This window comes from Pinus tabuliformis, chromosome 4_2, assembly GCF_031772625.1.
Source record: "Pinus tabuliformis cultivar Carrire ecotype Pingquan chromosome 4_2, CPIR1, whole genome shotgun sequence".
NCBI classification, from domain to species: domain Eukaryota; kingdom Viridiplantae; phylum Streptophyta; class Pinopsida; order Pinales; family Pinaceae; genus Pinus; species Pinus tabuliformis.
This window is the reverse complement of record NC_142304.1, coordinates 1,104,001,291-1,104,145,469: the sequence shown is the minus strand read 5'-3', so window position 1 is coordinate 1,104,145,469 and position 144,179 is coordinate 1,104,001,291. Positions and strand designations below refer to the sequence as shown.

Below are 144,179 nucleotides of genomic sequence, written 5' to 3'. Positions count from 1 at the left end.
ACAAGATGGACATATTCCGTGTGACAAAATGGCGACTCCACTGGGGACTTGATTTTTTCCTTGTTTTTACTTTGACCTGAGAAACTGTGTTTTTGTTTCTGTTTTTGGCTTGTTGTGTGTGGAATTGGGTAGAAATAGTAGATCCAGGGTTATTTTTTGTTTTTCAAGTTTTTGAGAGAGGACCGCACCTGCTGTGTGTAGCACAGTGTGGGCATACCCGCACTGTTTTTGTTTTGCACAGTGCGGTACCGCACCTGTTTCTACCAGGGGCATGTGGACCCTGTCAAATTTTTGAAAAACTTAAAATATTTTCATTTAGTTCAGTTTAGTTTTTGTTTAGGTGTTATTATCCCCTGCCCAGACCTGCATATAACCTGTCAGAAGCTTTTCTTAGGTTAATTCCATTGGCATTCCCGTTTTAAGCTTTTATCAATTGGGTGTTTTGAGTCTCTTTTTTGAGAAATTCTTAATTTGATTTCCTTTGGTCATTACTTGGAGGTTTGTCTCAGTCTTTTCACAATTTTGCATCTTTGTGTATGAGTGTTAATCGCCTTTGAGTGTTTTTATTTTTTGATCTTTGGAACTCTCACCCAATTTTCTTGACTTGCACTTGATTGGTTCTTAGATTACATTAGAATCATCTTGTGTTTGAGAATTCTCTTGCATAGATCACATTTGCATAATTAGAATTCTCATTTTCAGAATATGAATGAAAAATGTGCATAGATTACATTTGCATACTTTTCAAGTGAATTGTGCATAGATTACAATTGCATAGTTTACATTCTGAAAAGTCAATCGTAGATTTAGATCAGCTTTCTTTGATTTGAATTTACATATTTTTATTCTTGTTTAAAAAAAAAAAAACTGTTTGGGAATTGATTTGCATTAATTTTTCTTGGTGAAATTAGTGCATTATAGAATTTGTTATATTTTCTCTTAGTGATCAATTTTTTGCATTGTTGGAAGTGAATGGAAACTCTCTCCTTACTTTAGTTAGGATTCATCGAATTGAAAGGATTACATTATCATATTTGATTGCATTCAGTTTTGAGTCGGGTCATAACACCATTGATTTCATATCCATTTACCCCTTCGAGTAATAACAACCTAAATAACACAGCGTTTAATTAAAATTCATCTAGTAATTTTTACATTTTTAGGGCTCTTTCCACCAATCTAGCTTAGGCTAGTGTCTTGGAATAGGTTTTAGTTAACTCTCCAAGACAGTAAAACAAACAAGTAGTTGTATCTTGCGGTAGGAGAAAAATCCAATTGTTGCATCTATGCTCTGGGAAAGCTCCTCTTAAAGGAGAAGCATGAGATCGTGTCCGAACCAGTGTGGGAATCAATCCTTCCTCATTGGGAACAACGCCAGATATTCACGTATTAAAAACGGTAAACCTCGGATTAACCATTGTCGAGGAGCCTGGGGTCACTTGTTGGTAAACCTTGGATTATGTCAAGGAGCCTTCAAGGGGATTGAGCTTGTTACTCTGCCCTTGCGTGCGTATCGGATCGTAGACTGTTCCCCCAGGTGTATTTGTTTCCGTTGGTAACCATAGTGACCATATTCTATAGGATTCTTCCTAAGGTGACAGTGGTGGGAAGATCCCACTGTACCTGGAGCAGACGTCGGCTAGACTCACTTGGATTTTCTGGGGGGTTCTCTTCACTCGAGACGGCTTAGTGGAGGAACTTGTGCCAGTCTATTCATTAAGTAGGTTGTCGGGGTAATTGTTCCAACCGCCATTTCTGTATTGAATTCTGCGACGTTGGATTTCATCACCAACTAGTGTTTTCGGTACGGAAAGTTACTGTTTGTGTGTGGTTTGACTTTTATATTTGATAGTGCATGTTAATTTGTTTGTTTTTAATTTTAGAGACCATAGGTGTGAAATGTGAATTTTAATTGTTAAGTGTGAATTGCGAATTGTTAATTTTAGTTTTAAATTCACTGAAGTTGAATATAATGGCAAGTGTTCCGGAATTTACCGACCAAGGAACCCCTCTTAACGAGAATCCTAGTACCTTTCCTTATTTTGGAAATGTTGGTCCTCCTTATATGGCTACTTTGTCATTACCTGTATTTACAATAGGTTTACCGATATGGTTATTTTCAACTTCGTTAGCCCCAAATACTCCAATTGTTCCACCACAACCGAATGCTTCACCTCAATGTAGTTCACCATCTCAACATCGCCAACCTTCTGTTGACCCTTTACCTTCTTCACCTAATTTTTCTTCCTCCATTTCTTCCTCTTCACTTGGTAAAAGCCTTGACGCTAGTAACCAGGTGTCTAAGAAGAAGAAGAAAGGGAAGAAGAAGAAGAAGACGAAGAAGCAAGATAAGAAAGAATTCAACCAACCAACCATGGCTGTAAGTGTTAGTTGTGTTGAGGAAAACTCCGACATGCATCGTAAACCCAAATACCCTTGCAGGCTTTGTAAGGGTGACCACTTCCTTATCAATTGTCCTGGTATTCCAAAGGTCTTGGAAGTATGGTCAGAAAAATCTCATCAACTTTCCATTGATCCATCAACCAGTGATAGTCAGGTTCCTTGGAAAAAGGGTAAAGTTAGGTTTCCTTGTAAGTTATGCAAAGGGAGTCATCAAACTCACATTTGCCCTCACATGGATGAAGCCTCAACATTGTTGGAAAACCTTACTGTTCCACAGCAAGAATTTCCAACTGGTTACCATAAACTTTCTCCCAACTTACCGTCAACTGACGGAGTGATTGATCTAATTTCAAGTACAGTCAATCACACACTTCCATTGGAGAGTGAAACTCATGTCACTCAGGTTGATGATCCATTAGTTGATCAAGTGGTCGATTCAATTTCACGTTCGGTCGATCCCACTTTCCCTTTAGAGAGTGAACTTCATACCGCTCAGGTTCTTTTTGTTACATCAGATTCTTCTACGCCGGGGGCATTTCACCTGTTTCTATGGAACCCTCTCCAATTACCGAGGTCATTTCCTTTGATTGGAATAGATTGACAGAACCTCGTCTTCCTTCCTCCATCCCTTTCCAAATCATTGTCAAGGTTGGTGGTAGGGACATGCATCGCACGCAGGTAGATGAAGGTGCTTCTGTTAGTATTTTATCCTCAATTGCTTGGAAAGCTTTGGGTTCCCCTCAGCTTGCGCCTATTACGCAGAATCTAAAAGCTTTTAACAGAACCATTAGTGAACCTTTAGGGATCCTTCCTAATTTTTCCATTACCTTGGAAGGTAAAACTGTCTGTATTGATCTTATGGTAGTTCGAGGTCCCTTGGATTTCAATTTACTCCTTGGGCGAGACTATGTTTATGCAATGAAAGTTGTCGTATCGACACTCTTTCACGTGATGTCTTTCCCTCACAATGGAAATATTGTGACTGTAGACCAGCTTTCGTTCCCTAGTCTTGTTTCAACTACCAATAATATGACACCCCTAAATGTTCTTGATTCTAAAGTGGTATCTACCCCACCACGGGTTAATTATGTGGCAACTGGTCCCATGTTTTCAGTTACCGATGTAAGTGAGCCTCTCACTTCTGCTCATATTCCTTTGATTTAGATCTGGTAATTGACATGGAAAACTCTATGGGATTATTTGAACACAATGTTCTTATCCCTTTGGAGTCCCTTGACATATGTTCCTTCCAGAGAACTATTCTTCCTTCTGATGAAGACCTCTTGGAATCCATGATTAAGGTGTGTCCATTGACATGTCTTTCTTCCAGTTGGAAGCCATGATCAGTGAGTGCGAGGATAGTTTTTTCCTGTATCAACCTCGTTAAAAAATGAAACAGGCTGCCATGAGGACAGTTCTTTTCCTGTGTCAACCTTGTTAAAAAATGAATCAGTTGGTCAGAGGATAGTTCCTGTTACTGAGTCAACCTCGTTAAAAAGCAATCAGGTTTGAGGACAGTTCTTTTACTGAGTCAACCTCGTTAAAAAATGAATCAGGTTTGAGGATAGTTCTTTTCCTGTGTCAACCTCATTAAAAAATGAATCAGTGAGCGAGGATAGTTTGTTCCTGTCTCAAGCTCGTTAAAAAATGAATCAAGGTTTTTAGAGCATAGTTCCTTGTCTTGTGTCAAGCTCGTTAAAAAATGAATCAATGATTTTATGAGCATAGTTCCTTGTCTTGTGTCAAGCTCGTTAAAAAATGAATCAAGGTTTTTAGAGTATAGTTCCTTGTTAGGTAGATTGTAGAGAGTAGTTATGAGCATAGTTCCTTATCTTGTGTCAAGCTCGTTTAAAAAATGAAACAAGGGTTTTGAGGATAGTTCTTTTCCTGTGTCAACCTCACTAAAAAATAAAACAACTCCCACGAGTCTTCCCAAGATTTCGAAAGTAAACCTTCATTTCATCCACCTGGTTGAATGCAATGAAGCTTGGGGGGCATGTACCTTGATTTGTGTCATTATGCTGGGGGCATGTGAACTTATAACAAGCATAGTTTTTCGTTTCAAGCTTGCGTAAACATGAAACCGAATCCGAGCATAGTTCTTTTCCTGTGTCAAGCTCGTTAAAAAATGAAACAAATCCTCCTCTAACTAAGTCGAGAGTTTGACTAGATCTCATAAACATTAAGTTGTATATTTAGGTTAGTTATTTCAGTTTTTTGCAACATTTTCTCACAGTTGTAGGTTGAGTCTTTCAAATGATCTCGTAACTGAACCTTCATTCCATCCAGCTATTAATTAATGTACTTAGTTGAATGAAATGACGTTGGGGGGGCATGCGCTCTAGCAGTTACGCTTAGGGTGCATCAAGCACAGTTTTCTTTCTGTTTTAAGCTTGTGTAAAAATGAAACTACTTTGAAGCATAGTTTTTCTCTGTTTCAAGCTTTTGTAAAAATGAAACCTATCTCGAGTCAATTTCAGTTATTTTCAAGACTCGTTAAACTCATGAAAATCCCAAGATTATTTTGCTATCTTTCATTCTCGTAAAACAAATGAAAATGCCGAGTTCTTTCCGTCTTTTCCTGCTCGTAAATTAAATTGAAAGTCGGCCATATGAGTACATTTTTATCCTTTTTTTGAACTCGTTAAAACTTACGAAAAAGTGAAACCTTAGAGTCACCTTTAAGCTCTTTTCTGACTCCTAAAACATGAAAAGATCACCGAGTTTTTCTTTTTAAACTCGTTAAAACGGAACTAAAAAGACGGTCCACTTACAGCTCTTTTCTGACCATAAAAACATGAAAAGATTGCCGGATTTTTGTCGTTTCAAATTCGATATTGGTTATAAAACGACGTGTCGTTGATCGCTTTTTTACTTTTTCGGATCAGGGACACTAATTACAAAAAGTACTCCTTGGTCGTAAAGATCAAGCAGTTCTCTCAAGTATTATTTTATGCTTTTTCGGGCTTGGGAGACACAAATTTACGAAAAAGGTCAACCCTGGAGTCTTCTTAAGTTTTTTCAGACTCTCTAAAATTGAAAAACGCCGAGTTTCTCCTGTACTGGACTTGTTAAAATTTCACAGTAAAGGACCTGTTCAATTACAAACAGGAACGAACCACTCCATCTTAGGGTTCGAATTTAAACTAAGTTGGACTCATTCGAAGGATGAGCTTATAATCAAGCAAATGTTATCCTCCTCAAGCTTGTCAAAAATAAAGAGGTACTTTCCAGAAATGGTGGGGGAAAAGAGAGAAAAATGGGCCTGTTTGTCATACTTTGTAACCACTCTTGAACACGACACTTTTATTCACCTGGGTTGGGAAATCCTTTGCCTAACAGTTGATCAAACCACATTGAAAGTCTTCAGCCGGTTTCTGGGTATTAACTTTGGGTCAATTGTCACCAAACCATCTGTTGTGTCGTTATGTGTTCAAGAGGTCACTACCAATAAGCCATTCATCTGCAAAATATCTGTCATCCATCTTGACCATCCCTGAGTCAGTCCTTGCAACTAAATTTCTTCAACTTGATCTATGATTTCATGTTGTGGGCTTGCCTAGGACGGATTGCTTTCTATCGACTTCAGCTCATTATCTAGAAAGATGATCTAGAAATCGTCAGTAACTTGGGATCTGCATGCCTCAATGGCAGGTTTCTCGCCTTTGACGACAAGTTGCATCATTGACCTTCGATCAAAGGATTCCGTGACATGTTCGACATCAACACATTTATTCGCATCTCATGGATTGTACTGGGTACTTTGAGAGCCATTGACATCACTGGTGGTTTCTCTCACACTTGTTAACAGTTTACATCAATAACTGGTAATCAAGTGGTTTCTACCATGTTCGACATCAACACATTCATTCGCATGGATAGAATTGTACTGTTTCGGGAAGTAGAAATGAAGACCCTAGATCTAGTTTCCACAATCCAGGCTAAGAGGAATTTTGTATTCATTATATAATGGACTATTCATAAACAGATGGCTGCGCCCATACTGTGTCCACAGGAGTCTATATTTGTGATGTTTTACAAGATCATTCCTGTATCAGACCAATAGTTAGTTTTCTAAGTCAGTTTTGATCTGAGTATGGGAATTCCTACCTCAGCGATGATATGATCTCATATATATATCTTGCATTGAATGTTTTTACAGGTTCCAACCGGGCTCTCCACAAGATGATCCTCGAAATGATAAAGTACTTCACTCTTCCTAAATGATAAATGAAATCCTCATCTACTACAGACTTCGCACTTTAGGGGGCAATCTGTTACACAAAAATATCGTCACCATGATTATTTGCAGTCAGTATGGGTCTATCATCACTTGTATTGTCCTCCTAAGCAAGTCTCAGACCTCAGCTCTTCAAGTCAAGCTTTGAAAAGGAGAGAAAGACATTAAAAATCAATGAAACTCTGGTTCCACACTTTCTCTCACTGTCACTTGCGGTCCCGCACCTTCTGTTTACAAAAACTACGGACCTGCCCGCTCTGTCCCTAAAGGTGTGGGTGCGGACCCCTGTGAAAGTCAAAAGGCACAAGTTTTATCTTAATAAACTCACTTTGGGTTAATTCTAGAGGATTCTAGAAGGAATTTTGACGTGGATTGTTCGCTCTGAGGTGGTTCATGCATCCCAAAAGAGAAGAAGCTAATCCCTTGATGAGAGGAGCTATCCCTTTGAAGGAGGGCTTTATCCCTTTGAAGGAGGACCTAGTAACCTCCCTCCATTGCACTATAAATTCAGGCATTGGGTTGGTTGCTGGAGATTTTTGAGGGTAAATGCTGGTGAAATTAAGACTTCCTAGTTGAGCTTAAGAGGAGAGATCACATACCTTTTTGGCTTCATTGGGAAGTGAGTGAAACTTGTCAAAGTAGAGGAGACTTCTTGTTGGACCCTGGGAGGAGCTTCTACAGCATCAAGGCACAGGTTGTAAAGTTATTCTTCTTTTGAATTAATACAATCAAACTCATTTTTCTCAACAAGTATCTCATGTTATTTTTTCATGGACTCCTTGACTTTCATGTTAAATATGTTTTATGATATTGGCTTTTTAGGTGCTATTTAATTTGTTTGTCTTGTTTGTGTTTGCAGATTCACGACAAAGGAGCTCATTTGGATCGAAGGAGCGAGGGCATCCACAAACTTGCGTTGGACCTAAGGTAGGCCCTAAAACACTTGTTTTCCATTGTTTATAAAAGCATATTTAGAGAAAGATAGTGTCTGGTTGGTTTTCTTGTCATTAGGTCTTCTTTAGATTCTAGGAAGGTCTATCTTGTCCGCAAGATCGACTTATTCCGTGTGACATTGGCTAATGTCAATTCCGCCCAGGGAGCGGTTTCGTAGCAATCACACCGCTTTTATGTCAAAAGTGGTTTCAATTTTTTGGCAGTGATGCCATAGAGAGCAAGACACGTGGTGGAGGGCCTGATCCAAAACCCACTCTCCCCGCTCCCTAAAGGGCGATGACTTCGAGCATGCGATTTTCAGCTCAGCCGTCCAATGGAGCGAGGGAAATCAACGCTCGGGATCTAACGAGCAGTCTAGTGGGGCCCCATCTCACGCTAATGTCCGGCATTCTTGGTGGGTGCAATATGTCCCTCGACTGTCGGATCCAATTAAAAAAATAAACGGTGGTGATAGGTCGAGCAGGTTGGAGGCGATGCCAGTTAAGCGGCGTGCTTCTATCCTTTGTGATTTTGTTTGGAGCCGTTGGATAGGGCCCGACGGTTCTTCACTGTAGATTCTAATGAAAGATTTGTTTTTCGGAAGGTTTAGCGTGGGCCCCTCTTTGTTGTATGGTTTCTGTGGGGCTCGGTTCTCTCCAGGTCTTAGAAGGCCGGTGGGGCCCTTTTTTCTTTCGCTCTGGTCCGTCCACTACTTAGGTTCATTTTTGGCTTTCTCCTATTTAGCTTTGATGTGTTGAAAGGTAAGTTTTTTGTGCCAAGTCTTCTTCCTAGGCCCGTTCTCGGTTCCTTTGGGAGGCTGATCTCCTTCACCACTTTTCAAAAAGTGGCTTTTTGTAAATTTTGTACATTATTAATGGTAAAGAAGGTCCTACTCTTGCTTCAGCAAAAAAAAAAAAAAAAAAAAAACAAACAAACAAACAAACAAACAAACAAACAAAACAAACAAAAAAAAAAAAACAAACAAACAAACAAAAAAAGCAAAAAAAAAAAACAAAAAAAAAAAAAAAAAAACAAAACAAACAAACAAACAAACAAACAAAAACTTTCCAGCTGGTCCATACTTGGTTCTGTAAACCCATTTGCATCTAACAAGTTTTCGTCCCTTTGGAAGGGGAACAAGATCCCATGCATCATTTGCCAATAATGAACGATATTCTTCATTCATAGCTGCATCCCAATCTGGATGGCCTGAAGCTTCTGCAAAGGTGTCAAGATCCTAATTAGTTGAAGCTTGAGCTATTAAATAAGAGGCTCTATCGAACTGAGAGCGTGTACGTCGCTAATCTGTAGGATCACCGGCAAGAGCACCTGCTGCATCTCGAGTAGCACAGACCCATTTTGGAAGCTGAGGAGCTGAAGGAGGATCCTAAGAAGGTGGGGGAGGATTGTCATCCTTTCTATCATCATCTGAAGAAGAAATATTTTCAGAAGTAGAAGGGATAGAGATAGGTGGCACATCCACCGAACTAGGCTCGTACGTCGATATATTTTCAGCAAAATTTACATCTCTTCTAATGATCACATTTTTTGACTTAAGTGGAATAAGTTTGTATCCTTTGAAATCTTCAGAATATCCAACAAAAATACATTTTTCACTCTTAGGTTCTAAAGATTTATGTTTCTCATGTGGAATATGGGCCCATGCTTCACTTCCAAAAACACGAAAATGACTTACATCTAGTTTAATTGAGCTCCATGCTTCTTCTGGAGTGATATTCTTTAAAACCTTAGTAGGAGTGCAATTTATTATGTAACTTGCACAGTTAATTGCTTCTGTCCAAAAATTAAGACTAAGTCCTTTAGTTTGAAGCATACAATTAGCAATTTCCTTTAAGGTACGATTCTTCCTTTCAACTACACCATTTTGTTGTGGAGTATATGGAACAGTATGTTGCATTTGAATTCCATTCTCAGTGCAAAAGTTGATGAATTTGTTGTTAATATATTCTCCACCAGTATCAGATCTTAGCTTAAGAATTTGATGTCCAGATTGTTTTTCAACAAAGGCCTTAAAGGCCAAGAACATGTTAAATAATTCACTCTTGAGTTTTAAGAAGTATACCCAAGTACTTCTAGAGAAATCATCAATGAAAGTTAAGAAATACTTGTAGCCAGAGAATGAAACAAATGGAAGTGGACCACATAAATCACTATGCACAAGTTGTGAAGGGGTTGAGGCGTGCCAAGAGGCATGTTTTTCAAAACTATCCCGATGATTTTTTCCAAGTACACATCCGGAACAAACACCATCTCTGCAAGATACCATTGGAAGACCTGTCACCATATTTTCTTTACATAGATTTTGAAGGGAGCGATAGTTTAAGTGACCAAATCGCTCATGCCAAAGTTTGATAACTTCATCATTATGAGCAACAAATACCGAGGGAAGATTTTATGACCCAAATTTCTTAAACTTATATAACCTTGTCGAATCATCAGCAATGCCAGTAGCTAAAATCTATCTAGGATCTCTTAGGTTCTTAATTACAACATCGTGAGGTGAAGATTCAATGATTTTACCTTCACCTGAATGAGTTATATGATATAGATAGAAGGTTGCAGGATAAGGTTGGAACACATAATACATCATTGAATTGACCATTGTCTATATGAATAGTTCCAGTCCCTACAACACTAAGAGATCTATCATCACCAACATATATATTTTTGGTGTTACAATCATTTAAAGAAGAAAACATGGCTTTATTTTTGGCCATGTGATAAGAAGCTCCAGAATCAATGAGCCACTCATGAGAATGAGAAGAATAAGATACATTTAGTGCATATCCAGACCGAGATGCTTGACAACCACATGCAGAAAGTGTTATTCCTGAAGATGAAGTTGAAGTTGTTGAGTGCTCCAAATGGATGTTATGCTTCTTCATTGCTGCTTCCAAGGCTTCCATCTTCTTAAAGCATTTGGATTCTAAGTGGCCATCTCAATTACAAAAGTAGCAATGTCTATCAGTCTTCTTCCCTTTATTTTTATTTGCCTTATCATTTTGTTGAAATGATTTTTCATTTTGAGACTAAAATGGCTTAGGACCCTTGTTTGGTTTAGGACCATTCTTTTTAGGATACGGCTTCTTAGGATTCTTTGAATTTGGTTGCTATTGGGCGGCTAAGGCTTTCTTAGAAGAGTTTCCAAGATTAAGAAGACCAATATGTAAGAGTTTTTCTTGTTCTCTTATTAAAGAATCACAAAAGGCATCAAAGGAAGAGGACTTGTAGTCTTGTCCTTGAGAAATGAAGGCTTCTTTTGTGGAATGGAAGGTGGAAACAAACACAAAGTAGGTTGGTCCCAACTTAGTAAGAATGGAATAGATAAGGTTACCATATTCTTTCTTAACCTTAACACATTCCAAGAGAAGTCTAAGGGTCTTGAACTTGGACAAAAAATCTTCAATGGAAGAAAAATTATTGGGGTCCAATGTAAGCAACTTTTCGAGTTGATGGGCTCTAAATTCATTTTTAATTCTAAAAACTTTAGTGATATGTTTCATTGCTTCATTAGGAGTATCAAGTTCTGCGATATGGAATCTAAGGTCTGGAGAAATAGACATCCCTATCAACCCATGTGCTTGATCTTGCCTATTTTCCCATTTGGTTGCCTTATATTCATCTTTTGGTTTGGTTTCTTGGCCTGAGGCTATTCTATAAAGACCTTTACTTCTAAGTAGATCCACAATGTAGGACCACCATTGGAAGTAGTTGGTGTTGTCAAGAATAACTTGGCATGGAATTTCAATTTTAACAGAAATTGAAGCTATAGATGCTGAAACTAAGTGTTCCAATGGAAAGATCTCAAAAAATTAGGCTGATTAAAAAAAAATGGCTCTGAAAACGGCTTCTGGATGAAGAAGTTATGGCTTTTTGAAGAAAAGTTGTTGAATATGCCGACGAAGTGTGGGAATGTGCGGAAATGAATGATAATGTTATATTTAAAAAAAAATATGCCCCCTTTCAAAACTTAATCTAATTAGCTCAACAAAAAGAAAGACTTGAAATTAAGACCTCTATTCACATAAAGTAGCTTTGGACCAAGTGAGCTAGATTAAAAGGTTAGTAATTTTTGGAAAAGAGGAAGGGTTTTTTTTTGTGCTTACTTGAGAAAGCTCTTTTTTGCCTACAAAACAAAAAACACAAAACCCAACACCGACATACAAAAAGGAATACCTTACATCTTGAAGTTACCTTTAGCCAAAAACTAAATATTTTCCTCAATGTTTCTGATTTTCCGAGATCACACTAAGGCACGACGGAAAAGAGCATACACATGAGAAAAAAAAATCCTTCCTATTTATTTCTGATTTGCCCAGATCGCACAAAGTCGCGGGGCAAAGAGCATACACAGTAATGAATGGTATAGATATTGGTATAAAAAAAAACAAAGAGCTAAATGAACCGAAATAAACAGAGAGAAAATAACTAAAAATTGCAAATAAACATTGTATACCTCCAGATCTTAAAAATGACGTAGCTAGGGCTACCAGAAACCTTTTCGCGTCAAATGAAAGGGGTTCCTCACTGGAACAGATGCTCCTAACACAATAGAGCAGTCCTCTCGGCCTGAAAGTAGTCAGTAACAATAGATCTAGGAAACAACAGTCGGATGCAATTCTACCAGATTCAGATTTGGATCACCAACGGATGCGGCCCTCAAATAGCTCTGATACCATGTAGGAATTTACAGGGTAAGCTCCTCAAACAGAACACCAAAGGACACCGCTCACAAATAGATCACAGATCAATACACTAGTATTGTTGACGTGGTTAAAACCCTCAAAGAGGGAAACAGTCCATGGCCTGAGCCAACGCGGCCACTTCAGGCAATTTATTAATAAAAGAATAAAAATTTACATAAGCTTCTCTCATGAACGGTTACACTACAAATGACCCTCCATGCTCTTTAAATAGAGATCATGGACCAATTGGGTGTTAAGACACAGATCAAGTGTCGGTAATACCGAGGAGAGAATGAACCGTTGGATCACTACATATTGTGATCGTCAGATTGTAAGTTACAAAAGTACATAGTAAAGAAACACACTTTACCTAACTCTACACTAGACCAAGTTATACTTAACTATTTCCTATGTGTCGAAATATCCTAACATCTTTTATACATTACAAGGGCTAAAATATAAATTATGAAGACAAACCATTGCTAAAAAATTCAACACACGCTCTTAGCTAGGGAGGTATTCATAATGACTAGACAAATGTTCTTCATGTGAACAAATTTATTTAAGAAAAATTTATAACAAATCATCCCCATAATCGAGTCACAATTTTGACACATGGTAATCCAATAACATCAACCATTTACCATAATTTAGGTCAACACTTCAAACACATGGTATATATTCACCATAATTTTAGTAAGTGCTTCATACTCATGGTAAAACAATTACATCAACTAATCACAGTCATTCAAATCATTACTTTAGACCTATGGGGTGTGCTCACCATAATCTAGGTTAATACTTTAGACACATGGTATACCATTTAACATACAACTAGTCACCATAATCCTAGTTGGTATCTAACACGTAGCATTGTGACTAGTCTTAGTTCACCATCATTCAAGTCAATGACACATGGTGAATCGCCAAAGGCCAAATTCTAGTAGCAAAATCCAGGGCCTGATGCTGAATGAACATGAAGCTATAGGACCATTCTTCCTCATTTAGGTCAACAAGCTAGACATAGGAATAACAGCTGTCCTCTGCTAGATCATTCTCACTAATTTGGGTCAATATACTTGACACAAGGAGAATGCCAATCCATGATGCTATCTCATCAACACTCCCTCTCATTGTGACATGAATTCTCAACAAGTCCAAGCTTATCCCTAATGTATACAAACTTCAATATGGACAAAGGATTTGTAAGAATATCAACAATTTGCTCCTTAGTGGAACATATTGGAGCTTCACTGCTCCCTTTTGCACAATGTCACAAATGAAGTGGTACTTGATCTCAATGTTCTTCAACCTGTTATGGAGAAAAGGATTCAATGGCATGTCCACACAACTTTGATTATCACAATATATCATGGTCAGTTCTAGCACATGATCATATAGTCCCGCGAATAACTTCTAAAGCCACACTGCTTCATAATGTGCTAAATTGGCTACAATATATTTTTCCTCTAAAATACTAAGCCTGACAGATGTTAGTGTCCTACTCATCCACAAAATCATAGCAGAGCCCAAATTGAAGCAACCTCCGGAGGTACTCTTTTTGTCCCCAACACTCTACCTAATTTTCATTTGTATATCACTATAGTTGTATATTACCATTTGAGACATACCTCAAACCATAGTCAACTATACCACACAAATATATTAATATATTCTTTGTCGAAATTCAATGATCATGTCTCGGTTCCACCTAGAACTAGCTCAAAGTGTTCACTGCCAAGCAAATGTCTGGCCTGGTATTAACCAAATACATCAGCGAGCCAATCAACTTTCGATACATGGATGGATCTACCAAATTTGACTCAAAGTCTCTCAACTTTCTTAGATTTGTCACCATGGGATTTTCCATCGATTTACATTCCATCATTCCAAACTTTTGTAGGATCTTGATAATATATTTTCCTTGGCCATTAAAGGTTTCACTAGGATTTTTCCATACTTCTAGTCCCAAATAGTAGTGCATCAATCCAAGCTCTTTCATATCAAACTCAAAGTCCAACTCCCTCTTACTCCGAATAATGATATGCTCCACACTCATAAAAAACAAGTCATCAACATATAACAATAGATTCACATGTTCATTCTTCTTGACCTTGAAATTTAGCAAAAAGGAAGTTGTGAGAGAAATGCCATTGATTTCAAAACCAACCAACACTGTATGTGAACATTGTCAGCATGGAAAGCATACAAAAGTCAAATTCAAGACAAAAGAACACTTTACATCACAATCATTGGAATTAATACATACTGATCAATGTGGACCAATGAGGACTAAATGATTGAATGGTGAATTATATTTTTTGCTAATCATAGATGATTATACTAGGATGACGGCTGTTAGTTTCTTGAAGAAAAAGTCTGAGGCATTTGAACGTTTCAAGATCTACAAGGAAATGGTTGAGAATGAAACTGATTTAAATATTAAATGTTTGAGATCTAATAACGGCGACGAATTTACCTCCAAATCATTTCAACATTTTTGTGAATAAAATGGAATAAAAAGGCAATTATCAACAACCAGAACACTGCAAAAAAATGGAGTTGTTGAAAGGAAGAATAGAACTGTACAAGAAATGTACATAACAATGCTAAATGATTCAAAATTAGATGAAAAATTTTGGGTTCAAGCAGGTTATACAACTGTATTTATTTTAAACAAAAGTTTGCTTAGAAACAATTGTGATATGACTCCATATGAACTTTGGAAAGGAAGACCAACAAATGTCAAATATTTTAGGGTATTTGGAAGCAAATGCTACATTAAAAGAGAAGATCAAGAAACAAGAAAGATTGATTCTCGAGTAGACGGAGGCATCTTTGTTGGTTATTCACGCAAAAGAAAATCTTATAAATTTTACAATCAAAGACTTAAACGAATAGTGGAAAGCATCAATGTAAAATTTAATGAAGATTATGGCTCAAAGGTTAATGAGGAAATCTCCTCTTCAAGCAAACCAGAGACACATGAGTTAGAACCAAAAAATGTCAAAGAAGAAATCCCGGAGAAAGCACAATTGAATAAGGAAACAAATACCAACCAGGAAGAGATAAGACACAGACAACAGTTTGAACAAGAAACACCCCCAAAGGCCCCCAAAGAATGGTATCAAAATAATCATCCATCAAATCAAATCATTGGGGTCTCAATGAAGGAATAGGAAATAGAATCAATCGCCAGCTTCGTGTACCACAACAAGCCCATCTTGTTGTCTTAGCTACATTTGAGCCAAACAATTTTGAAGAAGCCAATCAAGATGAACATTGGGCAGTTGATATGAATGAAGAACTTGATCAAATTGAGAAGAATGACACTTGGGAATTGGTACCATGACCAAAAGATAAAAATGTCATTGGAACAAAACGGGTTTTCAGGAATAAGTTAAATGAGGATGGACATGTTACATGAACAAGGCAAGGTTGGTTTGCATAGGATATGCACAGATTAAAGGAATTGATTTTGAAGAAACATTTGCTCTCATTGCTACAATGGAATATATTAGGATGTTCTTGGCTTATGCATGTTCGAGAAAGATTAAAGTTTATAAAATGGACGTGAAATCATCATTTCTAAATGGAGAAGAAGAAGTATATATAGAGAACCTAGGGGATTTTTGGTCACTGACAAGAAATATTATGTTTGCAGGTTAAAGAAGGCATTGTATGGTCTCAAACAAGCACCCAGAGCATGGTATGCCCGTCTTGACAAGTATTTGCAACAACAAGGATTCAGAGAGGGAAGTGTGGATAACAACCTTTATGTAAGGATTGAACATGATAGTCTGACGATTATTGAAGTATATGTGGATGATATAATCTTTGGGAGTAATGATGACATGTTAAGTAAAAAGTTTGCTAAAAATATGCAGAGTGAATTTGAGATGTCACTACATGGTGTGTTGACATACTTTTTGGGACTTAAAATATCTCAGCAAGACAAGGGAATATTTATCTGTCAAACCAAATATATCAAGGAAATGTTGAAGAGATTTCAAATGGGAGATTGCAAGCCTGTTCTCACCCCAATGGTTACGGGTTTCAAGTTGAGCATAGATTACTCGTCCAAAGATGTGGATCATAGGATCTATAGATCTATGATTTGTAGTCTTCTATATGTAACAACTTCTAGGACAAATGTGATGCAAACATTTGGGGAAGTCACAAGAGTCTAAGCAGCACCAAAGGAATCTCATGTCATTGTGGTAAAAATTATTTTTCAATATCCTAAGGGGACAACAAAATATGGACTATGGTATCTTAAAGGAAATGAGCTAACCATCAAAGCTTATACCGATGCAGATTGGGCAGGAAGTGCTGATGATCATAAGAGCACTAGTGGAGCAACATTCTATCTAGGTGTTTGTCTTGTTTCATAGTTGAGCAAGAAACAATCTTCAAACTCATTATCGACAGTGGAAGTAGAATATATAGCAGCAAAAAATTGTTGTACTCAAGTCCTTTATATGAAACGAACCTTGCATGATCTTCAAGTGAAGTTTAATGAGCCTATTCCAATCTTATATGATAACGCTAGCGCCACCAGTATCTCCAAGAACCATGTGATGCATTCAAAAATGAAACACATTCCAATCAAGTACCATTTTTTTAGAGAATAGATTGCCGAGAAAACCATCAAGGTTGAATACATTGGGAAGAAAGAACAAATCATTGACATATTTACCAAAGCTTTACCACGTGAAACATTTGAGTATGCTTTGGAGTTATCCTTTGCCATTGATGTCAAAGGGGAAGAGAAAGCATTAGGAAGGTCCGAAGCATGATGTCAGGGGGTGTTATGATCACGGAGGGGGGTACTTATGTTGCCATCAATGACAAAGGGGGAGATTATTGATAGGTGGTTTTCATTGATGTCAACTCAACCCTGATCTTCCATGGAAAATTTGACATGGAAATTCATGAAATCTTGTGTCAAGATCCTTCTAGGTAGTTTCTCCTCGATAATATGTTTCCTTTGATATATGGTATGCCTTGTGGTTCATCCTGGTTTGAGAGAAAAATTGAGGTTTAAGTTGAAGACCAAGTTTTGTGGGCTAAAACCCCAAGCATAGAGACATTACACCTTATTCACCAACAATTGTCAATATAAGACAACGATTCTCACGGTAATCTCACCACGTATAAGTTGAATAACTTGAAAATCCAAAGATAGTAAACCAATCATTGAATTTACACTCGGGTAAGACCATATGCACTAAGCCAATCATTGGTTTCAAAATTTTAGTGGAATTGAAAATTTTTCTATATAAATATTAATAAGGGGTAGTAATTAATTAAATTAAGGATATTTATTATTATTAAAGTAATAAGTATTAAGTGTTTTATTAAGGTTATTTTTTAAAGTATTTAGTGTTTATTAAGAATCACTAAGTTATTAAAATATGAGACCTTTGGATTACATGACACATTTAAAATAAATGTTAAATCCCTGAATTCCTAATATTCCTCCCTAACGTCTACCTCATAAAATTCTCTAACATTCATAATATGAAGCCTCTCCTAGATCTATAAAAGGAGACTCGTTATCCCCTCAACATGTGCTTTTAAAATGAAAAATCATTAGAATAACACTTTGAAATTTTTCGATCCCCTGAAGGAGATAACACAGATATCTGAGGGTTAAGGTTTGTTTGATTTTGATGGGATCGTATTTCAGGAAGAAGCGAGTAAAAGGTTAATGCAAAATTTACAAGAGGCAATAGTGCAGATATGATAATAACGTAGGTGTTTGGCTTAAAGGACAACAACATAAGGCATATCATATTGTTTCAGGCCACTCAAATTTTGATGATCAAGTCTAGTATCCACCTACAAAGGTCTCAGACCTGTAATTTGAAAGGCTGCAAGGTTACATAAAAGAAAAAAAATTACAAGTCTCAAACCTGAATTTGAGAGACTTGTTCAGTGATCACAACAACAATCCTAAAATACTTTAAAACAAATCAAAATATGTTTATCTAGGAAGCAAACAAGAATGACTACTCTCCTTAAGACTATATTATAGTGAATCCTACAACAAGAATTGAAGACAATACGTTGTTTGTAATGAAGGGTGTTTGAAACAATGACAATATTGTTTACTACTCAAGTATTGTGCATAAGTTTTGGAGCAGTCACAACCTTAGCAATTTGACTACATCAAGGATAGAAGGATTTGTTTTCACCACAATCCATAGCTCATTTGTTCATTTGCATCATTCAAACAGTGATATCATCATCTACTACAGTGAAGGTTTGAAGTAGCAACAGTGTATGACTTCACTTCTTGCAACAGTTACTAAAGGCATCTATTTGATTAAGGGTTGAGCAAGACATCTTCATCATTTCACAGTATTAAGAGCACATACATCAGTATCATCGTCAACATCACAAGGTAAGATAAGGTAAGCCTGTTCACTTTTTTTTGTGTTGATATTTATTGACTTGCAAAAGTATTTATTTATTTGGGTTATTATTATCAGTTTTTGTATGGAAAGGGAGATTCGTTTGAGTGTGTTGCAGGTACATATTATTAGGGCAAGCATCTTTAAAAGACAAACAGCCAAACATTGAAAATAATCAAAACCAGTCCATCATTAAGAAGAGAAGCATCACTGAAGGACAAGTTAAAGAACCTCAAGCAGTTAAACCTTGAAGCAGTCCATCATCACTTCTGCAGCACTGCAACATCAAGTCTTGTATAGAGAGTCCTTTGTAAATTGAAGTATTGTATATCATTGTAATTTGGAAAGTCAGTGACATTGCCTAGAGTTGAAGAGGGAATTTTGTTTTGGTCAAGGGTTCTTTGAAGCAACAAAACTTATAGCTTGTTGGCTTGAATGTAAAAATACACAAAGGTATTTGTAATAATAATTTATTAATATATAAAAATGTATAAGTGATGTAGAATGTTACAATGAGGACTCGCATATATATCTAAGCATGTGTCCTTTCATGACTGGGCATGTCTTTTAGACATGCCTTTTCACTTAACTAATGACTACTTAACATAATCATTACTTGATTATTTAGTATTTATGTTTATTTTATTTCATCTAATTTATGTTCGTAACATTGCCCCTTCCTTCAAAAGTTTTGTCCTCCTAGCTTATTATTGGTAGTTTCCTTCAATTTAACCTTGAATAATTGTCTTCGCTTGGCTCACATCATTTTTGATAATTTCGAATAATTAATTAGTGATATTATTTTGGAACTAGAGTTTTCTTTTTCTTTTTTCTTTTTCCTTTTTTAAATAATAATAATAATATATATATTTTTAAATATATATATATAGATATATATATATATAAATTAATTTTATTAAATTATATTAATTTTATAATATAATTATTATAACTAATGTTATCATCACCAGGTTACTAATGGTATATAACGAGTTGATCCTTCTCATGCATGCACGATGACTGGACCATGTTGTTGACTGGATACTGACCCTTCTCCATGCACGCATGGTGACTAGACCACGCCTGTTGGCTGGCTGGGCCACACTTGCTGACTGAGTGTCACGTCCCTTGCCGCAGATAAACAAGGATCGACCAGCTGACTATCGGATTGCAAATGGACGCTGGGGTACGCTTCACCAACGGTGGACACGTTGACAGATGCAGGGCATGACGGGGAAGAGAGTTCGTGGAATAATGGCGGAGGGTGGAGGATGGAGATTAAATGAGCATGTTGTTTGAGTGTGTCAATTTACCACGACAAAAACGACAGTCCGATGGAGGCAGCGTAAAAACGAGTTAATGGGTCAAATTTAGATATTGGGGGCACTTTTGCTTTCTCATCATTTGAATCTCCTTCGACTTATTCATTTTGTTTATTGGTAAGATTCATTCCTTGGTTCATCATCCAAGGAGGGATAGATTTTAAGCTTGTTGCGTCATTTCCTTTGGAGTTCTTTGTCGTCCAAACCTTTTGCTTCTCTATGGAAGGCATTGTTTTCCCTTGAGATTCATTAGCAACATGGACAACATGTTTACCCTCCCATGTTTGGAGGCTAACATATTCAGGTGGAGATAAATATTTCAGTAGTGCTAACTGATCTATCAATGGTTTATGTTGTTCCTCAACTTTTTCGAGAAGTAGTTGATATGATTCATCTTCCTCTTTCATAACTGCTCTTTCGACAACAAGAATTGTATTGCATTTTTCACAGAGAAAAGTACCATCAGTCTCATCGAGTAGACTTATTACATCAAAGGCAGAATACCTGAGAGTACATTTAGTGCAAATGTAACTTGGGATTGTCTCCTGCCCATTGTCTAGAAGGCCTTTCAGTTTTTTTTCATATGATAAATCATGTACCTTGCTACATCAACAATATGTGCATAATCTATAGAACAATATGACATGGTTTGAAACTTTTTCTTTTCTTTTCCATTAATTTTTTGTTCATCTTCTGCGGTAGTTGCAACATTATCACTGGAGGCTTTAGTGCTCACTATGTCCTCTCGACGATGTTCCCTGTTAATTAGTTTGTCCCATTCAAATATCTGCAGAACACACCCGAGTTTCTTACAACGTACTTTTAATTCGGTAGCCAGATCATTTTCTTTGACAATTCAACTGTTTCTTTTCCATCCGACTTTATGTAGATTTCCATAGTTACTCTCAAGCATCCCTCCCGCCTTGAGAATAGCATTTTCCAATTCATCCTCAATTGTGATTGTAGAAGCAGAGTCCCGCTGAATTTGCAGACCTTTGTAATTAGTCCCAACGTAACCAACACGCATTGCCACCTTCCTCTTTGTAATGGGTTTCCACTTGGTCTGATTATTTGGAGAATTATCTGACTTTGCTTCGGCTGAATCTAGCTCTGCTTTAATGCTAGTGCTAGAGTTGCTAACACAGATAGTCTGAGGCAAGGACAATATGATAGGAAAGATTTTGAGAAATGGAAGAGGTCTGCTATTTTTTGGATAGGAGATTTTGGAAGGTAACAACGAAAACTGAAGCTTTGGCAAGTCCCTTTTCACCACACTTCTACTGTAACTACTTGTGCTATCTAAATCTGACTCATATCCATTATCAGAATTAGCCATTTTCACTTCCTTTTCATCATCAGAATGAGTAATCTCCGCATCTTCATCATCAACAACTGTATTTATGTCCTCAAATTCATTTCCTCCACTTCTTATCTCTCCGTTCTTTTCATTTTCCTCTTCACCACCATTATCAGAATCAGTCATTTTCATTTCCCTTTTATCATCAGAATCAGTAATCCTCACATCTTCATCATCTTCATCTAGATCATCATCTTGATCTGTATCATTCCCATCCATATCAAGATCATCTTCATCTGGACCATCATCTTGATCTTTTTTCGTTTCTTCACTATCGCTATTATCTTCCTTATTATCGATTTACTTTTGACATGCTTTAACTTCTGCAAATAATTTTACTAAACTAATCCATGAATTCAGGATGTGAACGTAATGACATATTGTGCGACGAACAACGTTCAAAAAATCGCATGGTTATGTTGTGTGAAATGACTCTGATACCACTGAAACAACAAAACTTATAGCTTGTTGGCTTGAATGTAAAAATACACAAAGATATTTGTAATAATAATTTATTAATATATAAAAATGTATAAGTGATATAGAATGTTACAATGAGGACCCTCATACATACCTAAGCAGGTGTCCTTTCGTGACTGTGCATGTTTTTTAGACATGCCTTTTCACTTAACGAATGACTACTTAACATAATCATTAGTTGATTATTTAGTATTTACATTTATTTATATTTGTTTATGTTTATTTTATTTCATCCAATTTACGTTCGTCACATTCTTGGTTATTGGGACTAGGGTTTAGGTTTTACTATGTCAATTAGTAAAAGAAAATCATTGTAACATGGATTATTATCCCTCGTACAGGATTCCACACTTTTGTATTTGATTTTTGTCTTTATAGGGTGGTACGCTGGTGTTAGGGCGAGTTGTGGCTTGCTTGGGTGTTGGGGTATCCATTCAGCTGATTGCTAATAAAACCAGGGTGTTGGGGCATCCTTCCACTGGGAGTTGGAGAAGAATTATTTTCTAGAGTTCTAGGAAGTCGTAGCTCTCTTTTTAGTTGGGGCTCGAGATTAAAGAAATTATTAGAAAAGCTTTCGGTGGTTTTTGACCCGGAGGGGGTTTTCCACCTAAAAATCTTGTGCATATTGTCTCTATTTTTGCATTACTTTTTACTGCTCTTACTGAACAATAATAATAATAACTGAATATTAACTAATGCTCTGAAAATATTGATAAAGTGCGAATTGCTAAGAAACATTGATTCACCCCCCACTCCCCCATTATTTCCAACAACAATGACAATGTAGTTGAAAATGACATTGTTGATATTGCACTAGGAAGAAACAATGACCAATTGACATTGCCAAGCCAAGTAACCCCACAATGTGTTAGATGATCTAAGTACATAAACTATAGTTTAATTATTTAGAGTCTAATATTCAATCATCTAGAATATTTTTTAAATATTGGAGACATTTTAAAATAGCTAATTGTTGTAAAAGATATGACATCTAGAAAGGTGTTGTTTCTTAAGAACTAGTTTAGGAAAATAGTTAGGAGTGTTGTTATGAGAGCATTAAATGTAAATGGACACTTGTAAATGAAATAAATAATCTATAAAAAAAAATAGTTTAGGACACTAGCTTATTTAAAGCTTGTTTCTCTTCTCTTGCAAGAGTGTTGAGTGACTGTGTGTAAGTTCTTGTAGATTTTATGTAATTTTCTTTTCCTTATTAATAAAATTTGTGTGTATGAGGACACTTATATTATTATTGTGGTATTAGAGCTTCAATGATACAGATAATGTGAATAGGAAATTCCAACTTTGTAGGCTTGTGGAAAACTCCATCAAATGATCAGCTATTGATTGGTATGCCAATTGTTCAACTTTTATAAAAGAAAAAAAAAGTATTTTTTTATTGTAAGTTCCATTTTTTATTAATAATTATTAAGATTATTAATAAAAAAGAGGTGCTTGTGAGGTTGTATTATTTTTTTTTATCCCCCAAAGTTGGAATTTTTTTTTCTTGGTTTTATAAGTTGTTGTTGCTATTGCGTGTCTATGAGGTTTAGCCGCTGCTTGACCTTGTGTTTAAGGTGAACCTCCATAGCGCTAAGCTATATTTTCTGAGTTTTAATTGCGGCTGCAAAATCCGCTTCTTGGGAGATCAAATTCTAATCCAGCTCTTGCTGTGAAATTTGTCCATCATACCTATTCAGAATCGACCCATAGCTCGCACAGGAAACCAAACAAAGGACCAGTCAAGAACCAATAGCGTAAATTGGAGGAGTGGTCAATTCTGCTCTTAAATATTACTGTTAAGGTGAAATTCAACGCTTGAGGAGTGTGCAACACATCTTTGTCAATGGGTGTATTTGTCAATAATGGTAAATTGGTAAGTCTCTTATTCAAGCTTTGCAATGTTTGAATCTCACCATGAAACCTGGATCACTCTCTTAAATATAAAAAATCATGTTCATGAACACTCTTTTATGTTAGTAAAAAAATACATTACTTTTTGTTCCCAAAAAGGAAAAGCCTAAAAGTAGATTTCGTGTTTAAATGGAGGGATGAGGTGTGTTTCAATAATAATTTTTTTTAAAGGATTTGTAATAGAGGAGTAAATGTTTTTTGGAGTAATAATGTGGTTTTCATTTTTGAAATTTCTAATTTTGGAGTGATAAGTGAAATGTGTAGTGATAAGTTGATTTTACTTTTGTAATTTTGGAGTAATAAGGTGTATTTTTTGTAATTTTGGGAGTAATAAGTTATTTTTGTAATATTTGGAGAGATAAGATGTAATTTTGTAATATGTAATTTTGAAGCAATAAGGTGTAATCTTTTATTTTTTCTTGGGGGAAACAAAATTGTAATTCAAAGTAACTTTTACTTTGAGGGGGGTTAGAGTCAAGGATGTCAAATTGCAAGAGAATTTGTAAAAGTCAAATTTTGAAAGTTTCATTGTAAAATTTAAGAAAAGTTGACTAGAGCCAAGTGCAAAGCTCAGTCACTTTTCTCCTTAAACGACTATACAAGGGTCAAGGCCAAGCCTCGATAGATCATTTTTTTGTGTGGTGTGTTGTCCATCTTCTTATGCTGCATGATCTATCTTGGTGCATACATTTACTTTTACAATGTCCAAGCTAGTAAATTTATTTTTCAAGTCTGACAAACTTAAAGGCTCAAAGAATTACAAGACATGGAAAAGACACATAGAAAGCACTTTGATTTACAATGAAATTTGGAAAGATGTATGTGATGGTGATGTTAAAACAAACAAACCTACAGATGCAGACTCACTAGCTAAATGGGAGATAAAAAATGCCAAAACATTAGCATTAATTAAATCTTTAGTTAATGATGAAATGTATGTTCACATTGAAAATGCTTCTGATGCATGGCCAACCTAGAAAACATTTAAAGATTTATTTGATACACAACCAGAATATAAGAGAGTTGATTTCCATTTGATTTTGCTTCAACAAAATTGACAGAAGGGGGAGATGTACTTGAATACATTTCTAGAGTTAAGAACATTAAGCAGGAAATAGTAAAGGCTGGATTTCAAGCAGTGGATGATAGCTTCATGACTACTATTTTGAATGTTGGTTTGCCTTCTTCATACACGCATTTCTTGGGAACTTTACAGGTAACTCGAAGGCTAAAGAAGTTAAAATATGATGAATTAAGTGAAATTCTAGCTCAACATGACAAAACTTTTGGAAAGAAGAAACACGTTGGATAAGATGTCTTCTTTATAGAAGCTAACACTATTAAATCTTAAACTAATAGTTATGGTGGTAGAGGAAGAGGGCAGAACAATCCAAATCAAGGAGCATACAGAGGACAAGGTTGTGGTAGAAGTCAAGGCAGAGGGAACAACTTCAACAGAGGCAACAGTTTTGGCAGAGGCAACATTCAACGTAGAGGTAACAGTCAAGGTAGAGACAACAATCAAGGAAGAGGAAAAATTCAAGGCAGAGGGAACAACTTCAGCAGAGGAAACAGTTCTGGCAGAAACAACATTCAACGTAGAGGCAGCAGTCAAAGCAGAGACAACAATCAAGGAAGAGGACAAAGTCAAAGCAGAGAAAAAAATCAAGGTAGAGGAAAAAGTCAAGGCAGAGGTAAAGATTTCAATCAAGTTGTTTGTAGAAGATATAACAGAGTTGGTCATTATGCTAAAAATTGTTGAACTTCTATTGAAAACAATTCAACGTTTCAACAACATGGCACAATTTTCTAATATCAACAAGATGTAGGCTCAAAATATGTTTTTACAGGTCTCCACATATATTAAATGTGTTTATGAAGATGCTTGGATTTTAGATATAGGGGAAACACAACATATGACTTTTCAATGTGACTTATTTTTTACTTTTCAACAACGCCATCTCAATTCAATATTTCTTGCAGATGATACAAGACACAATCCTTATGGAAAAGGTGTAGTAAAATTTTATCTTCCTGACATTGGAGAAAAATTAATTTCAAATGTTTGGTATGTACCAACTTTCAAGAAGAATTTGTTGTCATTAGTCACGATTCGACAAGCAAGACATCAGGTTATTATGGAGGATGGCTTAGTAAAAATCAACTCCATCAAACAAAATATGAAGACAATCATGACAAGATATGAAGATGGAAAACTTCTAAGGATGAAAGGAACAATCATTCCACGAAATTCTGATTTTGCAAGAGCAACAAGTACATATATTTCACCAATAAGGTTGTGGCATGTTAGATATGGGCATTTAAACTTTGAAAGTCAATATTAACTTTAAAAATAGGGAATGGTTAAAGGACTTCCAACTTTTAAGAAATAAAATGCAAGATGTGAAGCTTGCATTTACGGGAAACAAAGTCGAGAGACTTTTCCAACAAGTTCATGGCGTGTAAACAGAAGTTTGCAATTAGTTCACTGTGACATTTGTGGACCTCTAAAGACTTCTCTAGGAGGTTGTATATACTTTTTACTCTTCATTGATGATTTTAGTATAACGAATTGGGTTTATTTTTTGAAACAAAAGTCAGAAACATTCGAAAAATTTAAGACTTTTTTCCAACTTGCTGAGAATGAATTCAAAGAGAAAATTTTCGCTCTCAAGATAGACAATGGAGGGGAATCCACTTCCAGTGAATTCCAAAATTATTGCAAGGACAATAGTATCAAAAGATAACTTACAAATGTATACACTCCACAGTCAAATGGAGTAGCAAAGAGAATGAATCACACCTGGCTAGGGATGGCAAGATCCATGCTAACTTTAAAAAATTTAAGTCTTTTATATTGGGTAGAAGCAATACATACAATAGTCTATTTAAGGATTAGGTCTCCTACTGCTTTTTTGGATGGAATAACACCATATGAAGCATCATTTGATTTCAAACATCGAATCAAACATCTTAGAGTTTTTGGTTTAGTGTGTTATGCCTTAGTTCCAAAAGAAAAGCGAACTAAGCTTGATTCATGAAGTTTGAAGTGTACATTGATTGGGTATTCCAATGAAAAAAAGGGATATCGTATTTCGTCTAATGGAAAGTTTAATGTCAGCAAGGATGTTATATTTGATGAAACATAAAGCAAGAGTGCCACAGAGATAGAAAGTATTCTATAAAAATTGGAAACTAAGGGAGATAAAAAGAAAAGAAGAATGAAAAATCAACCAAGTACACAACATTGGTATGATATTGAATTTCCTTCATCAGAAAATGGTTCATCCAGCTCACCTACTTCATCTAGACCATCTGGATCTTCTGGAAGTTCATTTGAATCTCCTAGTAGTAGTTCATCTGACAGTGACTCTCCACCCCCTAAACCTTCAGATGATTGAAGAACATTTGTTTATATCAATCCACTTTATAATGATGGTAATTATTCATATCCACAAACAAGTGAACATCAACTGCTAAAATGGGTCATTCAAATTTTGAAGGATGTTAGGCCAGATGAAAAAAAACAAAACAGGAACACAAAGTTCACAAAGAAATGAAGGAAATTTTTCCTTAATAACAAATGATTTTACTGATCCCTCCACATACAAAGAGGCAGTAAAACATATAGAATGGAAAAAGGAAATGGTTGAAGAATACAAGGCAGTGATGGAAAACAACACTTGGAAACTTGTTGACTATCCTAACAATGTGAAACCCATCGGATGCAAATGGGTTTACAGAATTAAGTATAAGCCAAATGGAGACATTGACAAGTAAAAGGAAAGGCTTGTTGCCAAAGGTTTTGCATAGCAAGAAGGAATCGACTATGAGGAAACATTTGCACCTACAGCAAAATGGAACACCATCATATTAGCACTTGCATTAGTAACTCAAAAAGGATGGAAAGTACATCAGATGGATGTTAAAAGTGCCTTCCTCAATGGGGACTTGTAGGAAGAAGTATATATGACTCAACCTCCAGGTTTTGAGATTGAAGGGCAAGAACACAAAAGATGCAAATTGATCAATGCTTTATACGGGTTGAAACAAGCTCCATGAGCTTAGTATGCAAAAGTGGACAAGTACCTTTGCAAGTTTGGCTTTAAGAAAAGTGAATATGATGATACTTTATATGTGCGGAAACAATGTAAAAATCTGGTGATTCTAGTTATGTATGTGGATGGCTTGATCATTACTAGGAATAATAATGATCATATTTTGTAGGTAAAGAAGGAGTTGCAGGCTGGATTTAAGACGATTTATTTGGGATTACTTCACTATCTTGGAGTTGAAGTATTCCAACATCCAAACAATATTTTCATTTGTCAAAGCAAGTATGCATCTAAACTTATTCAAAGATTTGGAATGTAAGATTGCAAGCCCATTCTCACCCCAATAGGACAATACTTAAAACTTTCAAAATTTGAAGGGGGGAATTGGTGAACAATACTACTTATAGACAGTTGATTGGAAACTTGATATATCTGACAACCAATTGTCCATATTTATCTTATGTTGTCAGTATTTTATTGCACTTTATGCATGAACCAAGGGAAATCCACTGGAATGCAACAAAAAGGGTACTTAGATATATCTAAGGGATGAAAGATTTTGGTCTTGTTAAAAAAATTACTAGGAAATTTGTACTTGGTGGATATTCAGATGTAGATTTTTCTGGAAGTATTGATGATCGGGCATCAACATCAGGTATTTGATGAACATGGGATCAGCTGCAGTTTCTTGGAGTTGCAAGAAGCAAGCTAGAGTGGCTACTTCTTCAGCGGAAGCATAATATAAATAAGCATGGGAAGGAACATGTGAAATTGTTTGGTTGCACAGAGTTTTGCAGGATTTAGGCATTCCTCAAACAAAAGCTACATATTTATTCATCACAACCAGCTAACCATAAAAATTGTCAAAAATCCAATTTTCCATTCCAAAACAAACATGTGCACACAAAGTATCATTACATCATGACACTCATCGCAAAAAACGTCATCAAACCAGTACATTGTCTTTCAGAAAATCAAATCTTAGATATTTTCATAAAACCACTTGGCAGGATCAAATTTACTAAGTTCCGGGAAGAGCTTTGTATCTGTTGTAATGTACTTTTGGATCAAAGGGGGAATGTTAGATGATCCAAGTACATACACTATAGTTTAATTATTTAGATTCTAATATTCAATTATCTAGAATATTTAATTAAATATTGGAGACATTTTAGAATAGCTAATTGTTTGAAAATATATGACATCTAGAAAGGTGTCATTTCTTAGGAACTAATTTAGGAAAATAGTTAGGAGTGTTGTTATGAGAGCATTAAATGTATATGGATACTTTTAAATGAAAAAAGTGATCCATAACAAATTTATTTTAGGACACTAGCTTATTTAAAGTTTGTTTCTCTTCTCTTGCAAGAGCGTTGAGTGATCGTGTGTAAGCTCTTGCAGATTTTATGTAGTTTTATTTTCCTTAAAAATAAAATTGTGTGTTTGAGGACACTTTTGCTGTTACCATCATGTCTGGCATAAGCCATTATTAATTTGAACAAACCTAGTGTATTAAGAACCAATGAAAAAAGCATGAACATGCCTTCACAACCAACAAAATTGAACAATGAAATTGTTCATTTTTTTGTGGACAATAGATCAATGGAAGAATATAGTGCACATAATGAGGCATCAGATGAAAAGAACAATATAGTTCAATCAGTTGTCTAGGATATTGAAATGAAAGTGTCAATCAATGACATGTGGGTGGTAAGGAAGGATGAGTTACTTGGCCGGTTCCTAAAGCTACCAGTAGAGAGAGTGTCATTGAAAAAAAGCAAGGAACACTAGGTAGTCTTCGTTTGGGCTGAAGTTCAAGTTACTCACCTCATAAGATTACATAACCCTATTAGTTGAGTATGAAAAAAAATAAAATTGAAAAGCAGGAATTAAAACAGAAAAAGAAGGATTTAGCCAAGGAGAATAAGGAAACAAGGATTGTTGCACCATGACATCGAGTAGAGGAAAGACTTTAAAGAGAGAAAGTAAGGCAAGAGAAGGACCATAAAAAAAATGGCAAGATATGAAAAGGAAGTAAGAAAGGCTAAACAAATGCTTGAAAAGGAACAAGGGATGACCGATATGGTTGAAAATGATGCAAACACAATTGATGAAACTAGGATGATGTCAAACACATTGGACAATATTGTAGATAATACACCATTATTCCAAGACCTCATAAACATTCAAGTCCCTCGCTATCAAAATGGGGGTTTACCCACTTGCTTTATTCCTACCAGTGCAAGTGTCAATTCTATGTATGCTCATCAGACACCTCCACTTAATGTAGGGGTTAGTAGTGCAAGTGTGAGGTATGGGTACTCAATTCCTCCATGGTTGCAAGGGGAAAATTGGACTCAATCATATGGCAGCAATCCACCACATCCTAATCAACCATTATTAGGTAGGCTAACCTACTTGGCTCAAGCAAGCAACTCATCAAGTTTCGACATTGAAGATTCTTGAGGCCATAAAGAATAGGGGTGTCATATGTTTTTTGTTGTAACCACATTATGATGTGGATTTTGGATGGATTGCCTCTTTTTCTTGTCACGTGAAGATTTTGGCTTATAACCTAGGTTGTTTTATTTCATATTGTTTGCAACATTGTAACCAAAATCCATTTCAGAAGGAACATTAATAGTCTACTATAATGGAGAAATCTTACCTAAAAATCCAAATGGGATTTTCTGTTATGCCTCTACACACCAAATGATTTACAACACATTTATACCTGAGTTGTTAATTAAATGACAAACGAGTGAATAATGAAATCTTGAACAAGTCACTTCTTATAATATGAAAATTCCATAAAATAGTGAACAATAAAAGTACCAAACCTCACACCTCATATCAAACCTCATTTACTGTAAGTAAAAGTACCAAAACCTTTCTATCCCCATTTACTGTGATAGGAAAGTAAAAGCAAAAGTATCAAATCTTTCTATCCCAACAATGATACATGTTGAAATATGAATAGAATTACTCAAAGTAGAGAAATTGTAAAACCTCATTTACTGTGATATATTCGTAAAAATAAAAGTAAAAGTATCAAAACCTTTCTATCCCCATTTACTGTGATAGGAAAGTAAAAGCAAAAGTATCAAACCTTTCTATCCCAACAGTGATACATGATGAAATATGATTAAAATTAGAGAAATTTTAAAACCTCATTTACTGTGATATATTCGTAAAAATAAAAGTAAAATAAGAGGATTACTCAAAGTAGAGGAATTATAAAGATCCTTAAGGCAGTTTGAAGACAAACATATGGAAATTCTTGAAAAAATCGATTATATGTAGATTGAAATGAATACGAACATCTTGTTTGAAGCCTCACTTCAATCATGGATATTATTATAGGCCAAAGAACTATCATGTATAAGACTAAAGATGAAATAGTGAATTGAAGACAATGATATAAAGAGTTGTAGCAATCTCCAAAGTAGAATATCAACATATCAATCAATTTCAAAGATCAATGTCAATTAAGTTGAGCAAGTTCTACCAGATCTAAATAAAGGAAGCTGAGAAATTTTAAAGATGCCTAAGGCATTTTGAAGACAAACATATGAAAATTATTGAGAAAATCAATTAATTGTAGGTTGAAATGAATACACTGCAATTCAAAAAATGATGGGATAGGAAAGAAAATGTATATTGAGTAAGCAATAGGAGAAGGGAGGGTAAAAATATTCTGAATCACATTCTGTTTTAAACAAAACAAAAAATTGATTGGAATTTTGGTTAATATATATATATATATATATATATATATATATATATATATATATATATATTTCAAAATTACATCTTATAAAACATTCCTAGGTTTTTGAATCGAGCAAATCATACTGCACTAAATATTATTAGGTTTCATAACAACAAAACTCAAATTGAGAAAAAAATCACATTGTGAACTAATAACATTTCAATTTGGTCTTGCACATGAGTGCATGGTTCGGCGGTCGGGGCAGTCGGCTTTCTCGCACCCCGACCGCGTTCGATCCCCGATTGTGATGTTGCGCGGCGTATCTTCGTGAGCATATGGTAATATTGATGGATGTAATATGATGTGACGGATGTCAGCGTTGACTGATATGTATATATGTAAAAAAAAGAGGGCCCAATATCGCTTCTTCTGGGAACTAGCCCCTCCCATTTAAAAAAAAAAAAAAAAAAAAAAACATTTCAATTTGGTGTTTATATTTTTAACTCGGACTCATATAATGATTGACACAAACTTTCCATATTATGATCATTGATTTTGCTTTGATTTTCCAAAGTCTGCTCGTTGATTTCACTTTGATTGTTCCACCAAATGTTTTACAGTAAAATAAAAGAGAGAGTTACATCTCGAATTAACATACCCCATGTAGAGTTGGGATAAACATACAAAGACTTTTTAAAGAAGATGAAGACACATATTTAAAATAAATGGCAATGGACAACTCAACTAGTACACCAATGCCTACACAACACAAACATCCTAGTGAATTGTGCGATGAAACGAGAACAGGTGGACTCCAGAAACATCCGCGATATGGAAATCTCGTAATGTTGACATGTTAAATGTGCAGGAGCCATAGTCACCTCAGTCCATGACAAGGAAACACCTCTATACAATATCATTGGCAAGGGTCTGGGAAGCATCCAAGCAAACAACAAATCCTTCCTCCTTTCTATAGTCGAAAAGGGGCGAAAAAAGGTTGGGATGAACTTCAATAGGTCTGAATTCTATTTATCAGAAACCACTAATAGCAACAAAACTGACAAAAAATCCAATTGCCCTCATCTAGCTAGTGAAACCAAAAGCAAGGAAGGGAGCTTTTTTCAGTGAAAGTGATTGAGGGTCAAGAGGCATATGATACCGGGATAGAGAAAATCTTTGTTCGGTCATTCTAGGTAATGACATACAAGAAAAACAAGAATGGGGAGAAATCAAAAGAACAAATACTACCTTTCATTATATCTCTTTTAACAGGTTTTTGATCAGCAGTTCACCAAAGAAAGGGTAATCCCACACATCTATGTTCTGGTGCTAGAAAGGCTTTGAGGGGGGAAAGGAAAGGCAAGGCAAATCGTAGAAGGGGAATTGGTCTAGCAAACTTAAAATAAAAACAAACATCCATTTATGCTCAAAAAAATTATGATGTTGCTTTGAAGGAAGAACGAGGAAATTCGGCCAAGCACGAGTTTATAAAAGGGAGTAAGCACAATGAAAATCCAACCTATAATTATAATTTGTGGCACACTGTGGAGTAAGCAGATAGAAAAACATTAATTTACAAAGAAGATAACAAACAAATTGATTGAAAACCCTAATTTACAAGGAAATAACATTTTTTTCTTGTTGCAAATTTACAAAAGCCCCATGAATTTTCAGAGAAACCACTGAATGGACTAAAACAAAACACAAAGATAGTGGGCTGTTAGGATTAAACTACCATATTCTGGGAACTGTAACAAAAAATAACAGATAACAAACAGATAGAAAAACCCTAATTTACAGAGTAGATAGCAAACAAATTTATCAAAACCCTAATTTACAAGCAAATAACAAACAATTTTTTGCAAATTTACAGAAACACTTTCATTTTTTACAAAAACCTCATGAATTTTCAGAGAAACCACTGAATAGAAATGAGACGATACTAGAACCAGTGAAATTAATTGATACAAATTTGCAATATTCACAAAACCCTACCCTCAAACTTGCTGAACCCTACCTTTAACCCTAAACCCACCGTGAAACAAGAGCTAAAATTCCCAACAACGAGTTCAAAGTGTTGAAAAAAACAGAGTTTCGTTGGTCAGATAAAGTATAAGAACCAGTGAAATTCAAAAAACCCAGGACCACAAAACCAGTGAAAGTATTTGATACAAATTCAAAAAACTCTGAAAACCCTACCCTAAACCCACAGTGCAACAAGAGCTAAAATTCCCAACAATGAGTTTAAAGTGTTGAAAAACATGGAGTCTAGCTGGTAGGATTTAGAATCCTACCAGAGAGCTGCATAAGCCACCACCATGGCCAAACGTCGCCCAAAACCTTGCAATACCGCTTCTGCGATAGCCAAAAAGATTACCTGCAACATAGACATAGAAAAAATAGCACGAGAACACAAACACAAAAAAATACAACAAAATAGGAAAAATAAATAAAATAAATAAATAAATTGATGAACCTTTCCACTTACCGGAATTGACCTCGAAAGCTGCATGTCCACCAATGAACTAAATACAATCTCCCATGGGCTCCTTCACAAACAATAGACTGCACAATTAAAACAATAACAATCATATTGCTAAATCCCCCACAAACCAGAACGAACAACCTCAAGCACACTGGTTAACCCCCTAGAACCAGGAAATAACCACAAACGCAACCCTAAACGACCCACAAACCTATCCAAACAACAATGCCCTATGAGTAGCGCAAATATGCCAATACAGGTGAACCAATACTAGAGCCCAGGTGAAAAATAGTCAGGGGAGCTTAGTGCCCACACATTGGCCCAAACAAGAATGCATAGGGCGACGAAGTCATGACAGAAAATGAGTCCATCGAAACCCTAGACGCAACGTTAAAGCCCCAATGTAATGCTCTCACCAAATTAGACAGGTGGCATGACGAGTTGGACATGTGTCGTACGAGAGACGAGGACACATCCAAGTCATTTTCCATCGTAACAGGGAGGGTGCACACCAAATGGCGTCCCTCCCCTAGTCTTCTTGGGTTCTGTTTGTTGGTATCCCATTATTAAATGCTCTCCACCTTGTATGTTATGTTTACCATTAACATTCATGAAAACAAAAAGTGTATGTAATATTAAACAAAACCTTAAAAGATGATTTGTGATTAATATTGTCAATTTAACCCAATGATTTGCATTTATGGGTTGAATAGGTGGATTCCTAATATCTCGCATACCGAGGTAAATAGTTAAAGAATTAACTAAAATTTGATTTATGACTTACATTTTTATTAATTAATTATTTATATATATAAATATATTTAATTTTAAATGATTTTGTTTTTTAATTTTTATTTTCTTTGCATATTTATGGAATATTAATTTCTTTTAACTAGTTTAGTTAATTAAATTTATTCATATTGTCAATGCAAAAAGTGCTAATAAGTATAAAAGTTTATATTCTATGGAAGCAGAGCCCACTTTAATAGAACAAAGTGTTATATACTTTAGGTAATTCTCTTTTTTCATTGTTTAATTTAATTCAATGATTTATTCACTTAATTATTTACTTATGTAATTAATTTTTGTTTGTGTGATTTTATCCATTTATGCAATTAAATTTTCATGCATCAATTTATTTATGCAATTGATTATTTACATGTTTGTGTTTCATATTGGTTTTCACTTATTTGTGCTCCATGTGAGAGTAGAGACAAGAATAAGATTGGAAAGGATTAGTCATTTCTTTATGCCTATATGATTTACTTTCTGCAAGTGTGAAATTGTTGTGGATTTGATTGCAAGTGTTGTTTGGACTCTAAAACCTTGCCAAAGCTTGTGAGTTGTCTCTATTCCCTCCTCAAAGGTAATAATTGATACTACAATTGTAAGCCAAACCAATGAAAATAGAAAGTGTGATCTGCATATAAAGTGCTCGGTGACTCCCAAGTTCCATATGAACCTCGAGTTGACAATTAAATGCATGGTCTCTTAGTTGCCTTTCTAAGCCATTAAAAAGGTATTTGAAAGACTAATATAAACATAACCATTTTTTTGTATTATTGAAATTTAATTTACATTTTTATTAATATAACAATTTCTTATGCTATTAAACTTAATTTTCAATTTTACTAATACAAAAATTTAAGTTAATTATATTAATTTAATTTAAGTTACAATATAGTTAGAGAATTTAAGTTACAATGAGAGACAATGATTTATAAGTTCACCAGTCTCTGGCTCTCTCCCCGTTCGGTCCTCAAATGGGTTGAAAGAAACTGGGCCTCATCTATCATGGGGAAAATCTCCATCATATCTGCAAAAGAGGATACTTTACCTTCCACTTTGAAACGAAAGAGGACAGAGACTTAATCTTCAGAAACATGCCATATTTCATGGATTCAAGAGGGCTTTATCTCAATAGATGGACTTTGGACTTCGATCCAGAGATGGACGTGCCAAATGCAGTGCCAGTATGGGTGAAGCTACCTCATCATCCTCTTCATTGCTGGGGAGATGAATCTGTTAAAGCAATAGGGAATGTTGTGGGGAAATATATTGATAGAAGTGAGCCAAAGGAAAACATGCATGCTTGTGCGAGAATATGTGTAGAAGTAGATTTGGGGAAAGGACTTTCGAAAGCAGTCAAGATCAAATTTGATAACTAGGTTCACATCCAACAACTAGACTACGAATAAATACCATTCAAATGTAAGGTATGTCATGAATATGGTCATTTTGCAAATAGATGTACTAAAAATCAGGAAATAGAAGAAATAGAAAACCAGGAACCAAAATGGGAGCAGGTCAAGAAGAAAAAGTCAGCAACCAAACCCAAATCCTCTTATGTTTCCAATCTTCCTCCCTCTTCAGCTACCTTCCCCCCTTCCTCGTCTCTACCCCCCCCCCCCCCCCCCCCCCCTCCATCCTTCCCTTCTAGGCCTATTTCATCTAAAGAGCCCCCCTCTCCCTCTGCTCCCCTCCCTCCGTCTTCTATCCCTCCCCCCTTATCGGATCTATTGGTCTCTAATCCCTTTGGCTCCCTTGCGGACCCTAATCTCCCCTCCCCTCCTCCTTTATCCCCCCCTCTTCTTCCCTTACCCTCTAATCCCTCCCCCACCTCACCTGTCCCCTCCCAAATCCCTCACCCCTCCTCCTTTGATCTCATAATCACTCGCACCCTTTCCAAAGAGCCCCTCTCCTCTCACGAGAGAATAACTAACATAGAAATTATAGATGAAGCAGTGGCAAAAGGAATGGCTCTGGGCACCCAACAACCTCTGGACACTTTCCTAGAAACAAATAAGGAGAAAATTGCCCACCCTAATAGAGGAAAAGGTCCCTCAACCCTTAATATAAAGTGATAATAATTATAGTCTCCTGGAATTGTAGAGGAATGGAAAGTATGCCCAAAATTAAGGCAATGAAAGATATCATAACTTCAGATAAACCTGATATCTTTATGCTCCAGGAGACAAAGGAAAATGAAAAGGAAATGGAAACAATGATACAAAAAACCAAAAATTATCAAGGAACCTCAATCCCAGCGACCAAAGCCTTAGGAGGAATATGCACACTATGGAAAACCGAAAATTGGGAGCTCATTCAGCAAAAAAAGAGCTGCATTGGATAAAAATAGAGATGGAAAATAAAAAAACAAAAGAGAAGTGCTGCATTATAAATATTTATGCCCCAAACCATTACAAGGACAAGGAAGTATGTTGGTCCACCCTAAAAAATCATCTTATATAGGACCAAAATAGAGGCATAATCGTAGGAGGAGATCTCAATTTGGTATTGAGTGCAGAGGAAAAATTCGGGAGAAAATACAATGCTGACCCTTATAGTGAAATGTTAGAATCTATTATTGAAGCATGAAAATTAATGGACATGCATCCTAGCAATGGAAAGTACACATGGAGCAACAAAAGAATTGGGAAAAATAACATAAAGGAAAGATTGGACAGATTCCTAATACAAGACAAGGTTGCCAATGCGTTCAGTGAGATAAAATCCAAAATCATCCACAATATAGCGTCAAATCACAAACTGGTGGCTATCACCCTTGGGAAGTTAGATAATCTTGGCCCAATTCCTTTTAGATTCAGCTCCACGTGGAACGACAGAGAAGAAGTAAAAAAAATCATAGCTGAATTGTGGAAAACACCAATTAATGGCTCACCTATCTATGTTTGGGAAACTAAATTAAAAGCCCTGAGGAGAGAGCTAAAACATTGGGAAAGGATCAACAATATAGAAACACAAAAAAGAAAGTTAGAAATAGCAGAAAAAATAGACATAATCCAAATGGAAAAGGAGCAACAAGAGGAAACACAGGAGAGCATATGGCAGGAAAAACAAGCATATTGGGAGATGTATAGACAAAACAAAAAGGAAGAAGAAGAGTGGCGGATAAAATCGCGAAGTCTATGGCTCAAAGTAGGAGACAAGAACACAACTTTCTTTCATAATATGGCCAGGATAAGAAGAAATCAAAATCAAATAGACAACATAAAAGATAATGAAGGCAAAGAAGTCAGAGGTCAAGAGGAAATAAAGAAGGAGGCTTACAGATACTATAAAAATCTATTATCATCCCCAACATCAAATAACGAGTATGAAGAATATCTTCAACATATACCCAGGAAAATCAGTGAAGCAGAAAACAATGAACTCACAAGAACAGTTGAAGAAAAGGAAGTAGCAGATGTTGTTTGGGATTTGCATCTGGATAAGGCTCCTGGCCCAGATGGGTTCCCTATTTCCTTCTATAAAAACAACTGGACCATTATTAAAAAAGATTTGATAAGAATGATAAGAAATGTTTTTGGGAAATTCAAGGTTGGAGGATTCACAAACTCTTCCTTCCTGGCTCTTGTTCCAAAAGAGTCAAATGCTAACTCCTTTAGTAGATTCAAGCCTATTTCTCTGTGTAACTCCTCCTACAAAATCACAACAAAAATCCTGGCAAACAAAATCAAAGTATTGCTTCTAGAAATAATATCAGAAAACCAAGGAGGATTTGTCCCAAAAAGACAAATTCTGGACAACATTCTAATAGTGCGGGAAGCTTTGCACTCTAGCCTAATGAAAAAAGAAAAAGGAATGATTGTCAAGCTTGACATGGCTAATGCTTTTGATAGGGTCAACCTGGGTTTTCTCGCGGTTGTCCTACAAAGATTTGGTTTCTCCAAAAAGGAAATAGATATAATAAAAGCATGTATTGTGGGTCCTTGGATTGCTCCATTGGTCAATGGAAGACCAAGTGAATATTTTTAGAGTTCAAGGGGGCTACGACAAGGTTGTCCTCTCTCTCCTTTCTTATACATTATAATGGGAGACTCCTAGAGCAAAAGTCTTGAGAAATGTAGAGAAGAGAAGACTATCATAGGATTCTCAATCTCTCCTGAAGTAAAAAGTATAAACCACTCACTATTTGCAGATGACACTTTGATTATGGGAGGGGCCTCCTACATAATGGCAAAAAGAATAAAAAAGGTACTAAATAGTTTTTTGGAAGCCTCTGGGGGGCTTTTAAATAATCAGAAATGTAGAGTTTATGGATGGAACACTTCATCTCACACTCCAAAAAATATTAGAAATTTTGGAAATTCCATTTCAAGAGAAGTGGAGCCCTTTCCAATATTTTGGACTCCTGATCTAAAAAGAAAATTTGAAGACCGACATATGGAATAAGTACATTGAGAAAATGAAAAAAAAGTGCAGAACTGGGGCATGATCCGGCTCAATATGGCAGGAAGGGTGGTATTAATAAAGGCCCTAGTCACAAATCTCCCAATCTATTAGTATGCTGTTATACTAGCCCCAACAAGTATACATAAACAAATTGAGTTAGTAATTAGGGGGTTCCTATGGCAAGGAGGTAAAGTGGAGACAAAGAAGCACAACCTTGTGAAATGGGATGAAGTAACTTAGCCCTATGAGAAAAGTGGGTTGGCAATAAGACTACCAAGAAGAATGAACTTGGCTTTAGGAGAAAAAATAACATGGAGACTTATAACAGGAGAGAGAAGTTGGTGTAAGCAAATCCCAGAAGAAAAATACATGAACCAAAATTGAATCCTCTTATTGACAAAAGGTTATCCAATCAGGCCCTGCTTCCAGGTATGGAATCTGATAAAAAAAAACCATTTCCCTCATCAAAGAAAACTCTTCTAAGATACCCAACAATGGTAAATCCATAAAAATATGGAAGGATATAATAATGGGAAATCAGCCCATATCTTGCTAAGAAAATCTTCAGGATCTAAGAAGATGGATGAAAACAAAAGGAATCACTATGCTGGATGATATATCTCTTTGGAGAGATGGAGAATGGGGAGATTGGAGGATCCCCATCCTCCCTCATGGCCTTGTCCCTTAGTGGAAGTCCCTAATCTCATATCTTAAGGGGGCTGCTCCGCTAAGTATAGATTCAAAAGATTCCCTTTGTTGGGATCCCGATGGAGGAGATTTTTCAGTCAAATCAGGATATGCCACTTTACATCAGCAAGAAAATCGAGACTAGAGATTCTGGAGGGTGGCATGGAAAATCGAAACACTGCCAAAAATCAAAGTTTTCATGTGGACATTGCTCAAAGGAAAAATATTGACCGTTGATAATCTTAAAAAAAAAGGATATGAAGGCCCATCGCGCTGTGCTATGTGTCATGGAAGTGATATCCAACATCTTTTCGGAAAATGCCCCTTTGCCATGGACTATGGAAAGGGCTTGTTAGTCCCTTGGAGGTTAGCATCCAACATTCACTAGCTTATCATGAGTTTATATCAACCTGGGGAAAAAGATATCCATATTCCTTCAAAAGCAAAGAAACATTGAAAAGATATTGGCTGAGTTTGCCCTCATTTATGTGTTGGAAAATTTGGATAACAAGAAATCAGAGGATCTTTAAAGATCACACTCCAAATACCAGAACAGTCCTGGCCAAAACTTGGAGCATGTCATCTGAGTTCATCAACTCTAAAGGAGTTAAAGCAATAGATGTCCAACAACTGCAGCATGAGGAAAGAGTATGGGTTGAATTCGCGATGAGCAAGCAACAAAAAATACACATCAACAAATCTCCTAATAATATGCAGAATTGGAAAATAAGAATGAAACAAGAGGAGTTCAAAACATGGACAAAAAATTTAAATAGGCCCTGCTTACTGTTTGATGGTGCTTCAAAGTCCAACCCATGCAAAGGCTAGTGTGGGAGGTGTTCTTTTTGACCTAGGAGGGGAAAATACTATTACGTTTGAATGGGGATTAAGAGAACTATCCAACAACAGAGCAAAAGCATATGGCCTCCTATTGGCAACATAAATCCTAAGACATCGTAGTATGAATAATATGGTCATAATGGGGTACTCTTCAATAATAATCCATTTGATGGTGGAAAGAAGAAGCCCCAATAATAAGGCCTTGAGAAAAATAACAAAAAGGGTGGAGAAAAACTTCTTGTTTCTAGGTGAAGTCACCTTCAAGAATATTCTTAGAGAAAATAATCATACTGCTGACATGCAGGCAAATCTGGATGTCAACCGTCCTATGGGAGAATCTAGAATTGATAATGTGATTGCTCAGAAACCGGTTCCATAGGAACTCCCGCCACAATGTGCAGAGAATAAAAATCAAAGAGGGAACATCAAGTTGGGCAACAATCACTTCAACTCGAATGAGTAGATATTTGAAGATCAGGAAATCAAAGGAAATCCCCAAGAACAGATGTGACAGTGAATCTACAGCTAACAAGTGATTGACAGCTACTCAAGCTTCCCGTGAAATGCATATGTTCTCATCTCTAAGGAGGCAAGTTGCGCAACTATATATTCTCCCCCTCAGTTCATCTTATTTTACCTATGCCATTTTTTCCCTCCATCTCCTTCTCCTCAGTCACAGTAGTAACCATCTCTTTTCAAATAGGCATAGCTGCGCCCCTTTGGGGTATGAGCTTATCTGTTCTGATCTCTCCTTTCCTTATTACTTCACGCAGCTCTGGTGGGTATTTCCCTGTTCCATTTGCCTCCGCATAGCTCTGGAGGCATCTACAATCTTTTTGCCTTTGTGTAGCTCTGGTGCCCCCACTACCGTGTAGTTCCTGTTTCCCCCGCCTCCATGCAACTCCTGTTACCCCCTCCACCACGCAACTCCTATTCCCTCCAGTTTCTTCTACTTTCGCGGAACTCTTGCCACTTCTACTTTTGGTGCTTGGTCTCCCTTCTGGCAACTGTGGGTCTTCGTGGGACTGTCTAGTGAAGGCTTTTGTCTCTTCTCCCTGTTTCCTATTCTCTCATCTATGATCTGCTAGACTGATCACCTTCTCCCTCCATGAAATATGGAACAGAATCTGCTTGCAAATGTACCAAAGTGCGAAAACTGCACAGTTTGTCGAGCTAACAAATTCATGATTGAGCAGATTAGAGAAATGGTCAAAGACTACAAATATGAAGCAAAATTTGAGAATTCCTTTCTAAAGAGACGAATAGAAGAACATATGAAAGAAATGTCTATGCTAAAACACAAATGCAGGCATTTGGAGGAAACGATCAATTATCTGAAGAGCTTACTTATTACTCAGATTGGAGAAAGCTTCAACATTCAGAGCAATAAGAATTGGCCTCGAGAACCCTCAATCAACAAAAAGTAATTGTAAATGCCTCAATCATTTCAATACTGTTAAGTCTTTTTGCTACTAGCTCTTTATGTTCTGTAGGTGTAAATTGTTGTTGAATTAGTACGTAAGTATTTATAAGGATAGTGCAATTAGTAATCTCAGAAACAAAAGGGGAGGAGCTTGAAAGAAAAGGAATGTTCCTCTGTTTCTCTTCCAGGATGCCCTCACCCACTGTGGCTTGATGTAATGGGAGCATGTCTCCCTCCTTTTCTTTTTTGGAGAAAACCAGTAACCAATTTTGTTAAAAAAATAAAAAATTTAAATGGATGGTAGAGATTTAACCTCCAAAAATATTTTAGAATATTTTTTGCACTGAGGCACTATCCAACCTACTATGGGGGAGATGTTGTAATGTTTAACATTTTGACTTAGTCAAAATAAAATAAAACAAAATTAAATTGAATTAAAATTAAAAATTAAATTAAATTAAGAAAAAGAACATAAAATTATTATTGTTATTATTAATTTTTGTTAGGTAGTTAAGGTAAATTTGACTTGGTCAAGTTTCTGGTGGTTTTTGAGCCTCACGCTTTATGTGAAGCCATGGTATTGACCCATGGTATTCATGTGGATTATAGCCTATTTAGAGGGGATAATTAAACCAACCTAAATCAACCACAGGGGATATACAAAATATTGAGAGGATCAAATCTTTTAAAATGCAAACCTCTTTTAGAGTGAAAAGAATTTTTATCTATTGGGCACTTGATAAATCGGGAGTTAAAATGGATCTAAATTGGTAGTAGTAGTCACACATCAAAAGTTGAAATTTATGTAAAAATAGTTATGCCCTTTCAATTTAAATTGATTAATTTACAAAAATATCATATGGACACAAGTTATGTTTTTTGGGCAAATTATATTAGTAAGGAATTATAACGTCACAAAGTAGATATATTGATTAAGAATGTTCATAATTATATATATATATATATATATATTTTTTATTTATAATTAATAATAATAACTGACCTAGATCTATTTTAATTCTTGATCTTTTTTGGAAGTCTGAATCTCTTAATGTTTAAGGACATGACATTACAACATCTCTTCCATATTGAGCTAAAGAGCTCCTCAATGCAATAACTTAAAACCAATCTAGATCTATCTTAACTCAAAATCTAAATCTACCAAGTGTGGAGAGGGAACAAATCTTTTGAGATGCAAACATTTTATACAGTGAAAAGAGATTTGATCCCTCATTGGTAGATCCAGAGTTAAGATGGATCTCTTGGTTGGTTTAATTTCCGCCTTTGAATAAACTATATTCCACATGAATATCATAGATTCTCATAAACCTAGAACTCAAAAGTCACCAAGTTAAATTTACCTTAAACCCTTAATAATAATAATAATAATAATAATAATTTTTATTATTTATTATTTATTTGAGTACTATTTTTTTTGTAAGCTGAGTAGGACCTTTCTTTCATTCATTCATAATTCAAGCAGGTTACATCATGATGGATCTTCCATGGCCTCAACCTGCCCATTGGGAAACTAGGTTTGTTGGCCATCAGAAGGCGTTATAAGCCAACCAAAATCGGAAGTCTTTGAGTCTATCAAATTTGGCCTCGTAGGCCTTAATGTTTGAAATCCACAAGATGTTTTTCATACTAACTCTAGAGCTACTTATCGATATGGAAAACATAAAAAACTATTCAAAAAATTGACATAACAAAAAATGCTAACTAGTCCTCAGAGGACTCAATAGGCGCAAGATCTTTTGCACTAGACCCTGGGATTTCAGAGTAATGAGAGCACCAGAGGTGTTGTTCGATTCGTCCCAGTTGAACATTCTGTTGCTGGACTTGGAACTGGACAAGTTGAAAGTCTTTCTGGATCTCCTGCAAGGTAGGATCAATCTGCATGATGGCTTTGGCCACCAGATTTTTCATCATCCAGTACAAGCGGATGGTCTGTTTATATTGGGTGACCCTTTCATGGGTATTGCCTAGGTCAAGAACCAATAACTCATAGTTAGCTTCCTGTGCCTCCTCCTCAACTTGGCAGGTAAGATCGACCTCCCAACCTGCTATAACTTGTTGGACCTGTTTTAGAATTCCCCTTACATAAGCATACGCGGCATCCTTGTTATGCTGAGCTTGGGATTTTCATCCAACTTTCTTGGGTTGTTGAGAGGAGGATTCCCCTCTTGTGACTCGAGAGCCCCTTTTCCAATTCCCCCTGTGGCCATCCACATCCGATTCTCCTTTCACGGCTTTCGCTCGAGCCATCTCTGGCACAGTCACTTGGAAAACAATGGAGTCTCTAAGCCAAAACCACATCCAAGCAACCACCCACACCACTGCAAATGGGCCACCTCGCACGTAATTGGCACCTGAGACAATATTCAATAGCAGAAACAAGATTGATAGAACATTAGTCCCTGGGTAATGGTAAATAATGTTAAACAGACCAACCAACCTCCATTGACGTTTCCTTCCCTGCGTTACCACCCTCTCTCGAACCATTACGCGAAGTAATGAAGTTCAGAGACGAATTGCAGTGTTCTCAAAGGAAGAATCCCCAGCGCCCACCGTAGGCCACCCTCCAATTTGGGACATAACAAATATATATGAAACTAGAACAACAATGACACATAGCATTTGCAACAACCATGGGGGCTTTACATAAATCCATTCATACCCGACATAATTTCTTGCCAAACCACCTAGACAAAAGAAGAAGATTCCCATTCTCTGGAGCAAGATACCATACAAGACAAAGACTGACTCTGAAAACAATAATTTAGAATAGAATGTATGCCGCCCGACATTCTCATTATGCGAAACATCAACAATCGAATCCTTCGAATTACCAACACTATAGACCTACAAGAAATCTCCATATTTTCAAAACTTCAGTGGGAGAAAGGAAACAACACATACCCTTTACCCTTCGCCGAACTGTCGATCCCTGATTCTCTCGTCTTGTCATAACTAATTTGCAGACCACTTCCCCAGAAATCTATCTTCAAGCTGGCTATCGTGTAGAGAGACAATGAAACACTCCATGCCAACAATTAACCAGGTACTCAATGCTAACTTAACTTCTCTATATTACTCTATCAGCACGAGTTGCCACCCTTCCACACCATGCACAGGGTGCCGGCTATACCTTCACTCCCGCTCCACTTGCCGCCGATCTGACAGGGCCTCATCCCTTCCTAACTTATATTAATTGCCATAATCTCTGTCCCAAATGTAACTCCTAATGAAATCACATTGCCCATTACTCACGTTGTAGGTTCAAGCTCCCACTTTACAATAAAATTATAATTTAATTATTTTTTAAACTTAACATTTACTCGCAAATCAACTAATTTAATTTATATATGTGCTACAGCAAATCGACCGCGCACTGTGGACTCCTTAATTACAGCAAATCAACCGCTGAACCAAATCCCACTGTACTCTTCAATTCTACTTAAGTGACGAATCCCATTTTTGGGTAGGGTATTGGCACAAACATTAGGCTTCTGTGTTCCTTGTTCAAATTGGGGAAGGAGGGGCGCAGCCAACTACCTCAGAGCAAATATTGCTACATGGCGAATACATACAATCAGAGAGAGGGATGCTAGGCCAACGGGCATACGATCTCGCAGAGTTTACACCATTACAAATGTGCTTTCTAGCGATATCTGTTAGAGGTATGGCTAACAAATGTGCTTTCTAGCGATATCTGTTAGAGGTATGGCTAACAAATTTGCATATAGGGTGATGGGATTTGGGTTCAGTGAAATGTGGAAATATACAGAGAAAATTGCAGCGAAAAAATTGAGTACTGGGTCTCAAAGACTGAGTGGACTCACTGGTTCTCAGCATAAACCTCAGTCCCAAAATACCCTAAACCAACAACACATCGAGAGGATGAAGCTGCAAAAAGCAAAGGCACTAGCCAAACAGAGTACGAAAAAACAATCAGAGGGAAGACATAGTGAAGCACGGGTCAAAATATTTTCAGAATTTGGAGGGCTTTCCAAGAAAGCCAAATGCAGAAAATGGTGCGAATGGAAAGAAGCCATGAGAATATTGGAGAGCCAATCTGATAAGCCTAATTCAGAGGGACGGAAAGAAAAACAGAGGACGAGAAAACACTCACAAGGAAGCCAGAGAGAATCACAGGTCAAAATGGGCTCAGAATTTGGAGGGTTTTCCGAGATGTCCAATTGCAGAAAACATGTAGAATTGAATGAAGTGATGAGAATGTGGGAAGATTGGAGAAAACATCTAGAATGGAAGGACATGATGAGAATGTTGGAGGACCATTCGAAGGGACACATTACATTATCCAATGAGCAGATGACAGTTCTGAATGCTGTTTCAAGAGGGGAATCTGTATTTCTTACAGGCTCTGCAGGCACAGGCAAGAGCTATCTTCTTAATTTTGTAGTAAAAATCTTGAAGAAATTGCATGGTCCAGGCTCCGTCTTTGTAACAGCCTCAACAGGGATTGCAGCATGCCATTTGAATGGCATGACTCTACATTCCTTTGCTGGAGCTCCACCATTTGCTGTGATTGAGCAAGGACTGTTGACACTGATTGAAAAGAAAGACAAAAATGTTAAGAGATGGGAGAAAGCCAAGGCATTGGTTATAGATGAGATAAGCATGATTGATGGAGAGTTTTTTGATCAACTGAATTATGTTGCCAACGAGCTGAGGCAGCCATTGCAGGGGGAAGGGGTGTGGGGTGGGTTGCAGCTTGTGGTGACAGGGGATTTCTTCCAACTTCCACCGGTGACGCGTCAGAACCCGGACAAGTTCTTTGCCTTTGAAGCAGATTGCTGGGATGAGTGTTTTGACAAGCAAATTGAATTAACCCATGTTTATAGGCAGTCAGATAGGGAGGTAGTAGAGATGTTGCAGGAAATAAGAAGAGGTTTGTGGGACTCAAAAGCCTTGGCCAAATTGAAAACCTGTCATGGTCCATCCGTGGATGAGTCTGTGACTAGATTGTATCCGAGGAATGATGATGTTAGGAGGGTGAATGATGAGAGACTGAATTCTCTGGGGCAGGAAATCATCACTTTTAGTGCCGAGGATGAAGGAGAAGAGTACGAAAAGAGTAAGCTGAAGACTGGAATTGCTCCTGATCAGATTGGTCTTTGCATAGGGGCGCAAGTGATGCTTGTCAAGAATATAGATACTGGGATAGGACTGGTGAATGGCGCAACGGGCCAGATTGTTGATTTTGTTGGGGATGACACACAGTCGAAAGCTATTAGTCCAACAGGGCTCTGGCCAAAGGTGAGATTTCTCTGTGGGGTCGAAAGGATTATCACATCGGAATCCTGGCACGTTTATGAAGGTGAGGTGAAGGTCGCTACCCGAACACAGGTGCCATTAATTTTAGCATGGGCTATTACTGTGCACAAGTGCCAAGGGATGACATTGGAGAGGTTGGAGACAGATCTTTCCAGGGCATTTGGTTGTGGCATGGTATATGTAGCCCTTTCCCGCGTAAAGAATTTAGACGGGCTGAGGCTGACAGGATTTAAACCGTCTAAGATCAAGGCACACCCAAAGGTGCTTGACTTCTATCAGAAACTTTCCAGCAGTAGGGCGCTACTTGGATGATAAAGAAAATAAATGAATCCTGTAGCCAGACTTCACAGTTTTGCTGACATTATTAGTTTCACACATCTCAGGTAATTTGACTTGGGTTTGAATATTTATTTGTGATATGGAGATGTCAGTATCATAGAACCTATCTACTTATTCTGAATCATGTTGAAACATCCTACTCTATTTCGACCTAAATTTTACAGAAATTGTTTTCTTAAAACCTAAAAAGTACAGTAATGGCTGAGTTATTAAGAAGGTAAACTTTTGTAATCCTGTAATGTAGGTTCATAATTTTATGGTTTTTGGTTGGATATTCAAACAGTGTTAAAGATATATAAATCATAATTAATTTTTGAGTATTAAGTTTCTAGTCCAACGATCAGTAAGAAGGAAAGCAGGAATGTTACTGTCCCTTTTTTGGGTCACTTGGGAGGGTATTTGATATTATGTTACTTATTGTTTATATTTGTTGCACAGAAGTCGGGCATTGAGAGTCACCAAACCTGATTATTCTTCCATCTAGAGGTAGATTGAACTGATTTTGCCCCCACTGATCTTGTTATGGGTATTTGATATTATGTTACTTTTTGTTTATATTTGTTGCACATGAGTCTGGCATTGAGAGTCACCAAACCTGATTATTCTTTCATCTAGAGGTAGAGTGAACTGATTTTGCCCCCCACTGTTCTTGTATGGGCCAATGTCTTTATGGGTAAGGTTTACGGTTTACCATTCACCTTCTCTAGTTGCTCAAAGCAAATTTCTAAGAGAGGGTGATTAGGAGAGTGCCTGGATTACAATGATTTCATTGAATGAATTATCATAAGCAGTTGGAACAGAACCCCTAAAGCATGGTGAAAATGTGGGTGCCTAATAAACATAGAGTTACGCTTTAACTACAAACGTCACTAACTCAAAATAGACCATGTGAATGTTGTTATTTGAAAACACCTGGTATGATTTTTGAAAAGCCTGAAAAGTAGCTTGATCAATATATCAATAAGAATTGGTAATAAAGAATAGACAAATTACCTCAATTTTTTTTGTCTGTTGTGTCGTGGTTTAATGATTGAGATAAGTGACAAGTCATAGCCATAATGATGTCTCAATCTCAAACCCAACAATCGTAGAGCCATGGAAATTATGTTGTTGGCCAAGTTTGACGGTGTTTGATATGCAACATTCATTCAAAACATGTTACCCCTTTGTATACTGGCAGCCACAAGTTCCAATAACATCATGAATCTAAATCAAACAACGTGGTCCAAAGGCATCAAATGTGGGATTATCCCTTGTTGGCACGGTGGCAATATGTGGGATTATCCATTGTTGGCACGGTGGCAATAAGCATTACAAATGTGTCACTATGAGGTGTATAGCTTTTATGATTGTTCATGTTTCCATGTTTTGCTAGGAAATTTATTTCATTCAGTCAGGAAGGAGGTCCCTGTCAATTTTGTTTTGAGGGTGCACTTGCTGTATCAATTCACCACTCACCATGGAGGAGCAAGTAGTTTCCAAGGGAACAGCTGTGAGTATTTGCAAAAATTTGGAAGAAAATAGTTGAATGTGCTAATTAATGTTATATTTATATAATTGAATGGAAGAAAATAGTTGCATGTGCTAATTAATGTTATATTTATATAAACATGTCAATTACTGTAACTGATGGCAGTATGGTATTGTTCCAAATTCTGATTGAATGTTTGTAGGTATGCAAAAAGGTTTGCTTCTATCAACTAAGCGTGCTAGTAGTTAATCTTGTTATGCATAGTTAATCTTGTTTTCTTTCAACTCAGTCTTCATTGAATATCTTATAAATACCAGGAACACAATGAAGTCTCAATTATATGGTCACCAGTAGTTTTAAAAATGTGACTGGGAGTTTTTACGTTTACAGCCTTGCAAACCAAATTTCTGTGGGCCATATAAAATAAATACATATGGGGGAGGACTCTCTTGGCTTGTCTCGATATCCCACCTGCATTTTACATGCTGTGGATGATCTTATTTTCATTTCCCTATAGGGTTTATTATTTCATATCATTGTCTCAATTATATGGTCACCAGTAGTTTTAAAAATGTGACTGGGAGTTTTTACGTTTACAGCCTTGCAAACCAAATTTCTGTGGGCCATATAAAATAAATACATATGGGGGAGGACTCTCTTGGCTTGTCTCGATATCCCACCTGCATTTTACATGCTGTGGATGATCTTATTTTCATTTCCCTATAGGGTTTATTATTTCATATCATTCGAAGAATATATTTTCAAAGATGTTTTAATTTTTTTTGTTTGATAAAGAGTTTGTTTTTCGTAGACTTAAGAAAATAGGTTAATAGTTTAAGATTTAGAGATATTTGGCAAGAGTGAAAGCTTGTTTTTTTATAGATCACTAGTTAATAATTCCAGGTGGCGCAATTTTCCTTAAATAAGAGTCACGAGTCAACTTATATTCACTGATAACAGTAAATGATAGCTATCCTTATTTTTAATTTAACAACTGAATTATGATATATTTTCTCACTGTATATTAAAAAAAAAAAATCATTTGAAGAATATAAATCTCTTACAAATCAGCAAAAAAATCTTGCCTCTACCAATCCAATCAGATTTTTTTCTCGAAGATCAATCCATCAAGTAGAAATGTCTAAAGTTTTAAAAATTGTTTAAAACTAAAGTCCATTATACAAAGAACATAAAATCACAAAATTTGTAAATTCAACAAGTTGCTTAAATGAAGGGCGTGAATCTCTTACTGGTCATGCCACTATTAATCTATTAAGTTCACATTTTTAAATTTTAAGAATGGATTAGAATTGTATTCCATTATGCAAAGAAGGATAAAACCACAAATTACTGTAGATTGAACAAGTGTATTAATGTGTGTTTTTTTTTAATAATTATTATTATATTTAATAATAATGGTATTATTATAAATTATTAATTAATTAATTAATAATTATAATTAAATATTGTATAGCCTGATTAACAAAGGAAATGGTTTTTTTCCAAACATTTTTATGGTTAATTTTGTTTAAATTTTAGTATGTATTTTTAAGAAGTAGAAGTTTAAGTTGTTTAAAAGTTAAAGTTTTTGGGTAGTTTTTAAGGTGAATTTATTTATACATTTAAATGACAAAAAATCACAATCTTGCTCAACATTGTATTACCAAATTTCAGCTAAAAAAATCAATTTTCTATTAATTAAATTACTCCATTAAATATTTTTTTTGTAAGCTACGGTAGTTCCTTCTTTTTTCTATTTATAAAAGCAAGTTGTTCCAAATACAAAATCTTGGTGGCCTCAACTTGCCCACTTGGGAAACCAAGCCTATTGGCCAGCTTAGTCTGTTATAAGCCATCCAATAGCAAAATTTTATAAGTCTTTCAACCCAAGCTAGATACACTTCACAACTAGATACACATTTTAAGGTTTGAACTAACATACGAAGACAAGAAAAGTAAAGGCTATCCGCTAAAAAGACCGGTAAAACCTGGAAGGGAAAAAGCTATTCCTTGTTATCATCCTGTTTCGAGTCCACTATAGCCGGTGTTGCAACAGAGTCATCCAACGCTGGTGCCAGCGCCATCATGCGTTGCTGGATCCTATCTAGCTTGCTATCCTGCATAGACATTATCATTTGCAGATTCTTCATTTCCTTTTTGAGGTTGGGCATACCTTGGGAGATTTCCGCCATCTCCCCCGCCACCTGTTCTAGAGCTCTGGCCAACAAGCGTTTCATCACCTAGTAAATATGTAAGGTTTGTTTGAATAGAGTCATCCTGCCCCTGGTATGCCCTGGGTCGGGAACAAGGTCCCCCCATTCCTCCATTTTTGGCTCTGAGTCTTCCTCCAGGATGTTGTCCTCCATTTCCTGGATTAGTTTACGAATGTCAGCCTCTGTTCTATCATTATATGCTCTTGCTGCTTCCTTGACCGCCACCTCTATGGATTTCCTCCCATTGTTGGGCCCTGCATGCTCCCCTCGGCCCCCTCATCCCCTTCCTCTGCCTAAGCGAGCCATCTCTTCGTTTTCAGGCTCCCGGAAATACCCCAACGTTTGCGCAGCCTTGCTTCCGTCTTCCCTTCTCCGCGTTCTGTTCTCTCTCCCTGCTCTTTCCTTCCTCATGTATGTCGTCCCATCTACCCCACGTCCCATCCGTCTGCCACCGTTGTTCTTGCCAGCCTCTTTCCTCATGATCGTGCCAATTCGCTCCATCAGTGCTCCCACGTTCATGCAGGACGCCACCACTCCCTGATGTTCAAGCATGAAGACTGTGGTCGGTTGCCCTTGTTGTCGTGTCATAATACCTTTGTCGTCCCGCTTCGTCACCCCGATGGGGAACTACTCCATTAAATATTACTAACAATAAACATATGTATAAGTCATTAGGTGCAAAGAGATATTATCCCAACCATGCAATTGCAATTTTAACTGTAGCTTAGACAAGCATGTGTATTAGGTCAGGTGTCACTTGTTAATTTTATTATTATTGTAAATAAATAGAAATTTATTATTCAATTGTTTATTTTATCATTCTTTTCAATGTAATGGATCTCCGAGAGATGTTCCTATCTATTAAACTTTGACACTTATGCAAATACCAACACACTACCATAAAGATTGATGTAACTACCACACAAAAGCTCACAAGTATGGGAAAAAGGTGGTGTAAAAATGAAATTTATGCTGCACTATCCTCGTGTTTTTTATTTAAAGCAAAAATTAGAGGTAAATATTATTTCATTTTGTCTCACACAATTTGTTAGAGGTGAGACTTTTATGGCGTTAGAGGTGAGACTTCTATGGGCCATTTTGTAGGACTAGGAAAGGAGGCTTGAGGGCTTTTGAACAAATTTATGGTATCTATTATACAAAAGGTAAGATTTTTTTGTAATCTCATTTGCATTCAGTGTTTTCTAATTTTTATTTTATTTTATTTGCGTTTTGGATTTGATGTGAGGGTTTATATATAGGATGGATTTTAATATAAATTTTAAGAAATGAGTTTTATAAATGTAAAACAAAACATAATAGAGATATAAGGTTAACATACTTTTTTCCTTCTATTTCTCATTTTTTTTTATTCTCCTTCATCTTCTCTCCTCTTCTTCATATCCCCATTTATTTTCTGATTCTTTCTCACCTTCTTTATTTCCTTCTGTTGGAAAATGTAACTAGTTTTAGTCTTCATACTTGTTATTGTACTCATGTCATTATGTATATCTTATGTTACAAGAAAATGAAGAAAGAAAAATATTATTTTAAGCATGGGTTTCATGCTTCATTTTACTGATCAATTAGGTCAAGCATGCATTTCATGCTCCTAGGGTTTGTCAAGATAAAATAATATTTTTCTCGAGTCTAATAGAGTCCTTGTCATTTGTATAAGACCTTATTGGGCAAATTGTAACATGTAAAAGATATTAGTTATGACTACAAAGTCAAATAAGCCTCCAAGCTCAAGTTGGCCCTACCTATGAGAAGTCGGCCTAAAGAGACCTAATTCGACCACAAGAGAAGCATATATATAGAAGGAACTTCAACCTTATTGACACACACTTCTACAATTCGATCTCAAGAAAGAGAAGTACGACAAGAAGAGTGAAAATAACTAGAAGAGTAGGGGAAAAACCCTAGTGAAGAAAAAAGGTTGAAATCTTGATTTTTTTGCTCACATGTGCGAGGATTATGGTTTATGTTCTATTGCAAGGGGCTGAGAGTTGAAGACCAAAGTATTTGAAGTCATTGCAGGCTCAAAGTTCTGAAATTGGAGGGCGAAACTAAGATTTGAAGCAGATTGAAGGAGGATTGACCCTTGTTGACCTGGTTGATCTTTGACCTATTTGGAAGAGATTCTTGGTGCGCTGACTTGGTGCTTGGAGGAGGTTTTGACTTTGGTATTTGGGTCTTGAATTTCTCATTTGATTAGATTTTATAAGAGGAGATTCTTTTTGGGTCTTCCCCTTTGAGGGGTTTTGCTCTGGCTTGAGGCCTACTTCTTGTGTCTATTTGATTTATTGTTTAATGGTCTTGATAATTGTTTGATGAAAAGAACTTAACTAAGAGTATAAAAAAACTAATATAAGATCACAAACCTTTATCAAGGATAAGGAGAATTGTTAAATAATTGCCCTAGTAGATTCTTTAACATGGAACCAGAGTTAAGGTGAAGAAGAGAAGGCAACTTGAAGATCATATTGTTGACATAAAAATGAATTTCTTGAGAAGAGGAATCATTTACGAAAGGACGCAAGTAAAGAAGAAGAAGACCTATTGACCTAGAAGGAAGATTAAGACATCAAGCTTTCATTGAAAACTTCATCGTCTTAAGAAGGACCATGTTCTCATTGAAGGAAGGAAGGATACTATCTCTCTTGGAGGCTCTTTGTTAAAAAACATCTTTGAAATCTCTTTGAAGGTCTTGAGAGCATTAAGAAAGTTCAAGACATCAAGAAGGAGTCTTGGATGACAAGTAACTATCATATTGTCTTCTATGTCTCAACCTACAGATCAAATGCCTACATTTTACAAGGAAAACAATAATCTCGTTGTACCAACAAACTTCTTAGCATGGAAGAAGATGATTGACTTGGTGCTCACAAAAAATGAAGTCATGGAAGATGTTCTTAGTGAAGTTACAATACCAAACAAAGAGAAGATTCAAGAGTTAGAAAAATACAAGAATGGAGAAGTGAGGACACAAATGGTTCTAATTGAATCCATAAAGGATGATCTTGTTCCCTTTGTTGCTAATTTGAAGGCATCTAAAGCTATGTATGATAAGTTGGTAAAATTGTACTCTATAAGTACGTCAGGTTAGAAGATATCCTTGAGGAATCAACTATATAGAAGGAAGTCAAAACATGAATGCATGGTCACTTATCTTATGAAGATATCATAGATAAGGGACCAGTTGCAAGGGCTTCAAGAAGTTGTTTCTGATTCAAAAATGACTACTTGTGTATTAAATGCTTTGCCACTTGATTTGAGCAACTTTGCAACTAGTGTCTACTCAAGAAAAGATACTACTCGTTTTGATGAACTATGGGCTCAATGTAGTAAATAATGATAAAGGTAAAGGATGACATTGAATCAAATGAGAAGTCTTAAGCGTTTATTGTAAAATCCAAGAATAAGAAGAAATGGAAGTTTGGAAAGTCCAAGGAAAAACACGATATGTGCAAGATTCGATGCTTTAGATGCAATGAGTATGGACATTTTAAGAGGAATTGTCCAAACAAGAAGAATAACAAAAGGAAGGAAAGGAGTGAAACTCACATAGTCGAAGAAAAGGGAGAATCTGAGAAGAAGCTGAAAGGAGAAGATCCCAAGGATCTTTACTATTGAAGGAAGCTCCATCTGTACACCATCTCTATCAAGTTCATTTGCAATTTGTCTTTTTTAATTAGAACGCAGAAAGTAGAATAGCATGCACTATTGCATTCTGTAGAAGAAGTCTTGATTTTTGTGAAGCATAGCATCATAGAAGGAAGCATATGATGATAAAAGTAGTGTCTACATAATCAAATTTCTTTGGAAAAGGTCATCTAGCTGTCAAGGAATGAGAAGATTTAGATCATTTTGCATATCATAGATCATCCAAGCATTTTCTAACATAACGTTAGAGGTAGTCATCTTGCAAAGAAGGATCATCAAGATCCAATAAGAACCATCATTTTGGAAGGTTCTTGGAAGTACCATTATGACATGACTGGTATGTATTCCATCTAGTATGGAAACAATAGTCTTGAAGGATGAAGGCATGCAAAATGATTGAATGACAGTTTGAAAGAAAAAATTGAAGTCTTTCTACTCTTAAGAAAGGAAAATTTATCTTCAATAAGATAGAACCTAGATCATTCAAAAGTATGGCTAGATGGTTATATGGAAACAAAGGTATGCATATTTTTTAAGTAACCCTGTTCTAAGGCAAGGTTCATATCTACAAGAATCTTGCAAAAAGATTTGGTTATAAAAATGTGCTTAGTAAGTCTTCCATGTGGTTACTCGATGCTTAAGAGAAGAAATTTGACATGCTTTGGAATGACCAACGATTAAGACTCTCTCGCAAGATATCATGGCATAAACACAATGATATTGATCAACATTTAGTATCGTTTCCGGAAGAAAGAAAGAACTAATAATGAAAACTCCAAGCAAGACATTGTAGCTGATCCATGGGCACCTTGATTAGAAGTGAAAGCATGGAGAAGGATCCTTGCACAATATGGAGATGGACCATGCAACAAGATGTTGATCTCAAAATATTAAAGTAAGCAAATACTTTGATGAAAGGGCCATCATGATAAGGTAACTCTATTATTAATATTTTGGTATTGATTATCTAATTGACATATAGTCTACTACATCGAAGGATATTGCAGAAATGCATAATCATAGTCGTGGCAAGTTCAACTGTTGGTTTTGAACTCAATTCAAGGAACATATGGATTGAGTGAATGGTTTCTAAGGATTATGTGGTCAAGATTTTTACAGCATCTTGGGATTAAGAGGTAGCAGTATAAATAGATAACTCGATGTTCATATGAATGATAAATATCACTTTCATGTCTAAAGGTAGCTATGAATAAGCTCTACTTGTGTCGATGATGACTAAAGGAAAGTAATATGAAAGGTTGATGGCCCAAATCTTGTCACAGTATGCCTCCGGTATATTCTAGAATATGAAAGCTCAAGATAAGAAGACGAGGAGGAGCCATGTAGCTACTTAACGATCCCCATGAAGGAATAATAGCAGATGAATTGATGACGACACACTAGAAATCTTCCCTACTGAAAGGAAGTAAAATAATATCCTCTATGCTTCAGAGAGAGTAAGAAGTCTCCTTAAATATTTAATAAGGAGCAAGGATCCATTTCCCAATCAAGAGGGAATAAGGATCTCCTCTCTAGATTGAGAGGGGGTGATGTTAAAGACATCATATTCTCCATGTGTCATGCACTAGACCAAGACTAATATCTATAAGTCTTAGTGAAGGTATTAGGAAGGAGAATGGAGGATTGGGTAAGCATCTAAGATTAATACTCCTTGAGGATATAGAATCCAAGATAAGAAGTGGTCTTGTTGACGCACACTCTTTGAGGATTGGACAAGTATCTAAGACAAGAGCAGTCAAAGAGGATTGTTATTCTTTGAGGATTGGGAATTCAAGATAAGAATAATCAACGTATACCCTTTTTGTAAATAGCCCTAACTCAGTGTGTAAGTATCCAAGACAAGAGTGGTCAAAGAGGATTGATATTATTTGAGGATTGGGAATCCAAGATAAGAATAGTCAACGTATACTTTTTTCGTAAATAGCCTTAACTCAGTCCGTAAAAGTGGTAAACTTATACTGAGTGGATGGTTGTTCATTTACTTTTACGAGTTCGAAAAAACAAGTACTTGACAATCTTTTCATTTCTAAAAGAGTTTGAAAAGGACTTAAAAGAGGACTCTATGATTTTCGCTTTTCGTAACTTTTTAAGAGCATGAAAAGTGATAAAAGTCTATTGAATAGTTAAAATGTTTTATCCTTTCTTTGTAACATATCTTGCACATTTAAACTCAATAAATCGTTATAACTGCTCAAAAGTATAAGATTTTCCCTCCTAAAAGGTTTTAAATATAGAAATAATATTTATTTTTAGCTTAAAAACCCTATAAAAGTGGAAAAGGTAAATTATTTTTCACCATTTGCATTTTTACCATTTGAGAGTAGAGAGAGAAGATTTTACCACGAGACTTCCAAGACTGATTTTGAGCTAACCGATGGACGAAATCGCAAATCACTTTTTTAGGTAGAATATCTTTCCTTAACTTAGCTTTTTATCTGTTAAAATTTCCATTTTAAGCTTTCAATTAATTTTTGGGGCAAGGTTTTATCAAAAAATGTGCCCTTGGCCCTATGCTAATTTCCTTCAGTCTTGCCCATGCAATCGGGTAAAATTTTCCACATGGAAAATCATGGCTTGCGCAAATATTTTTTGGAAAAATCTGCGCAGCTGCGCCCTATCTGTAAAACGGCGGCAACACAGGTAGTGAGGGTTTATTTTTTGAAAGATTTGGGCCCCAAAAAACATGAGATTGATCTCAAAAATGAGGCAGCAGAGATTTTGACAGAGATGAAACACAACCTAGAGAGGTTGACTTTGGATATCCCAAAGACTAGGATGGATGCCATTCCTCTCCAATATCAAAGACATGTAGTTGGGGTTCCTGGGCCGATTAGATGATTACTGTGTTAAGTTGCTCGTGCTGTTGTTTTCTATCATGAGCATCATCATGCTTAGCTGTTCTAGTTTCTAGGACCACATTTTTTATTTTTGGTGCCAACATATTCGGAAAATAAAGGCCATGAGGCCTTATGTCCTCGGATGACATATTTTGTAGACACACTTCTATGGAAACTCTATTTTAATGAAAAAATACTACTTTTGCCTACAATTTATCTTGATCAATATGTGAATGAATATTGCTTTTAATTTACAAATGTCGGAAATGTCTATTTAACACATGATTAGCCAATGCATATGTCAATGTGTTTAAATATCTTGGAATGTGTTGATATTCGATATAATCAAATTGTCTTTCCAAAAGACGGACCCGTAAAAACAGTCTTAACATTGTTGGACTCCTTACTGTATAGACATTGTTTAAATGTAATACTACAAGCTACAAATCTAACCTAACCATCAAATGCCGATATCAAATGTGATGGCATCAGATAATAGCTCAATGACTGCGCTTTATTCTACTATGTTGTTTGTTGTTTGACTAAGACATATTCCATGAATAGAGACTAGCTCATCACTGGGTGAATAGATAACCCAGGTTACAAAAGATAAATTCCAAGTACTACGACCAGCGCCATCAGTGAAGCCAATGTAAGTCTGAAGGAACATCGACATCTTCAAATCAAGTGAAAAACAAGATAACCAGAAGTAGTGGAAATGTGAAAAAAAGTAGCTATCGCACATACCTAAAAAATGGTAATAATGTACAAATCTCCACCAAAATTTTGTGCATAATATTTTTTTAGGTAAAGACCATTCCTGGGCTTTCCTAAAGGAATACCATCGTAATCCACCAGCGCATAGAGTCCTTTAGCTAATATGTGATTTATGATGTAAGGGTCATGCCACATGGGTTCAAACTTGCCTGCACCTAACTTGTTATGAGCTTGATCATAAACCAAGACTAGGTCACCTTCTAAATATGAATGAGAATTGACATTTTGATCGAATTGAGCTTTGACGTATTTTTCATGAGCTTCGCTAGCCAGTGTGACATCACAACGATTTTCATCTAAATGTGCTAAATGTAAGAAAATGTTCTTCGTTTGTAGAGGTGATAGGCAGTGATTCGATAGCTAGTTTTAGGGATGGGATTTTACATTCAATGGGTAACACTACTTCCAAACCATAAACAAGTTGGAAAGGAGTAAAACCTGTTGATGTTTTTCTAATAGTACGGTGAGCCTACAATGTTGAAAAGAGCATGGAATGTCAGTCTCCTTTATGAATACCAACTATCCGTTTAATCATATTGGTCAAAACGTTATTGACCTTACCATTAGCTTGTGGATGGTAAGGAGTAGAGCTATCATGGCATAGGCCAAGCTGTGCGGATAGTTAAATCATCATAAAGTTACGAAAATGGCTACCATGGTCTGTAACAATAGTGTGCAGGACACCAAACCGAGCAATCACATGATTGAAAATGAAAATTGTTGCAGTTTTGTCGTTGTTTTTATATGTTGGCATCGTCTCGGCCCATTTCTTAAAGTAATTAACTACAAGGATAATATACCCATGCCCCTTGGCCGAGTGAGGGTTATAGGTGACGAGGAGTTGGAGGTGCTCGCATTTTGCAATTGTAGATTTGGCAATTATGGCATTTGCGGACTGCAATAATGCAATCTTTAAACATTAAAGGCCAAAAATAACTAACACATAATATCTTTTGGGAAGTAGCATATCCAGACATATGACCGCCACATGCTCCAGAATGGTAGCCATTTAATGTTTTTTCGACCTCTTAGAGAGTCAAACAATGTTGAAATATAGAATCAGTACAACGACGGTAAAGAGTGTCATCAATAATATTGTATTGTTGGGATTGGTATCGAATCCTACGACGACTAGTTTTAGATAACTCATGCCTAAAAGTTTGTGTTTGGAGATATATAATGATATCTCCATACCATGGATCTGACGTACTAATAAGAAAGAGAAATTCATCAGCAAAGGAATCTTCTACTACAGTTTTTATATCAGTATGAGGAAGGTCACACAATAGTTTGACGAAAATCAAAGATTTCTTTGATTTAGATTTTTCAAATTCTAAATCAAATTCTTGTAATATAATTATCCATTTGGAGTATTTTCCCCCTAGCAATTGCTTAGTGAGAATATAGATCATAGGGTTGCAATCTGAAATGACAATTGTTTTTCGGAGAAGTATATAGTGACGGAATCATTGAACAACTTGAACAGCTGCCAAGGCTAGCATATTTAATCTCAGTTTTAGTGAGTTTTCTACTCAAATAATAAATCACATGTTCGCTGATAGAATCATCCTCTTGGACTAACACCATGCCAATAGTAGCATCGGACACAGCGAAGTACACAAAGTAATCTCGATGATAATCAGGTGGATGCAATAATTGTGCAATGGTCAGTGCATGTTTTAATGCATCAAAAGATTTATTGACAAGCTCATCCTAGAAAAAAGGAATTCCCTTTTTCAACAGTCAAGTAAAACCCTGGGTTAGTTCGGCATAATTGTGGATGAATCTACGCAAAAAAGTTTGCTTTCCCTTGCAAACTTTGGAGTTGTGTAAGGCTAGAAGGAGCAAGAAAATTCAGAATTGCCTCTACCTTAAGGGGGTCAACACAAATTCCCTCTTTCGAAACGATGAAACCTAGAAGCTGACTTGATTGTACACAAAAGACACATTTGTGTGGATTCAAGCGAATATTGTAATCCCTGCACCTAATGAAAATTGCTTTTAAGTGCAATGGGTGATCCTGCCTTTTCATTGAATGAACTAGCATGTCATCTAAATAAGGTTGAACAATATGCTTGATATCATGGAATGCATAAGACATTGCTCGCTTAAAAGTTGCACCAACATTTTTCAGGCCAAATGGGAGTTTGCGATAAGAAAAATTCTCCCATGGGCATATAAATACGGTTTCGTATTGATCGGCGGGGAGTATGTTTATCTGCTTATAGCCAGAAAATCCATCCATGAATGAAAAACTTTCATTCTCGACACAGTCATCAACAATTTTCTCGATATACGAAGTTGGATAATTTTCCTTGCACAAGATTTATTAATATCTTTGTAATCAACACATACTCGAATAATTCCTTGTTTTTTATTAACAGGTACAATGTTTGATATGGAATCGTTCAAAGGAACGGGGTAAATGAATATTGCTTTCAACAAATTTTCAACCTCAGTTTTGATAGAGGCAACTTTTCACGGATGTATAGACGTATTCATTGTCTAACAGGCTTAGCATCCGGATAAGTTTTTATCTCATGTACAACTATTCTAGGTTTGATTCCTGGCACTTCTTCGTATGACCAGGTAAATATGTCGCGGAATTCATGAAATAGGGATTTATAAGTTTGAATCTCTTCTAAAGAACAAGAAGCTCCGGTGTAACAGACCACCATCTAAGCCTGTAGGCGCTTAGCCTATTTAAGCCCTTCGCAAGCTGAATTCCCTTTGTTAATGGGTCAACACCATTGGTCTCGTTTCTATGCAAAACGACCAAAGAACGAGCGGTAATGTTAGAGCTCCCAAGCCTGATGCTTGTATTTGTGCCACCCCTTTTCCCACTGTGCCTTGGTGTATTGCTACAGGAAATCATTGAGGGTCAGAGCTTAGCCCTTCAATCCCGGTGCATTACTTCGTGCCTTCTTTATAACCCGCTAAGCTCTCCCTCACGGGATGAGCTGCCCATGTGGGGTCCAGCATGCACTTCCTTTGGCCAATCGAGGGTTTGTTGGGGTGAGTTGTCTTTGGCAATGTGTCCCGATGCTCATTGCCCGACGTATTCCCCTTTACGCACGTAAAACTCTTTCGACCTCCAACCAATGGGATGACGTCACGTCGATGTCACCTACCACCATCATCTCCTTAGAGATAATCATATGTTGCCACTTGTCTAATTGTCAGAGAGGGGAGAGAGGGTCCACCAAGACCTTTGTTTTGTGCCAACTTCCTTTGTTAACCAAAAACGACCCGGTTCCAAAATCCGTTTCTGGCACCACTCCTGAGTAGATTGTGATTTTGGGAGGGGTATCCCCTAGAGAAACTCTCTGTTGTTGATTTGCATGATAACCTAGGCGGGAAACCACTACCAGTACCACAGAGTTTGACAAGATTTCCATCTCAATGTAATGTTCCAAACTTAAACAAATAGTGATATGCAAAGCAAAAGCGATTTAGAGCACAGAAATTTTAAACAATCAACAAATGCTCATAAAAGCTCTGGAATTAAGAACTAGTTAAGCCATTTTATTAATCAATGGAGTAAGTACAATAGTATGGAGGAATGCACCTGGGCTTGCCTCAATGGCAAGCGTGACAAAACCTAGGTAATAATACAATGATCTCAAATGCTGGAAATGACTGCTCCTCTAATGCTCTGCGTTGCCCATAAAACTTTACTACTCCTGGAAAGGGACTGCAAGAAACTCCTCCGATGATATTCAGAAAATGATGAAACTTCAGCCACAAACTCCTTAGACAAAACATACAAAAACCCAGAAATGGTTTGGCCCGATTTTGACTTACCAAAATCGACTCCCAAAGGCACTATTTTATCCCCAATAATTCTACAATGTCTGCTGCAAATATATAGCTTAAAACCCCACCTTTGACGCTCAGAAAATTATGAAGCTTTATATTTGGGATTGTTTTCAAAAACCCAGAAAGTATTTTGGTTGGTTTAGACTTCTGAAATTCGACCCCCTTGGAGCCCAACCTTAGCTACAATTGCAAAACTCAGTCTGTTGGAAACTGCCTGTAAATCCTCTTGGAAATGCCCCCAAAGTGCTAGGATGACCCTGTCTATCCAATCCCTGACTTCCTAGGTGAGATCTTGGCATAGGGAACCTGCTCTTAAGCTCCATGAAAAATTGTTGAGTGGCCTCTGCGTTGTCCCCTAGCCCAAAAATTCGAACTGTTAGAATGTTGGCTCCGCTGGCCGTAAAAATCAGCAAGAATGCTGGTATATTACTGTTATCTCAGGTCTCTAACTCTGGAAAACAATCTGATCTCTGCTGGCCTCTATCTCCCTCTAAGTCACCTGACATGGAGATTTGGGATTCGTAGGATACAGAGATTCAAGTGTCGAATTCGGACACGTTGACCCGCTGGAATAGGACACATAGGATTCGTTATATATTATTTTATTAATATATATATATATATATATATATATATATATATATATATATATATATATATATATATATATATATCTGTTAAAAATTAGATATTTCTTACACAAATTCTCATTAATGATACAAATTCATTGATTTCAAACATAGATCTTCATCTAGATGTTAGTTTTACTATTTACAAAATAAGTTAGTAACATTATAGCATGCATAGTGCATACAAAATTCAAATACATGTCAGTGGTCACATAAATCATGATTCATAAATGAAAGACAACTTACAACTACAAGATAGTAAGATAAAGACACTGATAGCTATAGTTTTCTCATTAAGTCATCAAATCAAAATGTGTTACATAGGTAGTGCAATGCCAATGGCAAATAGAAATAGAAAATATAAAACAACTACAGGTATACAAGCCTCAAGGCAATAGGCAGCCCATGACTCATGAGTCATCATCAGAATCAGCATCAATGTCTTCATCATCATGGTCACCACTGCTCTCCTTTGCATCCACCTCCTTCCCTGTATCCATAGTCGCCTTTGCATCTGCTGATGTGGAGGATGACCCCTCTAAAATATCACCGTCATCAAATCTAACAGGCTCTAGCACTGGATCATTGAGATCCATGTTGGCTAATGCCAACTCAACACTGCTGTCCAGACCCATATCATCAGGAAATACATCCCACATCTTTGTATTTCCCCTCAACCACTCTTCCCTCTTCCTGTAAATAAGACGAAGTTTGGTGTGCACATACACCATTGTCTCTACCTTGCACTGCTCAAGCTTGCTCTTCTTCACACTATACAAATTCCTATATGTGCTCTAATTCCTCTTGCAACAAGAGGATGAAGTCCCCTGAGAGAGGAGCCTCATGGCTAACTGCTGAAGAGGAGGGTTTTTTTTTCCAATGATTTGCCCACCAAGAATAGGGCTTCTTAGCCCCCCTGTCTCTAATCACATCATATCCTGCAAATTGACCAGTGCCAGTGGAAAACTCTGCAAAGGCATCCTCCACCTCATCAAGCAATGCTCTATCTTGAAAAACCCGCCTGAATGCATCTTTCCTCCCCTGTGAGATTTCACCATCCATGTGAGGAGGGAATCTGCGGGAAGGTCCACCATTCAGCCACTCATGGTTGTAGTATTTTGGGTTCAATGAGTGAGCCAAACAATGTAAAGGTGTACAATTCTTGTCCCATCTGCTGACAATAATATCGTGTATAGTACCACAGAAGGCCTCTGGTGATGTCTCATACTCGGGACACTCACTCTGTAGAATAATGCTCCTCACAGACTCAATCATTTAATCCCATCCCTCATAAACCTCTCCTAGGATGGGTTTGTCTGTATCTCCAAATCAAAGCAAAGAAATGATAGGGTCCATGATCTGAATAATTAGATCTACCCTCTCCCACCAAGCATCATCTAGCATTGTGTCCTTCAATCTTTTAGAGGCTACTTCATCTGTCTTTCTCCAAAAAGACCAAAACTCAGAAATAACCATGGCCCCAAGAGTGGTCTTGACCTCCCTCAACCTCTTCAACATCATGAATGAAGAGGCAAACCATGTATCAGCAATCTTCAACAATGATAGATTGTTGTATTCCTTGTAGATAGTGAGGGCATTTGTATGATTTTACACAAAGTTACGGATATGTCATGCATCCTCAATAATGTTACCAATCCGAAGCACATCAAAAGCAATGGATTTCAGTGCTAAGTTCAATGAATGGAAAATGCAAGGTGTCCAAAACACTTGTGGATATTTAGCTTCCACAATCATGCCAGAGACCTTGCAAATAGGTGCATTATCTGTAATGATTTGTACACAAAAATCAACACCTACATCTTCAATAAATTTAATAAATAACTCACCAATAAATTGTGCATCCTTGTATTCTTCAAGTGTATCCACTGCTTTGAAAAAAACTGGACCATTCAAGGAAGACACCATGAAGTTGATGATTGGGTGTCGTGCTGTATTTGTCCATCCATCAGAAACACTGCTAACCCCAGATGTTGGCCATGATGCTACAATAGGCTCAAGTATTTTTTGCACCTCTTTTTTTGCCTTCATCAACAATGTGGTTCTAAAATTGTCTAAACTAGGAGGCACATACCATGATGGAGACCCGTGAGTTAGAGCTTGACACATCTCAATAAATAGAGGTGAGCGTCCAACATTAAATGATATGAAGTTTTGATAGAAAAAGAAGGCAATGGTGAGATCAAGCTCTTCCCGTTTCTCTTTTTGAAAAATCTTGTCCATTGGACCAAGTGTAAGTGCTCTTCTTTTTGCTGCTTGTCCCCCAATAGAACTCTCAAATGGAAATTTGGTGGTGCCTTTCCTCAAAAATGGAAGGGGGTCTTCATTCTTGGTTTTTCTTGATTTTGTAGCCACATTTTCCATACCAACAGTGAACTCATTTTCCATTTCTTTCCTCTTTTGTAAAGGAACAACTTTGCAAGCTCTAATTCCACAACCTGGTAAAGCCAACAAATGGCCTTTCACATGGTAATATGTGTTTTTGAATGATATGTGGCAAAATTTGCATCTCCATTGCACATTGCCTCCTCCCTTCCCCTTGGTGCTTGTCCCATCCTTTCTTGTGACATATTTCCACAAGGGATATTTCTCAATGTTGTCTTTAGGTCCTCCTCTTCCCTCAACATTACTTGCAGCAGACTTTGATGATATTGGGGGAGGAGGGGCATCTCCAATGGAGAAATTCTTCCCCTTCCTTTGTCCCCTAACTGTTGCCCTTGATTGAGCCATGAATACGGTTAAAAAAAACAAAACATGCACAAATTTGTAAAAAAAATTTCATATACAAACTGCTGTAATAGAAATGCACAAAAATAGAGATGAAATGCACTTACCTGGTGCTTGAATATCCTTGTGGAACACTCCACACCCTTAGCTCCTTGATCCAAACCCTTGGCTCCTTGCCCACAGCTCAAAGTATGCAACACTAAAAGAGAGAAATGGTAAAAAACATAAAGAACAACGCCTTTTTTATGCCCGTGGGTTTCATTTTTGGGGATTTGAATTCTAGAATCGAAACACGTTGTTTCCTAACGGGACACGCACGGGATTCGTGCGTGTCCCATTCAAACACGACATGTCCCCTTCTGGGATTCGAATCCCCAACGAATCATGTCTGATTCGCAGGATTCAGACATGTGGCCCCTTTTTAACAAATCCGGTTACTTAGATCTCCCTCTGTGTATTATTTGGCTGCCCAGAAATACACTCCCTGCTCTACGCTGGTTGGTGGTGCTATGTCACTGCCTTGGAACTCTTGAAATCCTTGTAGAACTACTCTCTAGGGCAGGCACGGATGGTCCCCCGAAGTAGAGGTTGAATCTCCCGCTTGAGATATTCGTGGCTAAATGGCCAATTGACTCAGCTAAACAGCAGAGCGAACAATCAAGTGATTTTGTTTACAAGATGTATGAATGGATCCCAAAATGAGAGCTTCTCCCTCCTTATAACTCCTTGGGCTTCCCTTGCCTCATGTGGGACCCTCCATCCACCTATTCAACTTTCCCTCCAAGCTATTCGAATGGGCCAATTCGAATTCCCACGTGGGTGGCTCCCAAATTCCACTAACAACCAAATTGAGTCGAATTGCCTCCTAAGTCCCTAAGTCGAAAATGATGGGTTCTCTTCCTTATCCAAAATTTTTCAAAATTCTGTAGCAACACGATGTTACAAATGTGTTTGAGAAGGAACATGACAGTCCTCTCCTCCCAAATGTTGCTTTCCCTCAAGAAACCTCAAAGTTGGGTGCTCCAATATGTGCTCACCCTCCGAGGTGGCATCCTCATCTGACAAGTTCTTCCAATGCTCCAAAAATCGCTTGTCCTCAAGCAATACCTAAATGAGAATCCTCTTTGACTGTTGTTCCCCACTCACTGCAATATGTGCCAGGGTCCCCTATGTGCTACTGAATCGTCCCTAACCTAAACACTATCCTGATATGAAAGAATCCTTCAATACTAGGATCCCAGGCCATCTTGTCCAACATGAAGCTCCCCTCGCTCCCGTCACTATACTTCCCGATGCAAGTACCAAAAGTCCCTTTCTCCATCAGTGACCCGCTAAAGCCCAATGGAAGATATGTATGATCTCCCCTTAGAGTATCTGACACATCCCTAAATTTTTTTGAGTTGTGAAGATCTGTGATGCCCCAGCTCGATGCTAGTCCCAGAGTGGTGCCACCATGTTGACCTTGCGCTACTCTGACTATGTCATACTCCCCATCATGCACAGAAAATATCCTCCTCTCCTCGAACTCGATGATGGAATACTGAAAGAGGCAAGACACATCCTGACTGGGCATCTCTGTGGCACCAAGGCCTACCCATCCAAATCTAACTCCAAACCTGTGTAGCAATAGAGAATGTCTGCCTCCCCATATGATGAAACCCTTTGTGAACCCCAATGTGTCATTCTAGGAGCGAACTATATTACTCTCAACCATGACTCTGCTCATCACGAGTAAGCTATCAATCAACTGAATCCCTGCATCCCATAGGAAAACCTGCTGCAGCATAGCCCTGACAATCGATGGAATCCCTTTGGCCCTCATCTCTAGTCCCTGCATGCCAGCCATATATAGGCTCCATACATCATGTGTTAGAAAATTATATATTACAAAGCAATGGAACACATAAAATATTGCAGAAATATAAACACAGAAAACACATAAAACAAGAGAGACACAAATATACGTAGTTCATCCAATTTGGGCTACATCCACGGAGAAACAGCCAATCCTTCTTTATTATATTATCTAGCAAATTGAAGAGATACAACCTACAACAGATCCATTGTAACACCCTCTTCGCTCTCAATCTCCTCTCTCTTCCTCACTTAGAATACAGATGTGCATAGACGCAATAAAATTCCCTCATATATAGTGAGGGGTTGCCTTTTAGGGCAAAAAACCCTAAATTAAACATAACTTCTACCATTAGATCATTCGCCTAATGAACGACCCATATTGACTAGAAATTACTAGACTTTTACAAGGCAATTTTACATCTATTTTTAGCTTCGGGGGTGCTGCCCCCGAACCCTCGCCGGGGGACCACTAGCCCTCGGACCCCCCAGCCGGGGGGGATTTACCCCCCCACGTGGAGGGGTGTACAGTCTTACTGGAGTATACATCCGGCTGAAACCTTTGAATACCGAAGATAATCAGGCTCCACACCCAACAATCTCCCACTTGGAGACTGATTATAGCAACTCCACTGCTGCTTCATTTGCTAGACAATGACTCCACTTTGGACCTGGCTGTTTCTCATATTCTTCATCATACTTGAAGACCAATTGAAACCGAGCAGGTTCTCAATTTCTCCCTGGTTACAACTTTTGTTAGCATATCTGCAGCATTCTGGCTAGTGTGTATCTTTTCCAGCTTCAATTGTCCATCTTCTAATGCTGACCGTATGAAATGGTACTTGAGCTGTATATGTTTAGTCTTGGAATGAAATGTAGAGTTCTTTGCAAGATGTATGGCACTCTGACTGTCACTGTATAACCTGCCCAACTCCTGCTTCTTACCTAATTCATCCAGAAACCTTTATAACCAAATCATTTCTTTACTAGCCTCTGTAGTAGCAACATACTCTGCTTCTGTTGTTGAAAGTGCAATAACACTTTGGATTTTTGAAACCCAACTGACCGTTGTTCCACCTACAGTAAATACATATCCTATAGTGCTCCTCTTATTATCTCTGTCACCTACCATATCTGCATCAACATATCCCTATAGAGCAATGTTTGAACCACCAAAGCATAATGCTTGATTTGTGGTACCTCTAAAATACCCGAGAATCCACTTCACTGCCATCCAATGTTCTTTTCCTGGATTGTTCATGTCCCTACTTACAACTCCCACTGCATGTGCTATATCAGGCCTTGTGCAGACCATTGCATACATTAAGCTTCCAACTGCTGATGTATATGAAACTTTAGACATATGAGCCATTTCTTCCTGAGTCATGGGACACGCCTCCTTACTTAATTTGAAATGGATAGCCAAAGGTATACTAACTGGTTTTGTATTCTGCATATTAAACATTTTCAACACCTTTTCTATGTACTCACTTTGAGACAATGTTAATTTTTGATTCTTCCTGTCTCTAGTTATTCTCATACCAAGGATTTGTTTTGCAGCACCCAAATCCTTCATTGCAAATGAATTTGCCAATTTCCTTTTGAGCACATTTATTTCCTGCATGTTAGAACCTGCAACAAGCATGTCATCTACATACAATAACAATATAATATAGCTGCCATCATTTTGCCTTTTGAGATAAACGCAATGATCAGAGTGACATCTAGTATAAACTTGTTCAGACATAAACCTATTAAATTTTAGATACCACTGCCTTGGAGCCTGTTTTAAGCCATACAAGCTCTTCTTCAACCTGCACACTAGTTTCTCCTTCCCTTTTACCTCATATCCTTGTGGCTACTGCATATATATCTCTTCCTCCAAATCCCCATGGATAAAGGCTGTCTTTACATCTAACTGCTCAAGATGCAAATCTTCAGTTGCTACTAGACTTAGAATAGTTCTGATTGAAGTCATTTTCACAACAGGAGAAAATATTTCATCAAAATCAATACCTTTCTTCTGTGCAAACCCCTTCACCACAAGTCTAGCTTTGTACCTCTATTTTCCTCCATCTTCTTCCTTCAGCCTGTAAACCCATTTATTCTGCAATGTTGTTTTACCTGCAGGCAACTTGACTAAGTCCCAAGTCTGGTTATGTGCTAAGGAGTCCATCTCTTCTTTCATGGGTTGCTCCCACTTCTTCCTGGTTTCTACCTGCACTGCTTCTTCATAACATTCTGGTTCACCAGAATCAGTCAACAATACATAATATAATGAAGGAGAGTATCGTTCAGGGGGTCTACTTATTCTGATAGATCTTCTAACACCACTTTCAGGTGTTTGAGGTGCTTGTTGCTGTTGTGGTTGTTGTTCTAGTTGTTGATTGTTATGATTTTCAGGCACCATCACTTTTCCTGTGATATCATCAAGCACTGTGTATTCTCTCTTTTCTTTTTCTTGTTTCTTTTCCTGCAACTGATTCTTATATGAGACTTTTTCATTGAATATTACATCTCTTCTCCTAATGATTTTGTGATTTTCATAATCATATAAACGATAACCAAAATCATTAACACCATATCCAATAAAGGTACATTTCTTTGATTTTGCCTCAGGGTTTGTTCTATTTTCTTTATTATTGTGGACGAAGGTTTCACAACCAAAAGTCTTTAAAAATGAGTAGTTTACCTTTTTACCTGTCCACGCCTCCTCTGGAATACCACCATCCAAGGAACTTGAAGGCCTTCTGTTTATTAAATAAACAACAGTATCTACATCATCTGCCCAAAATTGTAAAAGCAATCCTGCATGCAATCTCATACACTTTGCACGCTCCATGATTGTCCTGTTCATCCTTTCTGACACACCATTTTCTTGTGGTGTTCCTGGAATTGTCTTCTCTCTGCAAATTCCATTCTATGAACAGTACCTATCAAACTCTTTGCTGCAATATTCACCTCCATTATCTGATCTGAGACACTTTAACCATTTCCCTGTCTCATTTTCAACCAAAGCTTTCCATTTCTTGAAAGTATCAAATACATCATATTTATTTTGAATACAATAAATCCAGGTTTTTTTGGTTGCATCATCAATAAAAGTAACATAATAACGAGAGCCATCAAGAGATGATACGTGAGCAGTTCCCCATACATCAGTATGCAAAAGCTCTAATTTTTCACTCTTCCTTTCTTTCCCAACTCTAAGGAATTTGACTCTCTTCTGTTTTCCATAAACACAATTCTCATAGAATTTTAAATCAACATGCTTCAAACCTGGCAACAAATTTCTTGAGTGAAGAATCTGCATCCCCTTCTCACTCATGTGCTCGAGCTTATGATGCCACAACGCTGTTTCTTCTCCTGCAGAGGTTAAAGCATTAACAGAATTAGAAATACCATTGCATAAATACAATGTACCAACCTTTTTTCCTTTCGCTATTACGAAGGATCCTTTAGTGATCTTCCAAGTTTTATCTGTGAAAACACTTACGCAACCTTCACCTCCCAATTGCCTTGTTGAAATCAGATTTTTCTTTAGATCTGGAACATGTCTTACCTTCTTCAATAGCCATTGATTTCCATTCTACTGTTTTATGAAAACTATACCCATTCCAACGATTTTACAGGGTTTATCATCTCCCAATCGAACCTGTCCAAAATCTCCCTGAACATAATCATGAAAATGTTTCCTATCAGGTGTGGCATGGAATGAGGCCCTTGAATCTACCACTTAGGCATCAATATTTTTTTCTAATGAAAGAATCAAAGCATCTTGCAACACATCAATTGTCACATTCACTTCATGATTAGTTTTTTGCTGCGCGTCTCCTTCTTTTACCTTCTGTGACTTGCAGTCTTTCTTTAGGTGTCCTTCCTTCTCGCATTTCCAACACACTATCCCCGATCTGGACTTGGATCTGCCTTTTCTTGACTTACCGCAATATCTTGGGCTCTTTCTTCTTTCCATTTTTCTTCCCCTGGTCTTTGCAGTGAAAGCATTACCTGATGTCTCATCGGAGCTTTTCCGTCGCATTTCCTCGCTAAGGATTGCACTGAAAACATCATCAAACTTTAAAGTACTAGATCCAGAGACAGAGTTACTAATGGCCATAACTAAACCATTCCAACTTTCTGGCAATGAGCACAAAAATAACAAAGCCCTAACTTCATCATCAAAATTTACCCCTACAGAACTTAACTGACTTGTAACTGTATTAAAATCATTTAAATGATTAGCGACAGATCCACCCTTTGACATCTTCATATTAAATAAACACTTCATAAGAAATACCTTATTTGACACCGAGGGTTTTTCATATAGTTTCGCTAATGTCGACATTAAACCATGTGTTGTCGTTTTCTTTGAAACATTGAATGCTACCGACGCCGCTAAGCACAATCGTATTGTTCCAAGTGCCTTTCTGTCGAGAATATCTCATTCTGTGTCTATCATACTCATCAGCTTCTTTGTCTTTCTGCTCAATGGTAGGTACAAATCTTTCTGATACAGATAATCTTCCATCTGCATCTTCCACAGCTGGGAGTTTTGGCTGTTGAATTTTTTGACCCTAAACCTACCATCTTCTGCCATTGCTCCCACTCGAACCAAGAACCCTTCTCTCCTGTGAGTTTATCAGCCAAATAGACCTTCGGCTCTGATACCAGTTGTTAGAAAATTATATATTACAGAGCAATGGAATACATAAAATATTTTAGAAATATAAACACATAAAACAAGAGAGACACAGATATACGTGGTTCACCCAGTTTGGGCTACATCCACAGAGAAACAACCAGTCCTTCTTTATTATATTATCCATCAAACTAAAGAGATACAACCTACAGCAGATCTGCTGTAACACCCTTTTCGCTCTCAATCTCCTCTCTCTTCCTCACTCATAATACAGATGCGCATAGACGCAATACAATTCCCTCATATATAGTGAGGGGTTGCCTTCTAGGGCAAAAATACCTAAATTAAACATAACTTCTACCGTCAGATCATCCGCCTAATGGACGGCCCAGATTGACTAGAAATTACTAGACTTTTACAAGGCAATTTTACATCTATTTTTAGCTTCGAGGGTGCTGCCCCCGAACCCCCGCTGGGGGACCGCTGGCCCCCAGACCCCCACGGGGGGGACAAGTCCCCCCCGCATGGAGGGGTGTACAATCTTCCTGGGGTATACATCTGGTTGAAACCTTTGAATACAGAAGATAATCAGGCTCCACACCCAACATCATGAACTAATCTGAGGCATGCTAAACTTTCTAGTGCCTGCCACTGTGTAATACTGATGACTACGGGAAATTACGTGTGTCAAATAGCTACCCCCTGTATTCAACCAATAGATGGGTATCTGATACATGCAATCGACTCAGTGTATGCGAATCCATCTTTCCCTTGCCAACCATCGCCACTGGTCCGGCTACCCGCCCTTTGGAGAATGTGTTGATACAATGTCAGGAATCGAGATATATAATGGACAACTATCTTAGCCGTACACGGTATCCTATGCTCATGCATGTTCCAGACATGCCCTGAGGAAAGAGTGAAACATGTCTCCCTTGTGACTAGCTCTCGAGGCATAGGATCAGTGATGAATGATATTCCATCCCTGTCGGTGATCACCTCATCCCTCGACACGTGGTTGTCAACTCACGCACCAACTCAATGCCCCCACTGAGAAGTCTCCCCTCTATCGCACCAAGTGTCATCCAAATATCTTGGGTGAGCTCCCTATCCCATGTTGCTCATGCCAAGACTGTCAAAGGACAACAACCAGATCACCTGTTCGTGTAAGTGACGTAGAATAGGGTCAGGAGAGTGATTCCCCACGGATACCATCAAGTATCGATCATCTGTGTCCCCATCGATCTTGGGTGAAATACACCCAAAGGTATACCCGATATCTTCGTCCATGGGTGTCCCTAGTGGCAACACTCCAAGACCTCGTTGTGCAACACCATATGCCTCTACATACCATAGATCATCCCAACACTCCTGGACATGCCACTCTACACTGCGGTCTCCCTGTACACTGCTGGATACCCTCGACTGCAACTATGCCATCCTATACCGTCCTGCTTCCTACCTATGTCATTGCACCTGTCACTCCCCGCATGTACTCACTGCGATGTGAGGCACTCCCACTCTGCAACACATTCCAACAGACTACAACACACCACCATGCATCTCCATGCCCACCTGTAGACCACTACTCAATGCTAGATGCTCCCACACATCCTGGATATGATGGCCTAGAGCTATGTCTCCACTTGTCAGGCCACACCCGATTAATATCATCGCCTCCACCATCGCATCATTATCGCCACCAATGAATGGATCTTTCCTCCAAATCCCCCCTGAGGGATCCGAGAAATGACTCTCCCTATGTGTCAGCAGTGATGGAACCACTGCTTCATTCCTCTGCGTCCTCTATGCGCCACGCAAAAGTGAAGAACCCCCAGCTTGATGCAAGGCACCATCTGGTGGCTTGCCAATGCCACCTCCTCCGACAAACTCCTGCCAGAGTATGCTGATCACCTAGTGATCCCATGTACAAATGCCATACCAAGAAAACTAAAAGAGTCTTTCCATAAACTAGTCAGCCACTGGTGTTGATTGAGACTCCCCTAGTGAATGTGCATGCTCAACCGCTAGGTCAACTGCACCACCCTAGTTGTAGTCAACCGGCATACGTCGTAAACGATAGGTGGTCCCTTTCGAATCCCAATTCCATCCAGGGCTTCTTGCATCCCCAGTGCTTGGAAACTCCTACTGAGCTCCACCTGGGTCAACTACCATCTCCATAGTCCACTCCACCGGGTACCAACTCAGAACATCTTGCCACCCAACCCCAAGAGAGGAACCGAAAGCATGAACTCCCACATATAGAACAACCCCAGCATGCAGGTGTTGCACCTTGTGCAACTCAGGTTGTCTCATCTTGCTATCCTGGTCAATACATACAATTTGACTAGGTAGCTTTGTTTCTCTATGTCCAATGGACCAAGGTAACCTAACAGTGCTACCAGCCCCGTCTATGTATGCCTGAAGAGGGCTGCTCTCATGCTCTAATGTTCACTCTAGCTGCACTAGTAGGGAATCCAACTGCTCCCCAATGTGAGTCAATTTGGTCATGGACTCGGCACAAACCGCTCTCATTCCCTCCAACTCCTTGTTCTGTTGTAGAATCGCCCCTCGCACTAACGCGACCTTCCTTTTTAATGCTAGAATGTCGACCTAAAACTGATGGAACTATCGTGGGCATCTATCACATGTATACTCGCTCACGACTCTAGATACCTCAGCGACTGTTGGCATCTCGTCTAGGGATGGCACCCACTCAATAAATGGCTCTATGTGAGTAGGCTTTATCCTCTCCACCAGGGTGTCAACTGGGGCTATCAAAGAGGTCTCTAATAAAGGTGACTCCTACATCACACCAAGTATATCGATGTGCTCTTCACCATCCTGTGGTCTCTCAGCATCATTCTCAACCTCCTCCTCAAGCTCCTTATATCTAAAGTTAGGTCTCCACCAGCAAAATCACCCCCTGGTCTCACCCTCTAACCGTCTTTGTCATGTCTGCTCCTTTTAAGGAGATCTGGTGCCCTGATTGTAGGTTTTAACCCCGTACAAAAATTATCTACATACGAACTCTAAAACACAAAATAAACAATGCGAGAGCATAACACATAAAACACATATACACAAAGATTTTCCCTCTGGATCCAAAAATCGGGACTACCAACTTGATTTTTCATTATGTTCCTTTCAATGTTACAATACATATTTATACATGTTGAAGCATCCAATACCATGGACCGAAAACCATTGCATCTAAAACCATGTGCGAAAATCATGCACAAAACCATAGGTAGGTCCGCACAACCTAATATAGGGTTCAAAAACAAAAAATTTCAGGGCGCTGCCTCGGATCCCATTGAGGGGGGTTACCTGCACCCCTCAAACCCCCTTGACCCCCCGCTACGTAATCAGCGCAACAAAGGGGGGGCTCCGCCCCCCCTCTAACCCCCCGGTGAACTATGTGGGCTAGTCATGGAAAGAATATAACACAACCCAACATTCTCCCACTTTTTTTCTTTCAACAGGGGGCCACAAGAGAGTTTAGTCATTTATCCAGCCCTGCAAGGCCAATTGTTTCTCTACACCAAGAGAACTTCTTAGAGCTCATATATTTTTTCAATGCATCTACAGTATTCTTCAAAGTGTCCACCTTTACCAGAAACACCTTTTTGTCTTCTATCATATCCCTCACAAAGTGATACTGAATATCAATGTGCTTTGTCTTTGAATGATATGCAGGGTTCTTTGCCAAGAAAATTGCACTTTTGTTGTCATAGTCTATCCTTATAGCTCCCTATACTAACCCCATACTTGAACACAATCTCTGCAACCAAACTGCTTCCTTGCTGTATGAGTGGCTGCCATGTATTCTGCCTCTACACTTGATAGTGCCACTACAAATTGTTTCTTACTCATCCAACTGACTGCACCCCCAAATAGGTTAAACACATACCCACTTTTAGATCTTCTCTAATCTAGATCTCCAACCCAATCTGCATCAACAAAGCCACGAATATCCAACACTCTATCCAATCCTGGTCTTCCTAAGTAGTACAAACCATAATCACTAGTGCCACGCAAATACCTAAAAACCCGCTTCACTAATGTCCAATGCTCCTTCCCTGGTTTTGACATAAAACTGCTTAATACTCCCACTGCATGTGCAATGTTTGTTCTAGTACAAACCATCACATACATCAGGCTACCAACTACACTTGCATATGGAACTTGGGACATGTCCTCTTCCTCTTCTTGTGTCTTGGGACACTATTCCGTAGATAACTTTACACCTATAGGAATAGGAATCTTCATCGGTTTACTATCCTGCATATTAAACTTTTGCAATATTGTCTCGACATACTTCCTTTGGTTTAGCTAGAGCTTCCTCTTCGCCCAATCTCTTTTAATTTCCATGCCCAAAATATAGTTTGCAGCACCAAGATCTTTCATGTCGAATTTGGAGGACAATTGGGTCTTCAAATCCTGGATAATTTCTTTGTTATTTCCAACCAGCAACATATTATCCACATACAAGACCAGATAAATAACATGGTCACCAATTAATTTAAAATACACACAGTGATCTTCTTTGCTTCTGGTGAATCCAAGTCCCCGTATAAATGTATCAAATTTCTGATACCACATCCTTGGTGATTGTTTTAACCCATACAAGGACTTCTTTAACTTGCATACATGTTCTTTTTTATCCTTCACTGCAAAGCCTTCAGGTTGCTTTATGTAGATCTCCTTTTCCAGATCCCCGTGAAGAAATCATGTCTTCACATCCATTTGTTCTACCTCAAAATCAAAAGCAGCAACAACAGAGAAAAGTAATCTAATAGAAGTTACCTTGGCAACAGGAGAAAAAATGTCACCAAAATCAATACCCGACACCTGGGAATAACCTTTTGCTACCAACCGAGCTTTGTATTTCTTCACCTTTCCTTCTGCATTTGTCTTCTTCTTGAACACCCATTTGCTACCTATGGGTTTTCTTCTAGCTGGAAACTCCACCAGATCTCAAGCCTCATTTTTGTGCAAAAATGCCATTTCATCAACCATGGCCTCTTTCTAGAGTTTTCCATCCTCTGAATCTACTACTTTTTTCACAGTTCTGGGAACATTGTCAGTAATAGATAAAGCAAAATTTGAACAAAAAGCAGATGGACTATACCTTTCTAGTTTCCTTATTTCTCAAACTGTTCTTCTCACACCCAGAGTTTGTGGCTCTTCATCTTCTGATTCCTCTGTTGTAGAGTCATATTCTTCCTCCTTAAGGTCAAACTCTCTCTTCTCAGGTTTCTTTGGTTGGATTTCATGTTTAATAACATATTTTACTTCTTTGAACACCACATCTCGGCTGTACACAACCTTCCTTGTTACTGGGTTCCAAAGCTTATAACCCTTTAAATCATCCTTATACCAAATAAAGATGCACTTTTCAGATTTACCATCTAATTTGGTTCGTTTCTCCTTTGAAACATGTACATATGCATCACATCCACATACCCTTAGATGTGAAATAGAGAGTTTCTTACCAGTCCATAACTCTTGTGGAGTCTTATCCTCCAATGCTGATGAAGGTGATTTGTTGACCAGGTAACATGTTATCTCCATTGCTTCTGCCCAGAATTTCTGTCCTAACTCGGCACCACTGAGCATGCTTCTTGCCCTTTCCATCAACGTTTTGTTCATTCTCTCTGCAACTCCATTTTGCTCAAGGGTGTATGGAGTAGTATTCTATCATGCTATACCACACTTCTTACATAATTCTTCAAGTTCCTTACTGCAAAACTCTCCACCGTTATCTTTCCTCAACACCTTTATCTTCTTCTCTGTCTGGTTTTCCACCAAAGCGTTAAACTTTTTAAACCTGTCAAAGACTTCAAATTTCTTCTTAAAGAAATATATCCATATATATCTTGAGAAGTCATCTATAAATGATACATAATACATAGATTTACCCAGTGATGGAACCTTCACAGGTCCAAACACATCACTGTGCACAAGCTCTAATATTTGTTTCACCTTCTTACCACCAGAGGGGAAACTCACCCGATTCTGCTTCCCATATAGACAAATTTCACAGAAATCAAAATCCAGAGAGTTATTACTCATACCTTCTACCATACCTTTACCATGAAGTATTCGAGGGCCCTTCTCTCCAATATGTCCAAGCCTTTAATGCCACAACATGGTCTTCTCTTTAGAGACCACTAGATTTTCTGCTCCACTTTCAAGAACCACAGAACTGTTGCACCCATCAATAATAGTGCTACCTTTCATCTTGTATAGAGTTCCAATTCGAACTGCCCGCATCAATACCAGTGTTCCCCAAACCATCTTGTAGGTATCTTTCTCGAACACTGTTTTTACACTTGCATCATCCAGCTTGCTTACAGATTCCAGATTTTTGGCTAACACAGGAATATGCAGAACACACAGAAGTTTTCTAACCCTTCCACCTTGCAACTTCAAATTTACTTTTCCACGACCAATGATTCTAGCCTTCTTGTCATCCCGCAAGAAGACATCACCACCATCATATTTCTCATACTCGCAGAACCACTCTCTATGTATATATCCCCACCTTCATTTGAGGTGGTTTTCACCTCGTAGAAGGAGCATCAACAGATCCCTTTCCTTTATCAGGAGATTTAGATTTACAGTCCCTTTTGTAGTGCCCTTCCTTTCCGTATTTATAGCGCACCACCTTTACAAGTTTTCCTAGAGATTTAGATCTCACTCTAGATTTAGATCTCCCACTCGATGACTTATTTTTGTTTCTGTTCTAGGACCATCTTCGTACAGACAGGGCATCACCTTTTTGGTTCTCCATATTTTTCTGTCTTATCTCCTCCATCAGCAAGGATGATACTATTTCATCAAACTGCAAGGCAGTTGTATTGCTACCTATTGCAATAACTAGACTATTCGACGAATCTGGTAGAGAACACAATAAACTGATGCACTTATCTTCATATGAAATTTTAATATCAACAGATAATAACTAACTTACCACAGTATTAAATGTGTTCAGATGCTTTGTCACCGAGTCTCTATCTTTCATTCTCAGGTTATACAACTTTTTCCGCAGGAACAATTTATTCACCAGAGACTTAGATTGGTACAAAGTCCCTAACTTGTCCCACAAAGCCTTCACCGTAGTTTTCCCTGATACATTCAACAATACTGAATCTGAGACACACAATCATATTGTGCTTTTTGCCTTCCGATCCAACTTTTTCCATTCTTCATCAAACACTCCCGTTGGTTTAGTACCCAGATCTACCGCGATCCATTGATCTTATCTACCAACAGATCCTCCATCTTGTGTTTCCACAACTCAAAACTTTGACCATTAAATTTCTCGATCTCTATTTTTCCACTGCCCGTCATCTTTTTTCACCACCAGAATCGATCTCGCAGATCTCTCACTGAACAGGGTTTACCACAGGCTCAAGCGAAATCTCTCAGCAACAAAGGCGTCCCCTTGAAGCCAAAACAACTCTAATACCAAATTTAGGTTTTAACCCCGTACAGAAATTACCCGCATACGAATTCTAAAACATAGAAAATAAACAATACAAGAGCATAACACATAAAACACATATACACAGAGATTTTCTCCTGGATCCCAAAATCGGGACTACTAGCTTGATTTTTCATTATGTTCCTTTCAATGTTACAATACATATTTATACATGCCAAAGCATCCAATACCATGGACTGAAAACCATCGGGTCCAAAACCATGTGCGAAAGTCATGCACAAAACCATAGGTAGGTCCACCTAACCAATATAAGGTACAAAAACAAATTTTTTCGGGGCGCTGCCTTAGAACCCATAGAGGGGGTTTACCAGCGCCCCTCAAACCCCTTGTGATCTCCCCCCCACTACGCAATCGACGCAATGAAGGGGGGGATCCGCAGCCCCTCTAACCCCCGGTTAACTATGTGGGCTAGTCGTGGAAAGAATATAACACAACCCAACACTGATCTGGTCGGCTTTCCCCACACGATGTAAATGGTTGCACCCCCACGACCTGCTCACCTCTAACGTCTTTGTTGTTAGGGTGAGGGTGGGTTTGGTTTGTCACCCTCCTCAACTGGGCCAACTTGTCATCGCCCAAATGAATTCTACCACATAATTTCTGCATATTGGATTTCCCTTGAGCCATGGGTTTGTCTTCAATTTTACCCGTCACTATACACACATACCCAAAGATTCCATGAAATTCTAGCTAATTTCCCACAGTTGGGCCAAGTTCATGCTCTAATACCACTGTAATGTTTCGAATTTAAATAAATAGTGATATGCAAAGAAAAAACAATTTACAACACAAAATTTTTAAACAATCAACAAATGCTCATAAAAACTCTGGAATTAAGAACCAACTGAGCCATTTTATTAATCAATGGAGCAAGTACAATAGTGTGGAGGAATGCACCTGGGTTTGCCTCAATGACAAGCGTGACAAAACCTAGGTGATAATACAATGATCTTAAATGCTGGAAATCACTGCTCCTCTAATGCTCTGCATTGCCTAGAAAACTTCACTGCTGCCTGGAAAGAGACTGCACGAAAATCCTCCTCTAATGCTAAGAAAATGATGAAACTTCATCCAAAAACTCCTTGGCCAAAACCCACAAAAACCCAGAAATGGTTTGACCTGATTTTGACTTACCAAAATAGACCCCCAAAGGCACTATTCAAGCCCCACCAATTCTACAATGTTTGCTGCAAGGATAATGCTTAAAACCCCACCTCCGGTGCTCAGAAAATTATGAAACTTTATATTTTGGATCCTTGTTAAAAACCCAGAAAGGATTTTGGTTGGTTTAGACTTCTGAAATTCGACCCCCTTGGAGCCCAACCTCGGCTGCAACTGCAAAACTCGGCATGTTGGAAATTGCCTGTAAATCCTCCTGGAAATGCCCCCAAAGTGCTGGTCTGACCCTTCCTACCCAATCCTTGACTTCCCGGGTGAGCTCTTGGTCTAAGACCCCTGCTCTTAAGCTCCACGAAAAACTGCTGAGTGGCCTCTGCGTTGTCCCCTAGCCCAACAATTCGAACTACTGGAATGTTGGATCTTCTGGCTTTAAAACTCAGTGAGAATGCTGACTATTATTGCTATCTCAACTTTCTAACTCTCCGACAAATGATCTGATCTCTGTTGGCCTCTATCTCCTCTTCGTATTCTCTGGCTACCCAGAAATACACACTCCCTTCTCTGTGCTGGTTGGTGGTGCTATGTCACTACCTTGGAACTCTTGAAATCATTGTAGAACCGCCTTTCTAGGGTAGGAACGAATGGTATTCCGAAGTAGAGGTTGAATCTCCCGCTTGAGATATTCGTGGCTAAATAGTTGGTTAACTCAGCTAAACAACAGAGTGAACAGTCAAGTGATTTTGTTTACTAGATGTATGAATGCATCCCAAAATGAGAGCTGCTCCCTCCTTATAACTCCTTGGGCCTCCCTTACCTCATGTGGGCCCCTCCATCCACCTATTCGACTTTCCTTCCAAGCTATTCGAATGGGCCAATTCAAATTCCCATGTGGGTGCCCCCCACATTCCACTAGCAACTAAATTAATTCGAATTGCCTCCTAAGTCCCTAAGTTGAAAATGATGGGTTCTCTTCCTTAGCCAAAATTGTGAAAAATTGTGTAGCAACACCTTGTTACAAATGTGTTTGCAAAGGGGCATGACACTCAAGGTTCATTGGAATTCTGCCACATGGCTTGACGTCTGACTCCTAGTGCTTCCATTTTTTTCTCCCCTTTTAATCATGTTGAACGATTACCTCCGGTTTTTCACAGCCAGGTGGGCTTCACCCGCTCTGCCCCTTCTTGATGCTTACAACTTTGCACCCCATTTGAACCATGAGGGTGTACCCACTGGGGTTTTGGTGCCAATATGGCATCATCCTAGTTCTCCTCTTCCCTTCACTTAGACTTGGGGCACTGCTTAACCTTCCTCCAGGATAAGCATTGTTGGGATGATTTGACAAGTGGGCCAATATGTGACCCATAGCACCACAACAACATTGTGGGCTCGACCATGTACGTCGTTCATGTTATCCCGTCAGGCCTTTCCTAATGATTACTAACGTACCTTCCTTTCCTCCTTACAGCTAAGCTTTCGGGTTTATGTGAACTGTAGGTCATCCCTCCATCCAATGGAAAGACTACTAGGTGCATACCATTTTGCACGCATCATCCCAACGCTTATTTTTGGCACTTCCATCTACTACTCCTTTTAAGTAGTTGGGTGGAGTCGCCCATTTATCACCCTCATCGATTGTGATTGGTGCATGTGGAGGCTCCACCATGTTATCCCGCTCCTTTCACCCTGCTCACTTCCTCCTGTTATCTCACAAATTTTCTGGGGTGAGCCTAATGGAATAAATTATCAAGGGGACCACCATTGACCAATAATGTGATTGTTGGGCTGACGTGTCATCAAGCTCATCCCAGCTCCCATCATCCCACTCCCTTACCGGTGTGTTCTCGTGTTTCCTTCGGGCTTGAACCACCGAGATGCGCATTCCTATAGTCGCCACCTTCAACCAATAGCGGGGCCGTCGGGCTTATGTGTCAACCGCTCTATAACATCAACTCCCTTATCCAATGGCGATACCAGGGAAGTATTGACAACCAATCTGTGGCTGCCATGACTAGGGTTATGCCTGGTTAACAGATGAAGTTGTCAACTTCATTATATAGCTAAGTCTCGACACTCTTCCACCGCAAACCTACTAATAGTCGACCTTAACCATGGCCTGACCAAGGGGACCTTTCCAAGCCTTATGCGATGCACCTAATTTGGAATTTATTGAGTATCATGAGAGTTTGGTCCAACTCTCTGTCAAGCATCTTCCATTGGTTGCTTCGGCCATGATGATGCTTGAGAGGTCCTGCAGACCTCCAAATCAGAAACAACATTCAACATTGGTACCTATGGACTATTAAGGTGCAATAAGGTGCTACCCCTCCCAAGGTTATGCGAAATCCACTCCAATGAGTTTCGAGCCATCTGACATTCCCCACATTGATGCAGGGGATTATGGGAAATCTGGCACAAGTGCTCCTACGACCTTTACCTACCACGGGCTTTGGTGTGGGTTCTTGAAGTGTGCCCACTTCTCTTGTCACACACCAAGGGTTCTAGACTCCATGTCAAGGATGTAAGCAACTCTATGGAATCTTCCAAGGGTTACTAGGGAATTTGGCTATTTGGAGAGACTTATAGTCCTCCTCACTAAAGCCCCCGGGGAAATAATGGAGGCCATTGAAAATGAAAGGCTAAGAAGCCTCTTATGCAGGGGTAAAAGTCTTTAAGTTTGTGAAAGGGAGTTTCCCTCAACATCAACACATGACTCACATGATGGTGCATAGTCTAGAAACTATTATAAGCTGTAAATGTGCATAAAATTCTATAGATGCAGACCCTGTCAATGGACATCCTCAATGTAACCATTATTAATTGATAAAATAGGTTCTTATGCTAGTCTTTGTCATATATTTGGTGTAGATCTTTGTAGATAATTTTAACGCCTTCAAGGATTTACTGCATATATTATTTATTGAGTAACAACATAGCACATTCATGACTTAGCACATCATTCTAACCCAGAAATGTAACCAAATCTTGCTTATTCAGTGTAGACATTGCATCTTATACCATTTAGAATCTTATAAACAGAATGCATTCCTATGTTGTTCTCTGAAATACCATGCCCAAATAGGAATTGAAACAAACATTCGATTTGGTTACAAATACCATTTCAATCTAGAAACACAAACATGTATTTATGGGCATTGCAGATACATGAGAGAACTATTAGACTAAGTCCAAGAATCACAATCCAAGTTGTTCGAGCTTGTGAATCAACCCCTTCCACAATGTTAGGGGTTGTAGAATCTACTACAACAAGAATTATGCCAGTGTAACATCAAAGGGTCTCCATGATGCTTGCTGTCAAGGAAGTGCTTGACACAAACATATTATTTGCAAGAAACTTATGTTGAACATCCTAAATAGTGCCAGCTCATGAATCATAACTTCATTGTAGGATTACAATGACTCTTCAATAATACCAAGCCACATATATCAGTTGACCTATGTAAGAAATGAAACACAACGCAGGGCTCAAATAGGGATAACATCAAGTCTCAAAAAAATATGAATACTTATCACTGACCATTAAGAACATGAAACACTCATATTCATTCACACATCTTTACACGAGGCATAACCAACCATTCAACAGATAAACACAAGTGAGCAGATTGTCGTGCAAACCCTCAACATATCATTAATTCATACTTCAACATGATAACCATACAAGATTATACATAAGGGAACTTATTTTGGATTATAATGAATAAGGGAAACTGAGTTTGGGACTTCAACCTCCACCCAACTGTAGACAAGTTGCAGTCAAGCTTTTTGCAGCTGTCACCCCCTGAACCAAATTCCAAGGGTCTAAGGTGGTATTGCTCAAGCGAATAAACACCAATCTACCAGTTGAAACAGAGACTCCAGAGGTTCGTCTTCCTCCACCCAACAACTGCTCAACAATTCACCAATGCATAGGGAGTTCCAGTGGCCAATTGTCTCTACCATCTAGCTTTCTAATGAAGGACAAATAATACTTGGAGAAAAACCAAAGGTAGGCTACCTCTCCTCTCTTCTCTACTTCCTCCTGTAAATCGATCTCATTTCTTGACGAATTCGACCTCTCTACTCTTGAATTGGTCCAGGTGGCTCTAAACATGCTCAAAAGTCAGAAGTGGCTTAGAAAAAGCTCAAAAATCAAAGTCCCCAGATTGACATGAAACCAGGACCAGATCATAGTGCTCGTTGCCCTGATTCCAAAGATGCGAATGACACTCAAATCTGAGCTCGTATGCTCCAGATATTCGCAGTCAAAGTTATGGTCAAAGTTGGTCAGATGGCAATCTTAACAAGGCAACAATTTGGCAGCCTCCAGGTGCATAGAATCTAGCCATCAAAACAGACAAATTTTTTGCCTACTTAATTTCACGAGTGATCCTTAAAAAACGGTTGAAAATTTTGGCCATTTTGTTTATTAAAAACAAAAAATATATCTTAAAATTGGGGGGCAGGCTGCCACCCACGCCATCCCCGCTCATATATATATATATATATATATATATATATATATATATATATATATATATATATATATATATATATATATATATAGATATTAAACGGGTGGCAGGCGGTCAAACCCTGTCATCCGTCACACTACAAATGGGCCACAACCCAACCTCGACTGGGTTGTATTAAAAATAATATATATGGGGTGGATTGGCCATCCCTGACAGAACCGCCCAAGCCCCGCTGGAACCATATCAAACAGATATATAAATAACACAACCGTTGTTATATTGTTAACCGCCACCACATTTTACCAAACAGTTTTCATGTTAAAAAAAACACATAATGCACCAATTCTAGGATGCAGTGGGGTTCGACTCCATAACCATCGAGCCCCCGTTATAGCTTGGCACCAACGGAGCAATAGACACAACATTGAAAACTCCTGCCAAACATATTATATAAAAACCAAGTTTTCCATTTGATCAGGGGCCGACGATGGAGAGCAGAGCGGAACCATGAGTGACTCTGGGGAGCAGAGCCATGAGCTGAAGAATATGTAAGATGCCAAAAAGATTCCCTTAGAGGGCCAAAGGTGCTAGTGTCAGAATTTGACAAGTTTATAGTCATTTTTGCACATTTTCTCGCCAGGAGTCCAACTATGCAATCTGTTTCTCCATCTGAGCAAAAAAATTTAGGTTTCCAGCAGTAAGGAATCTTTCTTGAATCTTATGGAATCTAAAAGATTCCCTTGGAGGTAGATTTTTGACCGAAGCAAAATGATGCCAAATTTATAGCCATTTTTCACAGAATTTCACAGGGAGCGCAGTGGTGTGCTTAGCATCTTCATCCGAGCAGCGGATTTTTCAACCATCTTCAAGAAGGAATCTTTGGGGGAATCTTCAAGGTTCCAAGTGGTCCAAAATTTGACAGTGTCGGGAAGGGGCAAAGTTTATAGCCGTTTGACTCAATTTCGCCACGAATTCAATGATGGTGTCTGCTTAAACAAATTAGCTTTGAATTTTTTGGATATCCCTAAAAGTGGAGGTATATGATGCAATTATATCATGTTTTTCTTCTGATTTGTTGATATGATGTTTTTGTTGTTAAGATCCCTGATTACCATTATGTCGAGTGATGCTTGTATGCCACATCATGTGATAATTTATTAGCTTGTTATGCTGAAGGAATGCCCATTTTAGTGAGAGTTCCTATAGGGAGAACGTCTCATGGAAAGACATGCCACTCTTGTTGAGGGAGTTTGCCCATATGAGTGAGAGTTCCTGAGAACGTCTCGTAGAGAGACATACCACTCTGTTTGAGGGTATTCATCGTTGTAATGACAAAGAATATGCCATGTGCATCATCATCATTTTGCATCATTCAATGAAGCGACCTCCCCACTCTTGACACCAGGGCCTTGATTTGATGGTCGTTGTTATGTTTCGTCTTCTTTTTAGTATGCACATGTGGATGTTCTATACTCTTTCATATGGAATTTTGCTAACATCACAGAAGTAAAGGGTCTTGGCTAATTCCGGTAGCTGAAGAGATATGGATCAAGTTTGGTACCAGAGTGGTCTTCTCGCTGATGTGAATTGCGAGTGTGAATGATTGAATGTGCAACAAGAAAGAAAATGGAGGATGAAAAAGATATGTATGAGGCCTTTTACACGATCTCAAAAATGGTAGACATAATGTATGTAGCATATGAGGAGAAAATGACAAGAGAGGAATGAGAGAAAGAAAGAGTAGAGGATGTTGGTCCATCACCTCGTCAAGTGCATGTTCATCTTTTTCATCATATTCTCATCATTTGGATGGGAAGATAAATTAGAGCCTTCAACCAGAGAATGTTGAATTGAGAAGACTTCTACGAGATGAGAAAGAGGAGAAGAAAAGATTGCAACTTCAGTTACAAGCCACAAAAGAGGCCTTGGAAGCGTTAGAGCACAATGAATGCTTAGCAAAGTCATCATCCCCAACTCTAGAATCGAAAACTAAGGTAAACAATGTTGATTCTTCTCTAGTTTCATTTTCACATGACACTATTTCTGTTGGAAACATGGAGGTACCCATTTCAGGAACTAGCATGAGACTCCTTACCAAGATCGAATATAAAGGAGGAGGACTTGGTGTTAATGGCCAAGGGATGACTCAACCATTGGAGGTGGTACAAAGTCCTTGATTTGAAAGTTTGGGATACATTGAAGGAGAGTGCTCAAAGGTTTCAAAAGCTTCAAAGACATTCTTAAAACTGTCGAGGAAAGAGAATGATGGGAACACATCACCAATCTCCCATGACAATGCACACTATAGAGGAAGAGCCAAGGCAAGCTCTCATTGCCATAATTGCACTAGAGACAACCAAGAGAGGTATAAACAGTGTCAATATTCTATATTTCATTTTGATTAGAAGCATGTTAATGATGAACGAAAATCATGGCATAGAAAATCATGTAGTTTTTGTGATCTACATAACCATGTGGTTGTTGAGTGTTGTAAGAGAATGGCAACAAGAAAGAGGATGATGCGTGAAAGACCTTCTCCACATCAGGGAAAGAAGAAGGTTAAGCAGGTCTGGATGAAGAATACTTTTTGTAGTCATTGCAATAGAGGTGGACATCAAAGAGCCACGTGTTAGAGGCTCTATCTAGAGAACCATCTTAAGGACAAAGCGCCCGTGTAGAAACCAGTTGGTGAAGATATTCAACAAGCGAATATGCCATAAGGAGATGATGATCCATTCACTTTCATGAGTGAGAGATGGTTTTTATAGATACGGTAGCTTGTCATGGCCATATTTTGTAAATCATGTGTTGCGATATAAGTGTAAAAGTGATGATGTGTTTTCCATCACTTGTTAAAACAACAATGGTGTTTTGGCCTTTTATTGATAGCTAGGGTATTGAATTCTATTCTAATGTAAATTTGACCAAAGAGTGTGTCTTATAAACTCTTGGCAAGTATGGGGATGCTTGGGTCATGGTTGGTCATGTAATTTGCAAAGATTGTAATACAAGTTTTCAGAGGATGCAGATGTCGGTTCATCACTTATGGATCCGAAGGACAAGGGTTAAGGAGAATGAAGTGTGACCTAGAAGAACACTTGTGGTGTAGACAATGTAACTCAAAAGTTGCAGATTATGTTCATGCTTTTGAAGGACTAAATTTCTGTCAATGGAGAGGAATGATTTAGGTGGCTCCAGACACGCTCAAAATTCAGAAGTGGTTCAACAAAAGCTCAAAAATTAAAATCTTTAAACTGATGTGAAACTAAGACAAGATCGTAGTGCTCATCGCCCTGATTCCAAGCATGCGAACGTCACTCAAATTCGAGTTCGTATGCTTCAAATATTCACGGTTAAAGTTCTGGTCAAACTTGGACAAATGAAAGTCTTAACGAGACAACAATTTGGAAGCATCCCGATGCACGAAATCTGGCCACTAGAACATGTGAATTTGTTGCCTACTTAATTTTACTAGTGACCCTTAAAAAACCGGTCGAAAATTTTGGCCATTTTTTTATTAGAAACAAAAAAATATATTAACATTGGGGGGCGAGCCATCACTCTTAGTCATATATATATATATATATATATATATATATATATATATATATATATATCTATTAAATGGGTGGCAAGCGGTCAAACCCCACAACCTGTCACACTACCAACAGGCCACAACCCAACCCCGACTGGATTGTGTTAAAAATAATATATACCGGGTGGGCAGGCCACCCCCGACAGACCTGCCCAACCCCCGTTGGAACCATACCACACACACAAGCAACACAACCATTGCTATATTGTTAATCGTTGCCACATTTTACCAAAGGGTTTTGATGTTAAAAAAACACATATCATCGTAGGGTTCGACCTTGTAACCACCAGGCCCCCATTATAGCTTGCCACCAACGTGCCTATGGGCACAATGTTGAAAACTATGCCAAACATATTATATAAAAACCAAGTTTTCCATTTGATCGAGGACTAGCGGTGGAGAGTGAAGTGGAACCATGAGCGAATCTGGGGAGCAGAACCATGTGTCAGAGAAGATGCAAGATGCCAAAAAGATTCCCTTATAGGGCGAGAGGTGCTAGTGTCATAATTTGATAAGTTTATAGTCATTTTTGCAAGTTTTCTCGCTAGGATTCCAACTGTGCACTCTGTTTCCCCATATGAGCAGTATAAATTTAGGCGTCCGACAACAAAGAATCTTTGTAGAATCTTGTGGAATCTAAAAGATTTCCTTGGAGGATGATTTTTTATCGAGGCAAAATGATGCCAATTTTATAGTCATTTTTCACAAAATTTTGCAGGGAGCGTAGAGGTGTGCTCAGAATCTTCATCCAAGTAGCGGATTTTTCGTCCATCTTCAAGAAGGAATCTTTAGGGAATCTTCAAGATTCCCAGTGGTCCATAATTTGATGGTGTTAGAAAGGGGAAAGGTTTATAGTCGTTTGACACGATTTCGCACCACAAATTCAGTGGTGGTGTCCATTTCAGCAGTTGCGTTTTTCATTTTTCGGCCATCCCCAAAAATGAAGGTGTATGATGTAGTTATGTCAAGCTTTTATTATGATTTGCTGAGATGATGTTTTTGTTGTTGAGATCCCTGATTACCATTATGTTGAGGGATGTTTGTATGCCACATCATGTGAGAATTTATTAGCCTGTCATGATGAAGGAATGCCCATTTGAGTGTGAGTTCCTATAGGGAGAATGAATTGTGGAGAGACATGCCACTCTTGTTGAGGGAGTTTCCCATATGAGTGAAAGTTTCTGAGAACATCTTGTGGAGAGACATACCACTCTGGTTGAGGATATTCATCCTTGTAATGACAAAGAATATGCCATGTACATTATCATCATTTTGCAGCATTCAATGAAGCGACCTCCCCAATCTTGACACCAGGGCCCGAAAATTTAACCCACACTGGATGAACTCCGTTATCAATGTGTTTGTGCTTTGATTTTTTTTTGTCGTTATGTTTCATCTTATTTTTAGTATGCATAGGTGGATGTTTTATACTCTTTCATATGCAATTTTGTTAACATCAAAGAAGTAAAAGATCTTGGTTAATTTTGGTAGTTGAAGAGATCTGTATCATGAATGAACCCCCTTGCCTGAGTCTCTTGTCTTCCTCCGAATTAAATGTATTCCCCCTAAATGGGGCTCCTCTCCTTTTATTTTCTGTTGCTACACAATTCCCTGTTGGTACCCTGTCTCTCATTTATTCTCCTGCCTTTTTACTAATTTTTTTGCCTTGTTATGGTTTCCAGGCCATCATGGGCTTGTTCTTGGTGTTGTAAAAATTAATTTCCAACAAAATCCCCATTCCATAGACCATCCTTGTGCATTCAATGCTCAACAATAATCCTTTAATGGTTTCCATATACTTCATAGTTTTCTCCCTTTAGAAAGTATGTTGAAATTCCCAAGCAACTGACCTCCCCATACTTCATGGAATCTGTTAATGTCAATCAGTTCAGCCTGTCACCAGTGATCAAATATGTTCTTACAAGGTGTTGTTAGGGTGTCAAGTCAAATTTTTGTCATTTCAGTGAGTCTTCAAATAAAATTTTGGTCACTGGTTGTTGTGTCTATGTCATTGCTTCTCCCTTCACTTACTCATGGTCTTCATCACTCATCATGGTCATTGTCTTCTTCGAGGTATCATATCTTCATTTAAGTGTCTTGGGTCATAAAATGGTTAAATTTCTCATTTTAGGTCATGGTCTAAGGCTTCAATCCATATGTGTCATCATGATACCATATGTCAAAACAAAAACATGTCCATCATGTGATTCAGTGGGTAAAGGGAGTTAGCAGCTTAGGGAAAGAAAAATAAAGGTAAAGGTAATGTTTTATTTCCAATAAGACAATGTTGCAGTACACTACCTCGCCTCATCATTCCTCATAGGGACATGTTTGCTTCAAAATATACTTTTTACCAAATGGAGAGGAATTTTACAAACGTGAAAGTGGTTTTTGTCCATTATAGCCCAAGGAAAAAAAACCTCCTTCCTTTTATGCACATGTGTTATTATTTGAAAGAAATGCCCAAAATATAATTGCTACGGGAGAGTTGTTGCACTTATGGACAACTTGACTTCAAGACAGCTTTTCAGGGGTTTGTAGCAGGTTTTGGCAGTGCTTAAGGACTCTATTGTGTAGCAGAAATCCTAAGCTTTCCAATGGTACCTTCATCTTGCGATTTGGATTAGTGGAAGGCATCTAAAAGTGATCTGTAAGTTGGCACTATGCTCTTGTCAGATAAACCCTGAGTTTTTGGAGTCACCTTGGGAAAATCAATTTTTCTCCCTCATGGAGTGTCCAAATTACACGCTTGAGGTGTCCATTTTATAGCAAACTTCAAGATATTTCCAACGAGCTATTAATCTCTCAATTTGGATTAGCTTAAGGCCTCCAAAAGTGGTTTGTAAGATCAGTGTTGCGCTCAAGAACACTACACTGCACTTGGGCTAGAGTAGCTCAAATTTTCTTGAAACTCACCCAAATTCAATTTTTAAGCTTGCTCACGTGTTTTATTGCAATCCTAGGCTAAGATACAAGTAATTACACCATCTTACTTACCTTTTTGTTTTTCAAAATGAATTCAAGCCAAAGATTTCTTCAATTACGGTTTCTAGTGAATTTCTCATGAAAAACGGTAGGGTTGATGATTGTCATTTGGTTTTCTTGATTTTAAACATGTAAACTCCTATCCTATGCCTCTAAACATGTTTAATATGCTATATGAACCACTGAACCAACCTCAAAACATAAAACTACCTCACTAAAAGTGAAACCCTAGTTCATTTCTATGGGTTTTGGGCACTTTCCCTAAAAACTCTGTTTTTCCCTTTCACAAGTACATTGTCCCTTCATTTCACTATTTTCATTAGTTGTTCATAGTCCATATCCACCTCTTTCAAATTCCCTTTTCCATTTTTTTCACTCCACCTACCCATCAATTCATTTTTCACTCATCCCTCACTGTTTTTTCCCTTTTCTATCATCTAGGGTTTCAAAAATGAAATGAGATTACTTTACCAAACCATCACCAAGACACATCAGCACAGCCTATGGAAGTAGGTTTATCTAGAAAATAAGTGGAGAAACTCAGCTACCTAAGCCTGAGGTGACTAAAGTGTATAAGAGAGTACAGAGGCTTGTGTTTTCTTCTCATGGAGAGAAAGGGGCCAAGCCTTCTTCAACGGCAAAGCAGGGACCGACAACAAAAGCGAAAGACACAGTTGAGCATGAGTTTGAGATGGTTGATTCAGAGGCTAAGGATCGGACTTCAAGCATGCTACAGAAAATCAGAGCGAAGTACTATCAAATCAAGGAGCTAACAATCAATATGGAAAGAGCAAAATATGTCATATCATTCCTTGAACATGGGAATAGTAAGCTCAAAGCAAAGGAGTTGATCATGGAAAATGAGCAAGTCAAGTTATTGCAGCAGGTTGGAAAAGGCAAGGAGATCATAGAATCAAGTGAGCCTGAAGGATCAAAAGGTAAAGGAAAGAGGAAGATGCCAAGAACAAGGGGCCTAAAGAAGGCTTTGCAAGAAGAGCGAGAACACATTCTGTTGAATGAAGACCTTGACCTAGAGGATAAGATTGCCCTTGAGGTCCATCAAGACAAGTAATATTGGCTAAATAAGGGTAAACTAACACTTGGAGAAGCTCCTTGAGAAGGAAAACATGGATAATCAGTTACTCAGACACATGGCACACCACTACCAAGCTCAAAACATGATTGCCAATGTCAAAGTAAAGCAACTTGAAAATAAGCTCAAGGAGGCCAAAAAAGACCAAAAAGATGCGGGAAACTTGGAGATGCTTGCTGAAGAATCTATGAAGCTTTAATAAACATGTTTTTACACATTCCATTCAATTTTGAGCAAATTCTGAGCACATTAAGTTTTTTGAGAAATTTTGCTCTAAATTCAGAAATTTAGCTACTCTCAGGCCTCCATTTAAGGAAAGGCCTAAATTTTTGGAAATCTCTTGCCATCCTCTAAAAACCCATTTGCTCAAATTTTGCAGAGGTGGCTCAGTTGTGGAGAAAAATGCACAAAAGTGACAAAAAACTAGCATTCTGGACCCCTTTTTGACAGGTGTTGCGCTTCTGGAGCGACCTTGGGAGAATGGACTTTTGAAGGTGTTTCCATGGTCCAAATTCAAAAATTCAATTTGTTCTCAAAAATAGACTTGAAGGGCTAGTTGACCATTCTCTCATGTTTTTATTTTGACCCCTGGAAGGAACCTGACAATCAGCTCAACGTCGGCACTGCGCTTCTGCACTTTTCTGTGTTTTAATTGGAAAATTTCATTGTGTAAAATTTCTAGTTTCTAGTTTGACTCAGTGAAAGTCAAGATTCTCTATGTAATGGCACTATTTTAAAGGCTAGGTGATGTAGGCTTGAATAAATTTACAACATAGGTTGTTTTTGATTTTTATTAGGCCTCATAAAAGAAGCAAACTCCTAAACAAACTCTCCATGAAGTGTTTGAGTTTCACCTTCTCACTCTCACCTGTTGGTTGAGAGAATCTTGGAGTCAGTTCCTCCACCAAGGAATTTGACTCTTGAAGGTGGGAAAGTAGTCTAGGAGAGTCTATATGTATTATTTCTCTTGAGGAGAAGAGGGTTAAACTTTTTGTGAAGGAAGCTTGCATTTAATCATCTTTTCAGCTAATACAGAGATAGGTTGTAGCGATTTTCAAGGAACTCTATCCCAGTGAGTTCATGGTGCTTGTGCTTCATTCTATTTGTTTTTTAATGGTCTAAACATCTTTATCTACATTATATCTCTTCTTTGTATGGATGCCTTACAGTGAAATATACATAATTCTTGTTTTTCAAGCTTTGTTATTTGGTTTTCATAGTTATGTTTATGTCCTCCTAAGCTAATGAAATCATGTTTACTTATGCTCATTAGTTTCTTCTACACTTTCTCCTTACACTGAAAATTATTCAAAATACAACATGGCTTCTGATATCTAGCTTCTTCTCATATTTTCTCGTGCACTCCTACAACCTAGACCTATTTGTGGCTCCAAACCCTAAGTTCAGAAAACCCTAAAACTCAAATTTTCACAAACAAACAAACAAACAAATACACATATCTAGCCTAAAATTCATTTGCTTTAAATTCATACATCTGATAAAAGATGTAGAGAGCTCCCTCTCATTCTCAGTAGGGCTAGCTACTGAGCTGAAGTGGTTTGAGGTTACCCTTCTCGATTTCCTTTTTAGCCTAGGAGATTGTAAGGACTAACATTTTTGGCATTGTTGCCAGGGAACGAAAGATCATATATTCCTTGGGAAAGAACGACAAGGATCAGATCTAATTACTGATGGTGAAAAGTGATCAGACACAACAAAGGCTGTGCATCTTTCACCTGACGACTCCAGTGTTGAAGAATCCAAAGGTTCAGAAATTTCATGGCGACTCCACTGATAAAAAACCGGTAGTTTGAAGAACTTCTTGGTGTCTTAATTGTTTTCAAGATGGATTCAACTACTCGAAGGTATGCTCCTATGAATCGAGCTCATATTCCTCGTTTTCCGAATCGTATTCCTTGTATAGATTGGAAAATAGGGCTGCCAAAATTTAAAGGTCAGGATGACCAAGATGAGGCTATTATGCATCTAATCAAATTTCACTGGCATATACATAAGCTTGGGATTAGTTTTCATAAGGATTGTTTGATGAAGATGTTTATGGCTACCCTAGAAGGAAAAACAAGATCTTGGTATGAAGGATTGAAGCCAGGTAGCTTATACTCTCTTAAATATTTCAACACAACATTCTTTGATTTTTATGGAAAATCTCATCATTCATTTTTGTTGTTCGAAGATTGTTGTGAATCCTGTGAAAACATCATTCAATACCTTGAAGAGGCTTTTGATGATGAAGAATGTCTAGATTATGAAATCATAGAGGCCCTTTATGATTATTCTTCCCAACATCAATCTGAAGAAGCTAATCACTTTGATACACGAGATCAAACTCGGCACACACTAGCCTCCTCTTTGATTGATGAAGAATCAGATGATGAATATTGTCAAGATGCTCATAAAGATTCCCCGCATGAAACAATTATGCAAGCAACACAACACACTGATCAGCTAGAGGTTAAGGAATAAATTCAACAGCCCGAAACTAATCAAGAAAAGGAGAATAATGAAAAAGAATAGGTTATTTAGATCCTGTGGGTGTACACCTTGGCACTGTGGCTGTCGAACAAAGTTCTCTTGCCAATCATTGACCAGTCTCATCATCGGGTAATTATATGGGCCTTAATTGGCCTTAATCCACCTCCTAACTTAGTCAAACCAACTATTCTCACAACTTATTGCATACTTTTGATTATATTTTGCTTATGGGTTAAGTTAGAGTTGGATATTTTACTTTGTGGTCTAATGTGCATGTAATGCAGGAATAAAGGATAAAGGCAAAGGAAATGCAGGGATAAAAGGTAAAATCAAGGAACTATGGTAAAAGACCTTGGTAAAAACTCGGATGGGACAAGAAAGAGGAATTACAGGAGGTAAATCCTCCTCATTTACTGCCCATCCATTCGAATATACCTCCATCAGCTGAAAGTACACACAACCAAATCAGGAGTACAACAAGACAACCAAGCAAGTGGAAGTACAAGCAGCCTCCCTACTTGAAGGCAACCGAGCTAGTGAGAGTGAAAGGACAAGTTACCATTAAGTTGGGAGCTGTACCTCCCTGATTTTGAGGGAATTCGTTGAGACTTTAGTTGTATAAATAAGGAGGCTTAGGACCTCAGTTTTTTTAGCTAGTTAGCCAGGGAGTTGATCAGATAGTCAGTCAATCACCAATAGTCAATTGCAGACTTGTAAAAGTTTGATGTAATACAGTTCTTTGATAATGAAGATGAGTTTTGATTTGAGCCAGCATTGAGTTAACTCAGAGGGCTAAAGCTCTTGGGTTAGGGCCCAACCCTAGCAACCAAAGCTCCTCTTTGTATTTTTAAGTATCTTAGCTTTATGCTTTCTGTTCATTTGCTTAATCAGATGCATTCTCATTACATCAGCAATATAGATTCATGCTTTTTGTTCATTTGTTTCAACAGGTCATCTCCATTATTGCAGTAGCATAGATGCATGTTTGATTGTTCATATGGTTAAGTAAATTCATTTTCATTACAATGGTTCAACACAGATTTCTGGTTTACTGCTCATTGACTCAAGTAGTTTCCTGTTTCCTGTTCATTTGCTTGAATGGTTGTTGTTTCATTACAGTAGTGTAGGGAAGAGTAGTTGTGTTTCAGTTTGTTCCATTTATGTTTTCATTTAATCAGTAGTTTGGTAAAGAAAAGATCCATCAGGATGCTCAAAGGTGTCTCAGCCTCGTCTCCCCCCTCTGGGACTACAGTGTGAGGAAGAAACCCTGCAGCAACCCCAAAAACACAAGGTTTTGATTTTCATGAAGTTTTGTCGTTTAACACAGTCACTCAAGTCATTTTATAGTGCTCTACCCCTTTTAATGGTCATCAACTTGTTCACTCTCCTTCTGTCTCAGGCCTCACTCACATTCCCATGTAGCTCTCTTTCAGCCTGAAATGCTTGCGCATGAGCTGATAATTCATGTATAAACATTTTTTAACCGTCAAACACTTTTCATAAGACAAATCATCCAATCACTGCTCAAACCCACTTTTCGCATTTGAGTTTTCCCTTCTTAAATCCCCACCATCAATCTGCCTTTCTAGATCTGATGGCTATCGTGCACCCACTCACCAACCCGCTCGATCAACCTCCACCGTAGATCTGCCTTGACAGATCCGAGGATCATCGCGCCATATCGCATGGACTTTCACCTGACCGTTATCGGGCTGAGGGCACGTGATATGGGCAGTTTCCCTGTGCTACATGTCAGCAGGGGAGGCTAATCGCATGAAATTCCCCAAAACCATTTACAGATTTGAGGGCGCGCAATATCCCACTTACCGCCCTCCAAACTCGCTTGTCATTTCAGCATGTTCACTTTTCGCGCTCCAACCTCCACCATCGATTTTCCTTTCTAGATCTGACGACTGTCGCTTCACCCGATCACATTTACGCACGTTCCTTTTTTCCTGTGATCTCCCTTGTCCATCCACCGATTGATTCCACGATATAATCCCAACCATCCATCCTGTTAGTTCACTGTGTTCACCCATCCGCCTACGTACCCTCCTGTGGTCTGATCTCGACTGTCCATTCACTCTCCACCCGCTTGATCCAACAGTCCTCATGCACTGTAGTCCCTCATGTCCTCCTTTCACCAGGTTGACCTGTAATTTCTTTTCCGCTTAAACATAGCCCGAGCCTAGATTTCATTACTTAACCCTTAGTCTAAAGTTTTGATGTTTCTACTTTTGCAACCTAGTTTAGCAGTGCATGTTGTTTTCTTCATTCCTGCCATGTAATAACTCTCCTCTAGACTAGGTTTTCTCTCCTTCCATCAAAATAAAGCTTCTTCCGAACCTAGAGAAGTCTGACTTGGAACCCTTGGGGTCTCTTACCACATGAGCAGTGACAACAGGCAGTACCCTCACTCCTACTTGTGTATATAGCACAGTCACCTCCAAGTTTGTATGAACCCCAGGTTGATAAGTAAAGTTGGTAGCCCTGGGAGTTGTAGCATTCTTGCTGCAATACCTAGGCTCATCACTTTTTGGTGCCATTGGAAAGGAGGTGTCAGAGTAATAGTGATTACTATTCTTTTCTTTTATTCTCTAGTTTCCAAATTTCTTCCATTGGTTTATTTCTGCAAAAGTAATCTAGTTTCTTTTTGTCATTTTGTCATTTATCTGCTTTCCTTTCCATTCTGCAAGTTAATCTAGTTTCCTTTCCCGCAAGAAGAATTTCAATTCAGTAAGTATTTTTCTTTTTGTCAATGGTTTCTTTTCATTCCATTAGCACTTTCAGTTCAGCAAGTAGATTCCATTCCGCTAAGTAGTTTTTCATTTAATCAAAAATTTCCTTTCTACAATCACTTTCCAACTTTAAAGAAAAATCTCACAAAAACCCAGAAACATTTCCTTTCATGCCTCGCAGGATTAGGGATACTTCAGGAAAATTCTTTCCAAACACCCCCACCTCATCCAATAGTGAACCTCCTTTCTTCTTCAATGATGGTGAATTGGGAGCCCCTTTGGTTGAGCAAACTGACATATTTGAAGAACCCATGGGGGAAGAAGAGGAGGAAAAACCCATTCCTACTAAACCAATGGCTGAACACTTAAATGACAGAGAATATAGAGGGAGAATTGTGAGTGCCTTCCCCATTAGGGAAACGAATGGGGACACTAAAATGAAGAACATAAGCCCCTCTACTCTACCTCATTTTCATGGCTTGACCACAGAGGACCCTGACACTTTCCTATTTGATTTTTTTGTTGTCTACTGAACCTATGACTACAAAGATGATGAGCAGAATTTGAAATTGTTTCCATCTACCCTCAAGGATGCAGCCTTACGTTGGTTCATGGGTTTACCTAGAGATAGCATAACAACTTGGGCTCAGATGTAGTAGGCCTTTAACAACAAATATAGGGACTATTGTAGGTCAAAGGACACTAAGGATGAGATTTTCAGGATGACCATAGGCCATGATGAATCCTTAGAAGACTACGAAGAGAGATTCCAACTCAGCTACAAAAGGGCCAGGTGCACACTTGACCCTGAGTCACTGAAGCTGGTCTTACTTAGAGGAGTAAGGGAGGATATCCTAGACACCTTACATATGTTATCAGGAGGAGATATCTACCAACTAACCTATGAGGACATCAAGACTGTCTTTAGAAACCATTCTAGGGAAACCAAAAACAAGGGTAGAAGTAGTCAACCTATGGCCAATACCTCATCTTCCAACTCATCCATCAAGGGTGAAATTGGAAATATGCCGGAGAACTTCAAAAATGAGATGCTGCAAACCCTTACCTTACAATTGGATACCATGAATATCAAAAGAAAGCAAGAGGAAGCAGAGAGAGCCTTGGCCATCTTCTGTCCTAGATGCACTAGAAGGCATCCTAGGAATGAATGCCCATTAAACTGTATTGAGGTTTGCTTAGTCTGTGAAGAAAACCACTCCACAGACAAGTGACCTTCCTTACTTGGACTCAAAGCTATATACCAAGGAGCTAAAGGGGTCAATGAGCAACTTTGCTACATCAACCAGAGGAGACCTCCTGGGCCAAGGCCATACTAGCAGGGTATGCTAGGATCATCCCATGCATATTACAGACCCAAACCAAAACACAACTACACCTTCTTGGAGACCCCCTGCCAATTCTTCCTGGTCTACACCCCCTCCTTGGTCCTATGCATCTCAATATAATTCCGAGCCACCCAACCAGTGATTTCAACCGTACAATCAGCCACAACATTAGTGGAATACCCCACCCTAGGGGTGGAAGCCCCAATTCAACAATGTTCTAGCTCTATTGCTTTCATCACCTACCCAACCGCAACGCCTGCACTCTACTCCACCTAGGCAACCCCAGATGCCTGCCTAGCCAAATCCAAACCCAAACAATAGGCATGCCCAACAAACATACGATGGAGAGACATCATACCCAGCTTATGCTGTTGAAATTCAAGAGATCAACCTGAGATCTAGGAGAATCCTCCTAGATAACCAACCTCCCTCTCCATATAGAGATGTTGAGAAAGAAAAAGAGGAAAGCAACCTTAAAGCAAATCCACCCTTTCCTGAAAGATTAGCCCAACCACACCAGCCTACCCCAGAAGAAACTGAACTTTTGGGAGAATTGGAAAACCTATGTGTAAAGATTCCCCTTCTCCAGACAATCAAAGATGTGCCTATTTATAATAACTGATTAAGGAGAAGTGTTTTAAGCATCCAGGAAGAAGAAAAAAGGATGCACCTACCATTAATGTCATTGGGCAGTTATCTGACTTAATGCTGGGGCAGGCAATATGTCCAAAATACTTAGACCTTGGAATCCCTGTAGTTGATGTCCACATCAGTGGCACCATTGTTCCTCACACTCTGATCAATCTTGGGGCTGCCATTAATGTGATGACAAAGGACACCATGCTCAAGCTTAACCTTCAAGGGTCATTAAGGAAGACCAAAATAGTGTTGCAACTTGCAGACCGTTCCACAATCACCCTTGAGGAAATTGTGGAGGATGCGATGGTCTCCATTGATTCCTGGGAGTACCCAGCAGATTTCCTAGTTCTCCATCCCAAGGCTAAGCTAATTGGTTACCCTCCCATCCTTGGGAGGCCATGGTTGGCCACAACTGATCCCTACATTAGCTACAGAGCTGGGATATGACCATCAAGAATGGGCATATGTCCAAGCAATTAGTCCTATACCCTCCTGCTCAACCGTCCCTAGAACATGACTTACCTTTATGGTTGGAGGAGGAGGAAGAAGATGAGCTTTATTCTGCTGAACTATATACTTTGGAAGCCATCATAGGAGGAGGACAACAAGATGAGGATGATGTAATTAAACACCTGCTCCAAAGTCCAACTCCCAGTCTATTACCCCTAGAAGAAGAAGTAAAAGAAACATTGAACAGTCATCCATTTGACTTATGCTTGGCCGATTCCAACCCAATCCGAGTCAAAACCATAAAATTTGGGCTAGAGAAAACCTTGAAGATTAATCCATCTCTCTCTACTTCAGAGGAGGAACAACTATGCAACTTGTTGAAAGAGAACCTAGAAGCCTTTGCTTGGAACTACAAGGAAATGAAGGGAGTACACCCCTCGGTGTGTACTCACCACATATACATCAAGGAAGGCTACAAGCCAGTCAGGCAACCCCAAAGGAGGATGAATCCAACCCTCAAAGACATAGTCAAGGAAGAACTGCAGAAACTGTTAGATGCAGGGTTCATTTACCCTATCTTTGACTGTGAATGGGTCTCTCCTTTGGTGTTAGTGCCCAAGAAAAATTGGAGGATTTTTGTCGATTATAGGGAGCTGAACAAAGCCACCAAGAAGGATTATTTTCCCTTACCCTTCATTGACCAAGTGTTAGATGGCCTAGCAGGGAAGAAGTTATTTTCTTTCCTAGATGGATTTAGTGGGTACAACCAGATCCAAATCTGCCCAGAAGACCAGGATAAGACCAATTTCACCTGTCCTTGGGGTACCTTTTCCTATCGGGTCCTTCCTTTCGTCCTGTGCAATGCTCCTGCCACTTTCTAGAGAGCAGTCCTGAGTATCTTTGCTGAATTAGTTCATGACATTGTGGAGATCTATATAGATGATTTTACACCTTATAGTTGTGATTTCCAAGAATCCCTGACTAATTTAGGCAAAGTATTACGCAAATGCATTGAGATGAACCTATCCCTCGGTCCATAAAATTGTGAATTCCTAATGACTAGAGGGACCATGCTGGGTCACTCAATAACTTAGAGAGGACTGTAGGTGGACCCAAACAAAGTAGCAATCATCCAAAGGGTCCCACCTCCACAAAACCATAAAGATGTTAGGATTTTCTTAGGGCTAGCTGGATATTACAAAATATTCATAAAAGACTTCAGCAAGATAGCCTCTCCTTTGTTTGGATTATTGTCCAAAGACTCTAAATTTATATGGTCAAAGAGATGTCAAGAGGCCTTGGAAATTTTAAAGGATAAGGTAACACTGCACCAATCCTTAGAGGCCCAAACTGGGCCCTCCCTTTTCACATCCATGCTGATGCCTCACATAAAGCCATAGGAGTAGCTTTAGGATAGGTAGAAGAGAAATTGCCTTATGCCATCTACTTTACCAGTAAAAACTTGTCAAAGGTTGAACTAAACTATATTGTGACAGAAAAAGAACTCCTTGCTATTGTACATTCGTTGAACAAATTCAGGCATTACATTACAGGCTATCAGACATTTGTGCATATTGATCATGCTGCAATTAAATATTTAATGAACAAACTAGATGTAAATGCTAGAACCATAAGATGGTTACTTTTATTACAATAGTTTGATTTAACTATTGTTGATAAGCCTGGTAAAGAAAATGTTGTTGCTAACTTTTTGTCTAGAATGAATCTGCCTGCAAGTGAAGAAGGAATGGTGGATGATCAGTTCCCAGATGAGCACTTGTTTGCTATTTCAGTGCTCTCCCCATGGTTTGCTAATATAGCAAACTATCTGGTGTCAGCACAGTTCCCACCAAACCTGCCCTCCAGAGAAATAAGTAAGATAATCAGGAAAAGTGCCCCCTTCACCTGGATTGGGGGTAATCTGTTCAAACTTGGCCCAGATCAGATCCTGAGAAGATGTGTAAGGAAAGAGGAGGTCTTTGAAATCCTTCTAACCTGTCATGATGGGCCTTGTGGAGGTCACTTTGCAGCAAAGAGGACAACATTCAACGTGTTGCAAGCATGTTATTATTGGCCTACTCTTCATCAGGATGTGAAGAAATATGTCAGTCATTGTGATCAATGCTAAAGGATGGGAAAGCCTACTCCAAGGTATGAAATGCCCCTGCAGCCTCAAGTGACTTTCGAGCCATTTGAAAGTGGGGCATTGACTTCATTGGGCCTATCAACTCTTCTTCAAGAAAAAACAACACATCATCGTGTGAACTGATTATCTGACTAAGTGGGCAGAAACCAAACAATCAAGACAACAACAGAAGAAAAGGTGGCTGAGTTCCTAAGGGAGACCATATTCTACAAATTTGGGTACCCTAGAGAACTAGTCACAGACCAAGGCAACCAATTCACCTCCAGCATGATCGAAGAACTGCTCAAGCATCAAGATAAAAAATAGGACCTCCACTCCTTATCATCCACAAGCTAATGGGCAAGTGGAGGTGGCCAACAGAGCACTGGAAAACATACTGACCAAGGTAGTGAACAGCAGCAGAAAGGACTGGGCTGAGAGACTAGTTGAGGCCATGTGGGCCTATAATATAACATGGAAGACCACCACTTAGTTTACACCCTATGAGCTGGTCTATGGGAAAAAGGCTTTGTTGTCCATTGAATTTGAGTATAACACATTGAGGATGGCAGCCCAACTAGATCTAGATCTCAGTCATGCACAAAAAGAAAGGTTGTTCCATTTGAATGGCCTAGATGAATTCAGAATGTAGGCCCTCCTCCATACAGAGATAGTTCAGCTCCAGAGAAAGATCTGGCATGACAAGCATATCAAGGAGAAGTTGTTTCAAGAAGGAGATTGGGCATTATTATATGATTCAAGGTACAAGAACTTCAAGGGAAAGCTAAGAACAAGGTGGCTCAGACCATATGTGGTGGAAAGATTCCATGAAAATGGTTTAGTGCGAATAAGGAATATAGATGAAGAAGCCATTCTATTGCTGGTTAATGGACACATATTGAAATTATACAAGAATCTTTCATCTAAACAAGAGTTCATTGACAATATCAATAAGACAGTGATGATGGTGGAGCAAGTTTCAACTCCTCCCTCATCAGGTCACTGAAAAAAAGAAAGAAATAAACATACAATAAGGATTCAGGTGAAAACCTCCATGAGGCGGCGCAGGGATGAGAAAAAAGGAAATATAAAGAAGATCTCTGGGTGAAAACCTTCCTTGAGGCACCCAGGGAAGATATCTAGGGTGAAAACCTCTCTGAGGTAGCCTATTTGTTTTCCAATATATAATAATAATAATAATAATAATAAAAGCATAATCGTTGTTTGCAGGAGAATGATGAAGATGATCAAGGAGCAAAGAAAAGATCCAAAGGGGGCCCTGCGTCACATGTGTTCATCTCCCCCACTCCTTACCATGCATCCCTCCATGAATTCCATTGTTTTTTCACTTCACTACTTCAATTCAGGAGAAGATTGTGTTTTCCATAGCATCACCTCATCCATTACCATCATCCCTGCCTTCACACACACTCCTACTCCCTCTGTACATGCAACAACATCTGATCTGCATTCACAGACATCATCAACATGCAACAGAAGAGGCAAAAACATGACCATACAACAACAACAACAACATCCGATCTACAATCAGGAAACCATCAACAGACAACAGAGGGGGAAGAAGAATGACCATCAGCAACACCTCTGATCCTTGACAACTGCAGCGTGGCATTAAGGCCACAGGTAAGTATCCTACTCACTCACTCATCTACATCAAGTGATCAAAAGTTGTAAAGGTTAAGAGGTAGTTGGTTTGTAAGTAAAGAGGTGGCAAGTTTCCAGGCTATGTCCTCCAAAACCTCAAGATCCCTATAACATGGACAGTCTTCAATGACTTACCAGCAGAGGATGACATTAAAACCTTCATTTATGGTGTTAGTCCTTCTGTCAGTAAGGAGGAGACAAAACAAGAAACAACAGATATGGATCTAGATGGGGAGGAGATGGATAAAGAAGACATTAATACAAAGGGACATGATGCTGAAACAGAAGAGGAAGAAGGCATTAAAACAAAGAAGAACAAGCAAGAAGAAACAAAAGAGCTAAGTGGCTTCAGGAACAGAGAGGCAATTGAACAATCAAAATCCCATGGGGCTAATCAGCACCCACAATCTAATTGAAAATAATCCTCAACTAACACTTATATACCTTGCTGCCCAAGGGAAAAGCAAGTACACATTATCAGGATCTGCTTAGGCTGCTAAAGAAATGATAATATACATGCGTGATCAAAGAAATGAAATAATGCCACATAGCTTGAAGATCAGGAAATATCAGTGGGAAGAAGAAGAAATGAAAGCAAGTTGCTATAAACAAGAAGAAAAGACCATAACAAAAGAATGAGATATCAGCAAGGCTACCAGAGCTATTAAGTTGCTCAGAGGATGAGCAACACTTTCAGTAGGAGGTGATAATGAGTCTCATCATCGGGTAATTATATGAGCCTTAATTTGCCTTAATCCACCTCCTAACTTAGTCAAACAAACTATTCCCACCACTTATTGCATACTTTTGATTATATTTTGCTTATGGGTTGAGTTAGAGTTGGATATTTTTCTTTGTGGTCTAATGTGCATGTACTGAAAGAATAAAGGATAAAGGAAAAGGAAACACATGGATAAAAGGTAAAAACAAGGAACTATGGTAAAAGATCTTGGTAAAAACTCGGATGGGACAAAAAAGAGGAATTACCGGAGGTAAATCCTCCTCATTTACTACCCATCCTCGAATATCCCTCCATCAGCTGAAAGTACACACAGCCAAATCATGAATACAACAAGATAGCCAAGCAAGTGGAAGTACAAGCAGCCTCCCTACTAGAAGGCATCCGAGCTAGTGAAAGTGAAAGGATAAGTTACCATTAAGTTGGGAGCTATACCTCCCTGATTTTGAGGGAAGTCGTTGAGAGTTCAGTTGTATAAATAAGGAGGCTTAGGACCTTAATTTTTTTATCTAGTTAGCCAGTTAGTTGATCAGATAGTTAGTCAGTCACCAATAGTCACTTGCAGAATTGTAACAATTTGACGTAATACAATGTTCTTTGATAATGAAAATGAGTTTTTATTTGAGCCAGCACTAAGTTAACTCAGAGGGCTGAAGCTCTTGGGTTAGGGCCCAACCCTAGCAGCCAAAGCTCCTCTTTCCTATATTGTTAAGTAGCTTAGCTTTCTGCTTTATGTTCATTTTCCTAATCAGATGCATTCTCATTAAAACAACAATATAGATTCATGCTTTATGTTCATTTGTTTCAACAGTTCATCTCCATTACAACAGTAGCAAAGATGCATGTTTGATTGTTCATATGGTTAAGTAAATGCATGTTCATTATAGTAGTTTAGCGCAAATTTCTGGTTTCTTGCTCATTGACTCAAGTAGTTTCCTGTTTCCTATTCATTTGCTTGAATGACTGCATTTTCATTACAATAGTGTAGGGCAAAGTAGTTGTGTTTCAGTTTGTTCCATTTATGTTTTCATTTAATCAGTAGGTTGGTAAAGAAAAGATCCATCAGGATGCTCACAGGTGTCTCGATCTCATCTCCCCCCTCTAGGACTATGGTGTGAGAAAGAAACCCTGCAGCAACCCCAAAAACACAGGGTTTTGATTTTCATTAGTTGGTCGTTTAACACAGTCACTCAAGTCATTTCATAGTGCTCTATCCCTTTTAATGGTCATCAACTTGTTCGCTCTCCTTTTGTCTCAAGCCTCACTCACATTCCCATGTCTTTCTCTTTCATCTTGAAATGCTTGCGCAGGAGTAATGCAGATATGCAGTAATTCTTACCTTCCAATAATTGAAGTTTGTCCCATCGAAGACGGGTGGCCTGATTGATGCTTCTCTCTCGTAGTTGCTCATGATGAACGATCTACCTTCAAGCGATCAAGCTTTTCTGAAGGACCTGCTCTGATACCAATTGTTGGAAATAATACTGAGAGGGGGGGGTGAATCAGTATTATCTAGCAATTTACCAAATCTTCCTTATTTGATCTTTTGAATTAATCTTGCATATCAGTACCATAAAACAATGAGCATGAATAAAGAAAATAGACAGTCACACCAAAGAACACAAGATGTAAGGTGGAAACCCAATGCGGGAGAAAACCACCTGCTGCAATATGTCTCTATCTTCTTTCAAGAAATTCTTTTTACAATGATTTTGTGCTGGTGCAGTCCTTTACCAGCACGCAGGCTGCAACCTGCAGAGAGCTACAACTCTCTCTCGTTTTCCAGTCTCTCCTGGAAGGGAGCTACAACCCCCTACTTCTTTTCATGAAGAATCAAATGATCAACAAGTATACAACAGATACAGTCCACTACAGATATCAGATCAGTAATTACAGAAATAACCCAGAACACCTTACGAATAGAAATATACAGTCAACAGATCATCTCAAGACAGGGACGCATATTTTATTTCTGTGGCCTGCGACTGGACGCAGTCTACCTTCCGCTGCTCTGCGTGCAGACGCACTGTTCCTCTATGCTTAGCTGCGACCGGCGCACCCAAAGACACTGCTGCGCCGCGTCTTTTGCTTCAGAGACGCACCCAATAACACAGTCGCGCCGCGTCTTTTGCTTCAGAGACGCACCCAATAACACAGTCGCGCCGCGTCCTTTGCCTCAGAGACGCACCTGAGCCTTCACTGTACTGCGTCCCGGCGCACTTTCCTTTCACTGAATCTGCGTCCCTTCAGATATAGAAGATAAGAGGACTTCAGAACCAACCCAAACACTCAGATCCACAGATCTGATCATGCGCCATAGAGATCACAGTCCATTAGAAGATTCGCCTTCATAGATCTGGACTAGATCTCACCAAAAGATCTTCAACCAAGTTGATGCTCAATCCAAATGAACTCCTTTGCTTTATATAGGCAAGCTTCTCCCCAAAACATGGAACAATACCACGAGCCGACACCATAGAAACACAAAACCGTCGGCTAGATACCACACAAGAAACCCCCACGTGCTTTTCTTTGCCTTGAAATGTGTGCACTGGGCGGACGCACCTCCTGAACGGCTGGCCTGCGTCCCTGGACGCGGGTTCTGTATGGTATACCTGCGGGGACGCACTGGCTGAACATATTTCCTGCGTCCTTCTTGATTTATCACCTGAATGGGTTTGCCATCAAGGACAACACCTGAATCATAATGCCAACAATCTCCCCCTTTGGACTTGATGGCAACCTCATAATCTTCAGCTTCATTGGACTCATAATCTTCAGCTTCATTCTCCCCCTTTGACATCAAGGGCAAAGGGTATGCTCCCCCTATGCTCATGCATCTCCAGATCTGTAACCAGAAATCCATCATGAAGGAGATAGAGACATATTGCAGCTATTTCCAAGATCTCCTTCTCCATAATGCCAATAATGCATTATGTGCTCCCCCTGAGCCTATACCACCAATAGGAAGATGATCAACAGTAAAATGATGCATCAACAACCCCCAGCTTTTGCCTAAGGTATTCAAAAGTGTCCCTGGGCAACGGTTTGGTGAAAATATCAGCAACTTGTTCCTTAGAAGGAACATACTCCAACTTGACCTTCTGTTCAAGTACTTGTTCCCAGAGAAAATGGTACTTGATTGGTATGTGCTTGGTTTTTGAATGCATAACCGGATTCTTTGAGATGCTGATTGCACTTGTGTTGTCACATAAGATAGGGATTGGAGGAGTACAAGTGATTTGATAATCCTGCAAATTCTGCATCATCCAAAGGAGTTGGGTGCAACAAGATGCAGCAGCAACATATTCTGCTTCAGCTGTAGACAAGGCAATTGAACTCTGTTTCTTGCTGAACCAAGAGACCAGTCTGGGACCCATAAAGAATGCACCACCACTTGTGCTTTTCCTGTCATCCACGCTTCCGGCCCAATCTGCATCTGTATAGGCATGAAGAGTAAGATCTGTATCTCTAGGATACCATAAGCCATAATTTTGAGTCCCTTGAAGATATTTGAAAATTCTCTTCACTGCTTGAAGATGAGTCTCTTTTGGATTTGCCTGAAATCTTCCAACTATTCCAACTGCATGCATGATGTCTGGTCGGGTACCTGTCAAATATAGTAAACTTCCAATCATAGATCTGTAGGTTGGTTGATGTACTGCTGCAGAATCATCATTTGCACTGAGACTACATCCTGTGACCATGGGTGTACATACTGGTTTTGCATCTTCCATGCCATATTTCTTCAAAATCTGCTTGAGATACTTGGTTTGAGATAAGAGGATTCCTCCTTTCTTTTGTTGGATTTGCAAACCAAGGAAGTATGTCAGTTCTCCTAGCAAGGACATTTCAAATTCTTTCTGCATGACTGAGGCAAAGATTTGGCTCATAGCTTCTTCATTGCTGCCAAAAATAATGTCATCTACATACACAACAAGTATTAGCAATTTGTCATTTTCAATTTTTATATATAGATTGCTATCTGCTGAACCTTTTGAAAAACCTTGTTGATGAAGATATTTGTCCAATCGGTAGTACCAAGCCCTTGGGGCTTGTTTGAGACCATAGAGAGCCTTTTTCAATCGGCATACAAGATTTGGATCATTTCCAAGAATGAACCCATCTGGCTGTTCAATGTACACTTCTTCTTCCAAGTCTCCATTCAGAAAGGCTGATTTTACGTCCATTTGAAATACTTTGAAGTTCTGAGAACTTGAGAGAGCAAGGAACATTCGGATGGCCTCAAGTCTTGCAACAGGAGCAAAAGTTTCTTCAAAGTCTATTCCTTCTTGCTGTGCATACCCTTTACAAACAAGTCTGGCTTTGTTTCTAATTACTTCTCCATTTTCATTCAATTTATTTTTGAAGACCCATTTTGTTCCGATAACATTCTTATCCTTTGGTCTAGGAACCAGCTCCCAAGTGTTGTTCTTTTCGATTTGCTCAAGTTCTTCATCCATTGCTTTCACCCAACATTCATCTTTGCATGCCTCTTTCACATTTTGTGGTTCAGTAGAGGAGAGTAATGCCAAATAACTTGAAGCTTCTGCAACTGTTCTTCTAGTTTGTATACCTGCTTCTTTTTGTCCCATGATCTGAGATTCTGGATGGTTCTTTTGAACATATCTGGATGGAGTCTTTTCTTCTATTCTTGTTCGTTCTTCTGCTTCTTCGTGAGGTTCTTCTTGAGATTCTTCTTGCGGTTCTTCTTCTTCATCATTCTGTCTTTGAGGGTAGCTTTCATCTTCTTCGATGTCTTCACGATGTATTTGCCTAGGAATGTATCCCTTCTCATCAACCACTACATCAATGCTGTCAACAATTCTGCCAAGTCTTTTATTGTAGCATTTGTATGCTTTGCTATGTGGAGAATAGCCAAGAAGAATGCCTTCATCTGCTCTAGGATCAAGTTTGCCAAGCTGCTCCTCAGTATTCTTGATATAGCATTTGCTCCCAAAGATTTTGAAGTGCTTTACCGAAGGAGTTTTACCACTCCAGAGCTCATGAGGGGTTTGAGTGTTGTTCACCCGGACATTTGTCTTGTTGAGAATAATAACCGCAGTATGTGCAGCCTCACCCCAGAAGGTTGCGGGGGTTCCTGATTCATCAAGCATAGCACGAGCCATTTGTTGGATTGTTCTGTTCATTCTTTCAACAACTCCATTTTGCTGAGGCGTTCTAGCTGTAGAGAATTCTCTCCTTATCCCATGTTCATCACAGAAATCGAAAAATTCATTTGAAGTAAATTCCCCACCTCTGTCAGATCTGAGGCACTTAATTTTGTGACCTGATTCATTTTCAGCCAAGGCTTTGAAGGTTTTGAATTTTTCGAATGCTTCATCTTTGTGCTTCATAAGCCCTAACCAAACAAACCTGGAGAAATCGTCAATAAATAATATCAAGTATTCCTCTCCTCTAGGTGTTCTTTTCCTGAATGGCCCACATACATCTGTATGTACTAGCTCAAGAGGCATGCTAGCTGATCCTTCTTTCTCTGGAAAGTTAGTCCTGGTTTGTTTTCCAAACTGACATGATCTGCATATGGTGTTGTCAGGAATTTTGATATCTGGAAGATCGCGAACTGCCTGATATTTACATGCTTTCCTTATTTGTGAGAAGCTTAGATGTCCCAACCTTCGATGCCATAACCAGTGCTCTTCATCCTTGCTTAGATAGCATTGTTGTTGTCCTTCTTCAAATATGTACAGATTATTTGGAGTTCTTTTCCCTTTGAGAACTGTTTTCCCTGTATCAAGATCACGAACAAGACATCCATTTGATCTGAATATAACCTCGGTTCTTTGATCACACATCTGGCTGACACTTAGTAGATTATGCTTTAATCCATCAACAAATAAAACATTTCCAGCCTTAACATCTTCTTTTAAAGGAGCAATACCTTTTCCTTTTATAGTTGCAGGAGTATCATTTCCAAAAGAGACTTTCTTTCCCTTTTCTAAATTAGAATAAGACTCAAGTTTTTCTTTATCACCTGTCATATGCTTCGAACATCCACTGTCAATGTACCATAGATTTTCTTGTCCTTCTGCATAAAATGCTATCCCACATCTTTCTGTTTGAGGTTCCTTTATTCTCCATGTTTTGGCGCCTGAGGCTTGTTCCTTTTTCTGCTCTTGTACCTTTCTTTCCGGAAACCTGCTTCTGCATTCAAAGTCTGTGGCTGGTTGTGGCTTTTGTTCACCCTTGAGCTGGATTGCCCTTGATAGTCTCTGTTTGACATTTGTCCCTGCTTTACCTGATGATCTTCCTTGTGTTCTTGCTCATTTCTTCTTGCTCTGAACCTTCCAGAACCCCTTTGAAGATTTCTGACAAAATTTGATTCTTCTTCCTCTTCTTCTGGAACATGACTTGCTTCATAGTGATCTTCTTTGCCTGATGCTTTAAAAGCAGCTTCCCTTCTGTCTGATGGACCTCCCTTTCTCATTTCATAAGCAGTTAGAATTCCATGCAGCTGAGACATAGTGAGAACACGGAGATTTTCCTTTTCTTCTACTGCAGATACTTTAGATTCAAACTTGGGGGATAATGATCTTAGAATCTTTTGAACTACTATAGTCTCTTTTATTTCTTCACCCAAATTTTTCATACAATTAACAATCTCATCTACCCGAAGAAAATAATTAGCCACACTTTCATCATTGTACATCTTGAGAGTCTCATATTGAATCCTGAGAGTTTGAAGTTTAGCTTCTTTTACCTGTTCATCTCCTTCATAGCTAGTGATCATTTTGTCCCATATCTCTTTTGCTGATTTGAAGTGCATGACCTTCATGAACTCTGTTTGGGATATACTTCCTAATAGAGTACTGACTGCTTTTGCATTTGTTTCATACTGCTTTTTCTCAGCTGGATCTGTAGGAGTAACTGAAGGAAAGGCATAGCCTGTTTCTACAATGTTCCAAACTTCTGTACCAAGAGATTGAAGATATGCAGTAATTCTTACCTTCCAATAATTGAAGTTTGTCCCATCGAAGACGGGTGGCCTGATTGATGCTTCTCTCTCGTAGTTGCTCATGATGAACGATCTACCTTCAAGCGATCAAGCTTTTCTGAAGGACCTGCTCTGATACCAATTGTTGGAAATAATACTGAGAGGGGGGGGTGAATCAGTATTATCTAGCAATTTACCAAATCTTCCTTATTTGATCTTTTGAATTAATCTTGCATATCAGTACCATAAAACAATGAGCATGAATAAAGAAAATAGACAGTCACACCAAAGAACACAAGATGTAAGGTGGAAACCCAATGCGGGAGAAAACCACCTGCTGCAATATGTCTCTATCTTCTTTCAAGAAATTCTTTTTACAATGATTTTGTGCTGGTGCAGTCCTTTACCAGCACGCAGGCTGCAACCTGCAGAGAGCTACAACTCTCTCTCGTTTTCCAGTCTCTCCTGGAAGGGAGCTACAACCCCCTACTTCTTTTCATGAAGAATCAAATGATCAACAAGTATACAACAGATACAGTCCACTACAGATATCAGATCAGTAATTACAGAAATAACCCAGAACACCTTACGAATAGAAATATACAGTCAATAGATCATCTCAAGACAGGGACGCATATTTTATTTCTGTGGCCTGCGACTGGACGCAGTCTACCTTCCGCTGCTCTGCGTGCAGACGCACTGTTCCTCTATGCTTAGCTGCGACCGGCGCACCCAAAGACACTGCTGCGCCGCGTCTTTTGCTTCAGAGACGCACCCAATAACACAGTCGCGCCGCGTCTTTTGCTTCAGAGACGCACCCAATAACACAGTCGCGCCGCGTCCTTTGCCTCAGAGACGCACCTGAGCCTTCACTGTACTGCGTCCCGGCGCACTTTCCTTTCACTGAATCTGCGTCCCTTCAGATATAGAAGATAAGAGGACTTCAGAACCAGCCCAAACACTCAGATCCACAGATCTGATCATGCGCCATAGAGATCACAGTCCATTAGAAGATTCGCCTTCATAGATCTGGACTAGATCTCACCAAAAGATCTTCAACCAAGTTGATGCTCAATCCAAATGAACTCCTTTGCTTTATATAGGCAAGCTTCTCCCCAAAATATGGAACAATACCACGAGCCGACACCATAGAAACACAAAACCGTCGGCTAGATACCACACAAGAAACCCCCACGTGCTTTTCTCTGCCTTGAAATGTGTGCACTGGGCGGACGCACCTCCTGAACGGCTGGCCTGCGTCCCTGGACGCGGGTTCTGTATGGTATACCTGCGGGGACGCACTGGCTGAACATATTTCCTGTGTCCTTCTTGATTTATCACCTGAATGGGTTTGCCATCAAGGACAACACCTGAATCATAATGCCAACATCTATATATAGGAGTCTAAGGAGTCACAATATAATCCAGCCAACCTAACAATAATAATATAAAGCCACAAAAATAACAATAGAGGGATTCTATGGGGCACAGTAATAACAATATGGGGGAAATAGGGGCACAACAATATTAATAAGGGGTATAACTACAATAGTAATGGGGTAATCACTAGTATTATAGGGACCCAACAATATGTTTTTTATAGTCAAGTCAGTCAGTTAGTTAGTCAGTTTTCAGTTTGAGTTTAGTCTTTGCATTTTGACTCCATTGCCCAATGGATAAGGCTACTTGGTCTACGTTTTTCTTGACACCTCTGACGAGCTGCCATCCCCAGTTGGAGCCAATGTTAATGTCAGTCAGTTCAGCCTGTAACCAATGATCAAATATTCTCTTACAAGGTGTTGTTAGGGTGTCAAGTCAATTTTTTGGCATTTCAGTGAGTCTTCAAATAAAAATTTGGTCATTGTTTGTTGTGTCTAGGTCACTGCTTCTCCCTTCACTTACTCATGATCTTCATCACTCATCATGGTCATTATCTTCTTCAAGGTATCATATCTTCATTTAAGTGTCTTGAGTCATGAAATGGTTAAATTCCTCATTTTAGGTCATGGTCTAGGGTTTCACTCCATGTGTCATCATGATACCATATGTCAAAACAAAAACATGTTCATCATGTGATTTAATGGATAAAGGGAGTTAGCAGCGTAGGGAAAAGAAAAGAAGGTAAAGGTAATGTTTTATTTCCAATAAGACAATGTTGCACTACACTGCCTCGCCTCATCATTCCTCCTAGGGACATGTTTGCTTCAAAATATATTTTTGACCAAATGGAAAATAATTTTATAAAAGTAAAAACGTTTTTGTCCATTATAGTCCAAGGAACAAAATCTTCCTTCATTTTATACACAAGTATTATGATTTGAAAGAAATTCCCAAATTACAATTGCTACGGGAGAGTTGTTGCACTTCTGGACATCTTGACTTCAAGACAGTTTTTCAAGGGAGGTTTTGGTAGTGCTTAAGGACTCTATTGTGTAGAAGACATCCTAAGCTTTCCAATGGTACCTTTAGCTTGCAATTTGGATTGGTTGAAGGCATCCAAAAGTGATCTACAAGTTGGCTCTATGCTCTTGTCAGAGAAACCTTGAATTTTTGGAGTCACCTTGGGAAAATCAATATTTCTCCCTCCTGGAGTGTCCAAATTACATGCTTGAAGTGTCCATCTTATAGCAGACTTCTAGAGATTTCCAATGAGATATCAATCTCTCAATTTGGAGCAGTTTAAGGCCTCCAGAAGTGGTTTGGAAGACCGGAGTTGCGTTGAGGAACAAAGCGATGCGCTCAGAGCAGAGGCGTTGCGCTCAGGAACACTGCGCTGCGCTTGGGCCAAAGTAGCTCAAATTTGCCTGAAACTCACCCAAATTCAATTTTTAAGCTTTCTCACCTATTTTATTGCAATCCTAAGCTAAGCTACAAGTAAGTACACCATCTTACTTACCTTTTTGTTTTGCAAAATGAATCCAAGCCAAAGATTTCTTCAATTAGGGTTTCTAGTGAATTTCTCATGAAAAATGATAGGGTTGATGATGGTCATTTGGTTTTCTTGATTTTAAACATGTAAAATCTTATCCTACACCTTTACATATGTTTAATATGCTATATGAACCACTGAAACAACCTCATAACATAAAATTACCTCACTAAAAGTGAAACCCTAGTTCATTCCTATGGGTTTTGGGCACTTTCCCTAAAAGCTTTGTTTTTCCCTTTCACAAGTACATTGTCCCTTCATTTCACTTCCTTTAATTTTCATCAGTTGTTCATAGTCTATATCCACCTCTTTCAAATTCCCTTTGCCATTTTTTTCACTCCACCTACCCATCATTTCATTTTTCACTCATCCCTCACTGTTTTTTCCCTTTCCTATCATCTAGGGTTTCAAAAATGAAATAAGATTACTTCACCAAACCATCACCAAGACACATCAACACAGCCTATGGAAGTAGGGTTATCTAGAAAATCAGTGGAAAAACACAGCTACCTAAGCTTGAGGTGACAAAAGTGTATAAGAGAGGACAAAGGCTTGTGTTTTCTTCTCATGGAGAGAAAGGGGCCAAACCTTCTTCATCGACAAAGCAGGGACCTGTTGGACACCTAATCCTAATGGGTTAGTGTGGAAGTCGAATGGACAAAAGCAGTCCAAGAGACCTTGGGATCTGAAACCCAAGAGTCACATATTTGTACTATAAATGTATATCTGATGTTAATAAAAAATGAACTCACTTGATTTATCTTTCCTAGTCTTGTGCTGTCCATGTGTGTTTAACATGGTATCAGAGCGAGCGATCTCCTGCCCTGCTCCATTGTGAGCCACCTATTTCTGTGAGCCACCTGTTTCAGCGATGCCATTCCTCTGTCGTGAGCTGTCCTGGCACTCTGCCATATTCTTTTCAAGCGCTGCCTTATAACGCCTCTGTCACCACTGCGCTCTGTCCATAAATGCCCCATTTAAAGCGCTGATCCATCTGCGATTTACTGACTGCCAAGCGTTTCATGATAATTATCTGCTCCTGTAGCTGCTCCACCTGCATTTAATACGCTGCTCTCTGCATACGAAACGCTCCTTGTAACTGCTCATAAACGTTTCATACCTGCCCTCTCTGTACCTGCGCTCTGGACTGCCCATGAACGTTCCTGAAGAAGCACTGTCCTGTCCAGCGCTGTCAATGCTATCCCATTTACAGTTTATTCAAACTGCAGCCACTTAAATTCTCAAAGGACACAGAGAGGCTTCAACATATCAACAGTATCAGGAAATCAGTCGTTGATGCCCAGATCAAACGCGTTATAGACCTTCCTTTCGAGACCAGGCAAGCTCTTACACTAGCGGAGATAAATGAGGCATGCTATGTTGATATCAATGCCAACAAGGGTGTTTTTGAGAGTTTGAAGAAGAATGTCAAAGTAAATTATGATGGTCATCGGTTCTCATATAAGTCCAAGCATGATCTGAAGGACAAACATGAGCTACTTGTGTTGATCCGCAAAGCTCCAGAGGGTGTAGCTGTTATTAACCTGAAGGATGCTTACCCATCCGTGTTGGATGATTTACAGGAACTCAAGGGAGTTGGTGATAATTTCCGGTAGCGTCCAAGCTCAGCAGAGTGGACGCGTAAAGGAAGCAAACGCTCTAAGCAGAAGAAGCTAAAGGAAGCATCATCAAATCCAAAGATCGTCAAGTCCTCTCTTCGCTTGCCTTCCTTTGGTTGACAAATAGTTTTTCGAGGCCAATAAAGCCCAGATGCGGTTGGTGGAGATGCCATTTCAGGCACCTGTGCAAGACAGTTTTCAGAATTATCTTCCTCCGTGCTAAAGGAATTTGCAGGCCATTCTTCTACAAAGTTGGCATTATCTGCCCTGGAAGAACCTGCCTCGCCAAAGCCATAACCATTGTCCAAGTCAGGCAAATTGAGAAATTCATCCATTCTCCAGAGCGGTAGCAAATCCGAAAAATACTCAGAAACAGTACCTCTTCGGGATATGCCTCCTCCTCCTATTCCCTTCTGTACTCCTTGATGCAACGATGCAGGGACTTCCGTTGGACCATTTCTCAAGGTTTGTGGTTTTTCGTTGGTGATATCAGACGACTGTGTAGAAGTTTTTGTGGAAGGAGAAATGGTGTTCGAGGGTTCAAGGCCAACCTTAACCCCTGTCACTAGAAATCTTTGATGGGCAGCTACAAGATTGTTAAGAGAATGTATTGAAACATCGCATTGCCGGCAAAGAAGAGCTCGGTCTTCCAGACAGAAAAAATATCCCGTCTTCTCCTGGAAAATGTCACATTTGGGCGACTGAGAAGAAGGGTTGATGAGGGATACTCTCTGATGTTTGCTAGCTAATTTGTTGGCAGCGTGGACATTATTGTCACAGGCTGAACAAAGAGCAGCCTCATCAGCACAACACAGGAAAGTGGCCTCTGCTTTTTCACAGACATCACACTGGACCTTCATCTTCATCTATTTCTGCACAACACCCTGATATCTGTTTGCTATAGCTAGACCCTGGTTATAAATTCCTATTGTAAGCCTCAATTATCATGTGTGTTTAACAATATAAAGGTCGGCTTCCGAGTTTTTCGACAATATCAAGCCGGCGGAGTTCGTGGAAAATTTGAAGAGGAGTCTGAAGGCGACTCCAACAGATTCCCAAGATGTGAAGGATGTGGCACCATTGGATGTTCCAGAGCTTTTGGCAAGTCTTGTTAAGCAATTTGGCCCATTACTTGATCAACTTGGTGTAAGAAAAGATGTGTGTGACAAAGTCTTGGATGTTTTATGCAACCATAAACGGAGGGATCAACTTGACTTGAATGATGCCTTGTCAACGGATGCCATAATAACCACTAAAGAGAGTGAGAAGAGCACTGACGAACTTGATCTTAGGATAGCCAGTGCGTTGCAAAGCACAGGTTATCGCTATCACGTAGGACCATGGAATGAGAGTGGAACACACAATTTGGAAGAAGGAAGGCACAATGTTGCAATAGTTACAACTGCAAGTTTACCTTGGATGACTGGAACAACTATTAATCCTCTTTTTAGTGCGGCATATTTGGCCAGAAGTGTGAAGCAGAATGTTACATTGCTTGTACCTTGGCTCTGCAAAGAAGATCAAGAACTGGTTTACCCCAACAAATTGACTTTCGATTCCCCAGGGGAGCAGGAAACTTATATTCGCAATTGGCTGGAATCGAGAATTGGCTTCAAATCCAATTTCAAGTTGTCCTTTTATCCTGGCAAGTTTTCTAAAGAACGACGGAGTATAATAGCTGTCGGTGACACTTCACAATTTATTCCGGACAAGGAAGCTGATATTGCAGTGTGGTATCGTTGCGCGTGTGCCATTCACATTTCATCTTCAATAAACCAACTGGAGTTTACAAACATTGGATTGATGGTTTGCACAGAGACTGTTGTATTTGGACTCTCTCTATCACTCTTGGTCGCTGTATTCGTGCATGATATGTGTGTTTAAGATGTGTTGATAACTCCTGTCTCATTTCAATCATAACAGTTCTAAATTTCCAGCGATAAGGAAAAGATTCTTGACATAGTATTGTGAGTGGGTGCTGCTTATTCATTTGTTCATAGTTATGATCAGTTTTTAAAAGGTGTAATTTTGACAATGGAGAATATGGCTAAAATTACTGAAGTGTTAGAATTCTTGAAAACTTTGATGCATTCTACTGATCATGATACAATGAAAATCAGCAAGAACACTCTCTGTGATATCAAAACCTATCTGCAGTATACACAAGAAAAGGTAGAATTTTTGGAGCTTGAATCTCAGCTTCAGCAAGAAGAATTAAAACAAAGGAGTCATCATTCTGAACCTGTTTTTGTTCAGAACAGTGAAATAAACTCCCATAAGCAACAAGTTCATTCAAATCCAATGCCCAATAAAGTAGCAGTTGTACATGCAGATGCAGAAACTCAATCTGCACTTCCCAAGCCCATCATCAGACCTTGGGAACAGCTTGTCCACAACAAGCACAGAACTGGTCTTGGATATGACAAGGACTTGTCCTTTCATATTCCAAACTATGCCAAGCCCATTCAGTTTCAAAGTGCTGGATTTATTCATGACAGTTCACCTCCAGCTGTTCCAGACTCTGCCCCTCTTCCACAGCAACAACAACAACAAAAACAACAGATCGTGAAATGCCAACACTGTGACCGAGTTGGCCATCTGAAAGATCACTGTTTTGATCTTCATCCATGTAAGCACTGTCATAAAACCAGCCATTCTTCACACAGATGCTTCAGAAATAAACATCTTGCAAGAACAAAGATTCATCTTGGATGGATCGCTTCTTGGCAATGGGCATCAACAACCAAGAAGATATTCCAAACACATATCAAAACTTGTTCCAGAATATTGAACAGTCTTGCAGTTGAGTTTTCTCCATCTTCTCACCTTGTATCTGACAGGGGGGGAAATGATGGTCATCTACAAGCTTCAAAGTCACATCAAGCGAGCCTGAGCCACAACCTGCCACACCAGTTTCAGAGTTGTAGCCAAAGACAAAGATGCCCATAAACATGCCTTCAGTTGGTAATCTGGGACACTTCCTCTAGCAGAAGACTTCAGCTTCTTGCCAGTTTTGGAAGAGTTCCGGGAACACAATTGAGAACACTTCCTCTAGCAGAAGACACCAGCTTCTTGCCAGTTTTGGAAGAGTTCCAGGAATTGCATTAAGCATTCCAGAGTTGTTGGTTATCCTTGAACCATCACAGAGTTGTTGGTCATCCTTAAACCATCACAGATTAAGAACACTTCCTCTAGCAGAAGACTCCAGCTTCTTGCCAGTTTTGGAAGAGTTCCGGGAACTGCACTAAGCGTTCCAGTGTTAGTGGTCATCCTTAAACCACCGCCCTTTATACCAACATTTCATAGAGCACATTCAACCTAGTGCTGCCATGCATTTTTTGCACATTTTGTATTACAACTCTCTTCTTGGACTCATACATAACCCTTCGGATTAAGGGGGGGAATGTTGGACACCTAATCCTAATGGGTTAGTGTGGAAGTCGAATGGAAAAAAGCAGTCCAAGAGACCTTGGGATCTGAAACCCAAGAGTCACATATTTGTACTATAAATGTATATCTGATGTTAATAAAAAATGAACTCACATGATTTATCTTTCCTAGTCTTGTGCTGTCCATGTGTGTTTAACAGGACCGACAGCAAAAGAGAAAGACACAGTTGAGCATGAGTTTGAGCTGGTTGATTTAGAGGTTAAGGATTAGACTTCAAGCATGTGACAAACAATTAGAGAGAAGGACTATCAAATCAAGGAGCTAACAATCAATATGGAAAGAGCAAAATATGTCATATCATTCCTTGAACAGGAGAATAGTCAGCTCAAAGCAAAGGAGTTGATCATGGAAAATGAACAAGCCAAGTTATTGCAGTACGTTGGCAAAGGCAAGGAGATCATAGAATCAAGCGATCTTGAAGGATCAAAAGGTAAAGGAAAAAGGAAAATGCCAAGAACAAGGGGCCTAAAGAAGGCATTGCAAGAAGAGCGAGAGCACATTCTGTTGAATGAAGACCTCGACCTAGAGGATAAGATTGCCCTTGAGGTCCATCAAGACAAGGAATATTGGTTCAATAAGGGTAAATGAACACTTGGAGAAGCTCCTTGAGAAGGAAAATAGGGATAATCAGTTGCTCAGACACATGGCGCACCACTACCAAGCTCAAAACATGATCATCAATGTCAAAGTAAAGCAACTTGAAAATAAGTTCAAGGAGGCCAAAAAATACCAAAAGGATGAGGGAAACTTGGAGATGATTTCTGAAGCATCTATGAAGCTTTAAAAAACATGTTTTTACACCTTCCATCTAATTTTGAGCAAATTCTGAGCACATTAAGTTTTTTGAGAAATTTTGGTCTAAATTCAGAAATTTAGCTGCTCCAAAAGTGTGGCGCCTTGGCGCTACACCTTTTCCTCAGGCCTCCATTTGAGGAAAGGTATAAATTTTTGGAAAGCTCTTGCCATCCTCTAAAAACGCATTTTCTCAGATTTTGTAGAGGTGGCTCAGTTTTGGAGAAAAATGCAAAAAAGTGGCAAAAAACTAGCATTCTGGACCCTTTTTTGACAGGCATTGCGCTTCTAGAGTGACCTTGGGAGAATGGATTTTTGAAGGTCTTCCCATGGTACAAATTAAAAAATTCAAACTATTCTGGAAACTAGACTTGATGGGCTAGTTTACCATTCTCTCATTTGTGTATTTTTGACCCCTTGAAGGCACCGGAAAATCAGCTCAAAGTTGGCGCCGCGCTTCTGCACTTTTCTGTGTTTTAATTGGAAAATTTCACTATGTAAAATTTCTAGTTTCTAGTTTGACTCAGTCAAAGTAGAGATTCTCTATGTAATGGCACTAGTTTCAAGGCTAGGTGATGTAGGCATGATTAAATGTACATCATAGGTTGTTTTTTTATGTTTATTAGGAAAAATAAAATAAGCAAACTCCTAAACAAACTCTCCATGAAGTGTTTGAGTTTCACCTTCTCACTCTCCCCTATTGGTTGAGAGAATCTTGGAGTCAATTCCTCCACCAAGGAATTCGACTCCTGTAGGTGGGTAAGTGGTCTAGGAGAGTCTATATGTATCATTTCTCTTGAGGAGAATAGGGTTGAACTTTTTGTGAAGGAAGCTTGCATGTAATCATCTTTTCAGCTAATACAAAGACAAGTTGCAGCTATTTTAAAGGAACTATAGCCCAGTGAGTTCATGGTGCTTGTACTTCATTCTATTTGTTTTCTAATGGTCTAAACATATTTATCTACATTATATATCTTCTTTCTATGGATGCCTTACAGTGAAATATATAGAATTCTTGTTATGTTTATGTCCTCCTAAGCTAATGAAATTATGTTTACTTATGCTCATTAGCTTCTTCTACACTTTCTCCTCTATACTACACTGACAATTATTCAAAATACACCATGGATTCTGATATCTAGCTCCTTCTCATATTTTCTCCCGCACTCCTACAACCTAGACCTATTTGTGGCTCCAAACCCTAAGTTCAACAAACCCTAAAACTCAAATTTTCACAAACAAACAAACAAATACACATATCTGTCCTAAAATTTATTTTCTTTAAAGTCATATCTCTGATAAAAGACTTAGAGAGATCCCTCTCATGCTCAGTAGGGCTAGCTATTGAGCTGAAGTGGTTTGAGGTTACCCATCTCGATTTCCTCTTCAGCCTAAGGACTAACATAATCTGTGTCCCTTACTTAGCCCATTTAATTTTTAATAATTCAATTACATGATGAGATTACATGGCCAAATCAAGCCATTCATGGCTGCGTTGTTACAACATTGACTGCCAAATTTGTCAAATTTGACATGCAAATGATTTTGTGCTTCCTTTCACTATGACCATAGGTTAGGGAAGATGCCACATGAGAAATTATAAGTATATTCACAATTTAAAAAAAAAAATACATACAACTGCAGGAATGTATGTAATACATGTGAATGTTTTCTTCAACTATCTAGAACATATGTTTGGTTTGAAATGTGAGTGCATATGCAAACATATCATATGCTATAATTTCATATGAAATCATTACAATCATATGCTTATGTTTGATATCATGGTGATAATGGAACAATTAAAGGTATGTTTGATATCATGGTGATAATAGCACAATTAAAGGTTTAATTTTAAGACATTTGTTATATATATGTTGGGTGGCAAAAGACAGAAAGAGTTTTGGTTCATAACCATTGGTTTATATGCAAAGGGTTGTATATATGTTGATAGCGCTCTTGATTTTTGAATTAAACATTGGAGAATTTCATATATTACACATCAAATATCAACAAGGCATTCAAAGCTTATGTTATAACAACACATATATTAGAATGTTGGCTTTTGTTTGAACAACCATATCATTTACATGTTAAATGTGTATGGTTTGTTTTGAATGTGGGATGACATTATGGTATATCGCATATGTGTTGCACTTGGTATATGTCATATGTGTTGTGTTGATGGCATGGTATGTCGCATGTCTGGAAATACCCATTTGAATGAAATGGCTATCATGGAATAATTGGGAAGGTGGTGAATTTAATGCTCACCCATGTCACACATTTGATCAATGACTGAGATTTGTAGGGATTTTTTGTGATGGTGGAGATTGCATGCACCACATGGGAGTTTAGACCTCCAAAATTGCGTCTTCGCCTTTGCTTTTACTATTTTGTTTGTTGTTGCTATTTCTGTGACTGATTTTTGGCTTTCTTCTCCTTACACGTGAAGTAATTCCTTGAACGAGTTCTGCATTATGAGATTCAAACTCATTTATGTCATAGATTTAGAAAATGAATAGGGAAGTCATGTGCTAGACTATGTGTTCGTCTTAGGCATCTAGAAGTTGGGTTTTACACAACATCTCTAGGTATTTTCAGCTCAGCTTATGGTTAATTATGCAAATGAAAATATTTGTTTTTATTGGTATACTCTGTGTTTCTCATCCCTCACCCATCTACAATTCGAAATCTTTTCTTTTCCCTATGTAAATATTAAAACTTCTACATGCCCATTTGACAAATTCATTGCTTGTTAAGTTGAATTAAATGTATGGAAAATTTTGAATAATTTTCAAGGGTTTCTTTGGTTCTCTGTTGATTAAAAAGAAAAAGAACCTACACCTAACTATTGTTTTGAATAGTTTCAAGGGTTTTTTTTGTTCTTTGTTGCATAGGAAGAAAAACCCTATACCCTATTGTTGTTTTGAAAATGATAAATGAAGAACCAATGACTTTTGTCATTGATTCTATGAACAAGGTCAACCATTTCCAATTGCATGCATATGGGCATTTAATATATATTCATTTTCGATCACCCCCTTCTTGTCGTTATTGGTCCTTAAATCAATTTTGTCTTATATGACTATCTGGAACTGTTAAAGACATGAGTAAAATCTTTATGAACTTTGCAGAAGTTTTAATAATGTTGAATGCATGTACCCTTGTTGTAAATTGATTTTTACATATGGTTTAGATTATGTAGAGCATATTGGTTGCTTCCCAGGTGTAAAATCAAAATCTTTTTGATATGATATCATGGGATGTGAAAAAGAATGTTAAAAATAAATAAATAAATATGACCATGTTTTCGATTCTTGAAGCTCTTCATAACCACTTTTTTTCCAACTGCTTGTTTTCACTTCCTCTGTCCATGACAAATTCTATTCCTCTTCAAATAGAGTTTATTGATATTACTGGATGTATTCTTTTGTAATGTTTTAAAAGTGGCGCAAGTTGGAAATTTTTATTGATAATTATTTTCTACAGTATGTCTCGCATTTCTAATATAATTGCAGAAATGAGATTCTTTAGTATGGAATCAACTAGACAAGGTTGTGGCAAAGGTCATGATAGAGGCAACATGGCTCATAATTTTTTTGAAAATGGGAGAAATAAGATGATGAGGTTTTCTATACATTTCAATGTAGTTTTTGAAGAATTTCACCAATTTTCTACTACCAACCATTTTTCCTTAGGTCAACTAATGTGTCTTGCCATCTGTCCATTTCGCATGTGAAACCTCATTCTCCCTGAGCAAAACCACAATAATGATGGATGGAATTCCATTCCTAACCCACGTCATGAAGAAACTAGGGGTGGGGTTGAATAATTTCTAGTACTGCCAATAAACCACACTCTTTTGATAATCATTCTAAATCATCTTCTTCAGGAATGTTAAACCCTAAGAAGCCTATTAATACCCTAAATCTTAAGCATACGACACTAGCATTTTCAATCCACTATTGACCCTGATGTTCATCCTACTACTAGTCTTGTTTCTCACCATTTTGCTAGTCATATTTATTATGTTCCTGATGACCCTTTAGCTAATTCAATTCCTAATCGATCTGCCCCTGATTTTTTATAAGTACATGATGTTGATGAATGACTCAACCAAGAAAATACTAGTATTGACCATGCCATTACAACTACTCAGAACAAAGGAAAATGTAAGGGAATAGAAGAGAGTTCTAGTACAAACATTTCAGTGGGACTTCTGAAAGTCAACCAACACCTTCAACAGAAGATCTCTTTCCTGAGATTCATCATAATTCATCACAATTTTCTTATAGGTTCTGATATTCTAGTGGAAGTCAATTGATGATCCAGATTGGATCATTATATTGTTCTTCATCCATCTTGATGCATTCAGAGTGGAGAAAACGAAGGAATCATCTAATGGGACCATTTTTATCAGCGGGACCCAGTTTGGCAAAACAGGGTCTGAAACCTTCTGGGGGAATTTTAAGGCATCAAACGACATTTTTTTGGGGATATAACTTTGTCTCTTTCGTGTAACACCTTTTCACGTTTTTATACACACGTAGATCTTTCCAATGACGTAAGAAGCATGTCAATTTGAGTCTGTATGCAAAAGTTATGCCACTAAGAAGTTGACCTTCCTGTTTTCACATCTATAATTTAGGAGGATGCCACATCAACCCCCATTATTCATGGAAAAGAGTTTAACCATGTGATTGTGATGTAAAATACTCTAGAAGGGTCTATATTGTAAGTCTAATTAAGAGTTTATGTAGTCAAACTTAACCACTAGTAGGCTATTGGGTTGTGTTATAACCGGGCCATTAGGAGAGGCATTCCATTCTTTTGAGATCATTTTCTTCCATAGATGAGAAAAGATAGCCAAGGGCGATAGGAGGTAGAGAACACAGAGAGGATTTGTGCACTGTAGCAACACACTGGCCACAAACATTACTTATTTGTACTTGCAACCATATTTCCAGACAAAGAAAGAGAGTGAAGCGACCTCACCTTCTAGCTGGGTTTTCTCCCGAAATGGTTTCCCATATAACATATCTTGTGTCTTATGTGTGTGTGTGAGAGCTTATGTTTTTGTTCTCTACTTTTGTGCATATTTCCATTTGAATGAATGCATTAATTATAGTTGAATCTATATATCAAGAATTTCAATAAGATTGTAATAGTGTAACAATTTAGTATTTTAATATATTATTATCTTGTCTGTTGTGACACACTGTCCAATTGAATATCCATGATAGTTTATGTATTAATTGAAGAATATTAAGGTTTATTTTTTAGTGATATTGGTTATATTTTAATGGATATTGTGGCACTTTTTCAGACAAGATGAACTCACAACAATAATTGATATTGTTATACTTTCTTTTGATATATATATTTATATATATATTTTGATATGCAAATGATGTCAAACATTTGGTAATTGTGTTTTTTTTAAGCAATGCATGTGTGGGAGTTACAAGGTGATGGATCGTGCATTATCACAATTTAAATAAATTTTGAAATTTAAATTAAAAATGCTAAAAAGGAAATTATATGCTCCCTTCCTAATGAGTCATGTAGCCATCCATCTACTTTCTAAAAATTGCCATTCTTTTTTAATTTTATTTTCCTTCTTAAATCAAAATTAGTTGTCTTGGGATAACTATTGGGAAAAGATGAGTGGTAGAGTTGAGTATGAAATTAGAAAAAGAAGAATGACTTTTTGGAAATTATTTCGACAACTCTTCACCTATATATTTCATCTTGTAGAAGGAGAATAGGTCCGAACTTTTACATAGGGAATGGTATGATTTAGTGTTCTTTCTTTAGTTTGGAGAAGATTCATTTGTTTTGATTTAAATATATTGAGTCTAACAACTTTGATGAAACAAGTGTTCTTTTAAAAAATAACAATGAATGGGGTTATTAAGTTCTTCTCTTACTCTTGAAGGTATTATTTTATAATTTTGATCATTAATGTGTTTAGTGTTGCTTCTTTTTTTTATCATGGTTGATCATTGACACTTTTGCAATAGTTGTACCAATATCCAAATTTTTTCTATACGAACTGATTACAGTGAGGCTTGAGCTTTGTTTTGGTTCTTCACCGCTTGCATTTGACTCCCGCGACCATTAAATGTTGTTATTTGTAAAGAGATATTTGTCACAAGTTTTGACATTTGTTGATATCGATTCATGATGTTTGAACAATTTTTTGAATGAACTCAATGGAGAATTTTCATTTGGTTTTACTATCTTGTACTTTACTTTCTATTTTCTTCTTCAGTATTTTGTGAATATTTTTGTATCTTATTGTAAATACCATTTCTCTTCTAGTCCTTAGTTTGTATTTGATTCAAATTTATGCCAGAACAAAATGACATACAAAATTAAACAGAAACACAAAGCTACAACGAAACACAACTTCAATGAATTAATAACATATACTGAAAACAGTTTACGTGAAGAATGGAAATAAACTAGCTTAGTCGATGGTAGCTTATCTCTGAGAAGAGATGTGATGACTATATGCTTTCTGAACTATGTTACAAAAACCTAACCCCAGGAGATAAAACGCCAAAAGTTTGTGGGCCCTGATGGGGTTAGTTGGTACATCAACTTCCCGAGGTCGTAACTTTGGCATACGATCCCCGTTTGACGCATATGATAACTCGTTAGAAATATCTATCTAATGACAACAACTTTCGACGGCAGAGCTTGTCATTAGCATTGGGTTTGTCAATTTTTCACAAAAATGTCGTTTATGGCCTCAAAATGGCTCTGAAAGTTTATGACCCAAAAAATTTCCGAAAATAGTAAACAATGTTATAATTAAGGAAACTGAAAGAAACAATATTGTGGGTCAAAGTGGAATAAGAGGGTGGCCACCAATATCCACCTGGATCAATATTTTTTTTATTAAATTGTATATTTCAACTACAACAATTTAACTAAGTTAACTTTTTGAGTTGTGACGTTATCTTAATAGTGGTGCTTATTATCATCATTCATTTTAATTTTTGTAATATATTTATTGTAGATTTATTTTATTTTGTTTTGATTATATAAGTGGTTATTCGCAAGGCTATACAATCCCGGGTTATGTTCTCATCTTTCTTGGTCTTGCTCACAAAGAATTCAAAAAAATATTGCAAGAATAGTTTAGGCCATTTTTACTCATCAACAAAACATAGAGATTACCTTGAATGGATGCCAAGGAAAAAGCTCCAATTTTGCATATCTATGCTCAATCTTTATTTTTTAGCACTTACATACGATACAACATGTATGGATTTCTAGAACATTCACAAATTCCTTTCTTAGGAATTTTCTTAGCATTCTTTCCAAATTCTGCCAAATAATATCTTCTTCATTGCTACACATGGGTTTATAAGTAGTATTGTCTTTACTAATATTCATGAATGGTAAATATTTGCTCAGGGCATTTTATGAAGGCGAGAGTAAAAAATGAGAGGACCCATATAAGCAACAACTTTCATTGCAATAAACTATGTGGGAACCAAATGTGCTAGTAAAGCACAATCTTTCATTCATCTTCAAGAACAAGGATAAACATGATGTAAAGTTGTCAGTTGAATTAAGAATGTCGTAGAGAAAATTTTAAATTCCAAATACGAAATGAAATAGATACATAAGATCCCACTAATTTTAATAATCATTTAATTACTTAACAATAAACCAACAAATAATAATTTTGCATAAGTAAAATACTTATCTAGATGCAAAAAGATGACCATTAAAACCAAACAAACTAAGTTATTTCCACCCCTCCATAGGTAGTTTTGCTATAGAAATCCACTCCCTAGCTAGGCTATGATACCACCGAGGTGAAGTAGGAACAATAACTATTAGTTCAATCGACAAATTTACCCAAGATATCGTCCACTGCTAGTTTTTCAAAGGAAAAAGTAGCAAGAGGCACCCACATACCATCCCTTAGAAGTCCCTCCCTTTAGTGGTCTTTGTGAGGATATAGCAAGGTCCAGTTGATGTCCCCAAACTTCCTTGTAGATTTCTTGGTTTCATGACTCTTTCAACATGAATAATCTCTATTTTCATGCTGGTCTCAACTATATTTTCTTGGTACTCTTTTTTTAATGGTCTGGTCTCCCAAACTCCTTTTTCCTCCAATTTTCCCCCCTTTTCCCTTATTCAAATTTTCTACTTCATTTGCTCTCAGAAGAAGTTTCTCCCACTACTTCCTCTTGTTCCAAGAATGCAGGGGAGACACTTTGCTAAAGTATAAGAATGATGTTTTAACTCTAAGAATTGGTTATCTACATTGTTCATAATTTAAATAAGGTGAAGATTATAAAGTAGGTTAGATGGAGGAATAACACAGAATTCTCTTAGGCCCCCTTATCTTTTCCCACTTGTGGTATCATAGCCCCTATAGGTTCTTATGTCTAATAGTCTTGATTATCAACATTTTGTTAATTGTAAAAGAAAAAATATTTACAACATTTACAACACGATTACATATCTACCTCATGGTGATAATTATAGCAAAAAATAAAAATATTCATACATAACTTTAAACAAATTTAATTACAAATTTTCCAAGGACTTCATAGCTTTATATAACCGAATGGGACTTCATCCTCAATATGTTAAATTTGTTAAAGTTTTGGTTTGTGTATCATTGTCTAGTGGTAATACTCTTCTTATGGGATTCCACAAGAGTTGGTTTGAATGTTGTGCTTTTGCGGTCTATTACGCTAGACAGTCCAATCTATCATGGGTGTCTGTCAACGTCTTCCCCTAAGAGACCCAGGCTATATAATAAAACTTTTATCCATAAATAAAGTCAAGGATGAGACGAACAATCTAGACCTTCTAAATCCCTTCCCGAGGCTGATTTTTTCATTGACCATCAAGGAGATCCTTCCTTAATGCATTGATCCCTCATCCATAGTTGGGAAATTTTGATACAATTTTTTCATTCAATGAGGAGGTCCAAACAATAATTGATTGTCTCAAGAAGAGGGTTTCCATCCTTCAATTTTTGAAGAGGATGTCTTTGGAGCAACAACTCTATAAATGATTTGTGGACCATTGTGACCTTAGAGGTTGGAAGGTGGAATATTCTTACTGAAACTTGACAAGGGATACATCTATGTAGTATTAGACAAAGAGGAAGGTACACAAGTGGTGTTCTTGAATGGACTTTGGATGGTTATCAATGCCTTACCTTATGTGTAGCCTTGGTATGATACATTCAACCTATATCATGCTTCCCAACATAAATTATTCTTGTGAATGAAGCTTCTCCACATACCATAGCAATTTCAAGTGTGCATGGAGAAGATAATGTAACCTTTTGATTAATTTTTTGTGGCAAGCTATTTGTTCCATTATTCCTCACCTTTCCTTGTCAATGAATCCTCACATGTTGGATGCCCACCTTGTCAGGAAGGTCCATCTACAAAGCTCTATATTAGTTCTCATGCAAGGACTTGACATGAGTTGCTCATGAAGCTAAAATTGTAAACTAATAATGTTAAGGGAGCCTAAGGAGATAACAAAGATGCCATTGTTCAACCAACCATTTCCATTTTACACTCTAACATGCTTCTCCTTAGTAAGTTAAAGTTAATGTATTCAAATAGAGATTGTTAATGTTTAATTAGAATGGGAAATATTTCCACTACCCATATGTAGGGTAAATACAACACTATCGTGTTATTACCTCATGGTTAGTTCCATATACTCTACACCAAAGTAGTGGACCATGTGTCGCTTTAGTGGATGACAATGACACTAGTAAGAAGGCTATGGGGCTTTTGTTCATTCTAAGTCCCCAATGATCACATTGGAAACACAATTGCAATGCTGGTTTTCTCAAACACTCCCCTAGTTAGGTGGATCCTTAGGTAGATATTGACATTTTTTTTAGATTTAATTATCATGACTTCCATTTTGTTAATATTAATAATGACGTCCATCTTGAAATATAAATCTTGGAGGATTATTAGTTTCTTGCCAAGATTATAAGGACTCATTTCCAAAAGAACAATATCATCAGCATAAAGAAGAAGCGTGATGACTACACGAGTGAGTGTTGAGCCAATACAACTTGTTTCTTCCAAACACTCTTCTAACTTATTAATGTATATGTCAAAAAGGGTACAAGACAAGGGACCACCCTTGCTTGACTTTGATATTGCAATTAATTTCTTCCACCCAACCCTTAGTGGTCCTAAACTTGTCAATAATGTTCTCATATAACCTTGTCACAACAACCCTCAACTCAAAATGAACCTTTATCTCTTCCAACCTCTTCTAAAGGTTTGTCAGGAATCTCATTTTTTTCCTAAAGTCAACAAAACAAGATGAGAGATTGGTTTTATTATTGTGGCACTCGTCCACAATGATCTTAAGAGTAACAAGGTGGTCACAATTGAATGATATCTCCTAAACCTAGCTTGGCCTTTAACTCTTTTTACATGGTTTTCCAAGCATAAACTAGTCTTCTTTTCCAAAATAATTCATAAAGCTAAAATAGGTCTAATCATAATGGTCCTCTAATTAGAGGGACTACTTTTATCTCCACTCTTAAAAATTGGTATAGTAAGTCTTTTCATTGAGGGTTCAGGGAAACCATGCTTCAATCTGAAATTGAAGAGCTTATGTATGTGATAGATGAGGATAGGCCCTCTGGGTTTAAAAATGTTAACTTGGTAGCCTTCATTGTCTTTAGCTTTTCCAATTGTAATGGCACTAAGGGATTCATAAAGACTTCTTAGGTAAGAATTCTAATTCTTCGAGGAAATCCTATATAATATTAATTAGTTTTACTAATTAAAAGTTTCTTCCAAAACTTCTTACTTTTTAATAAAAATTCGATAGGAAAAAACATATTACTTACATGAACTTAACTACTTGATGAAAGAATAACAATCATTCCTCCAACCATCGTCAAATATTTTCAAAAAACAAATATAAACAAATTTTCAATAATTTGACTTTTAATTAATTTATATGGTTTAAATTCTTTTTATAAAATTTATTAAAATTATATAAAAATCATCCATTAAATTAAATATTAACATAAATTAAATAAATTAAATATTAGCATAATTTAAAAAAAAAAACCAACGGTTAAATTTTGAAATTTTTTATTTTTATTTAATAATTTATGAATATTTATAATAAAAATAATGGAAAATCAAAATTCGGTGAAATAAACTAATCACAATATACTTTAAAAACAAAATTTTATAAAATTAATAAAGTTACATAAAAATTATATTAAATTCTATAGTGTTAATGTAAACATATAAATTTTATTTATTTTTTAATTCAACGATTAATTAATATTTCAATAAAATATTTGAATTTTTAATTTAAAAATCTAAATATAAGTCATTTATATTTATTATTTAATACTAAAATAATTATTTATTTCCTATCTATATTTACAATTACTTTTCTTTTATTAATAAATAAATATATTTAATTTTATTAATAAAAATATATTTATTAAAATAATTAAAAACAAACAAATGTTTTTTTAATCAAAACACCTAGCCCTTCACTCACTGCTACGATATAAATTCCACTCCCCTACTTTGCAGAGGTGGTGGCGACCTCGACTGTGAATCCATTTCCAAGCGTGCTAAAGCAGCTTCAATTCCTCCGGTCTGTTCAAGAGATTACCCGGAACCTCTTTTCCAAGGATAAATTTAATATAAAGATAGATGATAGTGATTGTGGGTTACCCTAGTATTACCAGCGCTACTTCTTCTGGGTCCTTGAATAGAAAATTTGTTGATGCTCTTGGCAAATTTCCTCCTCTGCATTGTGAATTCTTGGTAAATTTCCTCCTTTGCCTGTGAATTTCTTCTTGGATTGCGACTGGAGTGTGCTCTTGGTAGTGCTGTGGCGGAGACGCTGCCAGAAAGCGAGCACGAGAGTTGTCTATCCGGCCATGGCGAGGCAAGAAGGGCACTAAGGGAACCGAAAATATACAACGCTGAGGACTTAGAATGTAGCAGCTCTAGAGGAGGAGAGAGTTCTCTTGCGAGAGCCCGACAATCTAGCCAGTGGAATTTATGTCTGCATTTGATAGCCGAAATTCATTGCCCGACGGGTAAAGTTCCGAAGGAAAGAGAGACCTGCGGTGGGGATAGTCGGCTCCTTGAACTCAGGATACACCCAACATATAATGGCACTGCAACTCATAACCCAGACGCTTTTGTTGCGCCTGTGCTGGAACTCGCTTCGACGAGGGTGGTTAATACATGGCCAGGGGTTAACATGCTAAGTGAGACAATCAATATTTACGGTACCCATTAATGGTGGGTATTAAGTAGGAATTTTATATATGACACACTCGTCGGACAATTTGACTGTCAAATACCATCCATGGTTTTGCCGCGAATGCCGCTTGGTGTCCTGGCCACATTAATCACTTGGGTATGAGATCACAGAATGGTCGTACCACAGGATTAAAAGTGTGGGGTTTAGAAATGTACTGGCAGGACAATCTGTTTGGCTGTGCGTTCAATTCGCTCGCTCCATCGCTTAATGGCAATCGAAAGGAAGGAGCATACGTAGACATGACATCAGGCAATATACCTTCCACCGCAATCCATCTTTACCGGAGTATGTGCAGCCTTGCGTCAATGTTCACTTTGCTTATTTTACTGATCCCCTTCCTTTCGCAGGGTACTGCTCAAATAAGGCGCGCAACCAGCTACTCGCAAGCGAAAGTTGCCCCACCGCGACTGCAGGCAGAGAGAGGGCATGTTACTTCTCTCGGGCATACGATCTCGCAAGGTTTGCTCTGCTATTACAAATGGGTACTCCGCTACAGTTATGGCTAAGAGATTTGCATGGAGGGTGATGGGATTTGGATTCAGTGAAATGGCAAAATCTGCAACGAGAATTGAAGCGAAAAAAATGAGTTCTGGGTCTAAAGGATTCAGCGGTTCCCAGCATAAATCTGACTCTCAAAATCCCCTAACCCAGCAACCCAGCGGGAGGATGGAGCTGCAAAAAACAACGTCACTAGCCAAACAGAGTCTGGAAAAACAATCGCAGGGAAGTCACAGTGAATCACAGGTCAAAATCGGTTCAAAATCTGGAGGGTTTTCCGAGATAACCAATTACAGACAACAACAGGTAGAATGGAATAAAGTCATGAGAATGTGGGAGGCCCATTCGGAGGGAAACATTACGTTATCCAATGAGCAGATGAGAGTTTTGAATGCCGTTTCAAGAGGGGAATCCGTCTTTCTTACAGGCTGTGCAGGCACAGGTAAGAGCTACCTTCTGAATTTTGTAGTAAAAATCTTGGAGGAATTGCATGGTCCAGACTCCGTCTTTGTAACAGCCTCAACAGGGGTTGCAGCATGCCTTTTGAATGGCATGACTCTACATTCCTTTGCTGGAGCTCCACCACGTGCTACGACTCCGAAAGAACTGTTGGCAATGATTAAAAGGAAGAAGAAATCTGTTAAAAGATGGAAAAAAGCCAACGCATTGGTTATAGATGAGATAAGCATGATGGATGGAGAGTTTTTTGATCAATTGAATTATGTTGCCAACGAGCTGAGGCAGCCAGGGAAGGAAAAACGGGTGTGGGGTGGGTTGCAGCTTGTAGTAGCAGGGGATTTCTTCCAACTTCCACCGGTGAGGCCTCAGAACTCGGACAAGTTCTTTGCCTTCGAGGCAGATTGCTGGAATGAGTGCTTTGACAAACAGATTGAATTAACTCATGTTTATAGGCAGTCAGATAGGGAACTAGTAGAGATGTTGCAAGAAATAAGAAGAGGTCTGTGCGACTCAGAAACTTTGGCCAAATTGAAGAACTGTCATGGTTCGTCTGTGACCAGAGATGAGCCTGTGACTAGATTGTATCCGAGAAATGCTGATGTTAGGAGAGTGAATGATAGGAAACTGAAAGCCCTGGGGCAGGAAATCATCAATTTTAATGCGAAGGATAAAGGAAAAAGGGACAAAAGACATAAGCTGAAGGCTCTAATTGCCCCTGATGAGATTGGTCTTTGCATTGGAGCTCAAGTAATGCTCATCAAGAACATAGAACCCGGGGCAGGACTGGTGAATGGCGCAACCGGTCAGATTGTTGGTTTTGTTAGGGATGAGACGCAGTCGAGAGATATTAGTCCAACAGGGCTCTGGCCAAAGGTGAGATTTCTCTGCGGGGTCGAAACGATTATCACATCGGAATCCTGGCATGTTTATGAAGGTGCGGTGAAGGTGGCTACCCGAACACAGGTGCCATTGATTTTAGCATGGGCTGTTACTGTGCACAAGTGCCAAGGTATGACATTGGAGAGGTTGGAGACAAATCTTTCGAGGGCATTTGACTATGGCATGGTATATGTAGCCCTTTCCCGCGTAAAGAGTTTAGACGGGCTGACGTTGACAGGATTTAAACCGTCTAAGATCAAAGCACACCCAAAGGTGCTTGAGTTCTATCAGAAACTTACCAGCAATGGGGCGCTACTTGGATGATAAAGAAAAGAAACGAACCCTGTAGTCAGACTTCACAGTTTTGGTGACATTATTAGCTTTTACACATCTCCAGTAATTTGACTTGGGGTTGAATTTTTAGTTGTGATAGGGAGATGGCAGTATTATAGAACCTATCTCCTTATTTTGAATCATGTCGAAGTATCATAGAACCTATCTACTTATTTTGAATCGTGTATATTGACCTCAATTTTACAGAGAAGTTGTTTTCTTAAGACCTGAGAAGTACAGTAATGACTGAGTTATTAAGAAGATCAACTCTTGCTATCTGGTAATATAGGCTCATAATTATTATGGATTTAGTTTCGATGTTCAAATTACCATGGATTTAGTTTCGATTTTCAAATTATTATGGATTTAGTTTCGATGTTCAAATAGTATCAATATATCAATTATAATTAATCGGAGTATTAAGTTTCTAGTCCAACTATCAGTAAGCAGGAGGGCAGGAATGTTATTGTCCCCTATTTTAGGTCATGCGAGGATATTCGATATTACGTTTCGTTTTGTTTATATTTGTTTCATGAGTCTGGCATTTTCACCAGACCTGATTATTGCATCATATTAACTTATCTTCCATCTAGAGGTAGAGTGACATGATTTTGCCTCACCGCTCTTGTATGGGTCAATGTCCGTATGGGTAAGGTTTGCCCTCTCTACTAGACTTTGACGGTTACCATTCACCCTCTATCGTTGTTCAAAGCAAGTTTCTAAGAGAGGGTGATTAGTAGAGTGCTATGGGTTACAATGATTCCAATGAATGAATTCCCATAAGTAGTTGGAGCAGACCTCCCAAGACATGGTGAAAATGTGGGTGCCTAATAAACATGGAGTTGCGCTTTAACCAAAACTTCACTAACTCAAAATAAACAATGTGAATGTTGTTATTTGAAAACACATGTTATGATTTTTGAGGAGCCTGAATGCTTCTTATCAATATATCAATTAGAATTGGTAATATAGAATAGACAAATTACCCCAATTTTTTGTCTGTTACACTGTGGTCTTGTGGTTGAGATTGGTCATTTCCATAATGATGACCCAGTTTCGAACCCCAACAATCATAGAGCCATGGAAATTGATATGCAACATTCATTCAAAGCATGTTACCCCTCTGTATACTGGCAGCAGTAAGGTCCAATAGCATTATGATCTAAATCAAACAAACGGGGTCCAAAGGCTTGAAATGTCGGATTGTCCATTGTTGACACGGTGCCAATAAGCATTGCAAGTCTGTTAATGTATGTGTTAATGTAAGGTCCAATAGAATTATGATCTAAATCAAACAAACGGGGTCCAAAGGCATCAAATGTCGGATTATCTATTGTTGACACGGTGCCAATAAGCATTACAAGTCTGTTAATGTATGTGTGACTATGAGGTATGTAGCTTTATGATTGCTCATGTTTCCATGTCTAGCCAGAAATTTCTTTCATTTAGCCGGGAAGGAGGTCCCTGTCAATTTTGTCTGTCTTGAGGTTGCACTGTCCCAAGTCAACACTCAGCATGGAGGAGCAAGTCATTTTCAGGGGAGCAGCTGTGTGAGTATTTGCGGAAATTGGTGTTGCACTTGCTGTCCCAAGTCAACACTTGCTGTACACCCATGAAAGTGTGAAGGGAAAAGAGGGAGGGTGATTGAGTGGGAAAGGGTATAGCTGCATTGTTACAAATTCATAGTTTTTGAATATGAATATGCTCCTTGCCAGGTCTGAAACTACCTGAAATGAGTTTGGCTCTGTTATTCTATGAAACTAAAGTTCCTGCCACAATATTGAGGTATCTTATTCTCGATAATAATCATAAACCATTCCAACCAGGCAATGGTGTGGCCAACGGTCCAAGATGCTGACCAAATACATTATGCGCAATGCCAAAAATAATAGCAGTTATTTGACTCCAGATTAATTATTTAGAGAGATGTTTATCTGAGGAGTCTATGATAGCTAAGTTCATCGGTATAACTAAAATGTGGATGACCAGGTTTCTGAAGGTGGAATTTAGCAATTTAACTGTTGGGAAAATATGAATATATTTGTCAACTTTCTGAGAATTGAAAAACATGAGTTTTGAGATTGTCACAGATGTAAAATGCAAGGGACAAACACTTAACTGGCATCAGCTTATTATTGAGACGTTATTCATATTTTCATAATAAAATAAACATAAGACCCAAAATCTGAAATTTTATTAACTCTATTTAGAAAATTTCAACCAGAACACAATGGTTGATGGTATCTTAATTGTAGAATTTTCAGAACACAAATTGAGTGGACAGACCAAGGTGAAGTTGATCTTGAACTTGTGTCACTCTCGATCGTGATTTCAAATTTAGAAGTAAAATTTGAGAAAAAAAAATGTAAGCAAGTGGATATACCTCCCACCATGAGTTCTGCGTATAATCCCCATCTGATGGACAAACTTAGGCTAAAAAAAAAGTATAGAAACACACCTTTGATGTTTGCAATGTTAATAGCGGCATAATTCTAGCCATCAAACCTGTTCCAAAATGACACGACTTCAAGCCTTGTATGGCGCTGAACCTCCCAGGAGGAAAAAATTAGCAGAAGCATAAGGTTCCAACACAGAGACTTCATAGAAGAATCATGGATGTGGTCAAATTGTTGAAGGACTATCTTGTAAATGCCGAGAACGTAATGAAGTGTCGATTATATGGCCACCGGGTGTTAAAAAAAGTGACTGGGAGTTTTTACGATTACAGCCTTGAAAACAACCAAATTTATAAGTTTTTACGCTTACAGCCTTGAAAACAACCAATTTCTATGGAACATTTGTTGGAGGACTCTCTTGGCTTCTCTGGATATCCCACATGCTGTGGTAATCTTCCTTTCTTTTACAGGCTTTATTGTTATTTGACATATGGAAGGGTGGGAATCTCTTACAAGTCAGTAGAGATTATTGTTTCTATTAATCCATCAAATTGGAATGTTTAAATTTTAAAACTAATTAGAACCAAAGTTTACTATGCAAAGAAAAAAGTCACAAAATATTGTAGATTTAACCAGTTGTTTAAATGTAAGGTGTGAATCTCTCACAAGTTATTTTGTAGATTTAACCAGTTGTTTAAATGTAAGGTGTGAATCTCTTGCAAGTCATGACAGGATATTGCTACTGTCAATCTAGAATTGTAGTGGATTATGCAAAGAACGATTACGCCAGATTTTGTTAAGCTCCATTGATTTTACACAAAAGCTACCTTGATTTATGGAATTGCAGCTTTTCTTAACTTATGGAAACCAACTGCAGTAGTTTCCTTAAGTTAAGAAAATCAACTGCAATTACTAAATTTATAATTGGGAGCTACTAAAGTGGTCCATCACTTTGATCTGATCTCTACCTTGATTTGTGGGACATCTAACCAATAGCTATTAGAAGCTTGATGGAAGCTTAGCTATATATTCATCTGTTTGGTCCCCAAGCTCATATCTCAATCCCCTTCAGTTCTACACCATCTAGCTGAGATAACAGAGCTTGGAAGTGCCTTCAGATCATTTGTCTTCTTTCCCTTTTGCTTGTGCAGCTGGAGCGTGGTGTTTCAGAAGGAAATTGCATCAACAGTTTCACCAATGGCTGGAGGTAATTCGTATCCCTGGGCATTAAGTTTCAGTGATTCTTTTCAGTTCTTTCCGCATGCAGAATCGCTGTTTAAGTTTATTAGTTTTCTAACAGTTGGTATCGGAGCCCTTTTACCTCTGCCTTGGGTCTTTAAGTGCGCCGAACTCCACATTCTTTAAGTGCGCACTTTACATTTCTTTTATGCGTTTTAAGTTTTAAATTTGGGTCATCGAGCGATTAAACTTGAAAGCCGATCCTCGTCCTCTCCGAACGACACAGAAATTTCTCTTGAATTTATTCCCACAGTTTGCAGTAGAGTCGTTTTGCTGGTGATTGCGGTCTTTTTCCGCTGTAAATTTTGGGTTTATATTGACCGTTTCAGCCACAATAATTAAGAATTTTAAGGTTGGATTGCATACCTTTCATTTTTATCTTGAGAATCGCGACTCTTCATTTCTAGGCTAACAGATTTGTGACTGTTATTCCCTTTCTTTTGTGTACATAAAGTTCTGTTTTTGATTTCAGTATAATGCTATTCTTTGTATTGTGTCTTTGCTGCTTTTGATACATATTAAGGGATCCAGCCCAGTCGATTTTATGTATTTTGTGATATGTTTCTGTTAAGTAAAGATGAATCCAAGGCAGAACATCAGTCTATCACGCCGACATATAGATCAGCTGGCTGGTTATGGGATTCTAAGTTCTAGCAGTTACATTGAATTCCCAGTAACAGTGATATAGATAGATATGTTGCATTGAAATCATTTAAATCATTTAATTGCGATGGGCATGCTGGGTTACGTGCTAAGATGATTTAAAGGATATATTTCACAATTTTTTAAAATGACTGCTTGAGATGTATGCCCTTTGTCAATAGAGCTGCGTGCAGATGCGCGAATGTTTTGACTATTACCATGTTCATTTCATAGACATTACCGTGTTCTTGTTGCTTTGTTTCACCAAAGAAATTTGGCGTGATTATTTTCCCGTGGTTTTATAAGATAACCATGGATTGTTTCCTTTGAAAATTTGCATTTTTTTACTTTGCATAAATGATTCTGATGTCGTAAATTTTATTTCGATTCTATAATGCAAAGTCCATCTGAATCCTTTATTTCAATGGCATTTTAGAATATGGGCATTTTGTTGCATAACCTGTGAGTTATGGCCATGGTCTATTTTCTGGTTTCTTCCAGGCGATTATGTGAATGATTCTGAGTCATTTTTCCCCTTGGAGATTACAGGAGTTAATCGCCGAATCCTTGTATTGTCGATGCCCATCTTCTTTTATCATCTGCTGTTAAATACACTTGTAAATTTTATGGGAGGGTTGAAGTTCAATCACCTTAGTCTTTTTAACAGCGTTTAGTATTCATCACATTGGACTGAGCTCGTGCGCCGAATATATGTTAATCTCGTGGACTGTTGCCATTTTTTATTTATTTATTTATTTATTTTTGGTTCAGTCAATTTAAGCTGCCACCAATGGATACTTTTCCCTTCTTTGGTCAATTTGAATTTCTTTCGAGTCTCTGTCTCGAACAGCGCATTAAAAATGTCTCTAGACAGGTAGTCAACATCCTTAAACAGCGTATGGGCGGACATAGGTAGTTATCTTTAAAGTAAGTTGGAAGTTGCGGCCTATGTCGTGTGTTGGTTTTCGAAGGGATATTTCATAAACCGATGATATTTGATATATATATATATCGAAACTTCATTGGAGAAGGATAAGGTGAATTTCTAGGCGTGATCTCTGCTATTCTGGAAGGGGAATCCTTGATTGAGTGATTGCATTATATTCGCCTCGATTCCAAAATGCCCATCAAGAAACTCGGAAACTATATAAATTCCCACTGGTTTGTATGAATTGGTTCCACAATGTAAATCAAGGAAGTGTCGAACTATTTTTCGGTTGTGCATGTTGCACATGTTGGAGTAGTAGCTGCCTCATTTGTGTTTGCTTCTGCTTCGTTTTGTATCATGCAACGTTGGTTTTCTCTTGTATTTTCTCATGTTTGTAGCTTATATGTGTAGATGTATACACATATAATGTGTTAGTTTTATATGCACTCAGCAGCAACGTTGCTCATGGCGATTTCACTGCTGATTGACTTTAAGCGCTTTCTCATTATTTTGTCCAAGACGTGCATCTTCCAATCACTGTTGCACATGTTTGCTAGTGTCTGATGCATCAGTTGATGTTTGACAATGAAGCGTTATATGCTTGATTATATGCAGCCCATATGAATGAATTGAATGATCAGTTGGATTAGATTCTTGAAAATGAAATGGGACATTATCCATTTTAGAATCAGAAAGTTAAACCACATTATATTCATTTTCAAGCAAATTCATTAATTGATCATTGAAAATAATTTATTCATTTATATTATTTTCATTTAAATAATATCACAACAAATCAGTAAATATGTTTTTTTTTTTTTTTTTTTATGGATTGAAGGAACAATATTTTGTGTGTTGGGATACATGTGAATAAAGGTTGTTGTTGATATAAATCATGGTTCAGAGATCTTGTGAGCAAAATAGCTTGTTTGCTGGTCAATTTTTGTTGCTTTATAAACTTAAGGATGGAGCCTGAAGTCAAGCCAGCTAGCTTTCGAATTGCATTTGCTATGCAAGTGCAAAGTAGATCAACGCTGCTTCAGTCAATCTCCGGGTTTAGTTTATAAATTGAACAATCAATTTGTAGTCATTTTCGGTAATGCTGACTGCTTTTGATTTTGCTGGAGAATTATTACAGTTATATGGAGTTTATTAAAATGTCATTTTGACTTACTCCTTTCAGTAAACATTATTTTTCTCTCTGGTTAAGTTTTGTTTATGCAACAAAATAATGTCTAATGATCCATATGATTTTAATTAATTAGAGAATAGCCACATCTTTAATTATATAAAATTATATATTGATTGGCAAGATCACATAAAGATTATTTAGACATTAAATTGTAATTAATTACACTGAATATAATAAATTTTATCCCACAGGAATTTTTATTATATTTATGTGATTAATTAGGATAAAATTTCATAACCTACCCACAGGAGTTATGAATTAATAAGTTTTATCATAAAGTTTTATTGAATCTGTTTGAATTAAAAATTTAGCCCACAGGCAATTTTTATGTCATTTGATTCAATTCTTTTTAGCATGTTTTACATTGGTAAAACATGAAAGTTCATAAAGTTTTATTGAATCTGTTTGAATTGAAAATTTAGCCCACAGGGAATTTTCATGTCATTTGATTCAATTCTTTTTAGCATGTTTTACATTGGTAAAACATGAAAGTTTATTAAGCCTCAACATAAGCATGTGACTATTTATTTTGATGCAGAAGTACAACCTGCAAATTTCTCTGAAATTCGTTCTGACATTCCCGAACTTAAGGAAGTAATCTCATTAGTTTGTTATGAATCTAATATGGTTAATGTTAATATTAACACATGGTGGATTGATTCTGGATCGACAATTCACATTTTGAATTCCTTGCAAGGTTTGCAAAATCTAAGGAAGCCAGTGGGAAGTGAGCAAAGCATCTTATCAGGAAACAAGATGGGCTCGCATGTAGAAGCTATAGGAACATGTTATTTAACTTTAAGTAGTGGTTTTGTTTTGGAGTTAGAAAAGACCTTTTATGTTCCAAGTTTTTCTAGAAACTTGATTTCAGTTTCAAGGCTTGTACCTTTTGGATATTCCTTAAACTTTTCAGAAAAATCTTTCAGTCTATTTTATAAATCTGATTATGTTGGGAATGGTATTTTGTCTAATGGTCTTTACTGCATTAATTTACAAAACAATGTCACATATGATTCAATGCATGTTCACACTAGCACTAAAAGATGTGTTATTAATGAAGTTTCCTCTAAATTATGGCACCGGAGACTAGGTCATATCTCCATAGATAGAATTAAAAGATTGGTAAATGAAGAAATACTTAATACTCTAGATTTTACTGATCTTGAGACTTGTGTGGACTGCATAAAGCGAAAGCAGACCAACAAGTCAAAGAAAGGTGCCAATAGGAGTTCAAACATATTAGAAATCATACATACTTACAGATTTTATTGTCCATCTCACAGCACTAGGATTGTGGAATCAAGAAATGCAAAGTTTCTTGAAAATGACTTGATCAGTGGGAGCGATCAAACCAGAAACATAGTTTCTGAGAAAGATCATTCAGAATCTCAACCTTCCACTTCAAGTGAAAGATTGGTTATTGTTCATAGCACCCCTCAAGTACAAACTAGTGTTGAATAACCAATTGTTGAAGTTCCACAAGCTGCTGATGATATTCCAGTAGATCAAGGAGTTCAAGAGTTGCCAAGAACTTTTGAACAACAAGTTGAACCACATACTTCTCAGGAAGATGATGGCACAACATTAAGAAGATCTACTAGACCTAAGAGATCAGCAATTCCTAATTTATGCTCAAGTCTGCACAAGACCTGACATTGCATTTGTTGGGACGATATCAGAGTGATCCAGGTTTAGATCACTGGAGAGCTGCAAAGAAAGTAATGAGGTACCTTCAAGGGACCAAAGAGTACATGCTTATGTATATCCTATTTGAGGCTAATTTACATGGTGTATGGCTTAAGAATTTCATTTCTGGGCTTAGAATTATGGATTCTATATCTAAGCCATTGAGAATATATTGTGATAATTCCGCTGCTGGTTTTATGGCTAAAAAAGTGGGAGTCGAAATAAACACATCGACTTTAGGTATTTAGCTATAAGGGAACGTGTTAAAGAAAATAAAGTGGTCATTGAGCACGTCAGCACTGAGTTAATGATCGCTGATCCTTTGACTAAGGGCATGCCACCGTTTAAATTCAATGATCATGTATTGAATATGGGACTTGGTTCCATTATGAAGCTT

At 38.0% G+C, this 144,179-nt stretch overlaps 1 protein-coding gene and 1 pseudogene across 1 annotated transcript; one reads left to right on the top strand and one right to left on the bottom strand.

Annotated features, from left to right (window-relative positions):
• Positions 1-51,772: 51,772 nt before the first annotated feature.
• Positions 51,773-117,824, bottom strand: LOC149173523 (B-box zinc finger protein 22 pseudogene; annotated as a pseudogene).
• Positions 117,825-133,956: 16,132 nt separating this feature from the next.
• Positions 133,957-135,690, top strand: LOC149173522 (ATP-dependent DNA helicase pfh1-like). Its single transcript, XM_089426727.1, has one exon. It carries the CDS (start codon positions 133,957-133,959, stop codon positions 135,688-135,690), a length of 1,734 nt encoding a protein of 577 aa, XP_089282853.1.
• The last annotated feature ends 8,489 nt before the right edge of the window (positions 135,691-144,179 follow it).

What these genes read in the sequence shown, in the direction of transcription:
- LOC149173522 (XM_089426727.1), top strand. Translation starts at nt 133,957, where the DNA reads ATGTTACTTCTCTCGGGCATACGATCTCGCAAGGTTTGCTCTGCTATT.